Source organism: Hippopotamus amphibius, chromosome 5 (assembly GCF_030028045.1).
Source record: "Hippopotamus amphibius kiboko isolate mHipAmp2 chromosome 5, mHipAmp2.hap2, whole genome shotgun sequence".
NCBI classification, from domain to species: domain Eukaryota; kingdom Metazoa; phylum Chordata; class Mammalia; order Artiodactyla; family Hippopotamidae; genus Hippopotamus; species Hippopotamus amphibius.
The window spans coordinates 286,406-422,503 of record NC_080190.1 but is presented as its reverse complement, the minus strand read 5'-3'; the positions used below and the strand labels follow the sequence as shown (position 1 = coordinate 422,503).

The window sequence follows — 136,098 nt, the reverse complement described above, 5'->3', positions numbered from 1 at the left end:
CCCCCGGGAAGCACACGGCTCGGGAAGCACACGCCTCGGGAAGTCTGCTCTGCGCTAATGGCCTCCGTTCCAGAAAATGGAGACCCTGGAGGCCAACCTGCGGTGAGGGCCACAGGGGCCAGCCCCAGAAAGCCCATCCTCCGCAGCCCCAGCCAAGCCCTGTCAAGGGGAAGGCAGGCCTCCGACCACTAGGGCCCGTCCGCCCTCCAGGGGCCACTGGGCAGTGCCTGGACCTCCCCGGGGAGACAGTGAATGAGGGGCAGCGAGGGGCCAGCTGGTCACACGGGGCACTCCCAATGCACCCTCCTACAGCCCTGCAGCCACCAGGCCAGGTGACACGGGAGGGGACGATCAGGCGGCCTGGTCAAGGAAAGCCAGAGTGAAATCGGAGCGGAGACTCCAAGGTCAGGAGTGCTGACAGGGGCGAGGCCGAGCGCCTGCACACGGCGAGGGAAGAGGCCTGTGGGTCATCACACCTGTGGTTGAGACCTGGAGTTCTGTTCTAAACGTGGGGTCAGCGGGTGTCAGACACGAAGCTCCAGAGGCTCAGGTCGAGGGGCTCTGGCAGCCCTCCATCCCCGCTAACACATTCCTCCGGGGGGGCGGGGGCGGGCGGCGGTGGGGGCTGCCGTCGGGAGTGGGGGTGGGGAACGCGGGCCTGAGGGGAGCCCTGGAATTCCTCCTCTTGATCAGAGAGGGCGGGCGGTGAGAACTGTGTGCCGAGGCTGTTCCCTTCGAGGATGACCTGAGATAGAGGGTGGGTAACATTCGAGTACCTAAGTTAATCCCGGCCTGAAAGCCCATGTAAGACTGAGCCGTTGAGCAAACACACGGGCAGTGGGTCTGCCCGGGTCCCGGAGGAGGGCGGCTGTCCGGGCCCTGGGCTTCAGTCAGGGGGGACGCGGGTCCGGCACACCGTGGTGCTCCCAGACTCCAGGTGAGACGGGGTGACAGGCTCCCCGTGGGGGGAGCGCACGGCCAGGCCGGCACGGAGGGCAGCACCTCCCCTGGGATCTCGCAGGCCCCAGGCAGCCATCCTGGTCCCCGTCCCCGACCCACACGTGACCTGCACGCAGCGTATGCCCGGCTGTCACAGGGCCTCTGTGTGTCGGGCCAGCCGAGGACTGGGCCTTAACGAGAACTAGCTTCTGGGCAGTTCTTTCCTCCCATATAGCCAAGCCTGGGTGGGGGTCCCATTCCATGTGCCCCTATTAAGCGGCTGTCCCTCAGCCCAGCACCAAGTCACTGGGCCTTCTCTGCGGCACATGTGAAACCCTGGAGGTGCTGGTCCAACCCAGAGCCGGTGGCGAGGGGCCCAGGACGCCGGGGAGCCGTGCAGGGCTGAGGGCTCCTTGCGCTCTGAGGGGTGGGGAGGCTTGCTGGGGGCCCGGGGCAGCAGCAGGACCCTCAGCCGGGGATCAAAAGGGGCTGAGGCAAAGCTGAGGGGTGTCCCCGGCCTGACGGCTCCAGGGCGCAGGCCCTTGTTGCCACGTGACCCCTGGTCACCCAAGGTGAGCACGTCCCACTCATCCTGCCCGCTCAGGGCTGGGTAGCCTGCGGCCACACACGACCTAGAGGACAATGCTTCCCAAGTTCCTGGCTGTGAGGCGGGCTGAGCTCTGGGAGGCAGGCAGGCACACCCTCTGCACCCCCACTTCCGCAGGACCGTGTGCACCCCCGTGTCTGCAGGACTCAGAAGGGTGCCCACCTGACCGCGAGGGGCAGAGCCGGGCTCAGGCAGCCAGCGCAGGCGGGGCCCCAGGTCCCGGGGGGTGGGCGCGCGCTCCTCCCCAGGGGGCTCCCTGGTGTCCCCAGGGAGGGCGCTTTGGTGAGGGACATTTTCAGCACCCTGCCTCTCCCGGGAGGGCTCCCCAAGCCAGTCCTGCGCCTCCTCTGCCGGGCGTGGGGTTGGAGGGAGCCCACGCTGAGATGTGGGAAGACAGGTCCACGCAGGTCCTGCACCTCTGACGCGCTGGGTGTGCTGGGGGAGGCGGCTGTGAGCTGAGACCCCTCTCGGGTCCCCAGGTTGCAGAAGAGCCAGGGCTGCGCCCTCTGGCCTCTGGGTTTGACTGCTGGTCCTTGCTTCCCACGGCGCCAAGGAAACCCAGGCTGCCTGACTGGGGGACGCTGCGGCCAGGAGCGCACCCCCACCTCCGTCTCCTTCCCGACTCGGGGACAGGCAGTCCTGGCTTCGGCAAACACCGGCGTGGTCAGCGGGAGCCCAGGGCAGGCCGGACCGGGCAGGGGGCCGGTTTCCCAAGGGGGGGTCCGAGCCGCGACCCCCGGGTCCCTGCAGGAGCGCCCGGGAGTCGGGGCTGGAGAAGCGCCGGGGGGACCGGGACGGACCGGCCCCATTCGAGCCCGCGCCGCCCTGCCCTCCGCGACGGCGGCCCCTTTGTCACGCACAGGAGCGCGCCCAGGCTGGGAAGGGATCCCCGTCGACCCGGAGTCGCCAGCGAAGAGCACTTTCCTTCCCCGTCTGCGGGCTTGCCACAGGCCTGCTGCTTCCCCGTGGCCTCCCACTCAAAGGGCCCGGGCGCCCACTCCTCGCCCCTCCAGGGGCCCGGCCGACGGCCGCGGGCAGCTGCTGCGCTCTCAAAGGCGCCGCAGAGCGTCCCTGCAGGTGAGCCCGCCCGCCAGGCGCGCGCGTCAAAGGCTCTCCGACACGGCCCCGCGGAGCGCGCTCCGGGCGGGTCGCGCTCGGGGCGGGTCGCGCTCGCGGCGCCCGCACAAAGGCCGCGCCCCGCCCGCGCGCTTCCGTGGGGAGGCCGGGCAGTCCCGGGTGGAGCGCCCCCTCCCCCGGCCCCCCGCCGGCCTCCCCTCCAGGCTCTGTGCCCCCTCCCCACCTCGCCCCCCCGCCTCCAGGGCCTCTTCCCCCGCCCCCTCCTCCCGGTCCCCGGCCTCCCCCCACCCACCCCGGCCTCTCCTGCCCTCCCCCCTTCCCCCCACCCCGGCCTCTCCTCCCCCTCCCCGCCGCCCCCTCCCCGGCCTCCCGCCGCCCGCCCGGGGTAACTGCGCCTTTGAAGCCCCCGCGCGCGGGGCTGCCGGCCGGCCGCTCGGTTTCAGCTTTTCATCCTTTCCTTTTCAGCTGTGTTGAAACCAGCCGGGCAGCCGGCGCGGGGGGCGGGGCCACGGGCGCGGGGGGCGGGGCCCAGGGTGCCGCTGCCGGGCGCTGCGGGGGTCCGCGGTCCTGGGGCCCCAGGGCGACCGGGTGACTCTCCCAGGACTCGGGGCCTCCTGCTTACTTCGTTTTCAGTGTTTGCGGGAAGAAGGAGACGGGGAAGCAGAGGAGATTCGGAGAGCTTAGGGGACAGGCCAGCAAGCCCCCCACCCCAGGCGTCCCGGGGGGCGCCTCGGGCCCCGGAGGCTGCGCTGGGCCCAGCTGGAGCGCCTGGGTGTGAAAGGCCCCGTCGGTCCCGCCGCTGGGAGCGCGAGCCGGCGGCTGCCCCGCTCCCCCCAGCCCCAGCTCCGCCCGCGGGGGTGGGGGGCTGGCCAGAGACGCGGGGGTGGGGCCCGGAGGGGGCACCTGCTGGGCGCACCGGCGTTCCTGCGGCGTGTGTTCCCCTGCCGCAGGGCGGCTCTTCTCGCCGGGCGCGGAGGGTGGGGCGTGAAGTCGCTTCGTCTATTGGCTCATTCGTTCCTTCCTCGAAAGAACACCTGTGGGGCTTCTGCTGGGCGTGGCCGGGCTCTGGGGCGCAGCCCGGGGAGGGACCGACGTGTCCTTGGCCCTCGGGAAGCAGGAAGCGACCCTGGGGAGGAACCCCTTCGGGCCCTGCCCCCCGCGCGGGCCACGCCCCCAGCCCCAGGCCACGCCTCCTCAGGGCGCGTCCCCCCGCCCCCCACCCCCAGCCCCAGGCTGCGTACGGGGTCTTCAGGTCTAGGGTCTGGGGGTGGGGGTTAGGTCTCTGGGGCGAGCGCCCCTGTCCGGGGACGGGACAGCTCCTGGCCCGGGGCGAGGCCTGAGTGGGCGGTTCAGACGGCAGCCGCAAGCCCGGCAGCCACTGGTCCGAAGTGCGTGCGCTCAGCTTCCCCAGGCAGAACACGGGCGCTGCTTTGTGGGTAAACTGCGAAGTGTGATGCGTATGCAAACCGTTGATTTGGGGAGTAGTTTTGGATACACAGGATGGTGCAGAGGGTTCCCCGGAGTCCCCTACAGCCCACACCTGCGAAGGTTGCTTGTCAAGATAAATGTATTCGTTCACATCCTAGACGCTTGGCTTCCCTGCAGGGAGGAGGTGACCCTGAGGCCTTAGAGAGCAAGGGTCCTGCTTGTCGCAGGCACCTGCTGGTGGCTCAGGGTGGGAGAGGGGTGGGAACTGCTGTTGGCAGGTGGCTGCAGGCCTGGTCTGGCTGTCCCCTGGAGGCGCCCAGGTGGGCGACAGGACTGAACAGGTGCGGCTGTGAGAAGAGGATGGTAGAGTTGGCTGCTCAGACCCAGGCCTCAGCTTGGTAAGGCCCCATCCTCACCCACTACCCTGCTCTCCCTCCCCTGGGCAGGGTGACCTCGGACAGACACAGGGGACGCTGTCCTTGCTGGCCGGGTCCCTTGCCCAGGAGCACCTGTAGCTCCTGGAGCCCGAGGACCCTGCAGTGCGGGGGTCCCAGCCTGAGCGGCCCAGCAGGGGGGCGGCACCCGGGACCAGGTGTGCCGTCAGCATTGGGTGGGGTCCGGGCCCCAGAGCGCCAGCCCACCAGAGTTCCCCAGGGAGCACCCCTGCTCCCGGCCCAGGAGACAGCAGCCTGTTGTCAGCTCAAAGAATGGGGGTGCGCCAGGCCCGTCGGAATCCCTGCCCACCCCGCCCCTGCCCCCTCTCGCCCACCCTGCTCCCCTCCCTGCAGCCTCTGAACCCTCGGCCAAGCTGCCCCTGCTCCTTCTCTCCCTGAGCTGGGCAGGGGGAGGGGGGCTTCTGAGGGGCCCTGCCGCGTGGAGCCCCTCCCCGCCCAGGCGCCTGCGATGGCGCCCACGCACATGCCTCGGTCCGTCCCCCTGGGCCTTGCTCCTTCCTCCCCCTCTCCTTCAGCGGAGGGTCACAGAACACCGTTTCAGGTCACTGGGAAGGCCTCTCGGGCATGGCTTTCCCCTCTGCACACGCCACACACCCTCGCGCATGCACACCTGGATTCCCCCCCACACACACCTGTAGCTCCCGGAGCCCGAGGACCCTGCAGGGCGGGGGTCCCGGTTCCGCCGTGCGGGTCAGGGCGCTCAGCCTGGTGGCCCTGCACGGAGCCCCACGGGGGCCGCTCTGGATGTGGCCTCCACCTTGTGGGGGGCCCAGGCACCGGACCAGGAGGGGCTTCTACATCTAGGACTGTGAATAAGAGACATCACCTGGCCACGGGCCTCGGTGGGTGAGCCTGAGGCCAACCAGGTGAAGGCGCGGGACCGCCGCGGCCACACCGGGTGCTGACCGTCACCCTGGCCTCCCATGGGCCTCAGGCGGGGCTGTGGCTCTCAGGTTCCCGACTCCCCACCACCCTGGCAGCCCCCCCGGGAAGCAGGACCACCCCTGCCTCGCATGCTAGGCCCACACCCAGAATCTGGGGCTCCCCTTCACCCCTAGGCCTGCACAGTCCCTCCTGGGCTCTGTCATGGGCACAGCCCTGCCCCGCGGCCCCTTCCTAGCGAGGTCTCCCCTGACCACCAAGCCCTGGTGGCCACACCCCATCCTTCCCAGCCCTTAGGACCACTGATACAGTGACGCCTCTCTCTTTCCCTGTCTCCCTACCGGAGTGGACACCCATATGTTGGGAGGGTGTCCCACACACGGGTCTGCAAAGTGCTCGGTGAACAAATGTTGGTGGATGAATTTGTTGTAGACAGCGGGTACCCGAGCGTGCTGGGTTTGGGGTGCCTGCTCCCTGTCCAGACCCCTGGGAACCCACGGGGTGGAGGATGTCCAGGTGCCCGTCCCCAGGGACACCCCCACCCCGGCCCCTCTTGGAAACGGTATGGCCAGGAGCTGCCCTGGCACTGCCTTCCGTGGGCACCTGTTGGGGAGGAAAAATACTCCTCTGTCCTTCTAGGTTCTTTTGGCCGGTCTAATAACCAACTAGGCACGAGACAGATAAAGAGGAGAAAACAAAATGAATTTGATTTTGTGCATACGAGGTCCCATAGGTATGGAGCTAAGACGTGACCAAAGCAGACCGTTTGTACATCTCTGTAGACAAAAATCAAGTGTGCGTGAAGATTTGACAAAACAAAGGGATTTTTTGCTTGGGGTAGCAAATTAATGAAGAAGTAACAAAGCTTGTTTATCGGGCAACTTGGCCTTGAGTTCCCTGTCTCTGGCCTGAGGATGCTCTCCACCCCCCTGCTGAGGGGTGCTTTCCTCGGGAGTTTGCTTCCTGCTTTCAGGGCACAAAGGAGGGTCAGAATGTCCTTCATGTGCCAGTCGTGTCTCAAGTAACTTTAATTCAAAATAATCAATGTGCCACCTTGGCGTATTTCAGCCTGCCCCGAGCCCCTTCACACCCCAGGCCCCTCCGAGCCCTCTGTGGTGGTCACTGGGCTGGTGGCTGGCTGACAGCTGTCCCTGCAGGTGCTCATGGATACGGCCGGGGGCCAACCCTGCCACCCCTCTTCTGTCCGCCCTCAGAGGCCACATGGCAGCTGCCTGGCCAGCCCTGGTTCCTTCTCACCACGCTCCTGACCCTGACTGCCCTCTGACCCTGCCCCATGAGGCCCTTCCTCCCGTGGAGCCTCCCCTCCCCCAGGTTAGGGCTGGGCAGCAATGGGAGGGAGCTCTGTGACCAGGCCTGGCCTGCTCTCACCAGGCCCAGGGTCTGGCGTGCAACAGGCCATCGCCGACACCTGCTGACCTCAGACACGGAGGGCTCAGGGGCTCCTGGGGTCCCGGGTCAGGCCCCTCCCCCTGCCAGGGGCTCTCCTGGCAATGGCCCCTGGAAGGACCGGGCTGCGGCTCTGTGGTGTCTAGCCCAGCCCGAGACCCTCCCTGCTCAGGGGTTAGACATACTGTTTTAGGGGAACCTCCCAGGCTCTGGAGCCTGCTGGGAGAGGCCGTAGGTGCAGAGATGCCTGCCTAGTAGAGCCTGCCTGGCGGGTGGGGGCATCGCCCAAAGCCTGGCGGTCCCTCCAGTGCTACCAGATGTCCCCGTAGGTGCAGCCTCAACCAGCCCACATGGACAGTGCTGTCATGTCTCCAGTGAGAGTGGATGTACTGCACAGCTATTTAAAGCACCTGTGGCAGTCAGCCTGTTGGATTAATAATGCTGCAAAGCCTGCCAGGTTTATGACGCTGAGTGCCGGCTCTGCAGCGCGGCCGGGCTCCCCGTGGCCACCCCAGGCTTGGGGTCAGCCCACCGTGCGCAGACATGCCCCCTCCCCCGCCCCGCAAATCCTGCTCCCGTTCTTTTTTTTTAATTTTTTTATTTAATTTTTTAAAACTCTATATTGGAATATAATGGCTTTACACTGTTGTGCCCGTCTCTGCTGTACAGCAAAGTGAATCAGCTGTATGTGTACATATGTCCCCCATCCCCTCCCGCCCGCGACTCCTTCCCACCCTCCCTTATCCCAGCCCTCTAAGTCATCACCCATCATCGAGTTGATCTCCCTGTGTTATACAGCAACTTCCCACGAGCTCTCTATTTTACATTTGGTGGTGCATATATGTCAGTGCTACTCTCTCACTTCATCCTGGCTTCCCCTTCACCCCCCACCCCATGTTCTCAAGTCCGTTCTCTGCATCTGCATCTTTAGTCCTGCCCTGTCACTGGGTTCTTCAGGACCATTGTTCTAGATTCCATATATATGCGTTAGCACACGGTATTTGTTTTTCTCTTTCTGGCTTACTTCACTCTGTATGACAGACTCTAGGTCCATCCACCTCACTACAGATAACTCAGTTTCGTTCCTTCTTACGGCTGTGTGATATCCCCTTGTATACATGTGCCACATCCTCGCCCCCGTTCTGACTCAAGCCTGTGTCAGGCTCGTCCTCCGGCTCCGGGCTGCCCAGGGACCACCACACTCAGGCCCCTTTCTCACCAGGGTGGTGGGCACCTGGCTGGAGGCCTCAGTCTCCCCCAACAGTCAGGGCGGACGCAGCCCGGGCGGGCTCTTCTCTGAGCCCACACGAGACCCGGGGACTCCGGCTCCTGTGCTCCCTGGTGTCTTGGTGGAATAACGTCGCTTACGTCAAATAAACACTCTCCTTTGAGGCAGGACAAGACCCAGCCACCCAGTGTCATGGACACAGGCCAGCGTCGGGTCACAGGCAGCTCAGCCGCACGCGCCCGCTGGCAGGTCCGTGCAGCCCCGAGCCAGGTGGCCCCTGAGCAGCCAGGGGCAGATGACCTCCTCCAGTGTGGCGCTCTGTCCTGCTCTGGGGGCCAGCCCCCTGCCTGCTGGGCAGTGACCCCAGGGCCCGCCCCAGCCCCGCTCTTGCGCCGAGGTCCTGAGCAGCCCTGCCTGGGGCGCCTGGCCTCTGCTTGTCAACGAGGGCCCCTCTGCAGGCCTGGCTGGGCGGCTGCGGTATCCTGAGGGCCCCACCCCAGACAGACAGTCAGACCTGGAAGGACACAGACAGAGCACCTGGAGCCGGCCTCAGCGCCCGTCTGTCCGGGGCCGGGGTACAGTCTGGGCAAGGAAGCCAGGCCCCCTTCCGCCCCAGCCTGGGTCTGGGGGCTTTGCTGTCTGGGCACCGGCACCGGCAGGGCCCCCTCCAGCCCGGCGCATGTGGCTTAAAACTGGGCCTGTTTCCAAACCCATTTCAGGAAACAAATGGGAAGAAAGACGCATCCGTGGCTTCAGCAAATTAGTGAAACACAGCTCGGATTACAGGGGCGGCTGTTGCCTTGGGAGCCCTGTCTTCAACACAGGGGTGTGTGTGTGTGTACGCACGTGTGCATGTGTGCGTGTGGGCATGTGTGCATGTGTGTGTGTGCGTGCGCGTGTGTGCATGTGCGCATGCGTGTGTGAGCGAGAGACGTGCTCCTGCCGGGCTTGTTTCTGGTTTGGATGAGCCCGAGCAGACCTGTGCGCGAGGGCCTGGGGCCGGGCCAGGCCTGACTTCACGTCTGGGGCTCAGCGGAGAGCCAGGCCTGCCGCTTCCTGCCAGGGACACTGCCCTCAAGAGGTGCCCGGCCTTGGCCCACTGGGTAAGCTGGAGGCACCTCTGGCCTTTGACCTCCCGAGGGCACCTCAGAGGGAAGCGGTGGTGCCAGGAGCAGGCGGGGCTGTTCGGTGCCTCCACCTCCCACCTGGAGGACAGCAGCCCTGGGAGCGCTGTCTGCCCGCCCTGCCGGGTCCCTGCCGGGTCCCTGCCAGGCCCCGGGCAGGAGGCTGCGGTCACGCCCCCTTCTGGGGGCACTGAGCTGAGAGCGGAGTGGGGGTGGGGCCCAGCTTCCCCAGACTTGAGTCGCCCCAAACTTTCGAGTGAGGTGCATGGTGGGGGTCAAACCAAACCAGGGCTGGGGTGCGAGGCAGGTGGCCTGGGTGGTGGGACTCTGCAGGGAGGTGAGGAGGCTGTCCCTGGGGGGCGCTTTCCCTGGGGGGGAGCTGTCCTTGCGGGGGTGCCGTCCCTGTGTGTGGGGGTCCTTTCCCTTTTGGGGGTGCTGTCTCTGGGGGGGATGCCGTCCCTGGGGGCGTGCTGTCCTGGGCTGAGTTCAGCGTCACAGGAAGCGGACGTGTCCCCCGTGGCTGGGGTAGGGAGAGGGCAGGAACGTCACAGGGCAGAGAGCGCCGGGCCTCAGAGGCCTTGACCGGCCAGGCTCTCCGTCTGTCTGCAGGGGACGCCCCGTCGTCACTGCTCTGCCCCGAGGAGCCGAGGCCCCCGCAGCTCCGCCCAGGCAGGGCTACCGCGTCCTTAGCCCTTGTCTTTGGCTTTTCTAAAATTGCATTCAGACTCTGCCTTGACCTGTGGGGGTCCCGCCCTGAAGTGCCGAGATCTCAGCACCCGGGCTTGGCGGACAGCTGGCACCCTGAGGACTGGCCCCTGGCTGCCCAACAGGAAATGCCAGACGGGGGAGGGGGTTGGGCCAGCGTCCTGCTGTGGCCTTGAACGCGGAGAGGAAGTGAGTGCCGGGCTGCCCTCACCCTCAGGGACAGTGGGAGGCAGGGCTCCCTCTGGGGGTCGTGTGCGCCCCCAGCCTGCTGTGTGGACTTGGGGGCCTTCCCGCCCTTGGCTCTGGGAGGGCCTGGCCTGTTCTCCCGGGCACAGCTCGGCACGGAGCCGGGCCTCCAGCACCATTTCTGACCCTGGGCAAAGGCCCCTCTCCACCTGCCCTCGCCTGGCCTGGGCTTCAGAGGACCCAGGGCTCCCCCGCGGTCCACCTCGAGGCCTTTGAAGCACAGGACCCCTTCTGGGGTCGTGGGGCAGGCCCTGGCGGGGGGTGGGGGGTGGGATGGGGACCGCAGGCCCTCCCCTGGGCCTGGAGCTGCACCTGCGGGTAGGCGCGGTCCGGGTGTGGACACAGCTGACCCACGGCAGAGGAGTGACACGTGTGGAGTGACCTCTGTGGAGCTCATTCTCCCACCCTCCCCAAATACGGCTGCTGCTTGGCGGCGCAGACACACAGATGCCCGCCGTGTCCACCTCCTGGAGCCCTGCCAGGGGGGCCAGTGAGCTAGGACCAACGCCTGTGCTGGGAGCTGCTGGGGGGGTGAGGCTCTGTGGGGCCTGACTCAGAGGCGCCACCGGAGATCTGGAAGCAAAGAGGGTGAGGGGATGGAGGCTTGGCGTGGCCGGAGCCCTGGGACTGAGGGGCTTGGAGGGTGGGGGGCCACGGAAGCTTGGGAAGAGCAGATCTGGGGACCCCTCGGGCCAGCAGGCCCCGCTCCCCGCAGGCAGCACCCGTGGCTGTGCAGGCACCATTCAGAGGCTCAGACAGCAGCAGGCGGAGGTCATCCAGTCCAGCCTTGATGAGAAGGAAGGACGGGGGCAGCCCCCCCCCCCCCCCCCGCATCCCAGGAGAGCGACCAGCCTCAGGGGGCGTGGTCAAGCAGGGTGTGAGGCCAGGATGGGGCAGGAGGGGGGATGGGGTGTTAGCTCAATCCCTGTTTTTCCAGGTCAAGGGGTGGGTAGGAGCAGAACACAGCCCCAGCCCGCCTGAGGCCGGAGCCCGCTGGGCGCTGCTCTGAGGAAACACGCCGAGCCCCACAGGGCACCCGCCTGCTGGGCCCCAACAGGAAGCAGGTCCTCCCTGCATGGTCAGCATCTTGTGGTCACAGCTGTGGTCACACGGAGCTGCTGCTGGGACCGCCTGAGCGAGCGCAGAGCTTGCGGGCTCTGGCTACTGGTGGGCTTCCTCTCGCGTTATCGTGCACACATGTCGTCTTGGTGTTTTAAGTGGAGATATGATGCATATACCATAAAATCTCCCAGTCTAAAGTGTACACTTTAGTGGTTTTCAGTGTATTCACAAAGGTACGCAGCCATGACAATGACCTAATTCTGAAACGTTTTCGGCCTCCCACTAAGAGACCGCGTACTCTTCCGCTGTCCCACCCGGCCTGCTTCCCCAGCCCCTCCAACCACTGATCTGCCTTCCGTCGCTGTGCATTTGCCTGTTCTTGACGTTTCCTGCCAATTGCCTCAGACACCACGTGGTCCTTCGCGTCTGGCTCCTCTCCCTCAGGACAGTGTTTCCGAGGCTCTCCCTCCTCCTCCTGTGTGTGGTGCACCGCGTTCCTTTTCGTGGTTGCGTAATAAACCATCCCGCGGATTTACCCCTTCATCTCTTGATGGACATCTGGGCCGATTGCACTTTTCGGCTGTTGTGAGTGACATGCCACCTTATTTCGTAAGCAGTGCAGAGGAGTGAGGTGTCTTCAGAACGTGCAGAGTGTGTCATGGCTGGAGCCCCTGTGGCCGAGGGACCCTCCTCTCCCAGCCCTCCTGCTCCTGTGGGACACAGCCCCCCTCTTAAGGCTGCCAGTCATCAGTCCTTAAAGGAGAGAGACTGCCCTTGACCGTCGGGGTGGGGCCTGTGAGAGCACAAGGTTCTTACAGGTAGAAGAGGGAGCAGAGGGGGCGGCAGGAGGCAGACCCCACCTGCCGTCGTTGTACTTCAGGCTGGAGGAGGAGGCCGGGGCAGGGCGCGTGGGGGGTCTCCAGGTGCCAGCAAAGGCTCCCGGCCACACCCCGCACAGCCAGGTGAGGGAACGAGGTGAGGGAACGAGGTGAGGGCCTCGGGCCAGAGCTTTCCCGCCTGGGTCCCTGGGACCAGAGGGGTCCACGCGGCCGCTTTTGGGTGGATTCACAGGGAAGAGGGCTCAGGATGCGCCTGCCTGTGTTACCCACCAGGGTTCTTGGCCTCCTTAATCAACAGAAATTGATCAGCGGCCGGACAAGAAATTCAGGCCAGGCTTTACCCAGGCCCTACTACAGGGTGGGGGACAAGTAACAGGGGTCCTTGGCCACGCGCTCCCCGGGGGGGGGGGGGAGCGAGCTGGTTCCTTACGTGGGGTGGGGGTAGGGGTGTGTCCAGGGGTCGGCCCGAGGGGTGGCTTCGGGGGTTTGCCCTCCCCTTAGGTGGTGTCGTGTGCAGGGGGCGTGCGCAGGGCCCTCCTTTTGCTCCCGACCCCCTGCTTTTGCTCCAGCCTCCAAACGTGGCAGGTGGGTTTTTTGGTCTCTTTGTATCTTTTGTCCAGAATTTGTCCCAGCTGCCATGCACACAGGTATTTTTAGTCCCATATAGTTTCTTTGCATTTTGTTGCTGGAGGAGAGGCGTGTCCAGGTGCAGTCACTGCAGCCCTGCAGCCAGGGGTCCCAGGTCCCAGCCTGTCTCACCTGCAGCCCTGGGCCTTGCGGAGAACCAGTGTCCACCGCTCTCCACCCACCCGGCTGGGAGAGGCTGTGGCCCGAAAGGGATGGCACCGGGGTCAGGGTGCACAAGGCCAGGGGTCCTGGGATGCACCCTGGACGCGGGAGGCCCAGAGCCGGGCCTGGCTGGAGGGCAAGAGGCCCTGATCGCCTGCCCCAGAGGGGCCGCGTGGGCTAAGGTCCTGCAGCAGGAAAGCACCAGAGCCAGGACCCCAGAGTCAGGGAGGAGCAGAAAGCAGGGCACCCTCCCTCGGGGGGGGGGAGGGAGGGGGCTGGCAGGCGGTGCAGCTGCCAGGGCGGGGCTGGCTCAGGTAGGGCCGGTGCCTGCCCCCCCCACCCAGCCCGGGGCCCTCCCCCTCGTTCAGAGTGGATGGGGCGCCTGGGCCACTTCCTTTCTCTTCCTCTGGAAGCTCCTTCTGCTCTTCTCAGGGAAAAAGAGCCTGAGGCAGCCATCCAGGCCCAAGTCCGGGCAGCAGGTAAGCTCCGTGGGCAGTGCTGGGTCCTGGAGGCCCTTCCTCCCGTGACCGAGCCTGGCGCCGTGCGCGCACGATTCATCTGCTTATTTCCACTCCAGGTGCCTCCTAGGCCTGTGGGTTGTCTCCCTCCCTGGAACCTTCCTCTGCGTTGCGGGTGGGGGCGGGGGATGGGGGTTAGGGAGTGTCTTCTCTCCGAGGCCGTTAGCAGTTGAACGCGTCTCTGGTGGGACGTGGGCCCTGAGACCCACGTGCAGCTGTCCTTTAAAAGAAAGCACAGTTTCTATTCATGGCACTGAAACCACTCAGAGGCACGTTTTCAGGGAACGCCGTTAAAGGTGAGCCACAGGGGTGAGGGCACCTGAGTGGGGGAGAACCTGGGGGCCCCGGGAGCTCCAGCCGCACCCACCGCATCACGGGGCCCAGAGGGGATACCCCTCCCCGGTCCCCGAGGGGACCCACCAAAGGCCGGAGGCCAAGTCAGCCCTGGGGGGCGCAGAGTCCCCACCGGAAAACTCCCGAGGACGAGGACGACGGTGGGGGCCCGTCGGCTGGAGGACAGCTCGGGTGGGCTGCGGGCACCGGGCTCAGGCTGCTGCCCCGAGTCCCAGGCGGGCCCCCGGGAACCCAGGGCCGGTCCTGGTGGACAGGGACCACGGGAACGCGTGGCGTGGCTCCCAGACTCCCAAAGCCTGGGGCCGCCCACAGGGTGACCTCCCTGTGACAGGCCGAACTGTTCCGTGGATGTTTCTTTTCAGATGACGTGGGAACCCACACTCTGCCCCCACCCAGCCCCAAACGGGATGTCCGAGGCCAGGGACCCGCCAAGCAGAGCTAAGAGCAGAGTGGGGGAGGTCAGCCTCCAGCCTCACGCCGCTCACCCCATCCCCCACCCCATCCTTCACTCCCTACCCCACCCCCACGGACCTGGTGAGTGCGACCCCCAGACAGAGGGGTGGGAGGTTTGGGGGGTGGGGTGGTGTACAGGGGTGTGTGTAGAGGAACCTGGGGTCCCCACGTGCTTCAGCCCAGAGCCGACGGGAGCTGTGCAGCCAGGAAGGCTCGGACGGACGGACTGACCCGCCGAGACCCGTGGCTCGGGTGCCCCTGAAGCTGTGCGTGTTGGGGCATCAGAGGGCTCCCACACCACCTTCCCTGGCGGACTGCCCCCGCCCCGGGCACCTGGGAGCCCCCCTCCCCGGGACAGGAGTGAGAGCCGCGGAGTCCCCGCTGCCCTGCTGCATTGGGCCTGCGCCCCGGCAGAAGCACCCGACCCACCAGCCCCCGCGGGACGGAGGAGGAAGCCCACCCCTCCCCTCCTTGCTTTGCCAGGGGCCGCCTGAGTAGGGGAGAGAGCAGGACCCCCAGGGAGGGACCCGTCGTGAGAGTCGTTTTTATCCCTGGAGACCCGTCCTGCAGCCACTTACAGCTCCTGTGGAATCTGGTCCTCAACAGGCAGAGCCCTCTCTCCAGCCTCCTGGAGCACGGGACCGGTTCTGTCCCACATAGAGGCGACAAGTCTGGCCAGCGCAGTTGACGGGCACCAAGCTACGTCATCAGGTCCCGGTTTGGTGGTTTTGCGGAAATAAAAGAGTAAGTACCGCGTTGATTCAACGTGTGTTTCTCCATCAAGCGTGAGGCCGGGTCAGCTATTATTTTAAGTGATCGCGTGGCCTCATGGCCCAGGTCAGAGAGGAACCTCTGGGGGCCGCCTTCCCCAGGTGGGAGGGCGTTGTCGCGGGGCAGGGCCCCGGGGGACGGAGACGGCCGCTCCTCGGGCTACTGAGCAGACCTGCTGAAGGGGCCGGGGGGCTTGCGGAAGCCACAGGAGGGTGCGGCCGCCTCCTGCCCGGGGCCCAGGGGCCGGGGAAGCTCCTGGAAGAGCGTGTGGCTGTCTGGGGAGGGTCCCCCGGTGGCGGGGATCTTCCCTTGGAGGGGGCAGCCAGCCCCCGGGCACCGAGGGTGCACGCCCACGGCTGACCCCCCGCCAGGCCTGCCCCCGGAACGGGTCGCCCAAGCCCTTCCCATCACGGCTCCCAGCCGGGGGGCCGGGCCCAGCCCCCAGAGCACATGGGGCTCCGCCGGGGCGGCCCGATGGCCCGGCACCAGCGCCAGTCGGGTCTCGAGAGCGCCCTGGCCACCCTGCTCCCCAGAGCTCCGGGGTCCAGCCCGCGCCTCTTCCCCATGCTGCGCCACTTCTCCCCAGTCTGCTTCCTTCTTTCATTTTCCTGCTGTTGGGTGGTTTCAGCAGAGATGCCTCCAAAGAGCATTGGCTGAAGACGTCCTTCTGTCTGGGGGAGCGTCCCCGGCTGCCCCCACGCCTCCTCCGAGTACCGGGCAGCCTGGGAGCGATATTAGGCCACGGGTGCCCAGGACAGCACAGTGGTGGCCTCCTCCCCCGGGACGCCTGGACGCCACAGAGGGAGTGCCCTTCCCCACTTGGAGGTGCGGGTGAGAGGACGCCGTGGGGGGGAGGGGAAGCCCTCCCCTGGTGCCCAGCTGCCCCCTCCAGGAGGGGACGGCCGAGGCGCGAGGGCTTGCTGGCCAGGACGGTGTGGCGCCTTCCTGCCAGTAGGGCAGGTTGGGGTCAGGGGCCCCTGTGGAAGGGGCGAGTGGGGAGACGGTTTCCTGGAGCTGCTGGCTAGACCACACAGGGCCTTGCAGGGCCTGTGACCCCCACCCTGCCCACCCAAGTGGGGACAGGTCTCAGCTGGGGGCCCCTGGCTGCAGGGAGGTCACAGCCCACCTCGTACCTATGGGTCGCTGGGCTCCAGCGGGAGGGCCGCTTGCTGGGGCCACTGCGGCTGGCCGTGGGCACGTGAGAAAGCTCCCAGGATTGAGTCCTTGGGAGGCGGCGCTCTTAGAAACACGCAGACAGACCCCAAGGAAGGCAGTTCAAGCTCAGCCCTCCTCTCACTGAACTGGAGCAGCAGGGTCTCGATGGGAGGGTGTGTGCAGAGCAGAGAAGGTCTGGTGCCTTGGACAGCGTGACCGCCCTTCCTGGGGCACACTGTGGGGGGGGACCTGGCCCAGTCCACTTGGCTGCACCGCACGACACCACGGGAGGTGCTTACACAGCACAGGGTCACGTCCCACTGCTCCGGAGGCTGGGAGCTGCAGACCAGGGCTGCGTGGCGTGGCTTCCCGAGGCCAGCTTTCTGGCGCCTAGACACTGGGCCTCACGTGGGTGCGGGGAGTTCTCTGGGGTCTCTTTCATGAGGACACTGACCCCAGCACGGGGGCTCCCCCTGGTGACCTCATCGCCTCTGAAAGGCCCCGCCTCCTTCGACCATCACCTTGGGGGTCAGGATCTCCACACAAGAAGTTTGGGGGGGACACAGACCTTCAACCCCCCGTGACCATGGACACACGAGCCACAGGCGACTAGAAGGCTTGGGCACCGTGAGCCCCACCCCTCTTGGAGCTAGACGTTCTGTGGACGTCTCCGGAGACCCCCGGTGGGCATGGCAGAGGCTGCTTCCCCAGGATGCGCTGCCGTGGGCTCCAGGCCACTGGGCTTTGGCAGAGCCCTGAAGGCAGGCTGGGAGCAGGACGCTGCCTAGTGGGGAGGGGGCGCGGGCTGCCCCCGGCAGGCTGGGTCCCCGAGGGGAGTTAGGGGAGCCTGTGACCCTCCTCGTGGCCCCGCGCTGGAAGGGGAAGCGTGACAGCCGTTGGCCGCGCCCTGGCGGGTTTGAGCGGTTTGCGGCTTCCAGGGCTGGCAGCGGCGGGTCGTGCCGGCGGCCCCACCTCCGCAGAGGGTCGGCCGAAGTCCGCGCGCACCGTCAGCCTGTCCGTCTTGATCTCTTGCAGCCTGAGGGCCGTTTTCTCCTCGGGGACCAGAGGCGATTCAGGGCGGCGCCCATGGGCTCCCGTCCCGGGGAGGATGATGTGGCCCCGGCCATTCCCCCGCTGAGGCCGGGCGAGAAGTTCCACCTGTTTGTGAGTTACAGCAGCGTGGACGCCACGTGGACCCGCGGGCTCATCGGCCGCCTGGAGGCGGACCACGCGGGGCTGAGGGTCTGCATGCACGAGCGGGACTTCACGCCGGGCAGGAACGTGCTGGAGAACATGGCCGACTGCATCCAGCAGAGCCAGAAGGTGCTGCTGGTGCTCAGCCGGGACTTCGTGCAGAGCCGCTGGTGCCTGCTGGAGGCCGACCTGTCCCTCTTCGGCTCCTGCCTGGAGAGCAGGCCGGTCATCCCCGTCCTGCTGAGGCCCTGCCGGGTCCCGCTGCAGCTCAGCCACCTGACCTACCTGGAGGCCGCAGACAGCCGCTTCTATCCGAAGGTGGTGCAGCTCCTGTGCACCCCCAACCACCGCGTGGCGCGCCCCCGGGCCCTGCGCGCGGCCGCCGCCCTCTACAGCGGGAAGACCCTGCTGACCCTGGACTGCATCAACAGGGACAACCTGCCCTCGTGGAAGGTGGGCAGCTTCAGCACCCTGGCTGTGCCCGACCCCCTGAAGGACGTGCTGGAGGACCCCGAGGTGTACAAGCACGCGGTGGGCGTCGTGAACGGCGTGCGGTCGCCCCGGTCCTGCCTGCGGTACCTGGGCTGCAGGATCACGCTGGGCATCATGCTGATTTTTCTCTCCATGGCGTCACTGATCCCCCCCTTAGTTTTGGGGGTCAACGAACGCCACCCAGCAAAGCAGTTCCTCCTGGTCACCGCCAGTGCGTTCCTCTGCCCCTTCTTCCTGGTCCTAAGTGTTAACACCCTGTGCTGGTTCCGAAGGTTTTCCGAGAGGAAGATGCGGGAGCTGGCCCGCACCGTCGGGGAGGCCAACCTGCTGCTGGCGCCGCACTCGGTGCTGATGGGCTGCGAGACCAGGAACAAGCTCCACTTCGTGTACGTGCTGCTGGGGGACTGCAGGCGGGCCTTCCTGGGTGCCCCCGAGGGCGAGGCGCTGTTCCAGGAGGCCCTGCTGCGGTTCTCGTCCAGCTACGCCTGCTGCCTGGTGCACGCACACTTCCCCCCCTGCGAGGACGCCGTGGAGGCCCCGGGCCACCTGGAGCTGGGCCTGTGCTTCTGCCAGTTCGTCTCTCTGCAGCTGAAGAGACCCCGAGGCCTCGGGGTTGACCCCGTGTAACGGCTGGATGTCCAGCCGCCCCGGGCGAGCCCTAGGGACGGGGCAGCGCACACAGGCCTCTCCCCGCGGTCCGCTGTGCCGAGCGGGGCGGCCCTCGGGCCCCAGCATCCCGCCAGAGCAGGCCTGGACTGACTGCAGACTGGGCGCCCTGTCTGCTCGCGGCCTCCCCGACGGCTTCGCCCCAGCTCCTGAACTGCAGGCCTGGCGGCGCCTCCTTCCTCCGCCGGTGGAGGGCGTGCCTGGGGCTGCAGCGCCGCCTCCCAGAGCCACGGCGCCCGGCAGCGGGGCGGGTCCAGCCCGCGGGCGGCCCCTGAAGGCTGGCTCCGGTTCTGCGGACTCCCTCTAGCCCCGAGAGAGTCTCCTGCGCGTGAACTGCTTCCGGGTGTGGGGACAGCAGGGCAGCCCCTGGGGGTCCTGGCTGAGCGGCGCGGCCCCATCGCTGTGTGCCCACCAGGGAGCAGGGCTCTGGCCGGGGTCCCCAGAGGTCACTGTGCACCAGGGCAGGACCTCAGAGGTGTACAGTGGCCCTGGGGCTCTGTCCTGGGCCTCAGTTTACCAATCTGTAGATGCCAGAGCAGCTGGCAGATGTGCCTGGCCCCCTGCGGGGAGCCCCCCCCCCCCCCCCCGCCACGGCCAGGTGCTCTGCTAGGAGAGCTTCGCTCCGCTCCTGCGTCGTGTCGGGGCCCCACAGCCACTCCGTCTGGCCGGCAGCCTTGCCGTTGGCCAGCGCAGGCCCCGGAAAGCAGCCCCAGAGTCACAGGCAAATGCAGGCTCCCAAGGGGGCTTCCCGGTAGCCCCGTGAGCCACAGCGCCCTCCCTCCCAGGCCCTCCCCTGGCGCCCCGTAGAGGAGACCCCCAGAGCGGACCAAAACCCCACTCTTGGTTTGACGTGACCAATCCGGGCCGGCCCCCGGACCCCAAAGCACTCCCGCCACGGCCCCGACGCAAGCCCGTGCCCTGGTCCCGCCCGCTGGCCTGGCCTCCCCTGCAGGTAACAAGTGGCCGGTTTCACTGTCTCCTGTGGTCTGTTGCTGGCCCTGTCTCACCGTCCGGCACCTGCGCTCCGCTTAACAAGGGTTCATTGAACGAAGCCATGACGCGGGTGTCCTGCTGGAGGCGGCGCTGGCCACCTCCGTCCTGGGGCCAGGATCGCGCAGGGAGGTCCCTGCAGGGGAACTGACCAGCAGTGTGAGAGGCAGAGAAGAGGATGCCCTGGGGAAGGGGGCAGCACGGGCAGCGGCACCAGGCGGGAGCCGGACTCGCAGGCTCGAGGTGGGCCTGACACAGCGTCTCCGTGGCCCATGGGGCCTGGCCCCCCCGTACACGTAAGGGTCGGGGGCTGATGGGGAGGCAGCATGGCCAGGACATGGTGACGGGCACGGCCAAGAGGGGGAGCGTCCTGTGAGCCCCAGGCCTCTCCGGGTGGCTTGGGCGCCGGAACATTCTAGGGGACAGTGCCTGGCATCAAGACCCACCCCGAGGGTCCTAGCACCTGGCCTCTGAGATGCCCAGGGACGGGCACCATCCGGGCCTCATGGAGAAGGAGCCTCAGGGAGCAGTGGGGGCTCCTGCTGCCTTCCGGGGCCCCCCCTCCCGGACTGGGTCCTCCATCCCCAGCAGAGTCCCAGCATGCGTCCATCCACACCTGCTCCAGGCCAGAGCTGCCTCTCAGGCTGCACAGCTGGCACCCACAGACACAGAGAGGCTGACACCAGGCTACGTCGGCCACACCTGCCCAGGCCGCGGGCCCACTCAGTGCCCAGAATGTACCTGTGCCACAGAGCACAGGAGCCTCGGGCTCAGAGCTGGGCAACTGTTCAGCCTCTCGGGACCGGACTCCCAGGGGCAGCACAGGGAGGCCTGGGAGGCAGTGCCGGGAGCCAGGGCCGAAGGCCTAGCTGTGCCCACGCGCCCACACGTGTGCCCACGCACGGCCCCGTGGCTCCTTGGGCACCCCGCGGAAGACACTGACCTTCCTCCCCAGAGCGCCCAGTTTTGTCATGAAATAGCACATTTGTGCAACAAGAAAGGGAAAACGTTCACACGCGCTGTCCCATGGGGACCCTTATCTGGAATGCGGGCTGTGAGAAACCCAAGCCTCTTTTGGATTGTGCCTGGGGCAGGCAGGCCCTGCCTCAGCCAGCCCTGCTCCAGCTCTTGGGGCCTGGCCGCCCCCCAGGACTGCACGGATCTCCCCGCTGGGGCCAGGCAGCACCAGGCAGTACCCGCTAGACCTGTAGACGTGGTCCTCCCAGGGTGCACACCGGGCACCAGGGTCTGCGGACCCCAGGCTGGCCGGCCCACAGCACCCACTCCAGGGCTGCAGGACCCAGGCCTGCCGCTCCAGAATGCCAGGACCCCCGCCCACCTCCCCACAGCCTGGACTCAGGGCTGCCCAGGGTCACGCTGCCTGCTCTGACCGCTCAGCCTTGCCACCGGCAACCGGGGTCAGTGGCCAGGGGGCGCCCGGGAGCAGGGCCTTCATGGTGGAGGCAGGAAGAGAGGCCCCGGGTGCTCGACCTCCGCTGTCTGCCCCAGGACAGAACCCCCGAATCACCGCCCTGGGCAGGTGAGGGTACAGGTGCGGGCTCCGTGGACCCAGGAGCGCCACGCCCTGCAGACGCCCCAGGAGGCGACTCTGCTGGGGTCCGGGCTGGTTCTCCACGGGGTGACCTCAGGCAGGCTGCAGCCTGTGGACCCCAGGGAGGGGCTGAGGCTCTAACCAGTGCTGGGAGCGCCCTCGCAAGGCTGCGGGTCACCAGGTGCTCGGACAACTGTCCGAGGCTGCCCTGAGTCCTGGCATGTCACCTGCGGGCATGCACCCCACAGGGCCTCTGCAGCAGCCCTCACGTTGGCCCCTCAGTTTCCCACGAGACAGGAGAGGAAGGCCTCCAGGACAAGGCTGCGACCCCCTGGTGACCCCACCCCAGCTCAGGCCTGGATTCAGCAGGGGTGACCTGGAGCTCTGATTGGACAGGCCACAGGGCCCCACAGGACCCTCCAGGGCCTTTTAGGACCTCCTGACGTCCCCAAGGCTTCCTTGACCCCTCCACGGACCCTCTCCCTGGCTGGGCTCTGCCCTGTGGGTCAGGTGAGCCTCACCATGGACGGTGGGGTTGGGCCAGGGCTGCCGTCATCATGACCCTTCCCCAAGGGGAGAAGGTAGGGGACGCGGCGCTGAGGTCAGCAGAGGGCTGTCCTGCACCTGCCCTGGGCGTCCTGGACCCTGGGTCGAGGCCATGAGCCGGGGCCCTCTCCCCAGAGGTCCTCCCTAAAGGGGAGACCTGGGCGGGGTCCCGGGGCTCCAGGCCCAGCTGGGACAGAGCATGAGGGCGGGTCCCAACCGCCTCGCTGAGACGTGTCCCCACAGGTCTCAGGGTCCAGCAGTAGCTGAGAGCCACTTTGGCCAAGGAGATGGCAGACTTGCCTGTCGCAGCAGGGGGGCCACACAGGTGACGGGGTTGGCCACGAGGGTGGCGGCGGTGGGGGGAGGGGGCCTCCGTGGGATGCCCGTGGCGGAGGCGGGGTACAGAGGGTATCCTGGGAGCAGGGTGACGGCACTTCCCAGCGGAGCCTGGGTGACCCCAGGGGCACGGAGAGCCTTGAGTGAACCCACATTCGTGAGAGGGGCCCTGCCCCAGCACCCCCACAGGCGCCAGCTTGCCTGGGTCCCTGCTTTACAGACACACTCAGTTTTGGGGGGCCTGGCCGCAAGAGACTGTGCAGCCCCCCGTGGCAAGGCTGCCACTGGCTCTCTTCCACAGGCCCCGGGCCCCCGCCCTCTGACCCCCGGCTGCGGGGCGAATGGCAGGAACCCCGAGGCGAGACGTCCCACCTGGGGACGCAGCCACAGCTGAGCGGGTTCTGGAGGCCGGTTCTGAGGGGCGTCCACTCAAAACACGCGTCAGGAGCCCCCATCCAAGGTCAACACCCCCAAGACAGCCGCTACCTCTGCTGGCCCCCACCCACCACCCCAGCTGGGGAGGGTCTTCACCCCAGGAGAACATGTGTGTGGATGCGTGTGTAGGGAGGGAGCTACGTCACGGGACGCCTGGAAGCGGGGCAGTGGGCGTACGTGGGCACACGTGTACTGGCCTGTGTGCACGTGCCTGTGCCCTCAGGCTCTGCCTCCGAGGAGTCAACCAACTGCCAATTAGAAAAAAAAAAAAATTCCAGAATTTGCCAAGGCAGCAACTGTTCACATGGCATTTACATGGTATTGGGTATTATAAGTTGTCTAGAGCTGATTTAAAATACTTGGGAGGATGTGTGTAGCTTATGTGCAGACGTCACACCGTCTCACACACGGGACGTGAGCATCCCTGGATTTCGGGATCCACAGACTTCGGTATCTGTGGGGGATCCTGGAACCAGTGCCCGTGGTACCGAGGGACGATGGTACGTGTGCACGTGAGTGTGTGCACGTGAGTGTGTGCACGGGAGTGCAGAGGGGACCCTGGAAGAGTCACCACATCGTAGGATGCCAGAGGGTGGGGGGGTGGGGAACAGTCCCGGCTCGCCTGTTCTACTGCCCGGTCTGCACTGTGAGTCACACTGCAAGGCCGGACCTCCTGTAGGGGCCTGGCAGGCCACCCAGAGCCGAGTCCCAGCCCGCACCCTGACGCTGGCCAGAACCCACGTCCCTCTTGGCCCGAGTCCACCCCAGGAGCCTGTCCCAGTGCCAGCTGGGTGCTGCCTGCCCCCTGGGGGGGCCCCCGCGGGACCCTGCAGATGGCGCAGGGAGGGTGGAGCCAGGCTCTTGCTGCCCCTCCAGGCGTAGGTTCGCCCAGAGGTGGTGTGAGCATCAGTTCCTACCGTTTGCTACTGAAAACCTGGCAAGGTCTTAAGAGAATGGAGCACAGGGGACTTGTATTAATTTGAAACGGTTTAAATTTCATCCCAACGATCTTGGGTTTTAATTCTAGAACGTGAGAGAATTTCAGTGTAAGACCTAACTCGGACCTGCAGGTGCTGGGGGCTGCCCTGAGAGGCTGTGTCAGGCGGGCTGGGGGTCTGCTGTAGCACATGCTCAGAGGGCTCCTGGGGTTTGAAGCCCCTAGGAAACTCTAAACCAAGTGTGTCCCTTCTGGGAAATGTCTTTAACATTTGGGGAGAGTAAATGTATCGTGTAAAAGTTAGTGGCATATTAATTAAAGAATAAGTGAAGACATATACAAAGGTTACTAGATTTATAAATGCTTTTAAATGGAGCTTTAGAGCTTGGGAAAAGCTGGGTAACAGGGGACAGAATGCGGGCGCTCACCCGAGTGGGGGTTGGGGGGGGCAGGAAAAAGGCCGGAGACCCGAGGATGCTCAGGAGAGACGTGAGACCCAGGTGGAGGTGAATCTTCGCTCAGAGAAAAGCGACAGGGCTAGGGGCTCCCGAGGCGCGGGCCGCCCGCGAGGGGGCCTGGGAGCCGGGGGCGCGACCACAGCGACCACGGGGGCGGCGCGGGGGGCTCCGGGCGGGGGCGGTCACAGGGGCCGGCGTGGGGGGGGCGCTGCGAAGACAGGGGAGGAGGGGTGAGGGCCGGCAGGGCAAGGGGGCGCACGACCCCCCCCGCCCCCCTGCGTGCGCAGAGCCGCAGGCTGAGCCCCGCCCCCCCGCCGCCCGCGCCCCCGCCCCCCACGACCCCCGCCCCGCCCCGCGTCCCGCCCCCCACGACCCCCGCCCCGCCCCGCATCCCGCCCCGCGTCCCTGCTCCCGCCCAAGCCCCTCACGCGGTCACGGGGGTGGGGGGGGCGCCAGGGCGGACAGCAGCCCCGGGGAAGGCTCGGGTAGGCTGGGCCGGCGCCCCCCGGGTGGGGGGCCCGCCTACCGGGAAGGGCTGCGGCCCGGAGGCCCAGGCCATCACTGGGGGGCGGGCGGCGGCGCGCTCCCCGCCAGCTTCTGCGCCGCCTCCTTCCCTCCCGGCGCCGGGGCCTCCCCGGGGGGCTTCCTGGAGGGCTCCCCCGAGGGCTCCCCGGAGGGCTTCCTGGAGGGCGCGGTGACCGCCGCCGCGGCCGCGCGGGCCGGCGCCTTGCGCGCCTTGGGCGCCTCCTTGAAGGCGTGGTAGCTCGCGGACAGCCAGGGGGTCTCCGTGCCGTGCTTGCGGCCCACGGGGTAGGCCCCGATGGCCGCCAGGAGGCTGCGGTGGTGCTCGGGGTCCAGCTCGGTGTAGTACATCTCCAGGGTCAGCGGGGTGCAGATCTTGTGCTGCGGGAGGGGGCCCGTCAGGGGCGGCGGCCGCGCCCCTGGGCTCGGGGGGAGCAGCGCGCCGCGGGGTTTTCTCAGGGGCCTGAGCCACGATGCGGGAGCCACGGCCGTGGGCCACCCGCACGCAGGCGGTCCCCGCTGCGCCTTCCCGTCCCTCCGCTTTTGAGCAGTTCGGTAACACTGTCGACAGGGCCCGGAAATACAGTGATTTCTGCCGTGATTTCAAGCCACTAAGGGGCGGCCTCCCATTCGGAACTGGAGGCTCCCCGGAGAGCCAGCGCTTCTCGGCACGGGGAGGCCGCGGCCTCCTCCCTGGGGGGAGGGGAGGGGCGCGGGGAGTGCACCCCCGAGGGGATCGCAGCGAGTGAGCGGGTCAAGAGCCCGGTGAACCCCTGGGAGTACAGTCAGGGCTCCTGGCCTCTGTTGGGGGAGCGCTTCCCTCTCAGAAACCACAGGGAAAAGGGGAGGATTTATCTACTGAAAACTTGAGCCTTTACAAAATACACTGAAAATGATAAAAACCATCGTAAGCAAAGTTGAGGAAAAAAAACAAGCATGGGGAAAATACTTCCCGAGCACACAGAAAACGTTAACGTCCTGTGACACGGAAACACGCCACCGCCCGTGAGGGAGGCTTCCCTCTCTGCACCTCCTACCTTACTCTTTACTTTTTACCTCACAGGAAGGGAAAACGTCTCTCTAAAACACCTTTTCTTTTCATTTTTCTAGACAGGACTCGAATATACCCGGGAGGCGAAGGGGCGCGAGGGCCTTTGCAGGTCACGTTCCCACAGAGCTGGGGGCACCCTCGCGGGGGTAGCTCAGGGGAGAGGAGGGGAGGCACCCCGTCCGTCCACAGGGCGTCCCCCTGGGACCCTGCCCCGGCACTCTGCCTGCAGCCCCGGTGCCCAGTGCCCCGCCGGCCTTACCCGAAGCAGGAAGCCGTCGGGGCAGCTGAACTGGTCATACCAGACGGCCTTGTACATGATCAGGAGGCAGCCCACCAGCGCCATGGTGAAGGCGATCATCCGCCCCGTGGGCATCTGGGGGGTGGGCAGGGGCGGAGAGGAGGGGCTGAGGCTGCCAGCGGCTGGGCCATGCACCTCAGGGCCTGCGCCCGTTGCACGCACCGCCCCGGGCTCACCGGCCTCTCAGAAAGGATGGGGAGGGGAAAGGGACAGAGTTGCTGCTGGAAAATGATAAGGCTTTAGAAACCGTAGACTAAAAGCTACAAAAGCTATCATTAGGAAGCTTAAGCACGAGAAAAGGAAGGAACAACACACTTGCCAGATACACAGCAGGAAAAGTGACTCCCCAAGGTACACGGGAAACCGCGAGTCACCAAGGAAGAGACCAGTGACCCACGTGGGAGAGGGTGCAGGACACAAGCAGGCGCTCACCCCCCACGAGAGCAGCAGCAGGGAGACCGGCAGGAGCCGGGCGCTGGCGAGGTCCGACCCTCGCCTCTGACGGGGTGATTCCTGGTGCAGCTCTCCCGAGAGCAGGACCCTGACCCCAGGGCCCCAGCCCACTCAGCCCAGAGCCTGGGTGCCCACAGCTTGTGGCTGCCTCTCCCCCTGCCCTGCCCTGACGCCCTGCAGAATCTGTGGGCGGGGGGGGGGGGGGGGGGTGGAGGATGGGTTACCCTGCCGCGCATATCCTCCGGGTGGCCGCCGCCCAGCTTCTGGGCTTCCACGTCAGAGAACTTCGCCGGCTGGTCCCCGGAGGACAGCTGGTATTCCGTCTGTGTCTTAATGACCACCTGTGGGAAGAGACGACGCAGGAAGACCCTGAACTAGGAGGGCTGGGAGGGAAGGGGGCCAGGGGTCAGCTGCCCGCAGTGGTGTGGGTGCTAGTGGCAGGGCTCTCGTGGCTACAGGCGGAGGCCGAGGGAAGGGGACACCGGAAGTCGGCTGGGGATGCAGCAGCCCAGGGCCTGGCCAGACCATGGAAAGAGCCCCTACGTCTGTTGGCTGCCGTCAGCTCTGAGGACGCTAGCGCTCCCTGCCAGAAGCGTCCCCTTCAGTGGCACCACAGCTTGGCCCCCTCCTCCAGGAAGCCCTCCCTGACTTCTCCTCTGGCTCCCAGAGTCTTGAGGCCCCCACTCCATGGGGCACAGAAGATGCAGTCCCGTGTTTCATGTCTGCTCCCAAGGGGCGAGGACTGAGCCTTCCCACAGTGTCCTTTGGGAACCAGGTCCAGAGTGGTAGCAGGCACGGCTGAAGCCCGCACAGATGGCTGGAGAACCGCCCTTGGCCCGCAGGAGCAGTGCTGGGAAGTGCCCCCTGCCCTCGTCAGTGGTTGACAGACAGGGGCCTCAGGCAGGGACGCCTCTCGGTGCCAGTGCCCCTGCAGAGCTGGGGCGGGTCAGGCAGGGCTGCACCTGAGCTCAGCTCTGCTCCTTACAGGTTCCTTCTGAGAGCTGCCCTCACCCACCGCTTGCCCAAGGACCTCATCTCAGGTCCCGAATCAAGAAAGAGCACGCCGGGCAGAGGGAGGGGCGTTGCTTGCTGAGTGCCTGCGGGACAGCAGGCAGGCTGCGCACGTGCGTGAGCGTGCGAGTCCTCCCACCACCCACGGCCAGTTTACCCTGGTTGGAGGTGCGGGAAGGGCGGCTCTGGGGAGGCGGGGGAGCTGACCCGGTCCCACGGCCCTGCCCTTCCTCCGCTTGCCGTGCTGCCCCTTGGAGGAGGCCACACCTAAAGCCGCCCACCCCCCGCACCCCTTCGTTTCCAGGACAGGCCGAGATGGCTCCAGCGCTGGCCCGGGCCCCTCACCTGGTCGGAGAAGGACGGCTGGAGCTGGCTGACATCCAGGGGGCTGATGAGAGGGACGCTGTCCATGGCAGCCCCATCCCCGGAGCCTGTCTTCCCGGAGAAGCTGCAGTTCAGCTTCACCATGGTGGATGGCAGTCCTCGTCCCGTCCAGAGGCAGACACGGGTCACGGGCCACGCCAGATGTGCACACCAGCTGGCTCTGGAACGAGAGGGCCCCAGGCCGGCCCTGAAGCGCCTCACCCTGGAGCTGGATAGCGCCACGGGCGGCCAGGCCCACCTCCCCAGGACAGAGCGGCGAGTCCAGCCACAGGAGTCCCGTCCCTCCCTGTGGGGCCCACAGCCGTGCAGGCAAGAGTGCCTCTGCCTGGTGACTGCCCGGCAGAGCCTTCCACTGGCCCACCTGCTCCAGGGTACGTTCTAAGAGCAGCAACTAGCAGAAAACCATCCCAGACAGAAGCCTGGAGAGTAGGGTGGCCACACTTAGCAAATAACATTCAGGACACCAAGTTAAATATGAATTTTAGGTGAGCAATGGATGTTTTTGCTTTTGTCATATATCTATGTGATATGCAACATGGGAGGTACTTACACTAAAACGTCGCTTACTGTCTATCTGAAATTCAGATTTAACCGGGTGTCCTGTGTTATCTGGCAACCCTGCCGGGGATGCAGGAAGCAGGAAAGAGATGCAGGAAGAGGATGCCGGCGATGAGTCCCCGCACCGGCTGCCCGCAGCACGGCAGCGACGGCGCACATGCAGGGGCCACGGGGGCCAGAGTGCCCCGGCACGAGCAGGAGTAGGGGGCGAAGAGGGTGGACAGGGGGCTTGTGTGGCCTGGAGGAGGGCCAAGCTTCCCAGGGGAGGTCAAGACGGTTTCACGTCTAGGCTGATCACTGAGAGAAAAAGAACACAGCAAATGACTTGCAATTGAAAAAACAGGGACAAAACATACTCAGTCCATCAAAAGAAGAAAAAAATGGTCCCACGTCCACTAAGAAATTAAATCTGTTGTTAAAATCTTCCAACAAAGGACTCCAGGCCCAGGCAGCCTCACCCCTGAATTCTGCCAATCACTTACGGAGGAACTGATGCAAATTTCATACAAAACTCATCCGAGGAAGAACAAGGGAGGACACCCCGGCTTGTGAGGCCAACACAACCTCCATCCCAGAACTCGGCAAGGACAACAAGAGAGAAGACTTCGCAGGCCGTGCCACCCACCAACACCAGTGCCAAGGCCCCAGATGAAACACAGGCGTCTGGACCCAGCAGGGGAGTAAAAGGCTGGGTGTATTCTGGAAACCTAACATCTGAAAAGCAATTAGTATTTTCACCACACGAAACGAATAAAGAAGAAAAATCATCTGATCAATTTCAATAGTAGCTGAAAAAGTATATGATAAAATTCAACATTTGTTTACTATTTTAAAAAATCTATCGTAATTGCCTGGTGGTCCAGTGGTTAGGACCTTGTGCTTTCACTGCCAGGGGCCCAGCTCAGTCCCTGGTCTGGGAACTAAGATCCCCCAAGCTGTGAGGTACAGCCAAAAAAAAAAAAAATTCGGAAGGGAGGTACAAGGCCCTTTATTACCAGTTCGTGGTGATTTATAGAGGTCCTAGCCAAGCTGTAGGCCAGGAGAAAGAAGTAAGATGTACAGGCAAGGCCTGGATGAGATTAGGTGATACTCTCATTATTCTCAGAGAAAGCATTTTTGTGTGTAGAAAATTAAAAAGAATCTGCAGATAAATTATATGGATTGGAAAGTGAGTTGAGCAGAGTTGATGGGTTTCAAGTATTCAGAAATCAATTTTGTTTCTATGTATCAGCGAGAGGAAATTAGAACATAATTTGTTGAAAGATTCCACTTAAACAGTATCCGAAATATGGACTGCTCAGGAGCAGGTCTAACAAGAGATGAGAAGGACCTCCCTGTGGAAAAACAGAGAACACTTCTGTCAGGACATTATTGACTGGCACTTCCCTGGTGGTTCAGTGGGTAAGACTCCATGCTCCCAATGCAAGCACCCTGGGTTCGATCCCTGGTCAGGGAACTGGATCCCGCATGCATGCCACAACTAAGAAGCCCGCATGCTGCAACAAAGATCCTACGTGCCACAATGAAGACCCAGTGCAGCCTAAATAAATAAATAATTTTTAAAAAAATGACATTATTGACTGAAACCAAATAACTCCTAAATTCCTTAAATAAATGGGGAAGGACATGGTCATGAATTTTGGAAGTTTCCATGTTTAAAAACAATTTCCCGGGCTTCCTAGGTGGCGCAGTGGTTGGGAGTCTGCCTGCCAATGCGGAGGACATGAGTTCGATCCCTGCTCCAGGAAGATCCCACATGCCGTGGAGCAACTAAGCTCGTGTGCCAAACAAAACAAAACAAAACAAAACAATTTCCTCTCAAAATGTATTTACAGAATCAATAAATCCCAATCAGAATTCCAAGGTGAATTTTTTCTGTGAATTTGACAAGTTTCGTAATTTTATATGGAAGGCAGAGGGACGAGGACACTTGTGACATCTTGGACCGAGGCAGGGACTCGCCTGCCAGGTGTCCAGCTTGTCACACGGCCATGTGGTGTCACCGCGGTGTACAAAGACCCATGTGACGCACCCGACACACACGGACCACAGAGATGTCACTGCAAAGCAGGGGGACGGCCACCTTTCAACAGACAGTGTCCGCGTGGCAGAGGACCCAACCCCCACCTCACACCCCGCACAGAACTCTCCAGGCAGATGCGCAAGGTGGAGGTAACGCGGGGGAGGTTTTCCTGGTCTCGGGGAGGGAGAGAGTCCGTCAGTGTCACCAATAAGAACTACATTAAAATTAAGAGCTTCTTATACCAAACGTATGGTTACCACAGGGGGAGAGCAGGGATGAGGGAGATAAATTAGGGCACTGGGGGTAACATATACACACTACCATACATAAAACAGGCGAACAACAGGGACCGGCTGTGTACCACAGGCAACCACACTCAATATCTGGTAATAACCTATAACGGAAAGGAATCAAAAAAAGAAGAGCTCTGTGTGTATAACTGAATCACTCTGCTGTACACCTGAAACTAACACAACACTGTACATTAACTATAGTTCCATTTAAAAAATTAAGAGTTTCCGCCCATGAAAACACAGCCTTCAAAGAACGGAAACAGAAACCAAGACTGAGAGAAAACATGGGCAACCCGCACATGAGAAAGGGCTTGTTGTGGGTTCAACAACAAGATGAGTCCGAGTCCCAACCCTGGGCACCTGTGAACGTGACCTTGTGTGGAAATAGGGTCTCCGCAGATCTAATCATGTCAAGAGGAGCTCATACTGGACTAGGGTGGACCCTGATCCAATGACCCTGGTGTCCTTATAAGAAGGAGGAAATCTGGACACAGACACACACAGGGAGGAGCCCGTGTGAAGGTGGAGGCGGATGCTGGAGGGAGGTTGCCACAAGCCAAGGGGCTCCTGGGGCCACCGGAAGCCGGAAGAGGCAGGAGGGAGCCTCCCCTGGAGCCTCAGAGGGAACTTGGCCCTTGGCCCTTCCAACATCCTGAGGATGTCCCACTTCTCGCCTCCAGACTGTGAAAGAATGAACATCTGTTGTTTCAGCCACCGGTTGTGGTAATTTGTTACAGGAGCCCAAGGAAGCCAATACAGCGCAGCATCTGCAACATAAACAGAGCGACTCAAGTTCGTCAAGACAGACAGACGGACAGATGGATAACCCCAGGAGAACAATGGACAAAAGAGGATTTCAAATGGCCATGAACACTGAAGCGGCGCTCACTCCACTGTCCTTGAAGAGACAAATTGGGGAGGGGGGGCACCTGCCACCAGAACCCAGGAGGGTGGGAGCAGGCGCCACCACAGGGTGGGGTGTTGAAGCCGAGACGGGCCTCACTCCTGGGCGGACACCCAGCAGGAGGGCAGGTGTGCACCCACCCGCACAGCGGCTCTGCCCCCCGACGGGCGCGCCACGGGGCATCCCCCAGCGGGACAGGCGCCTGGACACGCGGCGTTCGCCGGCGCGGTCAAGGGAAGGGACCACGCGACCTGCAGGAACAGCCCCGAGTCGCAGGAACAGCCTTGGCCGAAAGAAGCCAGGCACGAAGGAAGGTTCGCGAAAGAGCCAACACAACCGCCTCGATGAGGAGCCCATCCCGCGCTCAGGACCTCGGAGGGGCGGCCGACGCTCCGGGGCCTGCGGAGTCCGGGGGGCGCCGTCGCGGAGGCGAGCGGCTTTGGGGCGGGAAGGGCGTCTCCGGCCTTCGCCTGCACGCTGGGTGCCTCGGGCCCACGGACGGCAAACCCTCAGGCCGCGCGTCTGCTTCACGTCCTCTTCCGAGTTCGTCGTCTTTCACAACAAAAAAGGTTAAAAACCAAACCAAAGGACAGCAGGCAGGCGGCCGAGGCGCAGCCAGGCCACGCCCTCCCCCAGGACTCAGCGACCGCTCGCCAGCTGTGCCCCGCTGTCCCCTTCCTCGCGAGGGTTCCTCCCGCGTCCTGGACGGGCCGGAGACCCCGAGGGCTGCGCTGCCCTCCCTCGCCCCCCGCCGCACCCACCCTGCAGCCCCCAAACGTCTGTCCCGAGCGAGCCCTCCCGGTATCGGCCCCGGGGGCCGGGGGGGCCGGGGGGTTCCGGGGCGGGCAGGCCAGGTGGGGGCGCGGACGGGGACCCCCTGCCAGCGGCACAGGCAGGCGGACGTGCAGGACGCGCGGCAGGCGCTGGGCAGGGGGGCCCGGGGCGGCCCCCGTGGGGCGGGAGAGGGGCCGCCGCTCGCGGACTCGCTCCCCAGGCGCCCGCGGAGGCGGCTTCTCCCCGGCGCTGCAGCCGGGGCCCCTCCCGGGAAGTGCGCGCTGCGCCCGGCCGTCCAGGCCAGCGAGCGGGCCCACTCCCGGCCGCCCCGGCGGGGGGCGGGGCTCAGCCTGTGGAGGACGTGCGGGCACCTGGGCACCCGGGCACCTGCCCGCGGCGGGCGCGCCGTCCGTCTCTCCACGCGCACAGTGCTTACACGACGTCCACGCTCCACGAGGCAGAGATGGACAAGGAGCCGTCAACATCCAGGCAAAGACACGTCGGGCGATCCAGTGCGAGGAAGAAAATAGAGAGGGGCCGCGGAGGGGCGGGGGGAACGACGGGGGACCGCAGGGCAGGGCCGCGCGAGGTGCACAGCAGGCGCCCCGGGCTTGAGGGGAGCTTGGCGGGGGGCGGGGAGGGGGCCGTCCCGCAGCGGACGCCCCAGCGGCTCTCAGACCCAACCCGCCGTTTACAGAAGACGCGCAGCCCCCACCCCCGCCGACCCGTCAATCTCAGGTTGGTAGCCACGCCCTCTGGGAGGTGGAAGGCCGAGATCTCCCCGCCCCCTGCCCGCCCCTGCAGGAGGCCCCTCCCCATAGGAGCTCCGCCTCTGGGTTCCCTTTAAGCCAAACTTAAGCTCCAACTCCTCTGACTCGGCGTGACGTCCACGCTAATTCATCTTGGGTTTCCATAGCAACAGAGACAGGCCGCAATGACACGTCTTCTTGAAGAAAATTGAAGAAAAGACTTTGGGGGCCCAACAGACCCTCTGCGTCTGGTTCCAGGTCCCTTGTCCCAGGCAGAATACTGGGGTAGGGGCTGAGCTGCATGTGGGAGACCCCCCCGCCCCCCCCCCCCAACATTTCTTTCCCTGGCTGAGTCATGCGGACCCTCTGGGAAGGCTGGCTGGGCTCATTCACACGACAGACACAGAGCTCCGTGGAATGGGAGGGGTCTTCCCTACTCCTTCCACCGGCCCCCTCCCTCCACCCTGCGCTGCAACTGTGCCTTCTACAGCAGGTCAGCTGCTCCCCACTCGCTGTGGGCTCCTGGGCTGGGGGCGGTGCGCGTCTCCTCTAGAGGCGTGGGGAGGGGGCACGGGACGAGGAGCGAGGCTGTGCTGATATGATGGTCCGATGGGTGGATGGATGGGAGGGTAGGGACCCTTTGCTGAAAGCCAGCAGGAAGCTCGGGTGCAGGTCAGGTCACTGAATCGCTTTCACACCTACGCCACCCTGGGATGCTGCGTCACTCAGAGGTGCGCGCCAGTGCGCACCGGTGCGGGCACGTGCGGGGCGGGCACGAGCGCCCTGTGCGCATTGGGCGTGCGTGTGACAGCGGAGCGCAGGCGGCCTGCGCGCTTTACCGAAACCCCGCAGAGCCCCCGCCCCCGCGCCGCCCCTCCGGGCCCAGCCGCTACCCCCACCCAGATGCCCTCCCACCCGTCTCCCCGTAGGCCGATGGTATGTTTGTCTGCTGGTTCATGGGCAGGTGGACTGCTGGCGCCAGGCCAGCCCTGAGAGGCCCAGGCGAGGAGGGCAGATGGGGGAGGTGCAGGTCTGCACCCGACTTCAGCGTCCCAAGTACCAGCCACCTGTGGCCCCGCACCTAGAGCCTGCGGCAGGTGGTTGTAGAGGAATGCCCTCTCCCTGCTTCTTGGCCACCTCCCGCCTGCCACGCAGCTTCCCTCACCACCGCCACCACCATGCCGGTGCCGGCAGCGCTTCGAGATCTCGTCCGTCCGAAGCCCCTTCTGCCTCCCCCACCCCCTCAGGTAGAGGTGAACCGGTCCTGGAACTGGCACCCCCTCCCCACCTCGAGACGCCCAGCTCGCACTGGCTCTCTCAGACCTGCAGAGGTGGAGCTGGCTCCTGGGGAGGGGGCTGCAGTCACCATGGGGGGTGGGAGCTGACGGCCAGCAGTCCTACCCCCACCCGAGCTGCCCAGCTCTACTGAGCACGGGAATCCGGGCGGCACGTCGGGTCTGTGCGAGGCTGGACACCCACAGCCTCCTGGAACATCCGGGCAGGGACTCGCCCCGCAGAGGCCCCCGACCCTCTGGAGGCCTGAGGACAGCCTCCTGCGCACCGGAGGACCCCTGCTCGGCCGGCCGCCAAAGGGTCAGCCGCAGTGCCCCCCCGCCCGCTTTCCCACCCCTACACACGCACCTCGCACACCCGCACCTCGCACACCTGCGCACACGCACCAGTATACCTGTGACCCCCGCACACACCCCCCACACTCCCTCCGCACACACACCACGCACACGCCCGCAACGCACTTGCACACCCCTGCACTCACTCGGCCCCCCCACCCCCCCCCCCCCCCCCCGCTCCACAAGGAGAAACGTGGAAATGGCTCACAGGCGGCTCCAACGGGCAGCTGCGGCAGGATGCGGTCGCAGGACAAGGATGCGCAGGAAGGATGCGATTCCAGACGCTTCGCAGCTGGGGCGGGGCGGGGGAGGGGCCGAGCCCCAGACCGAGGCAGCAGTTGCCGAGGAGACGCAGGCTGGGGGAGGGGAGCACCGCGTCTGCCGCCGCCGCACCCCTCCCACGCGTGCCTCGCCGGAGCTGCGCAGGTCCCCCCGCCCCAGCCCGCCACTCGCTTAGACGCACACGCCACGTCCCCCCACGGCGCACATCTCACATGTACGTGTGCGGCTCACATCCACGCACACCATGCACACACTGCACGCACAGATGCGTGCACCTCACACACTCGCACCAGCGCGCTGCGGGCGGGGGGAAGGGCAGGCGCCCCGGCCAGCACCCTCCCCGGGGCCGTCCCGGCGCTCAGGCCCCAGCGTGTCGGGCGCGCAGACGTCCCCGCGTGTCCCTTTCGGGCCGCTGGGCTCAGGCACGGCTCGGTGAGGCCCGCACCCACCCGGAGGGTCTCCTCCTCAGCCTCAGGGTCCAAAGCCCTGGGCTGTCGCTTTCTGAGGGCAAGCCCGTGGTTCCCGGGGGCCTGCCCAGGGCCGGGCACAGAGGAGACAGCAGCCGAGCTGGCCGCGTGCGCGGGTGAGCAAGGGCTGGTCTCCGGACCGCGAGGCTCGGCGCGGCAGGGTCCCCCCGACACCCCGGCTCAGGGCCGCCCGAGAGGCGACGGGGCGGCTGTCTCGCCCGTTTGCTGTTGACTGGTGCCCGGCGTATCTGCTCAGTCTCCGGGCCCTGGACCCGTGTTCCCAGGGGCGTCTCCTGTTGACCGCATCGCTGTGAACGTTGGTGGACCGGTGTTTGCGGGGACACAGGCTTTCATTCCTCTGGGACAGGTACCGAGGAGTGAAACTGCTGGGTCGGGTGGTAGCGTACAGGGAGCAGTTTAAGAAAATGTTAAACTTTTTGCCAAAGTGGCTGCAGCATTCCACATTTCCACCAGCGGTGCAGGAGGGCTTGGCTCCGCCACCCCACCCCACCCCATCCCGCAGTGTTACCGTCTCTCCTTTTTATTCATTTGCTAGGGTTGCCCTACTAAGTACCACAGACTGGGTGGCTTCAACAACAGGCATTACTTCCTCGTGAGTCTGGAGGCTGGAAGTCAGACACCAAGGTGTCGGCTGGGTTGGTTTCTCCATGGCCTCTCTCCTTGCCTTGTAGATGGCCGGCTTCTGCCTGTGTCTTTCAGATGGCCTTTCCTCTGTGTGTGTCTGTGTCCTAATCTCCTTTTCTTTCTTTCTTTCTTTTTTTTTTTTATTGGCTGTGTTGGGTCTTCTTTGCTGTGCACGGGCTTTCTTTTTTGTTGCGGTGAGCGGGGGCTACTCTTTGTTGTGGTGCGCGGGCTCCTCGTTGCCGTGGCTTCTCATTGCGGAGCACGGGCTTTAGGCGCGTGGGCTTCAGTAGTTGCAGCACATGGCTCAATAGTTGTGGCTCACGGGCTTTAGAGCACAGGCTCAGTAGTTGTGGCACACGGGCTTAGTTGCTCCGCCTGCTGTGGGATCTTCCTGGAGCAGGGATCGAACCCGTGTTCCCTGCATTGGCAGGCAGATTCTCAACCGCTGTGCCACCTAGGAAGCCCTAATCTCCTTTTCTTATAAGGACACTAGTCAGAATGGATTAGGGCCACCCATATGACTTCATTTTAACCTAATTATTTCTTTAAAGACTGTATTTCCACACACAGTCACATGCCAGGGTCCTGAGGGTTAGGGCTTCTGCATATGATTTTTGGGAGAAGCAGCTCTGCTCGCAGGGCTGGCCTCACACCCACCAGTAGGTGAGTGATATCTCACTGTGGTTTGAAGCTGCATCCCTAATAAGCAATGATGCTAATGTTGGCAAAAATTAATCGACAGTCAATCTAAAGAAGGAGCAGAGAATTTTATTCGAGGCAACCTGAGGACTAAAACTCAGAAAACTCTGTTTCGCTTGTTAGAAGTTGAAGGCACAGCTATATACATTTTCAGGACAAAGGATCATTCATCAAAATGACACTGACTTTTTATGTAAAGTTCACCAAAGATCTACGCCCATGAATTGAGCTGCAGGTGACCATGCCCCTCACAGAACTGGGAAAAGAAGGAAGGAGGGAAAAAATGTAATTGATCTTTAAGGTGAGGCAGACGTTCTTGCTCTTGAGGAGGGCCCAGCGCAGGGAATATGTCCTGCTTAAATCCTCTTGTCTTAAAAACATGCGTTTCATTCCATTAGTTAACTACACATGTCTTCGTGCGTTTCTTAGCCACCTGTATATCTCCGGTGAAATATTTGTTCAAGTGTTCTGAACGTTTTTAGATTGGCTTCTTTGTCTTCTTGTTACTGAGTTATGAAAGCCCTTCACGTGTTCTGGAGACAAGTCCTTCAGCAGATAGAAGATTTGCAAAAAGTCTCTCCCAGTCTGACTCGTCTTTTCGCTTTCTTGATAGTCTCTTTTGAAGTGCAAAAGTTTGTAATTTTGATGGAGCCCAAGGAATCAGTTTTCTCTTTTATGTGTTGTGCTTTTGGTGTTGTATTTAAGAACTGTTTCCCTGACCCAAGGCTATGAATATTTCCTCATTTTTTCTTCCAGTTGTTTTGTAATTTTCACATTCGCATTTAAGCCTATGGTGCATTTTGAGGGAACTTTCATGTGCAATGGAAGTTATGGGTCTACGTTATTATTGTTTTTATTGGCATGTGGATATCCAGTTGTCTCAGCACCTTTTGTTAAAATCACTAATCTTTTCATGTCGAGTTGCCTTGACATCTTTGTCAAAAAGGAGTGGTCCAGGGCTTCCTAGGTGGCACAGCGGTTGAGAATCCGCCTGCCCATGCAGGGAACATGGGTTCGATCGCTGTTCCAAGAAGATCCCACATGCCATGGAGCAACTAAGCCCATGTGCCACAACTACTGAGCCTGCGCTTTAGAGCCCATGAGCCACAACTATTGAGCCATGTGCTGCAGCTACTGAAGCCCACGCGCCTAGAGCCTGTGCTCTGCAACAAGAGAAGCCACGGCAATGAGGAGCCCACGCACCACAATGAAGAGTAGCCCCCACTCACCGCAACGAAAAAGAAAGCCTGCACACAGCAAAGAAGACCCAACACAGCCAATAAAATAAATAAATTTAAAAAACAAAATAGATTAAAAAAAAAAAGGAGTGGTCCATACGTGTGTGACTTTATTTCTGGACCCTTAATTGCATTTCACCAATTTGTGTCTCAGTCCTCGGGCCTGCGGCACATCTTTTATCACTTTGGGGCTTTGTAGCGAGCTTTGAAATGGTGCAGCGTATCTGTTCTAGTTTTGTCCTTTTAGAAGTTGTTTTGGCTCTTCTGAGTCCTTTGCATTTTCATGTAAGCTTTAGGATCGACGTGTCCATTTCTACAGAGTTCCGCTAGAAATTAGATAGGAATTGCATTGACTCTGTAGATCGATTTTGGGAGAATCACCGTCTTAACAAAGACTTGAGTTTTCTAATCCATGAAGAAAGAGCCTCTCTCCATTTATTTAGATTTGTGACTTTTCTCAGCATGTCTTGTGCTTCTTTTGTTAAATTTATTCGTAAGTATTTTACTACTTTCAATGCTACTATGGATGAAAATTTTTTCGTGCTTTCACTTCAGACTGTTTGTTGCTAGTATATAAAAAGAATTGATTCTGGTATATTGATCTTATATCTTGAGATCTTACTAAACTCTAAGTATGGGATCATAGCTTCTGTAAATAAAGACAGCTCTTGTCCATTCCACTTCCAGCATGATTTTTTCTTTGCCCTGCCTGTCATGCAGGCTGGACTCTCCCGCACCATGTTGAACAGCAGGGTGAGCTTGGCGAAGTCTCCTCCCCATCTGAAGATGAGAGCTGGTGGGCTTTCACTGCTGTGATCACCACTGTAGGGTTTTCTACATGCCTTTTTAACAACTTTAGAAAGTTCCCTTCTATTTCTACTTTTTTGAGAGTGTTTTTTTTAAATCGTCAATGGGTATTGGACTGCTGCAAAAGAATTTCAGATTCTTTTGTGTCTATTAAAATGATCATTTCTTTATCTTTCACGTTATCAATATCGTATAGTACATTAATTAATTTTTTGAGTATTAAACCAACATTGCATTCCCGGGATACATTTTGTTTATGTGTGGCTGGATGTCGCTGGTATTTTAGTAAGGATTTTTGTGTCAATGTTCACAAGGAATGTTGGTCTGTAAATAGCTTTCTCTCCTTTGTCAGGTCTTTGCCTCCACTCCTCTGTAGCTTGCGAAGGGTTATTTTTGTTGTTATTGCTTCTCAAGCATTGTCTGCAGGCCTCCAGTGCGTTGATAAGAAGTCAGCTGTTAAACGTGTTGCTGATTCTCTGTGCAGGAGGAGATTTTCTCTGGCTACTTTCAAGATTTTCTGTCAGTCTTTGGGTTTTAAAGTTTAACTGCGATAGGGCTTCCCTGGTGGCACAGGGGTTAAGAACCTACCTGCCGGGGCTTCCTAGGTGGCGCAGTGGTTAAGAGTCCGCTTGCCAATGCAGGGGACACAGGTTCGATCCCTGCTCCAGGAAGATCCCACATGCCACGGAGCAACAAAGCCCGTGTGCCAAAAAAACAAACAAAAATAAATAAATAAAAGAACCTACCTGCCAATGCAGGGGGCAAAGGTTCAATCCCTGGTCCGGGAAGATGCCACATGCTGTGGAGCAACTAAGCCTGTGCGCCACAACTACTGAGCCTGCGCTCTAGAGCCCGCGAGCCACCACTATTGAGCCCGTTTGGCACAACTACGGAAGACGACGCCCCCTAGAGTCAGAGCTCTGCAGCAAGAGAAGCCACCACACTGAGAAGCCTGCTCACTGCAACTAGAGAAAGCCCGTGCACAGCAACGAAAACCCAGCTCAGCCAATAAATTAATTAAAAAAAGTTTAACTGTGATAAATCTTTGTTTTTACTGTACTTGGGGCTCATTGAGCTCATGAGGTCTATAGATAAATGGTGTGTGCTTGTGTATGTGGTGTGTGTGTGGTGTGTGTGTAGTGTGAGGTGTGTGTGTGGTGTGTGGTGTGTGTAGTGTGTGGTGTGTGTGTGTGCGGTGTGTGTGCAGTGTATGTGTGGTGTGTGTGTAGTGTGTGGTGTGTGTGTGTGGTGTGTGTGTGTGCAGTGTATGTGTGTGCGGTGTGTGGTGTGTGGTGTGTGTGCAGTGTGTGCGGTGTGTGGTGTGTGCACGGTGTGTGGTGTGTGTGTGTGTGCGGTGTGTGTGTGTGATGTGTGTGTGGTGTGGTGTGTGTATGTGGTGTGTGTGTGTGCGGTGTGTGTGCATGGTGTGTGGTGTGTGTAGTGTGTGGTGTGTGTGTGCGGTGTGTGGTGTGTGTGTGGGGGGTGTGTGTGGTGTGTGTGTGTGCGGTGTGTGTGTGGTGTGTGGTGTGTGTGTGTGCGGTATGTGATGTGTGTGTGGTGTGTGGGGGGTGTGTGTGTGCGGTGTGTGCGTGGTGTGTGGTGTGTGTGTGCGGTGTGTGATGTGTGTGTGGTGTGTGTATGTGGTGTGTGTGTGTTTGTGCGGTGTGTGTGCGTGGTGTGTGTGTGGTGTGTGTAGTGTGTGTGGTGTGTGTATGCGGTGTGTGTGTGGTGTGTGTGTGGTGTGTGGTATGTGGTGTATGTCTGTGCGGTGTGTGGTGTGCAGTGTATGTGTGTGGTGTGTGGTGTGTGTATGTGGTATGCGGTGTGTGTGTGGTGTGTGGTATGTGGTGTATGTGTGTGTGGTGTGTGGTGTGCAGTGTGTGTGTGGTGTGTGGTGGGGGTGTGTGTGTGGTGTGTGGTGTATGTGTGTGTGGTGTGTGTGGTGTGCGGTGTGCGTGTGGTGTGTGTGGTGTGTGTGTGTGATGTGTGGCATGTGTGTGTGGCGTGTGATGTGTGGTGTGTGTGTGATGTGTTTGCGTGCGTGTGTGTGTGTGTGCGTGCACGTCTGTGGAATGCATGCATGTGTGTGTTCTTGTCTTACAGGTCTCTGGAATGCTTTTCATTTTTCCTTTTTTTCTCCTTCTCCAGGTTGGGTAATTTCTATTTGTCTGTCTTTAAGTGTGGATCTAGTGTAAGGATATATACTTAAATATGTCTTCTTATTAGGCCCTCTAGTAAGTTTTTTTATTTTAGTTATTGAGTTTTTGAATTCCAGAATTCCATCTGAATCTTTTAAAAACGTTGTTTGTTGAGATTATTTATTTAAATCATTTTCATCATACTTTCCTTAACTCTACACAGTTTCCATTAATTTTTCCACCTTTAAGTCCAATACCTGGTTCCACTCACAACAGTTTCTATTACCTGCTTTTTTTAAAAAAATAAATTTATTTATTTATTTTGGGCTGTATCGGGTCTCTATTGCTGCACACGGGCTTTCTCTAGCTGCGGTGAGCGGGGGCTGCTCTTTGTTGTGGTGCGTGGGCTCCTCATTCTGGTGACTTCTCTCATTGCGGAGCTCAGGCTCTGCGTGCCTGGGCTCAGTGGTTGTGGCTTGCCAGCTCTAGCACACAGGCTCAGCAGTTGTGACGCACGGGCTTAGTTGCTCCGGAGCACGTGGGATCTTCCCGGACCAGGGCTGGAACCCACGTCCCCCACACTGGCGGGCAGATTCATAACCACTGTGCCACCAGGGAAGTCCCTATGTTACCTGCTTTTTCTCTGAATATTGGTCACACTTTTCCTGTTTCTTTGCCTGTCTTGTAATTTTTGGTTGAAAAATGCATGTTTTAATTGGCTCAAGAATTGTAACAATGTACTAACCAATGTAAGCTAATAGGAGGGGAAAGGGATATGGGGGAGAGGGTATGATGGGAACTGATTTTCTGCTCGGTTTTTCTTTAACCCTAAAATTGCTTAAAAATAGTCTACAGGACTTCCCTGGTGGCGCTGTTCTGGAGGCGTGCGAGGCAGGGATGTTGCTGTTGGTGGCTGGTACTATGCGGCCTAGTTGACTTGAGGGGAGCACACGCGCTGAGGCAGTGACCCCTGTTAGGACGATGGTGGTGTTGGGTGCTGAGCAGGACGCGACTGCGCTCGCCCAAGGGCACGGGACCCCTCGGGGCAGAAGGCAAACTCTGACGGCCTGTGTTTGCAGCCAGGAAAGGGTTTATTTGCAGGCCTCTAAGCAAGGGTGTGAGAGACAAGCCTCAGATCCGCCTAGACCAACTCAGATAAGCCTCCCCCCAACCTGGGCTTCGCGTTGGGGGATTTTTAAAAAAGGGGAACAAAAAAGAGGCTGGGATTCATCATCGTTTTGTGACCTTTCTGTGACCTTTCTGAATCTAGTTTCAGGAGTCAGGCTGACTCTGGTTTACAGTCTCAGGCCAGGTGGTCCGTGGCTGGGGGCAGGTCTGTGAGCTCATCTTGCCCTGGAGAAACACCCTGAGTTTGGACAGTAATGATGGCGTCTGCAAGGGCAGCTTTAGGACATCAAGGATGTTATCGACAACAGCTGCCTTAGCCACCTGAGGCTGGGTGATTAGGGTCCGGTGAGCGCGGGATTGAGGCCACAGGGCACAAGAAAGGGAATAAAGTTTGGAGTGGAGACATGAATCGTGAACTCAGGAAGGGAGCTCAGTTTTAGGGGGACTCGGGGTCACTGCTACTAATAGTTCTTTAATGAAGTTGGTTGCCGGGGGCAGGGCTAGGTTTGCAAGCCTTACTAATGGTCATCATGTGGCCATTAGTGGAAGAAATGTTTAGGCCACGGGCTAAAATTATGGCGCAGCTGTGACTATGTTCATAACTTGAATTTGCTGAGCAAAACAGTGTAGATGATGTGAGGCCGTGAGCAGTTCTACGTGCCGCAGCCTCCCTGCGACATCAAGGTGCCCGGGTACGGACAGCTGCAGTGCCGCGTGGCCCAGGGAGGAGCAGTGATGAGTGACCTCCCGTCCGTCTGGTGCACTCGGGTTGAGCTGTTATAACCACCGCTCCCTAGGACAACGTAAGGATGGGAGCTGCTGTGGCTTTGAGGAGTGTGGGAGCTTGCGTGCTGCGGCTGCAGGAACTGTAGATCCCGCCGTGGGGCTGCTCCGCGCCCCTTGCGGTCAGAGGTGTAACCCGCAGCGGGTGTTGTTACTATGAAAGCTGTCACGTATGCTAATCGGGTGGAAACACTGGATGGAGAGTCAGATGTTGCTTGGGTTCAGGGTTGGATTATTAAAAAGCTTGGTGGACCATGGTATTTCAGAGGAGCCCAACAGCTGTGGCTGAGGGCCCGGGGCAGGGCGGGCTGCAGTGCCCTCCGGCTTCCAGCCAAGCAGTCAGCCCAGCTTGGGGCCTGGGGGCCCCAGGTGACAGAGCCCAGGGCCTGCAGCTTCAGGACACGGTTGGGTGGGGTGGAGGTGGTGCGGATTCCGGCACGTGGAGTGATGGGAGAGGGAGGGCTGAGTCAGGTCGCTGGAGCGCCGAGGGTGGGTCCTGGGGAGGGTCATGGGTGTGACAGGCGGGTGGAGTGGCGGCCGGCGGGGTGGACCCAGTCACCCTGGCAGCCCAGTCAGAATCCCTGGCCCCTGACCTCTGTCCAGACACGCCCACATGGGGGCCATAAAACCTGGAGAGGCGAGGGCGGGGAGGAGGAGGACCAGACATCTGGATCCCTGGGCCGCTGGCTACGTGGGTCTGAGACTACAGGTTCCCCAGAGCACCGTCTACACTGAGAGGGGAAGCCCAACATGAAGAGGTAATGCACAGCGCCTGCGAGCCCCAGCCCCCACCCAAACAACCCCCGCCCAGAGCTTTGCTGTGCGGTCCCTTGGGTCCAGGCCCCCCAGGCTCGGGGAACAGCCCCTAGGGCCCCTGTGTGCCCAGCCCCGCCCGGCTCCGGATGGACGTCAGGGTTCTGTCTGCAGACCAGCGTCTGGCTGGGCCCCCGGAGCGCTGGCTCCCCCCAGGTGTCCTGGGCTTGGGGACACGGCTCTCCCTCCCGCGTCCCCCAGAATGACTGCCAGCTCCAAAGGCCGCCCCTGTGGCTCCTGGGAGAGAGACCACCTGTCCCTTGGGGTCCCTCGACCATGAAGAATCACCTGGGAGTCCCTGGAAGCAGGTGGGAGGCCCCAGGGTCAAAGGAAGGGAGGTCTGTAACTGACGAAATGAAAAGGGGGGTCGAGATGATGAGATGGAGCTGGGGGGCGGCTGGGGGCTGGGCAGCTGGAGCCCAAGCGGCCTGGGGCTGAGGCCCAGGGAAGCACTGGGACCGCTGCGGGACCCCGACGGCAGAGGCCGTTTCCCCTAGCAGGGGTTGTCCCCCTCCCCCTCCTGTGGGGGCGTCCCTCCCCCTCGAAGCCAGAGTCCTCCCTGGCCCCCTTGCCCTGGGTGTTCTCCTAGGGACCCCGGCTTGGACGAGAGGCAGGCCGATCAATGACGTGGGGACCTCTCGGTGCGCAGAGCCTCTGTCTAGGGGCCTGTGCCCAGGAGAGGCAGACAGCTGCCCCGACCAGGCCCGGGCTCCGCGGTCCAGGGCCGGCCCTGCCCTCTGCCCTCTGCCCTCTGCCCTCTGCCCCCTTGGTGTGCACGGGAACCCCGCCCCCGCCCCCAGGTGCTGAGTCAGCGGAGGCGCGAAGGTCTTGGTGGGGCTGGACGCCCTGCTGGGCCGCCCCGCCCAGCTGCAGGGCCCCTGCCTTCCCGCACACTGGCGCCGAGAGAGACGCCGAGGCGGTGAAACTTTCCCAGTTCAAGCAAAACGCGATTCAAATCTGGCAGCATCCAGTCTAGCAGACGGAATGTAGCTCCGGGGAGCTGCACAACATGAGAGGCTTTCACGGGCAGAGGAGCCCTGGAGGGCCGGGGCGGCGGGGGCACCTTCCTTCAGGGGCGGCGCCTCCAGGTCCCCCCCCAGGGCCGCGCTGCACGCGGCTCTTAGCAGCTCCCTGGGGCCTGTCGTCTGGTATTGTGATATTTTAGTAACGCGAAAGCCGCCAGGCCCGTGTGCATCAACACGCACAGCACGTATACCCACACCAGGCACACGCACATGCACACGCGTGCACCTGAACACCCCACGTGTACACGTGTGCCCCCTAACACCCCCCGCGCACACGCGTGCCTCCGAACACCCGCACACCACTCGGCCCCCTGCAGTCAGCCCCGTCCGTCCCCTGCTCCCCTGACCTGGCTCGTCTCAGGTGAGGCCTCCTGGCTGCCGAGCCCCTCAGTCACCTTCTGTCCCGGGTGTCTCGCCACGTCTCCTACCTTCGGCCGTTGCTCCTTGGACCCCCTGCTCCGGCTTGGTCCTTGACCTCCTTCAGGTCAGGCTGGACGTGTCTAGGCAGAGCGCCCCATCTCCCCGCCCAGGTAACGGCCCTGCTCTCTGCCCACGGCTCCGGGACAGGGCGAAGTGCCACCTGCCTCTGAGGGGCCACGGGCACAGCCTCAGGGGTGCTGTGGGCCTGAGCGCCCGGACAGCTGAGCCCCAAGCCCGCAGCCCTTCAGCGCCACAGCCCCACTGCTCCAGGCCCCAGCGGTGTGGCCGGCACCGGCCTCGCGGCCGGAGGAAAGGCTGGGGCCACCAGATCCACGCGCGTAACCCGGGCCTGCTTGGTGGGGTCCGAGGGCCTGGGAGCAAGTGTGGGCCTGTGGAGGTCCCACCTCTGTGCCTACGTGTCCCGGTCTGTGACATGGGGGACAGTAAACTCCCTGTGGACCTGACCAGGACCCGGCCCTGGCCTCCCCGGCTGCACTGTCGCCGGCCAGGCCAGGCATCGTGTCGAAGGGCAGGAGCCGCCCTGCCAACCTCTCCTGCTTGTCTCTGGTCCCCCAGGCTCCTCCTGGTCACCAGCCTGGCGGCTGTGTTGCTGCTGGAGGCGGAATCCGCCTGGGCCCCCCAGGTACGTGCGGCTCCTCACCCAGCCGCCCCCTTGGCCTCTGCCCTCAGCCCCACCAGCAGGGGTGGAGGAAGGCATCAGCGGGCCTAGGGCAGAGAAGGCGCAGCGCCGATGTGACTGCAGGTGCCACACAGCAGGCGGGCCTGTGGGCACCGGGGGACCCCTCAGGATGACGGGGAGCACCCCTCTGTGGGGTCTGATGGACGAGTCTCGATGACCCCAGGTGACCCCGCTGCAGGAGGGGCCTGATGAAGGTCACCTGCGCTGTGAAGCCCAGGGCACCTCCACATGCAGGGCTGCCCAGGGGCCAGGACTGTGCTGGGGCCGTGTCCCTCACCAGTCCTGGGTCCAGGCCACTCAGCCCTATAGCCTGGGAGTGACCAGGTGAAGAGGGAGACCCAGGAGGAGCGGCACAGCTGTCCCACACCTGCCGGGCACTGGTCACTGTGCTGGGTCACCCGCTTCATGTGCTCCCCTGTCCCCACTGAGCCTGCAAGGAGGGACGGGCAGAGGAACTGGCCCCCCTTCCTCAGGCCACCAGCTGGGGACGGGTGGTGCAGGTGTAGCCCGCATGCTGCCCCCAGGTCTCCCCAGAAACCGCACGGCCTCCAGCCAGGCCCCAGAGGTCCACCCCTGGAGGACCGTGCTGAGCCTCACCCGTCACCTCCCTCTCCCAGGTCCTCGTCCAGACCAAAGGCGGAGTCGGGGCCGAGCAGGACACAGAGGAGTGAGTGGCCCTGGCGGCCCTGGCGCCTCGGTGCTGGGCCCCCTTGCGTCCCTCCCTGAGCCGGGGCCCTGGTGGACGGGGCGGGATCCTGCCCGGCAGCCTGGGGGAGGGGAGGCACGGGAGCCTCCGAGGTCCGCGGGCCCCTGAGCAGAGCAGAGGCCCTGGAGGATCCTGCTCCCCGGCAGCCTCCGGGTGGCTCCCGCCCGGGGTGAGCGAGGCAGCAGACCGCCGCCCCTGAGCTGGCCGGCCGTGCGGGAGGACGCGGCGCCTCTGCAGCCTGCGCTCCGCTGACCTCTGCGCGGGGTGGGGGTGGGGGGAGCCTTCTCAAGGCCTCACCGTCGGGACCTTCCTGGCCCGCGGGTCTGCGTGGGGGGACGGCAGTGGCGCTGTCCTGGGGTCTCCTGCTGACCCGACCCCGGCGCGCTTGCTCACAGGGCCTGGGGCGCCCGCGCGGCGGAGCCTCCGGAGAAGGACGACCAGCTCATATGGCTGCTCATGGCACCAAAGCTCTTGGCCGCCACGGAAGGGAATCGGCGAGGTCAGGCAGGCAGGCCCCCTGGGCAGGGGGGAGGGGAGCGAGGCCACGGGAGGGGCTCCCGAGGGGTCGAGCTGGATGAATGAAGCCTTGGGAGGGAAACCGAGGCCACACCTCCCTCTGTCCGTCCCTAGGTGCCAAGGCCCTGGCAGAGACCCAGGACACTGCCGGCCGTGTCCCAAGCCCCAGGTGGGGCCCTGAGCCTGACCGTGACAGCCTGTACCACGACTGGCCCGAGGAGGCCCAGGAGGAGGCGAGGCCCTGGGCTCAGGTGCTGCCACCTCACCAGGTGCTCCACGGGCCAGAGGAGGACCGAGACCACATCTACCACCCCAGGGAGGACTCCTAGGGGCCTTGACCCCTCCCTAACTGGAAAAAATAAACCTGCAAAGAGGTGGAGGCCACATGTGTCTTCAAGAACAGCGATCGTGGGCCCCGCCTGCTGTTTCTGGGAGAAGGGGGGCCACAGGCTTGCCCCACAGATGGAGAGCACCCCGAGCAGGACCAGCCTGGCTGTTGGTTCCTGCACCCTGCACTCATGCTCTTGGAACCATCTGCTCCCCGCAAGCCTCCTCATGTGCTGGGGTGGGGCCAGGGGCGTGGCAAGGGCTCCCCAGGGTTGGGACCGGAGAATGGAAAGACGTGGGAGGAGGGAGCCCAGTTGCTGAGGACAGGGGGACAAGCGGACAGGTGCTCAGGGGACGGGGGACAAGCAGACAGGTGCTCAGGGGACAAGCGGACAGGTGCTCGGGGGGGGGGGGGGACAGGTGTTCGGGGGACGGGTGCCGAAGTCCAGCTCCGGCGGGTCCGGGAGTACCCAAGGGATGAGTGGCCTTGGCGAAAGGAAGAGACCAGGAGGCCTGTGTCAGCGATGCAGGATCTCTCTTTATTGTCAGAGCTTTGTGTGTTTATATGGTGAACATATCTCAGAAAAAATCTTCTATGGCAGAGCATATCTTTCCTCAGCATCTACCAGTTTCTTTCTTTCGTCAGGTTTGGCTTGCAAACCATGTGACTCTGAGGTAAATCTATGTAAATAACTTCTTAATCTCATATCTAAGCAAACGATAGCCCTTAGCAGCCACACCTATGCCTAATGTCTACGTCTGTACTTCTGCCTGCTGCAACCATGAGCATTACAAAAAGAGCCACCCCTCCTTTTTCTCCAGCGTTTAGTAGCCTGAGGTGCCCGCCTTTTCCACCAAGGAGTGGTGGGAGGGGACTTGGTGGGGCAGACACGGAGAAAGAATGTGTCAAACCCCGGTTCTTTCCTGGGGACATAGAAACAGGGAGGGGACGTGGGTGGTAAGCACAGTATCACAAAGAAACAAAGAGCAGAACGGAAAATGGGTGGAGATGGTCTGGGGCCTGTCCTTGCGAAGCGGTCGCCTTGCGATCCTCCTGCTCCGAGATGCCGTCGCCTTGCGATCCTCCTGCTCCGAGATGCCCTTCCAAGGAGTTCTCGCCTTGCGGTCCTCCTTGGAGCCTGGTGACCTTGTCACAGCATTGGCTTGTCCAGACGGCTCCCGAGAGACAGGGAGGCAGGTGCACAGGTGACTGGGGGTGGATTGGGCCCAGCCTTTCTGTCTTCATTTTCTGGGCAGGGGCCGGCGCTCTCGGAGGCGCCCTGTCCTCTGGCACGGCCTGTCGCAGCCCCAGGCGCGGGGTCACTGGAATTGTCCACGTTCTGTACGTGCGCTGGGGTGCGTGCAAGTGCAGGCGGGTCTCTGTGTGGCAGTCGTGCTCTGGCATTGAGGGGAAGCACTTGGTGCCTGAACCCTCCCCGAGGCCTGGACTGAGCCCCCTGGCAGCTAAGACAGGACGAGGAGCCCGGCTGCTCTGGAGGCCGTGGGTCTGCCCAGGGGCCTCACGTGCCCTAGAGCTCCCGTGTCGCCGCACGAGTCCCAAGCTCCCCGAGGCCTCAAGTGGCAGCCTCCCCGCGAGATGCGCTGCACAGTGGTGTACGTGCCGCCCAGCCTCGCGGCCCCACAGACAGAAGCTCTGTCGCCCCACGGTACCAACGAGACTGAGGCCCCGACGGGGCCCAGCCGCCCCCCCATGTGCCTTGCCTGCCCGCCTGCTACGAACAGGCGCAGAGCTGACTCAGCGCCTTGCTCCTGCCCCAGACCTGGGGAGCAGCCCGGCGTCTGCCTGGAGGCCCCAGAATCGCCCAGGTCTCAGACTGCCACGAATCTCACACAGCGCGTGTCAGGGCTTGCGGCCCTCCAGGTGTCCGGGGGGATGGCCACCCCTGAGCCATGGGGTACAGGTGTTCAGGCACCAGCGTCCCAAGGAGCTCAGACCCGGGGTCGATGGGGCCACGGCCCTGGGCAGCCCCGCTGGTGTCTGTGGTCCCCCCGGGCACTTCCTGCACCGAGGGCACAGCAGGCCCGGCAACGACAGCAGGAGACCTGGGGGTGAACAGGAGACACTGGCAGAGGCCATGGGCCAGCTCTGCGACCCAAGACCCCAAGAGGTCTGTCACCAAACGTGGGTGTGGCTCCGTCCAGCCCTGCATGGAGGTCAGGGGTTGAGGGGAGGTAAGGGGGAGGCCCACCTGGCAGGCCCTCCCCCTGCAACCCCCCCAAACTCCAGGCACACGCCCACTGCGCACCCCACCTCCAGAGGGTGCCACGCCCTCTGAGCGCGGGTCACCTCCGTCTGCTCCCGGTGTCACTAGGCAGTACTGCTTCTGCAGCGTGACCGCTCGTGGCTGAGGCAGCCACAGGGTGGGTGACAGCTGAGGTCAGCCTGGGAGCTGCAGCCTTGGCTTCCCTGAGGCAGTGGTGCTGGCGGGGACCCTGGACGCTGCACCCGCGTCGGGGGACAAAGGCTCTGGGCCAGGTGATGCCCAGCGATGCTCATCTGCACACACCGGAGCCGCCCCGAGCCACAGAGCACCGGTGACCCCCGCACCCGTGGACGTCCTTCCCGTGGACGGCTGGCGAGGGTGGTCTGTGCTCTTCCCTGAGTCTGGGTGTTTGGTTGAACCCAAGGCCCTTCCGGTGGGCATGGGGGCTCCCCAGCAAGAGCTTGGGCTAAGTGAAAAATCTGTGATTTATCATCAGAAACATGTGTGGTCTCTGTCCTCGACGCTGGCGCGGAGCTCTTAGAACACTTGGAATTGCCTGAGTGATGAGTGGGATGAGGGTGTCCTTTGCTGTGCGACTGAGGTGACTCTGGGAAGGTCCCCAAGGGCGGCAGCCAGCTGCAGGGACCCCACCAGAGTCGAGGGCTGGAACCCCCAGACCTCGGGGAGGGGAGAGGGGCTGGGGTGGGATGAGTCGCCCGTGGCCAGGGACCTCGCCGAACAGCCTACGCAACGACGCCTCCGCAGAAACCGGGCCGGGCGGGCCTGGAGGGCTTCGGGCTGGCGATCACGTGGAGATGCGGGGAGAGGGGTGCCGGGAGGGCACGGGAGCCCCTGCCCACACCTCGTCCGCCCGGCGGGTCCTGAGTCCTGTCTTTTCAGGAGAAGCGGCGATCTGGGGAGTGACGGTTTCTCTGAGCTCCGGGAGCCGTTCTAGAAGACGCGTCGAGCCCAGGGAGGGGCTGTCGGGACCCCCCGTCGACAGCGGGTCCGCCGGGAGCCCAGGTGGCCGCCTGCCCTCGGGACGGGCGTGCGGGGTGGGGGCGTCGCGGGGGGCAGTCCCGTGGGACGGAGCCCTGAACCTGCGGGACCGGCCGCCTCCCCGGGCAGGGGGTGTCGGAACCCGGCCGGACGGCGGGACGCCGCCTGGGCCCGGGGGGCTGCCTGGTGTGGGAGCCCCCCCCCCACACCCACACAAAGGAACTGCTCCCCAGAAGTGATCAGTGGGCAAGAGACTGACCGCTCACGTCACACACCCATGAGAAAATGCTCCGCATCACTAATGATCAGAAAACACGAATGAAACCCGGAGGCGACTCCACCACCGGCCGCTCAGGGCGGCTCAGGGGAAAGGCCCGCAGCCAGCGCGGGGCCGGGGCGCACGGCGCCTTCCCTGAGGTCGGAAACCAGCTCAGCTCCTCTGGGGCTGGGGGTCTCTTACAAAGTCGCAGGTACACATGCCCTACGGCCAAGCCTTGACCAGAGGTGTTTTCCCCAAAAACGTCCCCACGCAGACGTGTGCGCGCGCCTTCCCAGCAGGCTCGTCCGCGACCGCCGGGAGCTGGGGGAACCCAGCGCCCCCCGAGCGCTGCCCGCCAGGAGCACGGCGGCGCGCGCTGCAGCGGAGACGAGGCCCCGACACGCACAGCGCGCGCACGCACATGCACACACCCGCGGGCACGCACACGCACGTGCACCCCACCGCGAGCGGGCACAGGGCACGCACGGCCTTCCGCTGGCATGAAATCCTACAGAGGGCACACGGAGCAGCATGACGGCGGCAGGCCAGTGGGGGTGGGGCAGGAGGACACAGGGGTGGGGGGTCGGGGGTCGGGGGATGGAGGTGCTGGTTCGACACCCAGGCGGTTTAACTGAACACTTTACACGTGACATGTCAGTTCAGCCTCCGTGGAGCTGTTTCAGGAGAGGCCCTTGTGTGGCTGGAAGCGGCCGGCCGTGGTGTCAGGGGTCTGAGATTAAGCCCCGGCAGTCGCGGGCCCAGAGCACGGTCCCTGCCCCAGGCTGAGCCCCAGATCTGCGCCCAGTGGACCCGTCTGCCCTGCAGGCCCACCAGCCCCTGGTCGTGAGCATGGGAGCCTCCCCGAGCCCTGGTCGTGCCAGCGCCCACCCCCGCGTGCTGGGAGAAGGTCTGGAGGAGCAGGGAGAGGGCCCTCGGGGAGGGACCCTGTGCAGTGGCCGGCGGGAACCCTGCCCACCCTGGGAGACCCAGTTTGAGGACGCTCTGGGAAGCCATCGCAGCCTCACAGGCCCCCTTTGCCTGGGCACTGGGCGTCCTCCTGTCCTCTACCCACCACCCCAGCCATCCCAGACCCACTCAGACTCGTGTGTATTCAGTAGGTGCTCAGCCACCAGAGCGAGGGAACACAGGCACTGGGCCAAACCCGCCTCCCGCCTGAGCTGACGGTGTGGTCAGCCCCCAGGGGTTCCAGACCAGCTGCCACCACCTGCCCCCCTGCCTTTGGGGCTGGAGGAACAGCCTCGGCCCCTCTTCAAAGGCCACCTTAGTGTCTGCAGCCCAGGGGGCTGACCCAGAAGCCCCCACCCCACTCAGGGCTACCTGGGCATCCACCTCTTGCCCCCTGCAATGTGGTGCATCACCAAGGACCGCTGCCCAGGCCCTCCATGCGATCTCCCCCACGAGGGTTTTTACGTGTGTGAACTCATGTCCCAAACCCAAGGACTTGCCCAGTCAGGTGATCCAAACCTATTGGGAGGAGGAGGCCTTACTTCCCACCCGAGGATTCACTGCGAGTGGGTGGGGGTCTGCTCTCTGGGGAGCCGACAGCCTCCCTCGCACCCAGCACCAAACAGGCCTTTGTGAGTGAGGATGGCGCTACTGTTTAAACCTGTGGACTGAACGTTGGCAAGTCACTGCACTTTTCCATCATTTTCATAAATTGGGATAATCCCGGCCCTGGCCAGCAGGGCCAACCCAGGACCTGCCGGCCCCCTGGAGCCCCTGGCTGGGTGAGCTTTGAGCGCTGCTGAGTAGGGCCAGGCCAGTTCATCTGGCCACTGGACGTGCCTGCTGGTGGTGGTGTTGGGCTCAGGGGTCCAGGGTCCTCTCTGAGCAGGTGGTCTTCAACAGGCTTGGAACAGGTCATCAGGGGCCAGCACCCCCTCCTTGGGGGTTTCCGTAGAGGGCTGTCTCCCTGCACAAGAAGCAGCCTGATGTTGAGCTGGGATGGAGAGGACCAGGGCGCCCAGAGCCCTGCTCTACCACCCACCCGTGCACTTTCAGCACATCCCAGCTCTCCCATTCCCTGTGGGACGTCTAGTCTCCGCTGGGGCAGGGGCTGAGCGGAGGGTGGGGAGACCTCTGGAGTGGGGAGGGGCAGGGCCCCACGCTTGGCCCAGATGCAGCCGGACCCGGCCAGACCCCGCAGGACCCAGTGGACCCAGCGGGTCTAGCCAGAACTCACCCAGTGGCCACAACAGCAAAAGCCTTTTCGGCTGCTCGTAAAATTCAGACCTCTGCATCATCGCCAGGGAGCTCTGGGAGGCAAAGCAGGCCCGCTGAGGGCCCCAGACCCAGCCGGGCATCCGCAGGTTCTCCAGGCTGGGGTCCCAAGGACACTAGGCTTCCAACCTGCGAGGGCTGGGCAGACAGGGGCACACGGGGCTGTGGTGGCCACCTGCCCGCGGCCCTTGAATCGTCTGAGCTGCTCTGGGGGTGGGGGTGGGGGACAGGGGCCCTGGGTCCTCTCCTCAGGAAGGTCCTGCCTGAGACCTGCCGGGGGGTGGTCCTGGGAGGACAGGCTCCGCCCCTTGAAGGGTGGGGGGTGACAGGCAGCATCCAGCCAGGCGTCTGACCACACTCTGGGGCCGGGGGTACCCCGCTTTCCCCTGGCTCCACTCAGACAGGCTGGGGTGGGTGAGGACCCCCAGGCAGAGACAGGTCAGGGTCCTGGAAGGGAGGGGGGGGAGGCCAGGGCAGGGGGCGGCCATACCCCAGGGCAGGAGCTCGCACAACCTTGGTGCCAGGTTCGGGGGGCCTGTCTTTCACGTCTCTCGGGCCTCCAAGGAGGCATAGAGGGTCCCCGGCCCCTTTCCTGTTGGGGACCTCAGGCTCAACACACAGCCGGCCCTGGAGAGGATGGACTGGTAGCTCGTCCACACTGGGGTCTGCAGGCTCCTCTCCCTGTCTCTGAGCACCAGGCCCATGATGGCAGCCTGGTGACGAGGGGGTCCACTCTGTGGCCCACCCATCCCCGCCCTGGGTGCCTCCAGGACCCCTTTTTGGGTGACAGTTCAGAGCTCCTCTGATCAGGCTCAGGGGTCTTGGAGGACACGTGTTCTCCCCCCTACCTGAGGCAACTGGCCCCTCTGAGTTCTGACAGAGGGTCAGCTGAGGCCTGGAGCAGCCTTACCGGGCTCACCACGTAGGTGTCCAGTGGCAGCAGCTGCAGAGCGCCTCTAGGAGCTGACGGATGCCCAGGCCTGAGGGCAGAGTGCTGGCGTCAGACGCCGGCCCTCCCCCACCCGCCACTGGCCGCCTGCTGGTGACACTTGCGGAGGTCAGGTTGGTGTCTCCCTGCCCCGGCCCAGCCCACACCCGTCACTCTACCCCACAGGCTGTTGTTGGTGACCCCAACACTCGTCCAGCAGGAGGGGCACCCAGGCTACCTCCTTGACCCCAGAAGGCCCTGGAGATCACCCCCTGTGACAAGGACGGTGGGGTCTGGAAAGAGGCTCCTCTTGCGGCAGGCCGCCCCCAGACCCGCCCCACTTGGCTCCAAGGCCCCCTGCTCTCCTGAATGGTTCCTGATCTTTACTGATGCGTGCTCATCGTAAAAACCGAGAAACACAGAAGCCCGTGAAAAGAAAAAACCAGCTGTACGCTTACCACGTAAAGGAAACCCTGCTCCTGTCGAGTGCACTTTCTTTTGCCTTTTTCCCCTCGTTTATGCTTTTCTGCATGTTGGATGCTGAATGCTCACTGCTCGCTTGCCAGCGTGTGTGTGTGTCACACACCGGGGCTGCACCACGATTTCTTACACCCTCCTTCCAGCCTTTGGCCTCTCCGTGGCCCACCCTGCCCCACCCTCCTCGGGGAGGAGGGCACCTCGGGTCACCTGGCTGGGAGCACCCCGTTCAGGGGCTTGTTTACTCCACATTTCACATCTCTGTCCTTTCCGTGGCCTGAACTCTGCAGAGAGGGTCGTGTTCCTGCCCCACAACGTTGCTGGGGGTGGGGGGCATCCAGGCACAGCCCGAGCCCTCGCCCCTGCCACCCTCAGGGCTGCCAACCCTTCTCCTACTGTCACCTGCTGGGCCTGGCTGCAGGCCTCCCGGAGCCTCACCCGCCACTGGCCCCAGAGGATGAGAGGGTCTGAAGAGGCGGAGTGTGCAGACACCTGGAGCCTCTGGGGCCCGGTCACCAGGGCCGGGATTCTATCGCAGCGTGAAGGCTGACCACCTGACCTGGGCCAGGGTCGGCCGCTCCGCCAGCCAGGAAGGTGCCAGGCTTTGGTCTCCCCATCTGCAAGACACGCCCCCAAGCGGTGTGCGAGACGGGGCGGCAGGCCCAGGCTCACTCCTGGGGGCCGCGGGCCGCGGGGAGAGTCTTGACGGTCCTGGCACTGAGATTTCCCGGGCCCCTGCTGAGCGCTCGAGGCACGGGCGTGGGTAGGAGCGGAGCTGCCGCACCCGGGTAGCCCACGCTCCCCACCCTGCCCGCAGAAGGCGCGGCTCACCGCCGGCGCGGATGCCCTCCGGGCCACCCTGCAGACGGAGGCGGCGCGGAAGCTCAGGTCTGCAGGATCTGAACGGCCAGCACGGTCAGAAGTCCGCGGGGGGTGCGCGCCGCCCAGCGCCCCCCTCCCCCCTCCCCGCCCTCTCCCCCCTCCCACCTCGTGGGGCGGTGCAGGCCCGGGGCACGCCCCCCGGCACCCCCGCCCCGCCCTGTCCGAGAGAGGGGAGGGGCGGCGGCCCCGGGCGTGGGAGGGAGTGCAGGCGTCCCCAGAGCGCGGCCCGCTCCGGGCCCACCGCCGCGGGGGAAGAGGCGCCGCCGCAGACGCTGGGGGGGCCGCCCAGGCGCGGGGCCGTGCGCGGAGGGCTGGAGGGCGGGCCCCGGACGCCCGCGCTGGGAGAGGGAGCGGACCCGCCCGGCCCCGGCCCCGCGCGACGCTCGCCCCCGGGGGTGGGTCTGCCCCAGGCTCGGCCCCCACCGCGCTCGGCGATCTCGTCTCCGTGCCCCACCCGCGCCCGGGCGCAGGCAGCTCGGGGGACAGCGGCGCGGGGACGCCCTTCGGCACCACCGGGGTGGCGGGCTGGGCCCGGGGGCGGGGCGGCCACGGGGCGGGGCCTGGAGGGCGGGGCCGCGCGTGGCGGAGCCCGGGGAGGGGCGGGGCGCTGAGGACTTGGGGTCGCGTGGGCGGCGCCCGGGCGGGGTCGGCCCAGCCCAGCCCCGCAGGCCCCGCCCTTAGAGGCCTGGCGACCCCCGCCGGGTCCGGGAGCCCGGCGTCCACGTGTGTGGGTGTCGCAGCCCCCCAGCGCCCCCCGGGCGGGAAGGCCTCCTCTCCAGCCTCCCACCCGTTCCAGCCCGCAGGGTCTGTGCTGCCCGGGGGTGGAGAGGGCTGGGTGGCGGCACAGGGCGGACGTAGCCCTTCACCCAACCGCGTTCACACCGGAAGGACCCCGAGGGCAGATGGATGCGACCCCTGGGCCAAGCGGGTGTGCTGCGAGCACCCCTACCCTGTACCCCGGCGTCAGCCTGAGACCCCGCGGGTGCCCAGCTAGGGTGCAGCACGCCTGCCCCGGACAGCAGTGCTCTGACGCCCCGCGGGCGCCCAGGCGGCCTGCGCTCCACAGGGACGGAGCTTCCCGCCCCCACCCCACTCCCCAACACTAGGTGTCTCGATTCTGCGGGGAGAGACCACCTTCAGCTGGCCAGTCCGCTCCCCCTTGACCTTTTGCCCCTGGAGTTTTGGAATCTGGGATGCCTGGTCCTGGGATAACCCCTTCAGAGCTGGGAGCCACCACCTCCTAGACCTCCTGCTGGGGAAAATGCCCATCACCCCAAAGAGGCTGCGGTGGACAAAGGACGTCCCCTGCCCTTTCAGTAAACGAAGGACTTTGAGGTCATCAAGACTTCAGGCGCTGCACCCGCCCTGAGTTGCTCCCTGAGGGGAATTCACAGGGGTGAAAAACTGGATCCTGACCCTTGCTAGCTGAGGTGCACATCAAAGGAACGATTTCAAGGAGCCCATACATCTTGCATCTTCCCATACACAGAAAAGCACTACATTCATTAATTTGAGATGTTTGGTTTTCTTTAATTAGCAGTAATCTTTTGATGTTCCGACTACCTAGTTTTTTGTTTGCAAAAATTCCTATATACACTGGCTCCTCCTGTTACCCCAAAACTGGGTTCACCTCGCGATGGGCATCCACCCCAAAAGACACAACCAAGGCAGCAAAGATGGGGAGAAGGAAGGATTTATCGCTCGCAGCAAGCGAGGAGAACACCCGAGACCTTTCCCAAAGCAGTGTCTCCCCATCAGCAATGCTGGTGCTAAAGACACATGCATGTTCATGACGGGGCTTGAGCAGAGGAGAGTTCAGCATAGAACTGGGGCCAAGGTCACGTCCAAGTCTTGATCGAACTGGGGAGGGTCAACATCAGCATCCACCCTCCACCTGGGTGGGGGCCTGAGCTCCTGCAGAACTCAAGGTGTATGACTGTGTTCACCCCTTGAGGAGGAGCCAGGACTAAGTTTTTTTGCATACTTTTTTTTTTAAATTTTTTTTTTGGCACATGGGCTTAGTTGCTCCGCGGCATGTGGGATCTTCCTGGAGCTAGGATCAAATCTGTGACCTCTGCATTGGCAGGCGGACTCTTAACCACTGCGCCACCTAGGAAGCCCAGGACTCAGTTTTATCACTGCCTTATCTCTGTCCCTGCGTTCCTTTGTTCCTTTAAGATCACTGATTACTGGAACTTGCTCTAGGTCAGACACGTGGCCGGGCTTGGATCACAAAATGGCTTAGGCCAAAATGGGTTCTCTTATGGCAAGAAAGCCACTCCTCGTTCTCTTTCCGTGGGGACCCCCTGCCTTATCTGCTTACATCCCTTACCTCTTCTGAACAGTCCCTCAGAGCTATCTGTATATCCCCGGCCGAAGTCCTCAGCAAGTCTGCCAAGGAAAGCATAATTCTCAACTTCTAGGTCATGCGTTTATTTCACTCGGCAGGGGTTGTTTTCCCAAGACGGCAGCTCGCTGCAGCAAGTGACACGCCTCCTGTGGGGGTGTGGGGGGGGCTGCCCCCTTCCTTGAACCAGGTGGACCTTTGCGACTGCTTCCAATAGAACATGCTGGACATGCTGCTGCCTGGCTTCTGGGGGCCCCCAGAGAGAAGTTCTGATTCTCTCTTCAGAACGCTTGCCCTGGTGTTGAAATAAAATGCATCCGAGAAAAAACCCTCGAGGAGACAACACAACTTAGTCAGACAAGCACAACTTAATTTAGCTTATTTTGCAGGACAAGAAAGGTCAGCTTGACCTGGGACAGTTCTTGCTTCTCCCTCCAAAAATCATAAGCAAAACTTAAGTAGTTCCCCCAATTTGTATGAAGAAATCGCTAGCCAACTCTCTTCCATTTAAGAAAATTCTCATCTTGTAACCAATCACTATACAGAATCACTGCCTCACACCATATGTGCTGCTTTATAACAACATCCTCTGAGCCTCATTCCTTGTTTTGGTCTGAGTGCTCCTGGTTTGCAGACTGTCTTTTTGGTGTGTGCACAATACACTTTTACTAATTTCTACCTAAGTAATTTGTTGGTTTTTCTTGTTTTTTTTTTTTTTTTGTGAACTTCTGACGCCGGGAATACAGGAAGCCCAGGGAACGTGGTGAGCCCTCCTGTGGGCATTCGGCCCACAACCCCTGCTTGGCCCAGTGATGCTGCATCAACCACCAGGCCAGTGAGTGATCAGTCAGCTGGGGCTCCAGCTCAGGCCCCAGACCTCGTGGAGCAGAGACAAGCTGACCCATGGTGGCCTGTCTGGATTCCTGAGCCATACAAACTGAGGAAGGAGAACTGATGATTGCTGCTTTAAGTCACTGAGTTTAGGGATAATTTGTTATGCAGCAGTAGCTGACGAATGCAGGTAGCTCCTGTGCCCTGCTGAGATGTCACCAAAAGCCCTGCTGACACTTCCTTTGACCTTCAACTCCGTGCCTGCTCTCTCCTTTATGCCCCCCCACTCCCCCCCCCCTCGCCAGGCATGCAGGCTGGAGGGCAGACCCAGGGCAGATGTCCATGCCTGCACCAGCCAAGTCATACCCCTGCTTAAGAACCCAGCACCTAGGCTCACTGCCCAGCCTGCAGGTGGGCTCTAACTCAGGCCAGCTGGCTCTCAGCCGTCTACGCTCGGGCCCTCCTTTCAGGGCTGCCCAGCTCGCCTGCCAGCCGCCCGAGTACTTCCTGCTGCCTGCCCCATAGGAAACTGCCCAAACGAGAGCCCAGACAGGCTCTCTCCCCTTGGAGTCTGCCCCCTCCCACCTCATTCCCAAACGGACCCTCAGCCCTGCGGTGATGCATCTGGAGGCCTGGGGGCTCCTGGGGAAGTTCTGCAATGAAACACAGCAGAGAACCTGAAGTCAACAGACACCCCACGTCCACTGCCCAGCCCTGGGGAGTCTCGCTGTCTGAGGAAGCTGCCCAGGGAGATGGTCAGCAGGGCTTGCACTCAGGCCACCCACAGCGGCTGACTCCACCCAGCTTGAGCAGTTTCTACTCCAAAACCTGAGTGGAGAGACTTGAAGTTAACATTCACTGAAGCTTATCTTTTTAGTAGGAATATAGGAGAGAAAAGCCAATTTTATATGGATAGATGAGAAGGAAAGTTCTTAGCTTCAAAAACAAATCAAAACCCCAAAACAATATGGGGCCAGAGGTCAATTAACTCAAGAGGGACTGGAGGGCTCTCTGGGGACTGTGGTCCCCGCAGTCCCGCTGGGGTTTGTCTGTGACCCCGTCACCCACCGCAAAGCACACGGTCACACGTGGACGGCCCCCAGTCGCCCCCAAGCCTGGGGCCAGCACGCAGCCTGAAGAGAAGGTCCTGTTCCTTGGGCCTTGGGGTGGGGCCCCGTCCCTACCATGTTTTGAGACCCAAATGACCCTGTGGGTGCAGACCTTTGAGACGCATGTGGGGTCACATGTGGGTTCCACGTCGAGCCCTTTCTCAGCTTCTGGCTGAGCCACTAAGACAAGGGTACCCGCGAGGCTCAGACAGGCCCCTCACAACTGGCCCTCCGGGCACGCGGGGCTCCATCGCTCACAATCGATTATGAAGGCCACCACCCAATGCGTGTGAAAAATTAAACTAATGCACGGACTTTCTCAACTTTAAGGTTTCCTCCTGCAGATACGTCTGCTTGTTCATTCTAGATGCTGTGTCACTAGTGCAAACCCTGATAACACAGCTGTAATAAAGGGGGTTGCCACCTCCATTGCCATGAAGACCCCCCAAACAGGGCCCAGCCTTCCTGACCCCAGGGGAGAGCCTGATCTCATGGTCCCCTTGTACCTACTTCCTTGCCTCCGTTCAAGGGCAACTTCATTAGAACTCAGTGTCTTGTGTCAGGGGAGGGTCTTGTCACGTAATAGAACCACTGCCTCCTTCTCAAACTCCTGACCACAACACACACAGCAGAATGACAGGGCCTGGGCGGAGACTGCAGAGCTAATCCCCCAGGCAGACCATCAGCAAAGCAATTCTTGTTGGGCCCCTGCCCCCAGCTGTGCAAATATGACCAGAGCACAAGGGTGAGTCATTGAAGGTGCCGGGTGGCCAGAGCTCCACCGGCCATCTCAGCTCTTCCTCAGGTGCAGGTGGGTTTCTCTTGGGTGTTCAGCTCAGGTCCTGGGTGGGGGGAGGGTACATACCCCGGGCCCACCCCTACATGGCCCAGCCAAGGCCATGACGACAGTTCCGCAGGCGGAAATGACCTCCACTGGATGGGCTGGTCAACAGGCTACCTGCCCACGTCTGGCTGCAGGACAAGCTGGAGGAAACACCTGTTCCAGGGGCTCAGGTCTTTGCTGGGCGGTGGCTCCCGGGACGGGCGGGTGCACGCCTCACCGCGGAGCCCTGGCGTAGGCAGAGCTCGGCCCTGGGTTCTCAGCAGCACCCGCTGCGCCCGGCAGGTGGTCTCTCTCTGCAGAGCAAGACAGGTGGGGTGGGGGCGGGGGGGCAGGATGAAGTCAGCAGGGCTCACCCCTCACCCGGCCCATCTGTTCACCTGCAGCTGCTTCGCTGTGGGCACCACACGAGGGCCAGCAGGGGCCTCACGGTGTCGGCATCCGCTCACAGAGCTGCAGGTGTCCTTGCCTTACCTTGGAGGGTCTGAGGACGTTCTGAGGCTGGGGGCCCCGACCCGGGGCAGCGACTGCCCCCGTCACCCGTGCAGCCTTCCCGGGCAGCAGGAGGACACGGACCTTCGTCCCACGCCCTGGGACCCGTACAGCTCTCATCCAGGACACCTGCGCGAGAGTCTGGTGTGAAATGGAAGGTTTAGGACTCTGATCTGGGCTGTGGCCTGAGGATCACACAGCAGACGTCTGGTTGGGACAGAGGTGGCTCCCGGTGCTCGGACCCAGGGTTCTGTGCGGTGCTCGACACTGCACGGGGACCCGGGGGATGCAGCCAGCCCTCCTGGGTCTGAGGCTGCCAGAGGAACCCTGCTGCGCAGACCCTCTGTCCTCCTGCAGCAAAGGGCGCCATTCCGTGCCAGGTCTGGGACGGACACCCAGGGATTCCAGCAGAAGCAGCCCTCACACTAGCCAGGAGCCTCGGCCCCGGCAGCCCTGCCCCACGGTGCAGCCCAGCCCTTCCCTTCCAGACGCGCACTGCAGGGCAAGGACGCGTGCAGAGAACATCCACTGCACCGCCATCACAACGGCTCTGAAACGAGCACCTGGACACGGTCTAAGCACGCGACGCCACGCGCGTAAGTGGATCACAACGCATGCATGTCATGAAACACCTCAGGGCCACTGGAAAGAACGCTAGTGGGATAGTATTCAGCCACGAAAAGAAATGAAACTGTTACTGCTACAAACTGGGCGGACCTTGGAAATTTTATAGGAAACCCAGTGACAGAGAGAAAGTGGAACAGGGGTCCCCAGGGCTGGGGGCCGGGCTTAGTGTCCAAGGGGTAGAGCTTCTGTCTGGGTGATGAGACAGTCTGGAGACGGAGGAGGAACACTGAATACACTGATTGCTGCTAAAATGTACATTTAAAAATGGGTAAAACGACAAGGTTTTTGTTGTACGTATTTTACCACAATGAAAAACAATGCTAGTCAAACAGAAGAATAGGGTGCATTTGTGTGACAGAAGCACAGGTGATCATTGCACCTTGCAGAAAGGTGTGCGTGCGTGTGGGCACAGAAAAACTTCTCGAAGGCCACAAACCTGTGAGCAATGGTTACCCTCGGAGTAGGACAGGGGTGCCTTCCTTTAAGGACCTTGTTCTGTTTGAACGTTGTTACTTAGAATGACCAACAGAAGTTTTTAAAAAGTGATGGAACATTCAAGTCTAGCGATAACTAAAAGAAAGGCGTAATGTGATCAGAAGTTTGTCATTGTCAAGGCCCAGCAGCGAGGCCGTCCCTCTGAGTGGCCACGTCCCCTGGCTGCAAACCACAGGGCGACCAAGCTGGGGTTCCTCATGACTGCTGGGAGAAGGCCGCCTGCCACCCGGAGGGACGAGAGCCCACACAGCCCCTCACAGCTGGCGAGAAGCTGTGTGTCATGGACCCTGTGTTTTTTGTTTGTTTTTAAATTTATTTATATATTTATTGGCTGCATTGGGTCTTTGTTGCTGCACACAGGCTTTCTCTAATTGTGGCGAGCGGGGGCTACGCTTCGTTGCGGTGCGCGGGCTTCTCATTGCGGTGGCTTCTCTTGTGGAGCATGGGCTCTAGGCACGCGGGCTTCAGTAGCTGTGGCTCGTGGGCTCTAGGGCACAGGCTCCGTAGTTGTGGCTCACAGTTAGTTCAACACTAACCCCCACCCCACCCCCGGCCCTGGGGACCTCTATTTCACTTTCTTAATTGCTCCGCGACATGTGGGATCTCCCCAGACCAGGGCTCAAACCCGTGTCCCCTGCACTGGCAGGCGGATTCCTAAGCCCTGCACCAGCAGGGAAGCCCCGACACTGTGTTTGCCAGAGAAGGATTTATTTGCTTCTGAAGCTGACAGCGGTGCTGAGGCAGAGGCAGCCAGTTCTCACTGGTCTTTGAAGTTGGCCTTTCTCTTCTCCACGAATGCGGCCATCCCTTCCTTCTGGTCTTCCTGGTGGGAGAAGGAGAAAGGCAGAGGTGGACGGTTGCTTTGCCACTGAATCCAAGGGCGAGGCCCTGCGTCTGTCGGGGCTCCTCCCTGCCCTCGGTCGTCCACACTCCCTGGGTTCTGAGGTGGGACCACCTCAAACACTGCGAACAACCCCAATTCCCAGGGCTGGCCTGGGAATGGGTATTTTTACATTAAACACCCCTGGCCCGCACTGGGGATGGCCATTCAGGAACCACTAAGCTACGCGTCGAATAAACGCTCCTCTACAGAAAACGTCAGATGTGTGCGGGTCCTCCAGCAAATTGTGACCTGGACATAGTTGTGAACCGTGTCAGGTGGTGTCCCGAGGGTCCAGAAACAGGACAGGAGAACCCGAGCTCTATCTCCGCAGGCCTTCCTGTGTGCACGCATGCACACACACTTGTGAACTCACACACGTGCACACACGGCCCTGCACTTCCTCAACAGCCAAAGCCATTTTTAATCTTTCTTTTATAAAACACCTAGATATGACTTTCTGATAATGAGATGAAGTTTAATGACTATTAAAAAAACAATTTCCTTTGAGTTATAGGCAGGTATCCTAGAAAATAATGCTCCAAGGCTTCAGATTACAGTATTATAACACATTCCAGCCCCATTCCAAGTAACTGGAATGATCTAGAAAAATTATGGGTAAATGGATTGCATTTTAAATAGAGGAGCTGCTGTTTAAGGGTGCAATTTGTAAGGTCTTTCGTAATAGGAATAACCCTGTGAAAGTTTCTGTACTTCTGAACGGCTATACACTGTACTCATGTGCGAGAATCAATGTGCACTTTGAACACATCTGACCTAGCTGCAGGGGAAGCTAAGAGTTCTGACCAAAGAGAAGTGGTATTTAGTGATAAAATCTACAAGGACATTCCAGGAACTTCCATGGCTAGACCGTGTGATTCCTCCACTTGAATGAGGCTTACTTACAGTAGCAAAAGTTGAATAGAAGAGTTTCTTCTCCAACTTAAGACCCTCTGTTAATGTCATTTCAAAAGCTGAAAAAGAAAACCTTGAAGTTAGGAGCTGAGATGCCAGATGTGTGAACGCAGAACTTTTTTGTGGAGGCAGGAAACACCCTTGGGGACTGACGTGGACTTTGATTTCACCGAGATTTAAGGCACAGCCTCCCTTCTCAAACAAGCCACACCAGCCGAGAGGCCCAGAGAAAACTGCGCCCGGCCTCCCCCGTCCTGCGCGGGGACCAGGATGGAAGGTGGGACAGCAAACTCTGCCCAGTCGTGGGACGGCTGAGGAAGCCCACAGCGGATTCAGAAAGCACGACCAATAATTAAGGATGAAACCCAGAAAACATGACTCTGTGCAGAACAGGGCGTGTGCAGTGGCGGTGATGGAGGCGCGAGGCTCGCGGAAGCGCTTCCTTGGGGACACCTGCAGCCGGGCACCCGTGGCCAGCGCCCAGTGGTGACAGGTGCCTCCCCTCCCGCACCGCACGGCCCACACACTCGTGCCTGCGTGGACGCTGCGGCTGAGGCCTGTGGCCCAGGAGGCCGGTGAGCAGAGACGGGGCAGAGCGGCGCCCCACGGGCACACACGGCTGTCCCGGCTCACCGTCCTCTTGACGGGTGACACGGAGCAAAGGGACAGCCTCACTCCAAGGCTGAGGACAAATCCCCACATTCACACTCAAGCGATTCTGAGGAGGGGCAGTCAGAGCTGCTCCGCCCGCGTAGAGGACGCCGAGTCCAGAGCTGCTGCCCGGCAGCCGGGAGCCCGCCCTCCGTCCCTCACCCCCGCTGGCCGGGCGGGCGGAGCCTCTTCCTCCCAGGCTCCCCAGGAGACCCTTCCCGGGCTTCCCCTGCTGCCTGTCTTCCAGGCTAGCCTTGATCTTGGGTCCTGCCTCCAAGAGGAGCTCAGACCATTTAAACAGAACTTGTGAGTGAGCAATGAGAAACTAGGACTCTACGAAGAGCCAAAATCAAAATACCGAGAACCCTGACAACTTTTGTCCAGACGGGTTAAGGCGTGAAATTCAAACCCCGCATCGTCAAGCCTCACCACCACCCTGGGCGGCCTTTTCCACTCTCCTCCCTACCTGCGTTCACGGATTCTTTGGCGAACGCTGTTACAATTTTAGAGTTGCTGGCAATTTTTTCTGCACACTGGATGGCTTCTTCTACCAGTGTCTCAACAGGAAAAATTTTGCTTACGAGACCTAAGACACAAAAAGGTAAACAACACGTGGCAAGAGCTGGTTCTCGTTCTTCAAGCCACCGCGCAGCTCTCTGGGTGCTGACAGGGCGGCAGAGACACAGGAGCGGGTCCACAGAGTCCCCCGGCGGGGCTGCCGTGGTCACTGAGGGGCCGGGGGAGGGTGTGCACGCCGGGGTCTCCCGGACCCCCGCTGCTCATGCTGGCTCTGGGAAGCGGGATGCTTTCACTGTTACTCTTTAACCTGCAGGCGTGTCAGTCACCCCTTTGTACACATGGTATTTCAAATGAAAAAACAATGGCAGTGAGCCCGCTGGGCTCCCCGGACACGGGAAAGCTCCGTGCTGGTCACCCATGGGAACCCCTGGACGCAGCACCCACCCCCCACCCCCAGCTTCCCAAGGGGGCAGCTCCACGGGGTGGCCCTGGCCCGTACCTGCTTGCTTGGCGTCCTGGGCAGAGATCCGGTCACCAGTGAGGACCAGCTCCATGGCCAGTGACTTCCCGACGGCACGGGTCAGTCTCTGGGTGCCCCCCGCACCTGCAGGGCAGAGGGCTGCTGGGCACGGCGGGCTCTGCTGCCAGGATGCACAGACGTGCTGCTGGTAAGTGCCCTGGGGTTGGAGATGGGCCCCTTGGGTGGGGTGCGTGGGCAGAACCAAGGTGTCCAGCAGGTGGGGAAGCTGGGGGAGACCTGAGCACTGCAGGGAGGCTCCTTCCACACTCAGCCCCGCCTGGTGCCCGGGATCTCCTGCACCAGCACCGCTCGTGTGGGAACCAGACTCCAGACAGACACACAGAGCTCGCAGCCCAGGGCCCCAGACCCTGAACCAACCCAACCTGGAGGGCAGCAGGGGGGCGGCCTCCGATCACGGCTTGCTGGGCTGCAGGTGTGTGATGAGGTCTCCTGTCTCCCGGGCTCTGCCTCTATGGGCCCCGCTCCCCCTCCTGCTCACTCAGCTGGAGTCTGCCCTGTCATCTGCCCACGGTGAACCCCAGGGCTGCCAGAGCCAGCCGAGGGGCCACCTGAGGGGGGCACCCACAGTCCAGCCGACTCAGACACTCAATCAACGCACCGTTGGTGTCACTGCTGGCCCACTGCTCCCACTGCCCTCCCCATGGGGGATCTGATTCCCTGCTCTGAACCTGGGTGAGCCACGGGACTCGCTCTGGCCACCGGAAGGTGCTGGCCCGTGGTCAGCATGTTCTCCTCTCTGAGCTGCTGACCAACAAGGACCCACGTGGACGTGGCTTGGGCGCGGGACTCACCGCGGTGAGAAGCCACTGTGTGGGCAGCCTTGCTTATTCGTGTCGCACGCGGGACCCGGCCACCCCAGAGGAGCCAGCACTGCTCCGAGGCCCCCAGGCCACTGTCAGGGCCGCTGTGCCCACGTGACCATAGTGTGTAGACAGGCAGCAGCCGCCCAGGCTCACACGACAGCCTCACGTGCTTCTGACACTGGAACAGCCCAGATGCCCCCAAGATGCAGGCAGACACTGGACGATGACGTGAAGAGCCGGTGGCAGGGCCCCCATCAGTCTGTACCTGGGATGGTTCCTATCAGGATCTCCGGCTGCCCAAACTGGGCTTTCTCTCCAGCGTAAATGATGTCACACATCATAGCAAGTTCACAGCCACCACCAAGCTGCAAAACAGCACGAGGTACCACCAGGGGAACCCAGTCAAAAAGCACTGTACTTGCTCATTTAAGTTTTCTACTGAAATGAAACACAGTCTAGGGTACAGCAAAGATTAATACAGAGATGCAAAGTCAGTTACCTGTTCCCATAAATTACCCACACAGTTGATGCTGGCCAATCTTCTGTAAAGGGCCAGACAGCAAATGCTTGTGGCTTTGTGGGTCCTACAGCGTCTGTCGTGGCCACTCCATCCTGCCATGGGGGCTCAAAGACAGCCAGGAGGGGGAGACCCCACGGCCGCTGTGTTTGAATAAACTCTGCCCGCTGACCCACTTACCCCAGGGAGCTTCGCTAAGGAATCATGAGTTCAAACACCCTCCTCACTTCTCTACAGGCCACAACCAGCCATCCAGGCGCCTACAGGAGGCTCTGATGCACCTAACGGGGACGCGGAGCTTTCAACCATCGTGGAAGAGGTTCGTTTACAGGGCAGTGCAGGGTGGAAAGCCACCAAAACTGCACAGAGAGCCAATGTGTGCCCTTAACCGTGCCGGGGGGAGGAACGCTCCTGGGCAGCCTCAGGGACCACACTGAGGACTGGGGGGCTTTACCAACAAAGAAATCCGGAGGCCAGCAGCTGAACCCCCACTAACAGAGCAGATGCCGAAAGCCTCCTCCCTTCACAGTTCTTGGCTCTTCAGCCTCTCTGGGCAGAAAAGGCCTGTGAGCCTGGGAGCAAGACTCAGGCCTCCCCAGGTAAAAGCCAGCTCTACTGCATGCATACCAGTGGAACTCCTCTGGGGGTCTGAGTGCAAAGAGGCGGCATGGGTGGACACTCACGGCGTAGCCATTGACAGCAGCTATGACCGGCTTCTTGACCCGAGTGAGCTGGTCCCAGTTGCTCAAGAACTTGCTGGAGTAACACTCCTGGAATGTTTGGTTCTGCATTTCCTTGATGTCGGCTCCAGCTGGGGCAGAAATGAGGTCCCAGTTACCAGAACAGAGACCCCACACCAACAGGCAGCTACTGAGTATGCCCGAGGGCAGGCCCTGAGGGCTGCAGGGAACGGCCATGGGGACACACAGCTGGGAGAGTGCAACATGCTGCGATGTGAGCTGACGGAGGTGAGGCGGCAGAGGGACGTGGACAGGAAACAGACCAGAGCGGGGGTCACGCACTAGCCGCTCACACCCGAGACCCGACTGCCCCGGGACAGGCTGCCTTTGCTGGCAGAGCTCACTCGAGGCTAAACATCCGAGCGGCCCCTCCAAACAGCCTGGGGTTTGGCCCACTTTCCGTAGCTGAACCACCTTCCTGACGCATCCACGGAGGTGTCAGACTACCTGCCTCCTGCCACGGGCGCCATTACACACCAGGGCGGCCTGCCACCACGCTGCCCACCTCACCTGCAAACGCCTTCTCCCCGCCCGTGAGGACGATGGCCCCCACGGCCGGGTCCTCCTCGAAGGCCTGCAGCGCCTGGTTGAGCTCCGTGATCAGGCCACTGCAGAGCGCGTTGAGTGCCTTGGGGCGGTTCAGCTGGACCAGCCCCACATTGCTGTTCTTCCCCTTCTTTGCTGTGACAATGTACTCAAAGTCTGTGCCTGCAGCAGAGGGGAAAAGGGGGTTTCCAGTCACGGGGACATCGAACCGGGCGGGTGTACCCAGGGGACAGAGTGACCCCGACAAGCCCTGAGGTCCCTGCTCGGGCCCTGGTGGCTGCATCACGAAGCCTGCAGCTGCATGGGTGGCTGTAACAGTGCTCTCTGCTTTCATGGAAGCTGGAACACTTCCTTAAGTTAAAAAGCCCAGCCAATGGACACAGCCTTCCTTCTCCTAACGCCCCTGCTGGCGCTTCCCGGAACGTGCGCCAGAGGCGGCCTGGGCTCCTGTAGAAACAGGGCATGAGGAAACGCCTTCTTTGAGCAAACGCCAACTAGGTGAGGGGCATTAAGCTGCAAACAGAGCAGAGTCCCAGCCTTGCTGGGTGGACGGCCTGGTGGGAGGCACGCACAGCAAAGGGCACGTGCCAGGGCCTGGAGGGGCAGCCCGCTCAGACCTGGGGGCCCGCAGTGACCCGGAGAGGAGGGTCAACCACAGCGCTGGCTTCCCTGAACGGGGAGTCAGGGATCACGGCACCCGCCCCGGGGGCTGGCCGGGGAGCGACTGCAACCACCGTGTAAAGGCAGCGTGCCCGTCACATGCAAGACCAGGAAGGGCTGCCGGGGACAGGCCAGGGCGCAGAAGCGGGGGGTCAAAGAGAACCCGGGCAAGACGCCCGCGACTTGGCAGCTAGGTTAAGCGGACACACAGGCGGAGGAAAAGGCCGCAGACATCCTTCCCCAGAGACGCGGCCACGGGGTCCTGCGGGGTCCGGGGGCGCGGGCGGCATCGCGGGGCCGGGCCCGGGGAGCGGCAGCGCCCAGGCGGAGACCGCCGGGAGGCCGGGCAGCACAGGGCACAGGCAGCGGGGGCGCCGGGAGCGGGGACGGTGCCCCGCGGGGCCGGGCTGGGGCCGGGCACCCCGCCGCGGGCCCGCTCCCTCGGCCCCGCACTCACTCGAGGCGAAGCAGCGCGGCGAGGGCCCGCGGGGCCAGGGGCGCAGCGCGGCGCGGACGCGGGGCGGCAGCGCGCGCAGGGCAGCCATGGCGCTGGCGGGACGACTGGCGCTGGCGGGACGACTGGCGCCCGGAGCCGCCCGCCCCCCGGAGCCGCCCCCCGGTCGCGCCAGTCAGCGCCCGCCCCGCCCCCGGGCCTGCGTCGCGGGGCCGCCCGGGTATCGCGAGATCAGCCCGGGCGGCGGAAGTGGGCGGGGCGGCGGGCCGGAGGGCCGGAGGGTAAGGAGCGAAGGTCAGGGGCGGGGCCGGGGGTCAGGGGGAGGGGCGGGGACGCGGGGTGGGGCCTCAGGTCCGGGTTCTGGTTGGTGCCCCGCTCGCGCCGCGGGAAGGAGCCCGGAGGACAGAGCTGCTGGGACCCGCTGGGCCGCGCGGGCGCAGGGCGGCGCCGCCGCGTGCAGGGACGCGAGCCGACGCGAGAGCGCGCTGGGGCCCCCGGGGTCCGCGGCCCGCGGGGCGTCCCCGGCGCCGGCCTCCGGGACGCGCGGCCGCGGAGGGCTCCCACGCCCCAGCCGCGCCCGCGGCCCGCGTTCCCCCCGCGAGGGCAGCCGCGGCGGGTCGGTGCCGCCGGCAGCCTTCCGACCCGCCGACCGGCCTCCCCGGTCCGCGCCCGCGCTCGGCCCGGCGCACGGGGGACCTCCTGCCCCGGCGCTCGCCCGCGGACTTCGGCTGCTTTTAGCCACGTTTCTGTGACATCCTCAAGGCTTCAGAAAGAGCCCTGAATGTGTTCCCACGTTGCCCCCCTTTTGCTCTTGTAGGAGAAGACAAGCCCATCCAGCTACGACTTCTTTCGCCAGTTCTCCGAGGGCTTCTCTTGCGCATCTGAGGACTACACCGTAGAGAATTGAAAAGCAACAGAAGACTATCGGAGTGCCTAGGAGACCACTACCCCTGCTTTTCATCCAGTCCAAAGCATTCAGCGCTCTTCATCCCTGGGCTATGCCTCGTAAAGTTGCAGTTTGCGGTGGAGGTTGTAGGGTTGCATGTTGTGTGCCAGTTGTTTTCGCTTGTAAGTGTCGTGTGTCCAGCGTGAAGGTATCTGCTTCATCCCCCAGTAGATGTCTCCTCACTTTATCCCGAGATGTGTCACCAGCATCATATTCCTGTGGCCTTACGCAGAACAGGGTCACGTTCCAGTCGCATTTCAGATGTGTTTGCAACTTTAAATTTTGCACTTCATCCCCAGAAACAGTATAGCATTTTCTGACTCTACACTGGCAACTGTTTATTTCCTCGTCAGTGTGGCTTTGACTCCCCCACACGGAACTGGTGTTTTTATGCCATTCTTGTACAAAAGTAGTTGTCTGTATCGTCTGGTGTGATGCCATTCCAGCGACAGCAGCTGTAGTAGCTGTAGCAATGATGCCCATAATGGCTGCTGTTAGCAACCTTATCAATCGTTTAGATCTTTTTAAGATGGCGTTTGATAGTGACAACAGGGCATGCACATCTGGGGATACCTCCCAGGGTCTGGTTTGGTTAACAGGAAGCCAGATTCCCGTCTCCTCAAATTACATGTGAGTGGTTTTGGTTATACATTGTAGAGTTTAAACATGTATGTAACTTACAATTCATACATGCCAAAGTTTTCTCCGTATCATTAATAATTATAGTGCCAGCCATCAATATGTAAGGATCTCGAACACATGCTTGAATGTAAAATGTCCAATGAGTGGAAGTATTAAGGGATAAATTATAATTAGTTTTATGAGTATAATGGCCATCCCAGATTTGTGATGTTTTTAAACTTAGGGGAAGTTTCCATATTTCTGTTTGAGCTTTGCCATTCTCTCATTGAGGCCAGGGAGGTACCAATCTGGCCCTGTGCCATAAGATGGGATAGGGCGAGTGGGTGGCAATGTTGGTATAATTATGTTTAGATACATGCCATCGCAACCTTGTAGAGGGATTGCAGGAGGAGTTTTTTTGGTGTGAATGATTAGAGACTGCATACCCCTTAAGGGACCAGTCCCTTGCTGTTCCATAGGAACCATTAAGTAGTACCACACCCTCCGTCCCACGGCAAACATCCCAGTGAATCCGATCTTCTCTGTCAGCCCGTATCTGTTTTATTTCACACAGAAGTCTATCAGGGATGGTATAATTAGTAAACTTAGTTTCTTGATATCCAAAGCTCAAACCCAAAAACAAATGTAATTGCGCTTTAGTGTGGTTTCTATTTTGAGAATTGACAGACAGCCATGCCTGCATTGCCATATTCAGACATGCTTTATTAGTGCCTGTACATATAAGCCAGGTTTCAAAACTATAGAGCTATTAAATTGGGTTCCTTCTTTGCCTTTGTGTGTAGGCAATCCTTTATCCTCTGGTCCAGGAATCCAAGAGGAATCATTAACATAAACAGGTATCGATCTTTTTTTTCCCAGTTAACAGGTCTTCGTAATGGGGGTTAGGCACATAAGCCCCATAGGTATAATTCTTTTCCTCTGCTGAGACAAGGGGCGTCCTCACTGCAGTAGTCCTCAGAGCAAACAGCATCATGGTCAGGTTGCCTGGAGTCACTGGTTGTTTCTGTTCTTCCAGGTGCTTCTCTGCTTCTTGGCACAAATGCTTCACTTGCCCCCATGTCGGGACTTTCGCTCTCCGTGTTTGTGGCAAAGGGCCTGTGATTTTGGTTGTCTTTGAAGTCAGACCCTCAAAGCTCATCACCAGAGGTTCCGTGTCCCATACAAAACGGTGTCTCTTTGGGGCGCTCATGATATGTTTTGACTCTCCGAGATGGGATCCACACAGGTTCCAGGCCTGGTCCTGGTGACACACAAGCAAACCCTCTTCCCCATGTAGCTAACTTTCCTGGTGACCAAATATTAGTCACTGGGTCCTGCCACCACGTCAGTGGCCGTGTATCATTAAAATGAGTCACATTCCTGGACGAGGTTCGGAAATGCCTCTCAGCTGCTGTATCGGTAGCCTGTGCAGATACATTCAAAAAATTAATAGTGAATAAGGCTTTATTTAAAGTTTGTTGCTGTTGCGTAATTCCCCTTTCTTGTTTTTGCAGCATGTTTTTAAGTAGCTGGTTTGCTCTCTCAACTATGGCTTGCCCTTGGGGGTTGTAAGGAACTCCTGTAGAATGTGATATGGACCACATATCAAGAAATTGTTGAAATGTCTTACTAAGATAAGCAGGGCCATTACCTGTTTTAGTGGCCTATGGCAACCCCATGACTGCGAAGCATGCATATAAATGCTTCTGCACACACCTCGCAGCTTCACCGGACTGGGCAGTAGCCCATATGAACTGAGAAAACGTATCAATGGTTACATGCACATAGGAGAGCTTACCAAAGGTTGAGATGTGAGTAACATCCATTTGCCATAAAGAATTAGGGTGCAAGCCCTGTGGGTTTACTCCGGGTTCAGATTGCTGAGGATTGTTAATAATTTGGCATGATGGACATGTTTTTAGTATATCTTTGGCTTGATTCCAGGTAATATCAAACTTCATTTTTAAACCTTTTGCATTTACATGAGTTAATTGGTGGAAATGTTTAGCTTCATCCAATACGGGTGCAACAAGTCGATCAGCAGCCCTGTTACCTGCTGCCAGAGGCCCGGGCAAGGTAGGATGGGCCCGAATATGGGTAATATAAAAAGGGGCGTTTCGAGAATGGACAACCTGCTGAAGTAATAGAAAAAGATCATAAAGAGGCTGTGGAATAGACTGCTTGATAGTAGCTGTTTCTATCATGTTAGTGGCTTGAACCACACAGGCAGAATCAGATAAAATATTAATGGCCTGAGATATGTCTTGCAGAACACAGATAACTGCATATAATTCTGCTTGCTGAGCTGAAAAGCGAGGGACAGGGATTTGTCGTATCTTAAATCCTGTACATCCCGCTCGGCCCTTATTAGAGCCATCAGTAAAGATTATAGGAGCATCTGGTATAGGATCAGATTTTACTGTTTGAGGTAGAATCCATTGAGTTCTTTTAAGAAACTGCAAAATGGGGTTTTTTGGATAGTGATTATCAATTTTCCCAATATAATCAGCAAAGGCAATTTGCCAACTTACATAATTTTGGAAGCAGGCCTGAATTTCTTTAGCGGTTAAATTAATAATTATGTGTGGAGGGTCGGTCCCAATCAAATGCTTACTTCGAGCTCTTCCCTTCAGAACCAACTGAGTTATTAACTCCAAATAAGGTGATAAGGATTTTACCATAGTATTTGCTAAAAACAACCATTCCACAGTCCCTTCATTTTGCATTAATATCCCCGTTGGTGAATGAGGAGAAGGTAATATAATTAATTGCAATGGCTGATTAACGGTTACTCTCTGTAATTGAGAAGGATGAATTTTATTTTCTACGAGGTTTAGTTCCTTTAAAGCAGCTGACGTTAAAGTCCTTGGGCTATTTAATTTTGAATCCCCTTTCAACAATGCAAATAGGTTAGACAATGCGTATGTGGGGACCCCTAAGCACGGGTGAAGCCAATTAATATCTCCTAGGAATTTTTGCACACCATTAAGAGCTTGAATTTGATCTGTCCTCAGTGCCACCTTTTGTGGTCTAATAGTCGTTCTATCAACTGTTGCGCCCAAATATTGATATGGGCTATGCATCTGTACCTTTTCTGGAGCTATTTTAAGTCCTGCTTTATCAAAGCAGAGTTGCATGTTAGTGTACACGGAAGTAAGTACATCTTGATTAGGAGCAGCACACAAGATATCATCCATCTAATGAAAAAGATAACAGGGAATTTTAGTCGTACTGGTTCAAGGGCCTTAGCAACAAAGTCCTGATAAATAGTGGGGCTATTCAACATGCCTTGGGGTAACACCTTCCATTGAAACCTTTTTCTAGGTTCTTTATTATTTAATGCAGGCACAGAAAAAGCAAATTTTTCTTTATCTTTGGGATGTAATGGAATGGTGAAAAAGCAGTCTTTTAGATCAATAACTATTAAAGGCCAATTAGCAGGGATCATATTAGGTGATGGGAGGCCTGGTTGTTAGGCCCCCATCGGTTGTGTAACTTCATTGACTGCTCTGAGATCTGTTAATAAACGCCATTTACCAGTTTTTTTTCTTTATTGGAAATACTGGAGCGTTCCATGGGCTAAAAGATTCTTCAGTATGTCCCTTTTCTAACTGTTCAGTCACAAATTCTGTTAGAGCTTCTAACTTGTCTGTGGTTAAAGGCCGCTGCTCAACCCATACAGGTGTATCGGTTTTCCAGATCAATGGGATTGGTGCTGGGGGAAGCAGTAAGCTTTTATGAGCAGTGGCCACTAGTGAAAAGACTGATATCCAAGACCATCTCTTTTTACATTACCTTCAGCTGGAATGGGAAATACCTTCCCTTTCATAGGTCCAGTGGCCTTCTTACAATCTGTATTTGCATTTTCAAAGGCCATTAATTGTAAAATAGTATCAGCGGCCTCAGCATTAGTGATCTGTGGCTTGATAGCCTCCTGTAATCTGGCGATAAATTCAGTACAGGGCTCTTTTGGCCCCTGCATGATTTTTTGAAGAGACAGGAGCTTGCCCTTTAGCTTCTGTTTTCTCCCAGGCTCTTAGGCAGCAATGCGTCACCTGTTCTATGGCCTGATCTTCCATCAGAATCTGATCTTGAACTCTTCTCCAATTTCCACTACCTATCAGTTGATCCGAGGAGATGGGAATCTGCCTTGCTTGGTTATGGCTTGCCATAGTTTCAGCAAGATCACCCCACCGAGTTTTCAGTTGTAAAAATTCTCCTGGGGCTAGTACTGCACAAGCCAACGATGCCCAATCAGCTGGAATCAAACGAGCGCCCTCAGCTACTCCCTGCACGATTCCTGTGGTGAATGGAGACTTCACTCCATAATTTTGCACTGCTTGCTTTAATTCTTTGAGTATTTTGAAAGGGATCGGCTCATGTACTGCCTCATAAATTCCATTGGGATTATCAGGATCCACTCCAGGTACCACCCTTTCATGAATAGTCACCGGGGACGCCATCTGCATGGCCTCGAGATCTCCCTCTTGCTGAGCCTGCAAAATGCCCTTCTGTAAGGGTGATAAAGCTGAGTGTCCTTTGGACACAGGAAAGGCACGAGCTCCCCCAGGCGGCATTAAAGATGGTGGAGGAGGTGGCAGTAGAGGAAGTTCGCCCTCCTCCACAAGTGAGGGAGCCGAGGGTCTTAATCCATCAGCCCTTTGCATTCCCTTTTGTTTTCGGGTTCCCTCTGGCACCACATATGCCCGTCGGTCCTCTGAGGGACTGGCTTCTTCATCAAGGCTATCGTCTGAGCTTCCAGGAATTTGTAGAGGCTCTAGTGCTGATTTAATTAGAGCCCATGTTGACCACATGGAAGCAGGTATAGCAGTCCCTTTAGAGGGCAGATTTTTAAGGTTGCTACCAACCTTTTCCCAAGTGTGCAAGTCCAGTGTGCGCAAAGAAGGAAATCACGTACAATGTTTCTCAATCGTTTACAAAAGTTCTGATAATTGACCTTCACCCATTTTCGCTCCCCCGCCCTCAGGAGCTGCCGTAACAGGCATACATAAGGTCGATGTTGGTCTGAACTTTCTGCATTTCCCATATTTTACCCCAAAAACAAAATGCCCGAGAGATGTGCTTACCAGCAGGGAATTTCCAGAGGCCTCTCACTCCCCTCTCGGGGCTTCACAGCACTTCCCAATCTTTAATTTCACTTTTCGTGAGCCTTCGTCATGCGAGCCCCTCGCGCCCCACGTTGGGCACCACGTGCCGAGACCAGCTCGGCAACTCAGGGCGAATGACGGGTGCCGCAAGGCATAAGGAAACACAAAGACAGACTGAAGAGAAAGATGGGACCGGGGGACTCAAGACCTCTAGGGTCCAGAGCCCCGCCGACTCACCCCGCCTTGCTTTACTGAGCTCCCGGCATTCAGGAAGTAAGACAGCATGAGGTTCCCTCGCTCCCAGTCACGTCTCTGTAGTAACCAACCTTCCCCTTGTAGGAAGGGCCTCAGGTGAGCGCGGCAGTGGTCCTCGCAAGGACAGCAGGGGAGCAAGCAGTGCGGCTGCAAGCAGCCCGCTGACCCGCTTTCCCAAGTGCGCGCCCCTCGCCCAGCCGCTGCACAAGCAGGACGTGCCGCCCCCAGGCTCGGCCCATGGACTTTAACTACTTTCAGCCACATTTCCTGTTACATTCTCGAGGCTTCAGAAGAACACCTGAATGTTTTCCCACACTGGACCTCTCGGGCCGGCCGGGAGCCCGCTGGGGCGTGCAGGCCCGCCGGGCCCCTGGCGGAGCTGGTCGCTGCCCGCGCCGCCTCCGTTCTTCTCTAAGCCCCGGCCGTGCCCTTGGCCTTTGGCCCTTCCGGCTGTCTCCCTGGTGCGTCTGGGTGCGGGGCAGGCGGGTGGTCCCCGCTCCCGGGTGACTGGACCTCGAGCCGCAGCTGGATGCAGGGGCTGTGGGGCCCGGAAAGCCACACCTGCCGAGGACAGGTACACGGGAGCTCGCTGGGGCTGCACGCACACCTGTGACCTGAAATCAGGCCTCAGGGCCATGTTCAGGTGTGACCCGGCAGAAAGCCGAAGGGACTCTGACAGGACAGCAAGCGAAGGGGTGGGAGACAAGCCTCAGATCCACTCAGACCAACTCAGATAAGCCTCCCCCCAACCTGGGCTTCGCGTTGGGGGATTTTTGAAGAAAGGGAACAAAAAGGCTAGGATTCATCACCGTTTTGTGACCTTTCTGTGACCTTTCTGAATCTAGTTTCAGGAGTCAGGCTGACTCTGGTTTACAGTCTCAGGCCAGGTGGTCCGTGGCTGGTGGGGGGGTCTGTGAGTTCATCTTGCCCTGGAGAAACACCCTGAGTTTGGACAGTAATGATGGCGTCTGCAAGGGCAGCTTCAGGACATCAAGGATGTTATCGACAACAGCCGCCTTAGCCACCTGAGGCTGGGTGATTAGGGTCCGGTGAGCGCGGGATTGAGGCCACAGGGCACAAGAAAGGGAATAAAGTTTGGGGTGGAGACATGAATCGTGAACTCAGGAAGGGAGCTCAGCTCTGGGGGACTTCGTTTCCGTAGCACGGAGAAGTCAGAGATAATGCTGCTACGCAGTGTGGAAAGGGGTTGAGAGGCAGAAGTAAGCGCTTAGACAAGGAAAAAATGTTATTAACAAATTCTTTTTAGAGGCATCATGTGACTGACTTTTCCATTGCCAAGCACTGTGGCGGACATCTGCTTTCTCGTTTCTCTTCCTGCCTCGCTCCGCGGCACTGGTGCTGGTGACGGGGGTGCAGCATTTCGCACGGCAGGTGGCCGAGGGACACTCTGCAACGCTGAACCGTCCCGGTCACTGACGATTGTGTGTTTGTAGGTCTAGATATGACTGACTCTTTACATTGGTAACTAGGTATCTACCGAACGCTACATTATGAATAGTTTTATTTTTGTAAAATAAGATGTAATGAAACTTCAACAACGAAATCATTTTTAAAATTATTTTGATTTAAAATTTCAAGTGTTTAGACACATATTATTAATCACCATTTGCATTCTTGCCCAAATTCTGCAAATTTGAGGGTGGAGATAAAAAGATCACCTACATGGTAATTCCCTGGCGGTCCAGTGGTTAGGACTCAGTGCTTTTACAGCTGGGGCAGGGTACCATCCCTGGTCAAGCTGCGTGGGGTGGCGCCCCCCCCCCCCCAAAATAAAAGAAAATAAAAAGAAAAAAAATCACCTACAAATGAAAAGCAAAATGGATGTTTTCAAGTAAATAATAAAATCTAAATCAGAACTGAATACTCAGCAAAACTTTATTTCAAGGCTGAGGATAGAATAAAGACATTTTCACGAAAAGAGAAACATTACCAAAACCCTTTACCAAAGGAGCCTCTGTCTTAGTGGGGCTGCTGTACTGTGACAGGTACCCAAAGGGAAATGGCCCCAACATAAAAGACGTTTTGTTCTAACACCCCAGGGCTGGTGTTGTGGTCAGGTGGCTGCTGTCCTTCATGAAGTAATTTAGGGACAAAAGCACAAGTGACAAAAAAAAGTATGTAAATTGGACTTCACCAAAATTAAAAACTTGTGTTTCAGAGGATGCCATGGAGATAGTCAAAGGACACCCCACAGAATGAGAGAAAAAATCTTGCAAATCATATATCTGATAAGGGTCTTGTGTCTAGAATACATAAAGAATACTTCTTTTCTAACTTGCTAACCTAAAAATTAGAAGTTATTTTACCATTTTTCTCTATCTTATAGAGAAAAGGGAGGAAGTTGGGAGGGCTGGTTTTGAAGGAAAGTCAGTTGGAGGAAAATGAGAGTTCAGGCTGATGACAGGTTCTCGATGGCCTAGCCGGTGGGGTCGTCCCTTCCTGTAAGAGATGCAATGAACCTCTTTCCTGGGACCTGTAATGGAGGATTCTTTCCTGTCGGTAATCCTTCGTGGGCCTGAATTGACAGTCAAGTGGTACCTGCCTGAGGGCTCCCTCTTCTGGCCTCCCAACTCCATTTTAGATGAGGTTTCCCTTTATTAACTTTCACAAACGCAGACAATTAGAAAATGAGCAGAGGACTGCACAGAAATTTCTACAATAAAGATAGGGACTTCCCTGGTGGCACAGTGCTTAAGAATCCTCCTGCCAATGCAGAGGACACGGGTTTGAGCCCTGGTCATGGAAGACCAGAGCAACTAAGGCTGTGCGCCGCAGTTACTGAACCTGTGCTCCAGAGCCCTCGAGCCACAGCTGTTGAAGCCCGTGCGCGCCTAGAGCCCACGCTCTGCAACGAGAGAAGCCACCACAATAAGCCCGGGCACCACCATAAAGAGCAGCCCCCGCTCGCCGCAACTAGAGGAAGCCTGTGCGCAGCAACCAAGACCCAATGCAGCCAAATATAGAAATAAATACGTTTATTTAAGAAAAACATATACAAAGGCCAACAAGCACACGAAAAGATGCTCAACATCATTAGTCACTAGGGAAACACAAATTGGTGGTGTCGAGAGATACTGGGATGGCTACAGTCAAAAAAGAGAGGTAAATGTGAGGATGTGAGAAACTGGAACCCTCACACAGAGCTGGTGGGAACGTAAGATGATGCAGCCACTTTGGAAAACAGTCGGGCAGTTCCTCAGGATGTTAAACAGAGTAACCATATGACCCAGCAACTCTGCTCCTCGGGGCTTCCTCGGTGGCCCAGTGGTTAAGAATCCTCCTGCCAATGCAGGGGACACGGGTTCGAGCCATGGTCCAGGAAGATCCCACATGCCACGGAGCAACTAAGCCCGTGTGCCACAACTACGGAGCCTGTGCTCTAGAGCCCTCAAGCCACAACTACGGAAGCCCGCACGCCTAGAGCCCGTACTCCACAACGAGAGAAGCCCGCACACTGCAACCAAGAGTAGCCCCTGCTTGCCACAGCTAGAGAAAGCCTGTGCACAGCAACAAAGACCCAATGCAGCCAATAAATAATAAATAAATAAATAGAACTTTGTAAAAAAAAAAAAAACCCACGCCTACATATATGCCTGAGAGAGGTGAAAACATCTGTCTACACAAAAACTTGTGTGTGACTGTTTACAGCAGCGTTATGGGTACTAGCCAAGTGAGAAAACAACCAAATGCCCCCAACTCTGCCCCCAACTCCTGAAGGGATAAACACAATGTGGTAGCTCCAGACAATGGGTACGTCAGAATGTATTAGAATATACAAGGGAGTGTTACTTGGCAATAAAAAGCAGTGAACTGTCCTGACACATGCTACAACACGTATGAACATTGAAAACATGCTGCTGTATGAAGCCAGACCCAAAAGAATCACACAGTGCAGGATTCTACTTGTATAAAATGTCCAGAACAGGCAAATCCACAGGGGCAGAAATTAGATCAGTGGTTGCCAAGGGCTGCGGAAGCAGGTACTGGGTACTGCTAAAGGCTGGGGGTTTCTTTTTGGGGTGGTGAAAATGTTCTCAACTTGATATGGTGATTGTTCCACAACTCTGTAAATATATTATAATCCAGTGAATTGTACACGTTAAATGGGAAGTGTATGGCATGTGAATTCTAATCAACACAGCTGTTTATAGAGGTGAACGGCCTGATCTGGTTAAACCACTGGGTAGCTGCAGCCTCTACTGCCAGGGGTAGCCCTTGGGCATCAGGAGAGGCCCATGACCTCTGTACCCGTCAGGCTGAAACGAGGTGTGTGTGTGTTGGAGCTGCTGCTGGTGGCCCGAGGCCCAGCAGGACAGTGCCGCGCCCGCCCACAGCCACATGAGCGCGTGCGACGGTGACGACGGACCAGCCGCAGGTCAGAGCCTCACCTGCAACCGCTGCTGGATCCGAGCGGTGGTGCTGCATCGAGGGGACGAAGAGCATGAATGCCGTGCCCCCTCCCGGCCCCACAGCTCCTGGGGCTTAAGGTGCTCCCTCCCCCGGAGTCAGGGCGCTGCCCTGTACCCCTGGCCATGAAGTCAGTGCATCACCTTCCTGTGACTTCACCTTTCCTCCAGGCACCCAGGCCTTCCACCCGGGTGAGGTGAGGTGTGAGCAGGGGCAGGGCATGTTTACACCTTGGCCTGTGTGGGCCACCACAGGGGGACTCAGCCACGTGGGCCCTGCCTTCGTGGTGCAGAGTCCTGACAACCAACAAGAGGCTCCAGGGGGCTGAGCCACAATTCAGCTCCAGCCCCCAGCCCCTGTTTTGGCTGTTCCCACTCAGGGATGGTCAGGGCAGAATCTCAAACGTTCCACGTAGGCCTATGTAGTCCCTCATCTTCCTAACCTTTACTAGGGAAAGGCTGGCGGGCGGAGAGCAGGGAGGAGGTCAGGAGGACAGGCGGAAACCTGTGAGGCTGTCCCACCTCCTGGCAGCACCGTCATCCAATTCCTCGACTGGGCCCCTTGCTGCGTGTCCCGTGGCAGCCGTGACGGGATGGGGAAGCCAAACACAGGACACAGGGCAGTTTCCAAGGCGACAGAGCCAGCTGATGGGACGAGGACAGTGGGCTGCAGGCTGAGAATGTGGCGGCAGCCGTGGGGCCCCGCTGGCAGCCCAGAGAGAGCCCCAGTGTGCCACGGTGGCCCAGGCCCAGCAAGGCGGCCTCCTGCACTGCAGGCCACGCGAGCACGCCTTCTTCCCTGCCACGGCGCTGCACCAGGAGCCTGAGTTCAGGGGTCACAGCAGGGACCTCACTGTGGGTACCCGTGGAGGACCCAGTTTGTCTGCGGAGCTGGGACCCCCGAGTCTGCAGGCCGAAGTGCCCCCAGGGTAGAGCAGGCCACCGGGACCTGGGCAGCAGCCCAGCGGCTCTGCTGGGCTTCAGCTTAGCTGACCCGCGGGGGAACCTCTGAGGCGGGAAGTCCGCCGAGCCGGGGACCTTGCCCCAGGCGGCGGGATGGGGGGTGAAGTCCCCGCCTGCAAACAGGGACACCAGGGCCAGGGTGGCTGCACGCAGACCGGCTGTCTCATCGGGCCTTGCCAGGTCCCGTGGCCTTTTCCTCATCAGTCGCGGGACGTCAGGCGGACCGACAAGGCCGGGTGTCGGGCGGTCACCGCCACGGGCCGGCCCAGGCCCGGCGCTGTAGCCGGAGGCGGCGCCGCGGACCCCGGCCGCCCCGGGTCCCCGCGGCCGCGGCCATCGCGGAAGGCGGGGCAGGACGGGGCGAGCCCCCGCCCGGCGCCCCGGCAGCTCCGGCCGCTCCTTTTCCGCGGCGAGGGGGGCGCTTCATCCGGGCGCCTTTCCGGGGGGCGGGGTCGGCAGCCCGCTCTGGGGGGGGCGGGGCGGGGCGGGGCGGGGCGGGGCCGCGGAGGCGCGCGGAGCCGGGCAGGACGCGGCTCGCCCAGCGGGGCGGGGGCGGGGGCGGCGGGGGGTGGAGAGCAAAGAGCCCGCGGCGGCGGACACGCGGCGGACACGCGGCACGGGAGCCGCCCTCCGCCCCTGTCGTCCCCGTCCCCGTCCCCGGGCGGGCCGTTGCTGGCAGCCACGCCTCGGGCGCCGGGGCCTGTGAGACCCGCCGCAGAGACCGCTCAGGACCGGGAGCCGGTGAGCCTGCGGTCTGGGCGCCGTGGGAGAGGTTCCCGAGACGGCTTCGGGCCCAGGACCAGACCTCCCCCCAGACCATTCTTTGAAAGGGCAGGCATCCTCTGCAGGCACATTTCATGGGAGGAACCCATCACACATTTATGCCACTATTTTCTTTTTTTTTCTTTTTTTTAAAATAAATTTATTTATTTATTTATTTTATTGGCTGGGTTGGCTCTTCGTTGCTGCACACGGGCTTTCTCTAGTTGTGGTGAGCGGGGGCTACTCTTCGTTGTGGTGCGTAGGCTTCTCATTGCGGTGGCCTCTCTTGTTGCGGAGCATGGGCTCTAGGTGCATGGGCTTCAGTAGTTGCAGCACATGGGCTCAATAGTTGTGGCTCACGGGCTCTAGAGCGCAGGCTCAATAGTTGTGGCACAAGGGCTTAGTTGCTCCGCAGCATGTGGTATCTTCCTGGAGTAGGGCTTGAACCCGTGTCCCCTGCACTGGCAGGTGGATTCTTACCCACTTCACCACCTAGGAAGTCCCCATGCCACTATTTTCTGTCTCCTCCCACTGAGCTCCGTGAGGGCTGGGATTCTGTCCTCACTGCTTGATTACTTGCACAGGTGCTATCTTACTGCTCAAGAAGCAATTAGATTCCCAAACCCCTTTCCACCTTGCAGGCAGTGGCACTGGGTGACTGACAGCATCCTGGGAGGCTGTTCTCTGCAAACAGGGATTCAGGAGCGGGGCAGCAGGCACAGCTGGAGGCGGGTCTACTGCATTCAGTAAGCTGACCCTCCCCACTCCTGTCCGCTCTCTGGCTCCCACGATATCTGCAGCCAGGTCTGTGTGCTCCAGGCAGGAGACTGGGAGACTCTTCCCAGGGAGCCTGACCTAGAGATGTGGATGGAGGCTCCCCAAATAACAGCCCCCCAAGGAGCACCCTGGAGTCGAGCTCAAACAGCCACCTGGTCTAGCATTTCTCGTCATCGGCAGTCAGACAACATAACCTGACATCTCAGAGAGCTTCTTCCTGGAAGACAGAGCCAAAAGAAACAGGAAGAAGAACCCAGAGCCCAGCGACTGAGCAGGGGCACTTCCTGTCAAAGAGACGCTTCTGTTCTCTAAAAGGAGACATTTGTAGGAGAAGAAAGGGCTCCTGGAAGTGAGCACTACCACAGCAGGAACGGAAGCCTCGATGGAAGAAACCCCACAGGAGGCAGAGCAGAAACGTAAAGGGAAAAGGGAAGAACACATGCGAGCATTCAAGGGCCAGGCTCAGTCTGGCAGCCTAGATCAAGGACGTAAGGGAGAGGCAGCAGCGAACGCTGGAGAGTTTGCTTAGGGACAAGTCATCAGTAGAAACGACTGACTAGTGAAATAATCAGTGACATCATTTGCCAGGACGGAACGACAGGCGTTTCCAGGCTTGGGGCCCTTTTAGTGCCGGACTCAGGAAATAACAACCCAGGCACACGGAAGCACCACGTCATGAAACTTAAGGAGAGGATCTTAAAAACTTCTAGGTAGGAAAATGCCCCCACGGCTTGTAAAGGATTAGAAATTAGAATGGCTGTGGATTTCTTCACAGCCCTCCTATGAGGGAGGAGAAAGAGAGAAATGCCTTGAGTCTGAAGGAAGAGGCTTCTGACCTAGAATTCTATGTCCAGGCAAACTGAACAATGTTGAGGGCAAAATGAAGACATTTTCAGCTTTGCAATATCTATTAAAAAATGACCTCCCAGGGGACTTAATAGGCGGTGCAGTGGGTAAGGATCCGCCTGCCAATGTAGGGGACACGGTGCGAGCCCTGCCCCGGGAAGATCCCACATGCCACGGAGCAGCTAAGCCCGTGCGCCACAACTATTGAGCCTACGCTCTAGAGCCTGTGAGCCACAGCTATTGAGCCCGTGTGCCGCAACTACTGAAGCCCACGCGCCTAGAGCCCGTGCTCTGCAACAGGGGGGCCACCGCAGTGAGAAGCCCGCGCATCACGATGAGTGGCCCCTGCTCGCCGCAACTAAGGAAAGCCCGTGTGCAGCAACGAAGACCCAACACAGCCAATAAAATTAAAAAAAAAAAAAAAAGATCTCCCAGACACTTCTGCTCAGCTTCACCAAAACATGAGTGAATCCAAGAACAAGAATGTATGTCTGAGGAGGGCAGCACAGGGAGCGGTAAGCGCTCCTCTGGGAGACGCAGGAAGACCCCAGACGGAAAGACCATCCGCTCAGGCCGGAGCTAACGCCCCTCCCTGCGCACCCCCACCCCACAGGCACCAGGTGGCCGCGGAACGCCCGCGGAAGCACAGGTGTGCGGTGGGATGGGAGCAGCAGGACTCCGGTGTGGCTGAAAAGGAAGGATGTGCCCTACCTGGGCTTACAGGGAAGCCTGATGCCCCTTTTAGCAAAAGGCAGACGCTTTCTCATCCCTGAAGGCAGGGGAGACGTGCCCGAACTGGAGGAATTCTCCAGAAATGCCTGCAGGCTTACATGTGTCTGCCTCTGCTGGGGCCAGAGGGGGAGGGGGATGCGAGACGCGTTTCTCCATTTACCGTTTTTCTCGAACTCTGTACTTCCTGTGTGTCGAATCCTGTGTACACACACGCAAACTGTCGTCGCCTGGAGGCTCTCTCCCCGTCCCGCCCTGAGCGTCCACGCGCTCCACCGGGTCCGGAGGTGACGGCGCTCGCCCCCGCACCTGAAGCAAGAAGGAGGCGCCTCCTCCGTCTTCGGGTCGCCGTCCCCGCGTCTCCTTAGGAAGGGGACACAACCCGCCTGGCCAGCCGGCCGCCGCCATTCTCCCTCGGTGGGGACGCGTGCCCACGCCGCGCGGCACCGGGGGATACACACCGACCCCTCCGCACGCGCCCTCCGCCACCGCCTCGGCGCTGGGCCAGGCCTCCAGGGGCTGTCCCCGGTCCAGCCCAGCCCAGCCCAGAGGGGCGCGCGGAGCCCGGTGGGACCCCGGCGGGGGGCGGCCCCGCCCCGCGCCCCTTGCTCCACCTCCGGCCCCGCCTTCCGCCCCGCTTCCGCATCCACCTCCGGCCCCGCCCCGCGTGCCCGGCCGGCCCCGGGTGTCTTCCCGGCTCCCCGAACCCCGGAGCGGCGGGGACGGCGCGATGCTGCCGGGCGGCCGTCAGGCGGAGGCCCCGGGCCGCGGCCCGCGGGTGCTGGTGGTGGGCGGCGGCATCGCGGGGCTGGGCGCGGCGCAGAGGCTCTGCCGCCACCCGGCCTTCCCGCACCTGCGCGTCCTGGAGGCCACGGCCCGCGCCGGGGGCCGCATCCGCTCGGAGCGCAGCTTCGGTAGCAGCCCTCCCGGAACGCCTTTCCCGGAACCCCCTCCCGGAGCCCAGTCGGTGCCGCCAGCGCGCTGCTGCCTCCTGGCTCGGCCCGCGTCCAGGGTTCAGCGGCCGGAACCCTCCTCCGGCCCCTTGAGCGAACCCCCCGCTCTGCCCCGGTTCATTGGCCGAAGTTCGCGGGTCCCCGACGCCCCTGCCGGGGAGGGGAGCCCGTGGCTCCGCACAGGGGCCCCGGTTATGGCCCCGCAGGTAGCTCCCTCCCCGGCCTCCCGGTCGCCCGTTGGCGCCCCGTCTGCCGCCAGGCCTTCTGCCGCCAGGCCTTCCTCCAGGGGTCCTCCCGAGGCAGGTGCAGGCCCGCCTCCCCTTCCCCCGGGGGCTCCGCTTAGACTCGGTCTGAGGCGCCCTGCCAGGAGCGTCTGTGGTCCTCAGGGACCGTGTGGCCCCCTGGCTGATTTTCAGAGCATTTTTGGGAAGGGCAGGGCTGGGTGTGGTGCGGAAGAAGCTCTCAGGGGAGGGAACCTGAAGATGGCCTCTCCTGCCCCCTCCCAGGTGGTGTGGTGGAGGTAGGCGCTCACTGGATCCACGGGCCCTCCCAGGGCAACCCCGTCTTCCAGCTGGCTGCCGAGTTCGGGCTGCTGGAGGAGAAGGCACTGTCGGAGGAGAACCAGCTGGTCGAGACCGGGGGTCACGTGGGCCTGCCCTCTGTGTCCTACTCCAGCTCTGGGGCACGTGTGAGCCTTGAGCTGGTGGCGGAGATGGCCAGCCTGTTCTACGGTCTCATAGACCAGACCAGGGAGTTCCTGCACGCAGCTGAGCCTGCCGAGCCCAGCGTCGGGGAGTACCTCAAGAAGAAGATCCGTCAGCATGTGGCCGGCTGGACAGGGGATGAGGAGACCAGGAAGCTCAAGCTGGCCATCCTGAGCAACCTGTTCAGCGTGGAGTGCTGCGTGAGCGGGAGCCACAGCATGGACCTGGTGGCCCTCGCGCCTTTCGGGGAGTACACTGTGCTGCCAGGGCTGGACTGCACCTTTCCTGGGTACGGGCGTGCCCTCCCCCCCACGCGGACAGCCCTCCGTGCACCCCGGAGGTCCCTCCGTGCACCCCTGGGGGTCCCTACCTGTACCAAGCTTTGGGAGGCAGGGGATGGGTGGGAGGGACAGGGGGCTGTTTGTTTTTCCTGTTTTAGAGACATCGGTCATTCACTTCCCTAGTTTTGCTCCCTTATGAAAAAGAATTATTCTCAAGAACAAGTGATTAAAAGAAGGAAAAGCATTCCGTGTTGCTCTGCCCGCCCTGTGCGGAGGAGGCTTCGTGTGTCAGCACTGTGCAGGGGATTCACTCTCAGGGACGGGCAGACGGGCCCTCCTCTGTGTTGGGGTGGCTGTCCCTCCACCAGGCACTCGCAGGACCCTCCAGGACTGCCCTGCACGGGGAGGGCACCGTGACCGGGCTGATGTCCAGAAGCGGAGCCCTGGGCCTGGGGAGGAGGAACCTGCTTGCCACAATTTCCTGGGGAGCTTGGGGAGGAGGAACCTGCTCGCCACAATTTCCTGGGGAGCTTTGCATCCCTTTGTTTATTTAATCCTGTGAGATCCCCTCCGCTCCTGCCCTCCCTGGCTGAGCCAGGCCCCTAGGCCAGGACCAGAGCCCCCTGCAGCTCCCTGATCTGGTGTGAGCTTGGAGGGCTTGTTTCAGAGACTCGCCTCCAGGGCCTGGTCCTAACCACGGGACACCACTGTCTCCCCTAGGGGCTACCAAGGACTCACAGACCGCATCATGGCCTCCTTGCCTAAGGACGTGATGGTTTTTAACAAGCCTGTGAAGACCGTTCACTGGAATGGGTCCTTCCAGGAAGCTTCTGCTCCAGGGGAGACGTTTCCAGTGCTGGTGGAGTGTGAGGATGGAGGCCGCTTCCCCGCGCATCACGTGGTCGTCACCGTGCCCTTAGGTAAAGCCCATTTTTCTGGTCAGTTCCCATCCCAGGTGCCCCTGGCCTCTGGCTTTCTCCAGCCTCGTTGGCCCTAGGGCATTTGTTGGCTGCTGAGCTCACCTTTTTATTCTGAATTTGGGCTAGAGTTACTGTGTTGTGCTTTGTAGCAATCAAGTGCTTTGGAATAAAGTTTCACAAGAAGAGAAAACACAGGTCAGCAGGTGGCTTGCTCCTCTTGGAGGTAATTTATAGAAAGGTTGGGACGGCCTCGGGAGGTTCACCACACTGCTTCCATAGTGGTGGAGAGGGCGTGAAAGCGTGGTCTCAAGTTCAGGTCCCGGCAGTAATGAGTGAAGGAGTCGTGTGTATAGTCCTATTTAATTCCGCATCTGATGCTTTAGACGCGAGGCTTGGAGTAGGAGCTGGCAATTTGGTAAAAGGTGGAGGTGGTTCAAAGCAAGTCTGTGCTGCTCATCTGACTTACTCCGCAGGCAGCCTGGGGCACATATGCCCCGTCCCCAGCTGGACAGATGTGAACAGAGATAAGTCACTTAATTGCCCAAGGTCACAAAGCAGGCAGGTGCCAGAGCAGATGGAAGGGCTGTGGCCGCATCGCCTGCCTGTCCCCGGGAGAGGGTCAGTGTGGAGACGCTTGCGCAGTGCCCGGCTCCTTCCTCCCACGATGGAATCATACCAGACACGTTAGCACAGTGCTCTGCTGCTTCTTCGTTTCCAAACCAGCACAGACAGGCCTCTCACGGTCTTTTTTCTTTTACGTGGAGGCCTTGTCTGTGCACAGTCGTGGTGTGTGCTCACAGAGGCTGCTGCGGTCAGTGGGGGCATCACCATGGCTGTGTGGCTGCTGTTCACGGGGGACCAGGCGCCCGTCCCATTTGTTCTTTACAGCCACAATGTATTTTCTCATGTGTGTTATGTAATATCGATGCAAATTTAGATTGTTTTCACTTGTTTTGTTGTACGCAGTGCTGTACACATGCATGTTTAGAAACACTCATGGGCATACATGTGTAGGATCCATTCCAGTAGCAGGAACTACTGGGTTGAAGCTCTGCACGGAGAGGGCGGCTGTGGAGGGACAGTCCCCTCCGTGGATGCTCACGGCCGGTGCCTTGTTTCCTGTTGGGTTGTCCGTCTTTTTCTCACGGACCTGCGATGTTGGCTGGTGCTACATGTTTCATCTCCTTGCGGGTTGACTTTGGGCTGAACCTGATTAATTTTCATGTGGCTTCTGGGTAAAGCCAGTACGTCCTGCTGCTCCTCCAGGCTAACCCTGGGCAGACTGAGAGGCAGAAGGCTCAGGAGGGAGAACTGTCCCTGCAGAGCAGTCTGGGGGCCGTGCGACCTGTTCCTGCTTGGCCAGGTGTTCAGGGACCTGTCGTGTCCCTCCGTTGCGGTGCTGGCCTCGGAGGCCAGACGACCTGCCAGCCAGCCTGTGTGGGTCCCAGATGCCTCTTTCTCTGACGCCTCTGACGGGATCAGGGTGCCTTCCCGTGGCTGTCGGCTCCAGTTTAAGAGATTGACATGGTGTAAGCTGAGTCCACTTATGAATTCCAGGTTTTCTTAAAGAACGTCTGGACACCTTCTTTGAGCCGCCACTGCCCACCGAGAAGGCGGAAGCGATCAGGAAAATGGGCTTCGGGACCAACAATAAAATCTTCCTGGAGTTTGAGGAGCCCTTCTGGCAGCCAGACTGCCAGCACATCCAGGTGGTGTGGGAGGGCACGTCGCCCCTGGAGGACACCGTCCCCGAGCTGCAGGCCGCCTGGTTCAAGAAGCTGATTGGCTTTTGGGTCCTGCCGGCCTTCGAGTACGTGCTCTTGCTGGGTTTCTCCAAGGAAACCTGTTAGCTCTGCATGGGGCCCAGCGCTATGCTGATTCTCTGTGAGGTGTTTCTGGAGGGTTTGGATGGGTGGGGGTCCCAAGGGCACCCTAAAGGGGTGACACAGACACCCTGGGCCCACCCTGCAGGGATAGGCAGAGGCCCACTGTGTGCAGTAAATACTCGGCGTTGTTTTCCTTGTAAGAGACACGCTTTGCTCGTTTACAAGAAAGTGTCTGCCAGATACCCAGGCCTGAACATCCCTGGCAGCCGAGCCAGGGTCTGTGGGTCTGCGTGGTGCACCGGTCCCCTCTGGCCTGTCACTCGGCGGTTAGAAAGACACACCCAGGGGTCAGGACTTGGTACAGTTACTGACGTGCTGCCTCACAGAACCCTGCAGCGATGGGGCTTTCTCCTGCCTGTGGGCGGTGGGGACACCACGGCTCTGCTCTCAGGTTCCTGTTGAGACCCCGAGCGTGCTGGGAGCCGCCGTCCGCACCGGTGCTCGGTGGTAGAGACAGAAGGAGCCATCTTAGTGCCCCGAGAGTTCTGACCTTGCAGACCCCGTGTCAAGGGAGTTCACGGCCACACCGGCGGAGCTGCTGGCCCTGGTGGAGGCTGTCTGGGTGTCACGGGTCCAGTCCCAGTGCTGCTTCTCTCCCGCAGGGCCAGCCACGTGCTCTGCGGCTTCATCGCAGGGCTGGAGTCCGAGTTCATGGAGACGCTGTCAGATGAGGACGTGCTCCGGTCTCTGACCCAGGTGCTCCGCAGGGTGACAGGTACTGACCGCAGGGGCCATGGCGCTGCCTCCTGTCCTGGTGGCTGGTCTGTGACGGGAATCAAACCTCCCACCAGAGAGGAACTGGGTTTGGCCCTGAGTCTCCAGGGACAGTCCTTCCTGTTAGTGTGTTCGAACTTCCTAAAAGTTCTTGTCTCGGAGGGACTGAAATGGCTTTGCAAACGATTCCCACTTCTCTTTTCTAAAATCTGCCACCAAGATGAATGCAGCTGTCCCCAGTCAGAGCCTTACAGACACGTCGCTGAGGCTCGGGAAAGGCGGCGATGCCTGTGGGGAGTGGAGGAGACGGGGGACCCCCCTGCTAACACCCCCGGGCCTTGGGTTTCTCCCGGGCAGTGCCTTACCTTTAGCGGCTCAGGCTGTAAGGTGAGAGGCTCTTGGTAACGCGCGCATCTCTCGGCCCAGGGAACCCCCGGCTCCCCGCTCCCAGGGCTGTGCTGAGGTCCCGCTGGCACAGCGCCCCATACACCCGTGGTTCCTACAGCTACGTGGCCGTGGGCAGCTCCGGGGACGACCTGGACCTGCTGGCCCAGCCCCTCCCTGCGGACGGCAGGGGGGCCCAGGTAGGATGTGGCCGCCTGGCCAGGGTACCGGGGTCCCGCCGAGGGCGTGGGGCCTGGGAGAAGGCCGGGCTGCTGGGTGCCATCCAGTGGGAGGCCGGGGCCCCGAGACTCAGAGTCCATCTTGTTTTTGAAATTAACAGTAATTTTAAAACGTATTTTTTAAAAAATCAGAATCATACACGTGTAGCTTGAAGCATCACAGGAGTCTGTGGTGCTGGCAACTAAAGCCAGATAGAAACAAAACACAGTGCTCTGGCGGCGGCACGCCATCACCCCCTCCCAGACCGTTCTTCAGGCTGATTCTGATCTCTAAAGAGCACGCTTGTGCTACCACATTTTTAAAGCCAGTTTTAAAAATTGAAGTATAGTTGATTTAAAATGTTATGTTAGTTTCAGGTATACAGCAGAGTGATTCGGGTGTGTGTGTGTGTGTGTGTGTGTGTGTGTGTGTTATTTCTCAGATTCTTTCCCATTATAGCGCTACCACTTTTTACAAAACATTTAATTGTGGAAAACTTTAAATGTTGCAAAGGTTGGCAGAACATTTGGGTTCCCGTCTCCGGCTTCACAGTTGTCTGTTCCTGGCGTTTCACTGCCCTGGCCTCACCCACACCTGTTCCTAGGCTTGTCCCATAGGGGATGTTGTTTTATTTGCAGATATTTCAGTGTGCCTCTCTAAAAGAGGACACAGCGCTGTTATCACACTTAAAAATTCACAACAATTGCTCCACATTGTCCAACATTCTGTGCTCAGTGTTCTAAGTGCTTTTTTGTTTTTGTTTGCCGTGCCTCTTGGCATGTGGGATCTTAGCTCCCCAGCCGTGGCTGGAACCCACGCCCCTGGCATTGGAAGCTCGAGGTCTTAACCACCTGACTGCCTGGGAAGCTCCTCTAGATGCTTTCTGATGACGTTGCTTCTTGACTTTCCAGTCTTGGGAAGTACTGACTGCACATGGGCCAGGCACGTGAAGTTTCATCTGTCTTATACTCCTCTGCCCCCCAGCCCTCAGACCTCTCCCCACCCTCCCACGTGTGAGGCAGTAATTCTGCTAAGACGGCTACACGCCGTTTACACACCTTGTGGCCACTGGCCACACCTGAGCTGCAAGGGTGCCTCTGTTTCTTTTCCAGTGGTGGAAACAACCACTTCCCTGGGCTGACGGATTCTGTAGGTGGGCACCGTGGGGCAGTGTTTCTGCCCCATGACGTCTGGGTCTCAGCTGGGAAGATGACCGGGGGGGGGTTGGGTGACTCAGGGCCGGGCTGGGGTCATCTGAGGCTGCTTCTCTCACGTCTGCCCCGAGCTGGGCTGGGATGTTGGCTGCAGCTTCTGCCCGAGGCCCCTCCGTGGGACCTGGGCTTCCTCACGCTGTGGTGGCCTCGGTGCAGTCACGCTGCCCTGTCGCTGCCCGGGGCTCCAGGGGCAGCTGCATCGCTCCAGTGCCTGAGCTGGGAAGTCCGGAAGCACCACTCCTGCCACACCCACTGGACAAAGCAGTCAGGAGCCTGCCCAGATTCAAGGGGCCGGACACAGATCGCACTCTCTGTGGGAGGAGTGTCCAAAAGGTGCAAGCCCCACGTTGGGTGTAAAATGCTAGTTGGAGAGCCACGGCCCTCGGCTTTGCAGACATCCTGCAGTGTTGCTGTCGGAAGCCTGAAGCCACTCTGATTCCTCTGTCGCCGCGTCACCTGGTTTTCAAATCTCTGAGGGAGCATGAAAGGGCAAGAGGCCCCACAGTGACGGCTCACTCCCAGCCCGGCGGTGCTGCCTCGCGATGTGTTCACTCCTCTGGGATTCTCTTGAACGATCAGATTATGGTTTTCTTTCCTTTTTCTGGATTTTTGGTTGGATGGTGGACTTCTGAGCTGGCCCTCGAATTTTCTTATCTTTTTCTCCTAGTTTCCATCTTTTTGATTTCTCGCTGCGTTTTGGGTGATGTTCTCCACGTTGTCTTCCGAACCGTCTGCTGAGTTTTCCGTTTTGTGACCGTGTTGATTCCAGGCGTGCTTGCTGTCAGAGGGGCCGCCACTGTGGGTGCCCTCTTCCCTGGCGGCAGCCGTGGTGCCGGCCCTTGTTTCCTGATCATGTCAGGGCGCGGGGCTGAGGGAGGAACGGAGCGCCACACGCACATCAGCTCTGCAGCGGCGGGAGAGGTCTGGGGCTTGTGGCCGGACCCTGGCACCCACCCTGACACCACCCTTCTTTGCAGCTCCAGGTGCTGTTTGCAGGGGAAGCCACACACCGGACGTTCTACTCCACCACACACGGGGCTCTGCTGTCCGGCTGGAGAGAGGCTGACCGGCTCATAGCTCTGTGGGACCCACGGGCACAGCGGCCGGAGCCCAGGCTCTGAGCTCGGCTCAGCCCCACTGGTGCCAGGGTCGGGGGAGACTGGCCCCCCCCTTCCTCTGACGGATGAAGTTCAGCTGGGCTTGGGATTTGGGATGTTAATGTCACTGGGGGTCAGCTCCCTCCTTTCTCACGTCGCTGGAGTCTGGCCAGGGCTGAGCTTGAGGTGAACGTGACGTCTTCCTGGAGGAGGAGACGCGGGGTGCCGCCCCTGATGCGCTTGGAGGAACATAAAGAATATAAGAGCATCCTGTGTCCAGAGTCGGCCTCGCGCCCCAGAGCTGCAGCGTGGGTCTCTCTGTCCTTGTCTGCCCTGGGCCCGGGTCACTGCCGGGCCCTGTGCCCCCAGCATGTGGCCCGCCTCCCCGGATACCTTGGACCCGGGTGTGTCCTCACTGCTGGTGGCAGTGGAGCCAGGGCACCTCCCTGTTGTTCATCCACAGGTGCTTCATCAGGTATCGGCTGCCCTGCGGGCTGGGTGAGGGCCAGCGAGTGCGAGACAGGAGTGCACGGGGGAGGGGAGGGGGCACCCTGTTCTGACCTGAGAGCCCAGGGTTTTCTGGAGGAAGTGAACAGCGAGGCCTGAAGGGTGCAGCGGAGCAGGTGTCCTGGGCAGTGTTGGATAAATGTGGGGAGCGTGTCGGGGGGCCTGGGTGCTGTGCTCAGCTGCTCCCATCTTACCTCGCCGCGTCCTCAGAGCATCCCAGGGAATGGGTTGCATGGCCCCCATCTCACAGCTGAGGAAAGGACAGAGGCCTCAGGTGAGGTTGGCAGGGGCCAGTCTTACGGCTGCCACGCAGAGCTTGGGCATCTTTCCAGGACGGTCCCATGGAGGCGGTGCAGCTGGAGGCCGGCCCGTGGAGGGAGCTGCAGGAGCCGCAGAGGCCGGGACTCCACGTGGCAGGCATGGGGCCCCCAGCCGGGCACCCTCGTGGTCAGTGACTCCTGACCCTCCTCAGACCTCGGGCTGTGGGGTGTGTCCTGCTTCTGGTGGGGGCCCTGGCTCCCCAGGGGAGCGCATGCATGCCTGGAAAACCACCTCTGGGCTCCTCTCCAGCTCCAAGCGGCCAGACTGTCAGCCGCGGTGCTGGACATGCCCTCCGCCCCAGCGCTCCGGCCTGGCACCTTCTCATCACCTTCTCATCTTGGGTCAAATCACCCTCCCAGGGACCTTCCTGCCCTCTGCCCCCAGAGGTCTGTGTGTCCACTGCTTTGTGTCCCTGCAGTTGTGTTGCTCGGGGCACCTGCCGGTCAGACAGCTGTGAGAGAAATCTGGGACTCAGCAGGGTTTTATTTTCTCTCTTTGGTCCTAGGGCCACGGAAGAACGCAGCGTCTGTCAGGCACAGAGGTCTGTGTTGACGTTTCAGGTTTCATGAGCCGGGTGTGCAGCACTCAGGCTGTCTGGGCCTGAGGGCACCTCAGTGAGGAGGGGCTGGGGGGCCCAGCAGGAGGCCCAGGTGGTCTCACTCAGCCACCGGAGGGCTTGTCTCAGCTCCAGGAACCGTTAGCCCTGAGTGTTAGGAGGTTTAAGGCCATGAAGATGACAGTATGGTATCTTTGTGTTGAGAATCTGAGCATCTTTGGAGTTTTAGGAGCTTGTTTAAAAAAATTCCATCAGCATCATACTCTTGTAACTCAAAGTGCAGCGAGTAGTTGCCCAGGCTCCTGATTTAAAGTTAAAATCTGGGGAGTTCCCTGGTGCCCTAGTGGTTAGGATTGCGGGCTTTCACTGCTGTGGCCTGGGTTCAATCCCTGGTTGCGAAACCGAAATTCTGCAAGCCCTGTGGCTCAGCCAAAAAAACAAAAAAAGGAAAAAAAATAGAAAAGAGCCTAAAAATCTGACCACATTGTTACAGAGTATTGGAACAGTGAAGAGAATTTCAGGCTCCTTGTACTCATGGGTTTAATTTAGCAGAACTGCAGTCAGTGTTTGCAAAGTGTTTGTTCCATTAAAACCCAGAGTACTTGAAAAAGAAAGGGAGGGTATTACACTTCTAAGTTTAAAATATCCGAAAAACTTCAACCAAGTTTGTAAAAAGGGACCAGACTGACAGCGGACTGCTAACTTTTGTTACCTATGCTCAGGAGACGCTTAAGGGAGAACCAGGGTTTTTCAACGTCATCGATTATCAAACTCTGGATCCCGAAGAGCATCCGGGGCCGCGCGCGGCCGCCCCTGGCTCGGAGCGCGCCCCGCCCCGCCCCTGGCTCGGAGGGCCCGCCCCGCCCCGCCCCGCCCCGCCCCGCCCCGCCCCACCCCTGGCTCGGAGGGCCCGCTCCTATCCCAGCCCCCGGCCTCGAGCCCTGCCCCCTAGCCGGGTCTGCGGACTGAGGCGGCGTCGTGCGCACGCGCGGGCCGCGCTGCGGGAGCCTGGGGCGCCGGAACGCTGGTGCGCCGGAACGCTGGTGCGCCGGAACGCTGGTGCGCCGGAACGCTGGTGCGGGTCGCGGGCCCGGCGGAGGGGTCCGTCGCGGGAGCGGGTCCGTCGCGGGAGCGCTCCGCCGCGCCATGAGGCTGGTCCCGCGCGCTCTGTGCACCGCCGCCCGGGCCGCCTGGCGGGAGCGCTTCCCCACGGACGGTCACAGCGTGGCGCGCTGGTTCCCGGGCCACATGGCCAAGGGTGAGGCCCGGCGGGGCGGGCGGGGGTCGCGAGGCTCCTCTGGCGCGCGGCTCCCGCCCGCGCCGCGGAGAAGAGGCTTCCCTGGAGGCCCCACGGGGACCGAGCGAGCGGCGGGGGCGGCCTTCCCAGCGCGCCCGGCTGCTGAGAGGGCGCCGTCCTCCGCCCGGGCCCCTCTGGGCGCTGCTCGCCGCGCGCCGGCGGCTCTGGGCCCGGGAGGGCGCAGCCCGCCCCCCACCCCGGGAGCGCCCCCTCCGCCGGGCTCGGCGCCCCAGCCCCGCGCGCGGCGCTCGGGGGGCCGGCGGGGGGAGCGGGGCGGGCCGCGGAGGCGAGGCCGAGCCGCGGGAAGGCGCGTGTGGTGACGAGGGGCCGGGGCTGGAGCCCGCAGCCGCGCCACCGCCGCGCGGGCCCCGGGGTCCCGGGAGCCGGGCGGCCGCTCTTGCTCTGCCTTGTGGCCCGAGCCCCGTAGAGGTTCCGGGCTGTCCCGAGCGCCGCGCGCGCGTGAGGGTACTGCGGGGGGTGGGCCCCGACCTCCCCCGTGACGGGCGGCTGCGCGGCAGGCGGGGGTCCCCGCGCCCCTCTCCTGAGCCGCCAGGTTTGAATTTGAAGGCGACGCCTAGCAGATGGGTGTCAGTTATGCTTCCTCAGAGCGCCGCGCTCGGATGTGTTCCTTTTCGGTGGTGTGTGATGGTGTGTCAGTCTCCACGGCTCCACTTAAATCTTCCCCCTCTCTTAAAAAGCTCAGGCGCCCTTCTTCTGTTTTCCAGGGCTGAAGAAGATGCAGAGCAGCCTCAAGCTGGTGGACTGTATCATCGAGGTGCACGATGCCCGGATATCCTTTGGTGGTTGGGACAGGGTGACTTACCATAAGCCGTACACGTTTACACATTTGCTCTTTGTCCTGCTTCTGGCACTGAGCTCCTGAAGGTCTTGGAACTTCCTAAGTGAGGAGCTTGTTAAGGTGTCTTTTGTTACGTTAATGAGGTGATTTTGGAAAAGACCCTCAGTCACCTAAGGCCGGGGGTGCTGATTGCTGGGGGAGCCAACCTTGATGTCCGAGGATTAGAACTTTCAGTCTTACTCCCTGACCTTAGGGAAAGGAGAAGGGCTGGAGGTTGAGTTCAGTCACCAAAGGCCAATGGTTCAATCTGTCCTGCCTGTGTAATGAGGCCGCAGTAAAAACCCAGAAGGTTGGGCGGGTGGGGGCAGCTTCCAGGTTGGTGAGCAGCAGAGACGCAGGCAGAGTGGCAACTGCAGGGTGGAAGCCTCGCGTCCCTTCCCCATTCCTCACCCAATACGTGGCTTCCATTTGACTACCCCGGAGTTCTGTCCTCTCACAGGCAGTGTAATCCATAAAGTAAAATGTTTCTCTTAATTCCTCGAGCCACGCTAGCAAACTGGTTTCACTAGAGCCCGAGGAGGGGGGTCATGGGAACCCCTGATCCATAGCCCGTGGGTCAGACGTGACAGGTGACAACCTGGACTTGCAGTCGGTGTCTGGAGTTGGGGGGGGGGTGGCAGTCCTGAGCTCTTACCTGTGGGGTCTGGCGCCGTCTCCAGGTAGGTGGTGTCAGAATTGAGTTGAGTAGCAGGACACCCAGCCGGTGGTGGAGAGTTGCTTGGTGTTGAGGAACCGCCCCGCCCCCCCGCACTAGAGTTGGAGCAGCACTGGAGCGCAGGGGAGACCCTCCTGAGCCTTCCTGCCTGTTACCTGGTTTCTATCCACCTCCTCTGTCTGGTCCCTGCTCTGGTCCAGTCACCAGCACAGTGGCCAGCAGTGTCACCTGTCATAGTTACTGGCATGTGAAGCACAGATTCTCAGTCCTCCTTACACATTAGAATTCCCCCAGGAGGCTTTTTTTTTTCTTAAATAAATTTATTTATTGGCTGTGTTGGGTCTTCGTTGCTACACACAGGTTTTCTCTAGTTGCAGAGAGTGGGGGCTACTCTTCATTGTGGTGCATGGGCTTCTCATTGCAGTGGCTTCTCTTGTTGCAGGGCATGGGGTCTAGGTACGTGGGCTTTGGTGGTTGCATCACATGGGCTCAACAGTTGTGGCTCATGGGCTCTAGAGCGCAGGCTTAGTTGCTCTGTGGCATGTGGGATCTTCCCAGGTCAGGGATTGAACCCATGTCCTCTGCATTGGCAGGCGGATTCTCAACCACTGTGCCACCAGGGAACCCTCCCCCCAGGAGGCTTTTGAAAATACTGATATCTGGGTCCTTTGCCGGGCCAGTGAATCAGAATCCCTGGTGTGGGGCCCAGAAGCTCCCCTTTGATACATGGATAGCACCGTTTGTCTCCGACCTCTGCCTGGCACACCCCATCCTTCCAATCCAGCCCAGCAGTAGGGTTCTCCAGGTGGGATATGGAACCTCCATTAAAATATTCCTGCCGGGGCTTCCCACGTGGCACAGTGGTTAAGAATCCGCCTGCCGGCATATACCCAAAGAAAACCATAATCCCAAAAGAAACTTGTACCATAATGTTTATTGCAGCACTCTTTACAATAGCCAGGACATGGAAGCAATCTAAATGCCCATCAACAAATGAATGGATACAGAAGATGTGGCATATATATACAATGGAATATTACTCAGCTATAAAAAGGGATGAGATGGAGCTATATGTAATGAGGTGGATAGAACTACAATCTGTCATACATAGTGAAGTAAGTCAGAAAGAGAAGGACAAATAGTGTATGCTAACTCACATATACGGAATCTAAAAATGGTACTGATGAACTCAGTGACAAGAACAAGGAAGCAGATACAGAGAATGGACTGGAGAACTCGAGGTATGGGAGGGGGCGGGGGGTGAAGGGGAAACTGAGACGAAGCGAGAGAGTAGCACAGACATATATATACTACCAACTGTAAAATAGTCAGTGGGAAGTTGTTGTATAACAAAGGGAGTCCAACTCGAGGATGGAAGATGCCTTAGAGGACTGGGGCAGGGAGGGTGGGGGGGGACTCGAGGGGGGGGCGTCAAGGAAGGGAGGGAATATGGGGATATGTGTATAAAAACAGTTGATTGAACCTGATGTACCCCCCAAAAAAAAAAAAAAATAATAAAGAATCCGCCTGCCAGTGCAGGGGACACGGGTTCGATCCCTGCTCCAGGAAGATCCCACATGCCGCAGAGCAACTAAGCCCGTGCGCCACAACTATTCAGCCTGCGCTTTAGAGCCTGTGCGCCACAACTGTTGAGCCTATGTGCTGCAACTACTGAAGCCCATGTGCCTAGAGCCCACTCACCGCAACGTAGAGTAGCCCCCGCGCAAGGCAACAAAGACCCAACACAGCCAATAAAATAAATAGGTTAAAAAAAAAAAGTTCCTGCCAGCCAGGCTTTCTCCTGCCCCCGAGGCGTGGGCTGGCGAGGTGTGGCCGTCTTGCTCGGTGATGAGCACGCTCTGCAGGGCCCACTTTTGTGTGTTTGTTTGAGCTGCGTTTAGATTCTCCTTCTGTGACAGAAGTGCTGGTGTGAGGGTCACCACCAGCTCTAGGGTAAGGGTGAGGAACCACTGCCACTGTTTCAAAGGCTTGTTGGAGTGTCTGCGGAAACGTGTCGAATTTCTCTGCTGTGGGCTAAATATATAGTTCACACAGTATCTCCTGCCAGTCAGAGTGGCTTACTGGCAGTTATGTGTCTGGTGATTGAGAACCAGCGAAACCTGCTGTTGCTGTTCTGTGTGCTGTGATGAGAGGCCGCCTCTGCTCCTGTTAGTCTCTAGTGGAAGTTCTGGTCTCTCCTCCAGGATGGCCCACGAGGGAGTCTGCAGGCTGTCCGTGTTCCGAATGAGCACAGGCTTGGTTAACTCCTGAGGGGAGAGTGCTATTTATGGAAAGTCCCTTTGTTGTGTGGGTGGGGACACAGCGCTTAACTGGGTGCTGCGGGCCTCATGGTGGACAAGCGCCAGGAAGGGTCGGGCGCTCATGAGGTGAAGACGCAGGCCTCCCCTCCTGCCTGTGTTCGTGTCACAGCAGGTGGGGCCTCACAGTGAGCGCCACGGGGCCCTGGCAGTAAGGGGGCAGGTTCCCTGGAGGGCTCCGTGGGGACTCCAGAGGGTGGCAGTGGTGGCTTGACATATACTAGTTAGGACTCAATGGGAGGCACTTTTTTTGAGGGATCAGATCGTTTTGGCAACTAAACAGTGATCTAGTCGTAAAACCTTCCACTGAGCTTTGTTTTTTGTTTTTGCCACCATCATTCCTGTTTGAGAAGGCACGTGAGAGCCAGCACCCTGCCTGTGTTCTGCCTCTTGTCCACAGGAAGCAGCAAGGGGCCCGCCGTGGCTCTGTGGCGCGGGGCGGGCAGGATGGGGGGTTGGTCTCGGCGTTGAGGCTGGGAGGCTGGGCTCGCTCGCTTCCAGACCGGGCTTCCTCCGCGCTGTTCGGGCTTCCTCCGCGCTGGCCGGGCTTCCTCCGCCCTGGCCGGGCTTCCTCCGCCCTGGCCGGGCTTCCTCCGCGCTGGCCGGGCTTCCTCCGCCCTGGCCGGGCTTCCTCCGCCCTGGCCGGGCTTCCTCCGCCCTGGCCGGGCTTCCTCCGCGCTGGCCGGGCTTCCTCCGCGCTGGCCGGGCTTCCTCCGGTCTGTCCGGGCTTCCTCCGGTCTGGCCGCGCTTCCTCCACGCTGGCCGGGCTTCCTCCGCGCTGGCCCTTCCTTCTGCAGGTTTCCTTTCCAAGGCGGGGGTCCAACCTGCATCACAAGACAAAGCAGAACGCGTGAATCAGCTGGTAAAGCTTTGGAGGAGTTTTGCCTTAATTTTGCCACATTCCACTTTCAGGCCGAAACCCTCTGTTTCAGGAAACCCTCGGGCTTAAGCCCCACTTGCTCGTCCTCAACAAGATGGACCTGGCGGATCTGAAGGAGCGGCAGGTAACGGCCCGCGTCTCGCTGGGTCACTGGGTGGACGTGGTGCCGGTCGCCCGGGCCCACCCGCTTTAGCAAATACCCTCTGATTCATCGACCGTCCAAGCGGTCAAAACGGGGGCCTCCCCCGGCAGGCGGCCGGGACGCGCGCCCGGAGCCGAGCGCCCCACGTGGTGGCTGCCGGACCCGTGAGGCTGTGAGCCCGGGGGCTGTGGCGGCTGCTCCGGGGCCGTGTCCACGTCGTACTTTATGGTCATTCACTAACGTCCCAGTTCCCTCGTGAGGCGAGCGGCCGTCACCCTGGACGTGCTGGCCTGGAGGCCTCCCGGCGTGGCTGCGTTTGCCCCCGGTGTCCTCACTGGCCAGTCCCACGGCCTCGCGGACCCTGGCTGACCTGTGGGCTGCCTGCTGCCCACCCAGTGATCTGGAAGCTGGCAGCGGGGAGGCCCAGGCAGCTGGGCTTCCCCGAGCCTCACGGGATGGGGATGCAGTGTTGGGGGGGCGGATATTTCCCGTTGCCCCCGAGGAAGAGAAACAGGAGTCAGGAAGTAGTACTCGTGAAGTGTTCTCTGCTTTCCTTGCTGTTGTCAAATCCTTCGTAAAGAGTAGGCGTCAGAACCTTGAATTCAAGCCAGTTTTTTGCTTTTTTTGGGGGGGGTGGGGTTAGCTTTTCCTTTCGCAGCAGTAAGAGCGTGTTTCCGGTTTCTTAGTTGGCTGTGGTACACTGAGTTATTTAAACCCCAACCGCTGGCCTGTAGCACCAGGTTTCCAGGGAAACACAAGTTCTGAAGCCACGGGGTCCTTTGTTCACTGAGTGCCCCCATGGCAGGCGTGCCGTCAGGACGCCACCCCCCCCCCCCCCCCCCCAGCTCTCAGGCTGCGCCTCTGCTCACTGAACTCCCTCCTGCCCCACAGCGGGCTTCACTGCAGGGACCGTCGTCGTCACCTGTCATCACAAGCTTTCAATTGCTTTTCTTAGTCGAGACTTGGGTCGTATCATCCATGATTGCTTCTGCTCCAAAATGCTAATTTTAGTGGAGTGATGGGCACGTTAGGTGACTTGACACCGGGGCAGGGGGGTCTCACCTGCGGGAGGCAGCTGGAGTGTCTGCCCCTCCTCTGAGGTGCTGCGGCCCAGGGCTTGGCGGGGAGAGGAGAGAAGTCCCCAGGGTGGCCGCTCCGGGCCTGGCTCTGTGGAGGGGTGGGGGTATCCTGTGCAAATCTGTGCGCTTGAAGTGTGGCTTCACGTATCTTTTTGTGAAGGCCTGACCTTGATCTGCGTCATCATAACAAATAAATGAGTAACACTGAGGTACTGGGTGACATTTTTGTCCCTTTAAGTAAATCAGTAGCTGATCAAACTACAATTCCGGTTTTGAAAATGAGTCATGCAGTGATTTTACTTCATGTTAAGGCCAGTGGGTTCATATTAATTTGTTTGCTTTTGGGCTTTTAAAGTATTCCATCTACTTTGTAATCAGATCAGGTTCAAACCTTAGTTTAAGTGGAGGTCGTTTGTGGACGCTGGTTGGGGAGCAGGAGTGACGATGGTGCGACTAAATGGGGGCCAGCACCAGGCGATTCCAGTGCCGGAAGTGACCTGGGATAACCTGGTTCGGCCTCCTCGCCCCAGGTCCCCACGTGGAGCCCGCACTCGGGCCACCCCGGGGCCAGGCCGCCCTCCTCTGACGTCCCCTCAGGCAGCCTACCCCGGGGCTGCGTTGCCCTGAGTCCCCAGTCGCCGTGGCTCTGGGCCCTTTAGCGTGTGACGCTGCCCGTGTCTACATGTCGTGTTTAAAACAAACGTCTCTTTCAGAAAATTATACAACACTTGGAAGGAGAAGGCCTAAAAAACGTCATTTTTACCAACTGTGTGAAGGATGAAAATATCAAGCAGGTGGGTTTTGTCGTGTTTCGTGCTCTGATGCTTGTGCTTGAATCACTGGAGAAGTACCATGAACTAGTCTGTGCTTCCACAGGGGGCAGAGGGTCGGAGGCGACCTGTGTGTGCTCGGGTCCTGGGCACACGCGTCTCCTGGTGCCGGTGCCGGGAGCACCGTGGGCGCGGACAGGCTGATGGTGGGAGGAGCAGTTGGCTGCGAGGCGTCCCGGGGTCAGAGGAGGAGGGGCCTTTGGAGCGGCCGGTGCCTGTTTTCCCAGCTGTGTTGAGGATTTCACTGGCTGACATGCGTCTTTTGTTAGCAGGTGCTGGCAGTCACAGCCGTCCCCCCGCAGGGGCTGTCCTGCTGGTTCCTGCTGGAGGGGTGGGGCAGGGCACAGGCAACCCCGCCCACCCCCACCCCCGCCCCGCCGCAGGGCAGCCTGAACCTGACGTGTTCGGACCTGAGCTGTCTGGTGCTGGACGCTGGAGTGACCACCTCCCGAAGCTAAGGGGCGGCCTGGTCCCCACAGGAGAGTGCCTGTGGTCTGTTCCTTGCAGGTCATCCCGATGGTCACGGAGCTGGTTGGGAGCAGCTACCGCTATCACCGAGGGGAGGTTGGTGGTGGTCCCTCCCCTTGGGGAGCCCCAGGCCCAGCTGCCGCGCACAGCCCGGGGAGCCCTCTGTCCTCCGGGTCTCAGCAGGTGGGGTGGGCAGGGCCGGTTCAGTGGCCCAGCTTCCTGTTAACTTGGCCTGGGTGTGTGGGGGTCTGGGGGGTCCGGGTGGGCCCCTGACCCCAGCCCTTGCACCTGCAGAACCCAGAGTACTGCATCATGGTGATCGGGGTCCCCAACGTGGGCAAGTCCTCGCTCATCAACTCCCTGCGAAGGCAGCACCTCAGGAAAGGTACTCCCCCGGGCAGGCGCTGGTTCTCATGCTGGGATGACACCTCAGAGCCCGAGACCCCCGCTCGCTGGGGGCTCTCTTTCCACCAGGAGGACCCGCTGACAGCCTGGCATGCGGTGAGCTGGTGAGATACAGTCATTCCCTTGTGCAGTTTATACTTCATTTGCTTTCTCTTTAAAATTAAATGTTTAATTACAGTGTTTAACACACACGATGATTTTCCTAAACACTGGTGGTTTTGTGCTTTCATCTGTCTCTGTGACCCTCTGTGCTCAGGGCGTGTAGGATGCGTGGGGTGAGACATCAGGCCAGGATCTGGGGAGGAGGCGCTCCAAACCTGTGTGCTCGTCCCATGTCTGTTAACCTTTGACACCAAGTCTGCACGAGCGTGTCCTGCGGGAACCACCGCAAAGACTGACCTGTGTTAGACCGTCGTCTCGGGCTGTTCCTGCTGCCAGCTGGAGAGCTGTTATAGTCAGCTGTTGTTTTATTTTTCTTTAATTGTGGCGTTAAAAAACATCATTAGCATTAAATATATTAAATGCTGTGAACCATCACACCATCTACTTCCAGACTTTCCCATCATCTCAAACGGAAACTCTAGACGTAAATGGTAACTGCTGTCCGAGCCCCTGGGAACCTCTGGTCTAGTTTCCATTGTGTGGGTTTGACTGCTCTGGTGCCGCGTAACTGCAGTCACAGGATTTGACCCACGTCGGGGTCACTTCCCAGAGCTGGACTCTGCGGGGTCCGTCCAGGTTGTAGCACGAGGCACGGCTTCCTTCCTTTCTAAGGCCGGGCAGCATTCTGTGGTGTGGACGGGCTACGTGTTGTTTAGCCACCCATGTGCTGACGGGCGCACGTGTACCTGTGCCCTCGTGTTGATTCAGCAGAGGGTGGAGAGTCTGCTTGGGACACGCTCTCCGCTGGGACCCAGCGCAGCCAGTGTAGAGAGCCCAGGCGCCCTCTTGGTCAGGAGTGACCCACGGAGAGGCTGTTGTGGGCGGTGCGGGGGGCGGATGCGCGGGACCCAGTCTCGCCGGGAGGAAGGTGATGCCCACGGGCAGCTCTGGCCCCGCTGTCACGGCCAGCCCTCAGCAGGTCTGGGGTTGCTTCCCGGGCCCTGGGAGACCCTTCTCTGCTGGTGGGAGGAGTCCCTGCAGCAGGCTCGTTGGACTCTGCTAGGTTTCCACGTGTGTCCGTGGCGTACCTGCCTCTGTGTTAGACACTGACATCCCCCTTTTATCCGCAGGAAAGGCCACCAGGGTGGGCGGTGAGCCTGGGGTCACCCGAGCCGTGATGTCCAGGATTCAGGTGGGCCCTTGGCTGCGGGCCCCCGCTGCCCCTTCACTCTGCCCTGTCTGCTGAGCGCTGTCCCGGTCCCCACCCCAGCCTGGGGGAGCACAGGTGTCACCCGCCTCACGGATGAGGAGACCTGCCCGAGGTCACAGGGGTCAGGGCGGAGCCTGTCCTGCGAGGAAGGCACTGCTGGGCTGCCGCGTTGCTTGTTCTCCACGTCCCGTGGGAGTGGCGTCCTGTGGGGAAGCCAAGAGCTGGTGGCGGTGACGCCACCGTGGGCAGGTTCCGGGGCCTGCTCGAGCCTGCAGGACCGGCAGGAGGCCCGGTGGGAGGGGCTGCTCCCGGCTTCCTGAGCGGCAGCGGACCCCCTCTGCGCCCACAGGTGTGTGAGCGGCCCCTGATGCTCCTGCTGGACACTCCCGGGGTGCTGGCTCCTCGGATCGCGAGCGTGGAGACGGGCCTGAAGCTGGCCCTATGCGGTGAGCCAGCCCCTGACAGGCCCCCAGACCCCAGGCCCCCAGGCCGGGCAGCTTGTGTGGGCCTTAGCCTGGCTGCTGCGGGGACGTCCGGTGCTGTGGTGCAGGACGCCTCAGGCAGCGTGTGCAGTCCTGGCTCACAGGTGACACGCTCCGCACCCTCTGGCCACACCGGTCCTCCTGGCCTGCCCTGGAGGGGGCACCCTCCTCCCACCTGACTGGCGGGGCGGGGAGGGCATGCTTGCGTGCTCACCCTCACTGCCTGTTCCCAGGCACGGTGCTGGACCACCTGGTGGGCGAGGAGACCCTGGCCGACTACCTTCTCTACACCCTCAACAGGCACCAGCTCCTGGGGTGAGTGTGGGAGTGTGGGCCCTTCCTCTCCGTCCCAGCCAAATGTAACGGAGAAAAAGCACCGTTACGGGACGGTAGACAGACAGCCTGCAGTCATTTAAAGTGTACAGTTTGATAGACATGTGGATACGTCTGTGAAACCGTTACCCAGTCCCAAAACCCCCCAGTTCTTGTGCTGCTTTGTAAGCCCCTCCTCCGCACCCCTTTCTGCCCCATGTGCTTCCCGGCACCTTCTAGAATCTCACGCGTGGAGCCACACAGTGTGGACTCCCTGCCTGGCTGTGGTCGCTCAGCCCGGTCGTCTCGGGACTCACCCGTGTTCTGACGCGGGTCACTGCCGGGAGGTTTCCTGTTCCCACCGCTGAGGACGGTGTGAGCGCTGGTGTCCCCTAGGGCCCCAGAGAGGTCCTTTACCGCCTCGAGGATGCCAGTCCCAGGTTACTGACTTTCCCCGCAGAACCAGCTTTTGGTTTCATTGACTTCCTGTTTGCTGCTTTTATTGCGTTGTTGCTCTCGGGTCTGTGCTCCTGCCTTGTTTCCCCGTTGCTGACTTCCTGTTTGTGCCTTTAGCGGAGAGATGGGCCCTCCCAGCAGCGCCAGGTTGGTCTCTTCCCCGCTGTCTGGGCTCCGTTGCTGGGGGCGGACCCTCGGGAGGTCGTTGGGTTCTCCTGGCGATGTGAGGATGGACCTCCTTTATCCTTCGGGAGAGTCCCTGTTCTGAAGTCTCCCTCACGTGCTCCCTTTTCTGTCCCTTTACTTTGAGCTTGTGTGTCTTACTTTTAAAATGTGTTTATCGGCCGCGTACAGTTGGGCCTTGCTTTTTACCCAGTCTGACCGTTTCTGCTTTTATTTTTGGTATTTAGACCATTTACGTCGGGTGTGATCACTGCCGTTAGGGTTCCAAATGTCATTTCGCCATTTGTCCCAAGTATTCTTTGTTCTTTTTTGCTCTCACTGGGCTTTTTTAATGACACCTTTTGAGATTTCTCTGTCAGCCTGTTACCTGTAACTTGGCAGGAGGTTGCTTTAGGGTTTGGCGAGTGTGGGGTGAGGGCCTTCCCGCCGTCCTCACCCTCACCTCTGGGCCGCCGCCTGCCACGCTTTGTGTCTGCGCGGGTGTGACGTGGAGACGCTGGCTCGGCGGTGGGCTCGGCGCCTCCCGCAGGGCCGTCTTCGGTCTGAGGTTTCCGTGACGCCGATGGGGAAGCAGGCGTGTCGGAAGGTGTGTTCGTTTCACCTGTGTGCGCGCAGGGCGCTGGTCCCGTGTGTGGGATCCGAGGGGACGGGCGTCCTCAGTCCCGCAGAGCGGCCGCGGTTGCCAGTGAGACATCTGCCGTCGGTCCGCCTTTGTGCTCTGCGTACGCGAGCCCCTGGCTGCTGCTGAGAGTTCTCTTCATCGCGCTTCTGAGCGGTTTCTGACGCTGAGCCTTGGGGTGGTTTTCTTCACGTTTCTGTGCTGTATTCCTTGAGTTCCTGCACCTGTGGCTGTGCAGCTGCATCACAGCTGGGAGACTCGCAGCTGTTCTCTCCGCAGGCCTCCGCTGTGCGCAGGGGCGCAGGGGCCGGCTCAGCGGGCTGGGGCTCCCGCGCCCTCGGCGTCTCTTCCTTCCGCAGAGTCTGATGTACGTGAAGCCCCTCGGGGTGTGTTTGCTAGCTTTTCTTCTAGACACTACACTTGGGTCGTTTTTTTTCTTTCTGTGTATTTTCATAACTTTGTAACCACAGGGAAGGCAGTTCTAATAACCAGTCCCATGCTTTGTGAATTCCAGCATCTGGGGTGGTTTCAGGTGATGCGTTTTCTCCTTGTGATGGGTCAGTTTTCCTGCTGTGTGTGACCGACAGCTTTTGATGGCATGTGAACCAGACCTTTTGGGTGACGGGTGTCTTTGTATTCCTCTTCTGGGACTGTTAGTTGGAAACGGTTTGGTCCTTTTGGGTCTTTCATTTATGGCTTTTGTTTGTTTGTTTTTTAAAGATTTATTATTTTATTCATTTATTTTTGTTTGTGTTGGGTCTTCGTTGCTGTGCGTGGGCTTTCTCTAGTTGCAGCGAGCAGGGGCTACTCTTCGTTGTGGTGCGCAGGCTTCTCAGTGTGGTGGCTTCTCTTGTTGCAGAGCATGGGCTCCAGGTGCACGGGCTTCAGTAGTTGTGGCACACGGGCTTAGTTTCTCCGTGGCACATGGGATCTTCCCCGCGCAGGGCTGGAACCCGTGTCCCCTGCACTGACAGGCGGGTTCTGAACCACTGTGCCCCCAGGGAAGCCCCTGTGTGTGGTTTATCAGGTGGGCTTGGAGCAGTTCCCTGACCGAGGGCTGCTCTGCCCCCTCCCCAGGGCCCGTGGATCTTGGGGTTTCCATCTGTTCCTGGCTCTGAGGAGGCTGGCTGCTCCCCCTCTGACCTGCTGGGTGGTTCTCTGTGGCCTCGGGAAACTTTCTCTGCTGACCGTTTGAGGGCGAGTCCTGTCTCTGGGCAGCTCTGCCCTGTCTGGCTCCCCTGAAGCCGGCAGTGGCCCGGGTTCTGGTGCCGCCTCTCCACTCTGGCCTCTGCGGAGCCCCTCCCTGCGCCGTGGCCTGAGGCTTCCCGTGTCGAGCCCGACACTCCTTGTTCCCATAGCCACGCTCTTTGTGGCCTGATGTGTGGTGCCTTGAAAATCATTGTTTTGTGACTTTTTGGTTGTTTCTTCCTTTCCTGTTATTTCAGATGGCGGGTAGACCCAGTCCCTGTTACCTTGCTGCATGGAAGTGGAAGTTGATGTGTGTTTTCTTTATTTTTTGCCACGCCACGCAGCACATGGGATCTTAGTTCCCTGACCAGGGATTGAACTTGCATCCCCTGCGTTGGAAGCACAGAGCCTTAACCACTGGACAACCCACCAGGGAAGTCCTGGAAATAGAATCTGTTTGTTTTTTATGTATTTATTTATTGGTTGCACCGGGTCTTAGTTGTGGCAGGCGGGCTCACGGGTCCTTAGTTGTGGCTTCCTGGCTCCTTACCTGCGGCACATGGGCTCCTTAGTTGTGGCATGTGAACTCTTAGTTGCGGCATGCATGCAGGATCTAGTTCCCTGACCAGGGATTGAACCGGTGCCTCTGCATTGGAAGTGCAGAGTCTTAACCACATGACCGCCAGGGAAGTCCCCCAGAAGTAGAATTTGAAATCTCATGTTTTGCATGATGTTTGAGGCAGTCAGTTTGGGCCTCCACTGTCCCTGGCGTTTCTGGAAAGTCTGGCCGCTGAAGACCTGTGGGTGGCAGGTCTTGGGCGTGTGCAGGTGGGAGTCTTCCTCGCTTGTTGGTCTCTTGGGGACAGAGGGGCCCGTGGGGTTGCTGCTCTCGGAAGTTTGATTTTGGGTGTGCATTCCTCAGGAGTGTCCCCGAGACGGGGCTCTGATGCTCACATGGGGTCGGGGCGCGTGGCCTGAGGCTCGCCTGGCCTCCTCCACTGTGCGGCTGCAGTTTGCATCCCAGCACAGTCTGCCCTGCAGGCGGTGCAGGGGAGGGGCCAGCGGAGGTGCTGGTCCAGGGGTCCCGGCTCCGCCCCGGAGGCACCTGTCCGTGGAAGACACTGGTCGCCTTGGGCTGCTCAGCCTGAGACGTGCTGCGCCCGCCCCGTGCTGGTTCTTCCTGCCAGGCCCAGAGCTCGAGTCCGTGGGAAAACCCGCCGTCCGTCTCCGGCCACCCGCCCAGAGGCACCGATGCAGCCTCGGCAGCAAACTGAGCGTGTGCCTGTGGCCTGGCTGCCGCCGCGGCCTGCGCTGGCTCCGGGCGGGGGACGACACCCCCGGGGAGCCCCAGCTGCTCTGGCCGCCGTGCCCAGGGCCCCGGTGGGGGAGCGGGTCTCGGGGCGGCTGGCCGTGGCCACACGGAGGGCCAGTGCGGGCGAGGCCCCCAGGCCCGCCCGGCTGTCACCCGTGCCCACGGGGGGTCATTGGTGGAGCCGTCCATCGTTGCCCCGCGTGCAGGTACGTGCAGCACTACGGCCTGGGCGAGGCCTGCGACGACATCGCCAGCGTGCTGAAGCGCGTGGCCGTGAAGCTGAGAAAGACGCAGAAGGTGAAGGTCCTGACCGGCACGGGTGAGCCGGGGCGCCTCCGGGGCGGGGGGGGGGGGGGGGGGGGGGGGCGTTTCCGGGGGCGGGGCTTCCGGTCCAGGCTGGGGTGGTGTGCGGTGGGGCGCGCGGGGCTGCGGGGCTGCGGCCCCGGGAGGCCCCAGGCCACGCCGCCCGCGTTCTGTTTTCTTCCCAGGTGTGTGGTGCAGACGCCCACGTGAACATCCTTGAGGTGGGCGGGCGGGCTGGGGCCCCCGAGTGGGGCTCCGTCCTCACTGGGCCTTCCTTCGTCCCCAGGTGACGTCAACGTCGTCCAGCCCAACTACTCCGCGGCCGCCCGAGACTTCCTGCAGGCCTTCCGCAGCGGGGTGCTGGGCCCCGTGATGCTGGACCGGGACCTCCTGTAGGGACCCCCGCGGCGGAGCCCGGAGCTGGTCCAGTGGGAGGACCTCGCGCCGCTGCCCTTGGCTCCACGGCCGGGGGTGGGGGTGGGGTGCGGTGTGTGGACGCCCAGGAGTCCCAGTCCATAAGCCTTTTGCGGTCACTGGACACTCCTGGGTCTGCTCCAGGAAGGAGGTCGTGCCCTCCTGCTGCTCTGCAGCCTGGCCTGCGGTGACAGGGGACTGAGCCTGGGTGTGGACACCAGGGCAGTGTTCATCCCTGGGTGCCTGGCCTGCGGAGGACACTCTCATGTTCAGTATCTCTTAAATATTCTTTTAAGGAGAAGCTGGTGTTTTCTTAGGAGGAGTTGAAAGTGTAACCTGTAACATTAACATCTAAAGTTGAAAGGCCTGTGTCTGTGGTTGGCCCTTTCGTTGTGCGCCTGCACCGCCCTGGGCCCCCCACCAAGGAAACGCGGGACAGGGGCCACTTAGTGCCCCAGGGTGCTCCTGTCGGCTCCCCGACCTGGTGTCCTGTGTCCTGCACTAAGGAACAGTCTCGTGGGCAGCAGAGTGTTTACTTCACTACTAAAACGTGCACACACACGGACAAGAGGTCCCAAGTGGCAGAACCCAAGGGCCGCCTGAACCCTTGGTGCCCGAGGCTGCTCTTCTCACAGGTCAGCCGCACGCAGGCCGGTGTGGCCAACAAAGACCCCAGGCTTTCCCACCGCCTCTGGGCACCTTCCAGCTACTGAGAAGCGGGACTTTCCCCAGAGGCCGCACCCAGCGTTGTTGTGGTCGTACCTGAAGAGGTCTAGGAACGTTACCACCAGCCAGCATTCTGGAAAAGGGCAGAGGAGGAAGGGCAGTGGGGGTGGGGTGGCTGCACCTGGCCAGCAGCGGCGGCCCTTCTGTGTCCGGTGGTGGCGCGCCAGTCCTGGAGTTTCTGCCAGGGCACCTCCCCTTCCTGTGGGTGCCCCTCTGGGTCCTGCTGCCACGTGTGGTTGCCCCACCCCCGGCACACTTACCAGTTCTCCTGCGATTGCCCACCCTGAGTGCCACCTGCCTCCTGCTGGAACCCTGACCCGGAGGGGTGGGGAGTATTCAGGGATTCATGGCTGTGCCAGGTGCCAGGTGCTCCTGGAGTCGGGCTGGTGTGTGGAGCAGCTTGACATGAGTGGTGCTCCCCTCACGCCCAGGTGTGCTGGCGGCTCACGCTGCAGAGGCCTGTGAGGGTCTGGACCAGCTGCAGTCCGCGTCGGGGTGGGCATCTGAGGCGGGATACAGCCCAGCCAGGTCCATCAGGGAGGGCTGAGTTGCCTGAGGAGCTGCCCTGGTGCACCCCCCTGTTCAAGACTTGAGGTCACGCTGCTTTTTTTTTTTGGGCACACGGGCTTAGTTGCTCCGTGGCATGTGGGATCTTCGTGGAGCTGGGATCGAACCTGTGACCTCTGCATTGGCAGGCGGATTCTTAACCACTGCGCCACCTAGGAAGCCCTGTTCATGCTGCTTCTGAGACCCTGGCCAGGGCTTGGCCACAACCTGCTGGTCTTTAGGAGCATCGAGCTTGATCTGGGAGGACGGAGGGCATCTGGGCACTGCACCAAGGATTCTGGCAGTGTGGACACGGGAGGCTCACGGAGCTGCGTCGTGCAGCTTAGCGCCTGGGTCTTTGGAGAGAATGCTTGGTCCACGCCCTGCGGATAATCTGGAGACCCTCCCTGTAACCAGAGCTGAGCGCCAGCTGTGGGGGTGGGGGTGGGGGGTGGAGGTGGCAGCCTCCTGGGAGACGCTGATCGCGGCACTGGTGTCCACCAACTGAGTCCAAAGGCCCTGTAGCTCTGGGGTGGGCGAGGCTCCGGCAGAGCACAGGAGAGCCTGACCTGGGAGCCCGGCCCGGAGCTGTCCTGCTGAGGGACGGGAGGTTGTCCAAGCCAGAGGATGTGCGAAAGGCCAGGGCCCCAGGCTCAGCTCACGGCCAGTGGACCAGGCTGGCGGCTTGAGGGAAAGGCACCTGAGAGGCGAAGGGATGACCTTCCGCACAGGCGTTGGGTGCCAGCAGTAAACCCACGTCAGGACCTGCCTTGTGTTCCTTCAGAGGCTGTTCTGGGCTTGTTCTGACAGCCTTCAGGGTGTGGAGAAAGCTCGGCTTTTCCTGTGCTGCTTCTGCTGGACAGGTGCCCTCACATCTGGCGGTACTTGCTGGGCGTGCTGGGCCCTGCCTCTGGGGACCTGCCTGTGGCCATGCGGCCGTGGGTCTGACTCGAGCCCCGGCTCCTTCGGTCCACGTTGCCCTCAGCTTCTGAGGGACCACCCGCCACAGCGTCCGTCCCCGCCTACAGGGGGTCTCCCATCCTGCAACGTGGACCTGGAGCTCAGAGCAAACGGAAAGCTCTTGAAGTTTAAACTGTTTTCCAAAATACGTCCAAGAAGACTTAAGTGACTTGTTTCAAGTCAGAGCAGAGTGGCTCTAAGGGAGCCCCTGGCAGTGGGTCTCGCAGAGTGTCTGCCCAGAGGGGGACACGGCCCCTGGGCCCGATGGCAAGGGCAAGGCTTGGGCAGTTCCTGTGGGTGAGGGCATCCTGGCAGCCATCGGAAAACCACAGGGCCATGCCTGGGCTCGGCAGTTCACAGACGTGCCCCGCCGCCTCTTCTGGACAGGTGGCCAGCTGAGTAGACTGTGAAGGAAACCTCTTTTCCCCCAAGTCCTCAAGTCCTTTGGTCCATTGGGGCTGCTTCTGTAGGCGAGGCCATCATGTACTCAGGGCTGTGGCAGAAGCAGCCCAGCCTGCGGGCTGACCTCTACCTGGTGGTCAGCACTGTCCACACCTCTCAAGTGTCCAGGGTGGGGTCAGGGGAGCTGGAGTGGCCTGAACAGCCTGCAGAGTGGTGGGCAGCTGGCCAGGATGGTGCAGGAACCACAGGACACCTGCCTTTCGGGCTGGGGAGGACCCTAACCTCCAGGTGGTAGGCAGGGCATCCTGGAGCTGATGGGCTATTGGTCCCCCGGTAGGGTGAGAGGTGGGGAGGCTCAGAGGGGCTTGGGCAGGAGGGGGAACAGGAGGTGCCTCCGGGCCTCCTGACTGGACTGGCGGGAGTGCCCAAGCAGCGTCCCTGGGCTTGGAGGCCGTGGGCCATGGAGGGGAGGGGCGCTCAGCGCTTGGCGGCCTCTGGGGTGGCCCGCGGGGCCTGCGGGGAGGGCGCTGGCTGGGGGCAGATCTGGACCCCGAGCCCGGTCTGGCCTAGGACCGCAGCAGCCCCAGGGCGCCCAGGGCGCCGCCCAGCAGCAGGTAGAGATGGGGGTCGCCCGCGGGCCCGGTGCCCGAAGTCCAGGCCCGGTAGCTGTAGACGCTTTGGTCCGTTCCGTTGCCGCCGTGTGCTCCGTCCTCGTCGTCCTCCAGGCCACGCTCCCCCGGCCCCCTGGCCCGCCTCCAGCTCGAGCCCGCCGCCAGGCCGGCCGCCGCCCCCGCCGCCGCCCCCGCGGCCACGCGCAGCGAGGAGCCGGCGTAGCGGGGCGCAGGCCTCACGCGCACCCTCGGGGCCCCGCGCGCGCCCCCGCGCAGCCCGCCCCGGGCGCTGCCGCGAGCCCCGCCGCGGCCGCCCTTGGCCAAGCCGCTGTCGCACAGGAAGGTGGCCGCTAGCAGCAGAGCCCAGCACGCGGCGGCCGTCCAGTTCATGTTCGTGGAGCCGAGCCTGCGGGAGGACGGAGGAAGGGACCTCAGCTTCCGTGAGGACCAGGGTGCCCAGGGTCTGGGGACGGGAGCGCAAGGCCTGGGGACAGAGGACTCAGCATTTGGTGGTACGGGGGGCCCAGCTCCTTGGAGCCCTGCCCGCCCAGAGCTGGAGTGGGCTGGGAGGGGGAGGCTATAATGCCTGAGGATTCGGGACTCAGGGCTGGGGAAGGGGTGGGGGTCTGGTTCAGTAACCGGGAAGGGGTGCACGGGGGCGAGCGGGTTCAGCACCTGGGGGTGATTCTGCGTCGAGGGATGGGGTGGGGGCAAAGAATGGGGGTGGTGAGCGCCCTGCCCTGGGGGAGGGGCGCCATATTGTGGGCTGCTCTGGAAGGACCAACTCGGGCCCCCAGGGCTTGGCAGGACCAGAGACCACCCTGGGAGGGGCTTTGTCTCAGGGACTAAGGGCCCCCAAGGAACCAGTTCGGCGTCTGTAGAAAGGACCAACCGTGAGACTCGGCAGGGCTCTCCCAGACCCCTTTCGGGGCTGCGCTGGGCCAGAGCCGGGGTTCGGCATCGCGAGCCGGTCACACTGCGCGGACCCCACCCACCCCTGCAGGCCGGAACCCAGCTTGGAGTCCCCTCCCGCCCGATGCGGCCTCGCGCTCCACCCCTCCCCCGCTGCCTGGGCGGGGGACCGGGATGGGACCAGCGGGCGGCGGCCCCACCCCCTCCCGGGCCCTGCCGGCCTCCCGCGGCGTCTCTCCCCCCAGCCCCGCGGTGCGCGCCCGGGTCCCGCCGCCCCGCCTTACCAGCCACGGGCCTCGGTCGGAACCGCGGCGGTCGCTCCGGGGCCCGCGGCCGAGCGGGAAGGAGGGAGGGGGCTGTGGCCGAGCCCGCGCGCGGCGCCGAGCCTCGGAGCCTGGATTCGCGGAGGCCTCCGCCCTAGGCTGGCGGGCGGGCGCACGCGGAGGCTCATCCCCCGGGAGACGGGAAGGGCGGAGATAAAGGCCGGCTCTCGCAGGCGCGGCCCCTCGCGCCGCCCAGCACACCCATCCCCGCTGTCCCCGCCCTCCTTCCCACGCCCCCTCCCCATCTAGTCTCCCCATACCACAGTCCGCCCCGGTGTCTTCAGCACCCGATGCGCAGCCCCTCACGCCGGCTCCAGCGCATCTGTCCTCCCCGCAACCTCCCCACACTCCATCACCGCCCCCCCGCCCCCCGCCTGCCCCAAAGCTCACCTCTCCCACCCCACCCGCTCCATTCCTGAGACACAGGGACCACAGAATGCCACATCGGACCCTGAGCTCCTGACACGGTGCCCAGAGAGGAGAGGACGGCCCTCCAGAGCCCCGTGGTGTCCGAGTCCCGGAGCAGCACGCGCCTAGCAGGTCCCCTTCCAGGTCTGGGAAGGGGAGAGGGGCCCCTCCTCCACCCTGCAGTGCCCACTGTTCGAGTTCCTCAGGGGGTCCTCCAGGGGGCCCCGTGACCTGTTACCCAACCGCTCAAGCCAGTGGCGTCCCCAGTCCCAGCCAGACTGGACTCTAGAACCATTTCTGAAGTGGTGCCGTCCTGCCTTCCAAGGGTGGTTTGTCCTCCGGAATCTCTTCCCCGCACCCGTGGACACCAGGCCTTCATGCCAGCCACTCCACCTGGGGCCCCCAGGCCCTCTCGATGGTCTCGGGGGTGAGCTCAGGGGCCTCCTGAACCGCAGGGGGTTGTTACGTGATGCAGTCTCTCCGCTTCCATCAGACCCTGGTGGTCCCTGAAGGCTCAGCACGGCTGCTCCACACTCCCTCCTGGGTGATCTCAGGCCCTGTTGGTTTCAGATGTCACCAGGGTCGGGGGACAGTGGCCAAGGAGAGGGCCACCTGCCTGGCCTCAGGGATGGGGCTGCTGTGGTGATGGATGGCGGGAGGGTCAGGGTGGAAATGGGGGTTTGTTTCTGACTGAGACCCTCCCTGGTTCCCACGCACAGAAGGGCCCCAGCGAGTCGCTCACCCCAAGGAAACACGGGCGCTCCTCTGATGAGATCAGGACGAGCCTGGGAGCCCCGGGGTGGTGTGGGGCCTGCGGAGGACGGCTGCCCCTTAGGCCTCTCAGCGTCTTTTCCCTCTTCCGGTCAAAGCATCCGTGTGTGTCCCCTGGGGAGCCAGTCTTCTCTTGTTTTCGGCCCACGGGGTCTGACTGTGACTGCCCCCCCCGGCCCTGTGAGGGGACGTGACGTGCCTTCCTGTCCACTTGGACCTGCTTCCCAGTGTAGGGCCTGCGCCGCGGTCTGAGCAGCGGGGAGAGGCAGCTCGCCTCCCTGGGAGGCTGAATCTGCAGCTGTCGCCCATGTGGAGCCGGTGCCTGGAGCCTGAGAGGAAGTGAGGCGGGCCCTGTGCCCCCTCGACCTCCCGGGTCAGGCAGCACCACAGCTGACACCGTGACCGTGGACCTTCTCTGGACCAGTGCTTTCCGGCGCCTGCACTTAGAGGGCCCCCGGCCCCATGCATCGTGCCTGCCCCTCCTTCTCAAGGGTCCTGCCAAACCCAGGGAGCTCCCAGGCAGCCTTCCCGCCGCTTCATTTTAAAGTGTGAATGGCAACCAGTGTTTATCAGACATTCGAGGACAGAAAGTCTGCAACACAATAAAGACCAAGGTAAAGAAATGGAAAAAATAAAGTAAAATAAAAGACTCAAGAAATTTGAGGAATTCGAAGAAAACCTAAAAAACAAACAAAAAATTCTCCAATTCATAGGCTCAGAAAGACTGGGGGAGATGCTATTTATATAAGAACAGGTTGCTGTGACAAAGGTGGAGGCTAAGAAAGAGCTTCTGGAAAACAACCAGGAGAACTGAGTAATAAAGTGAAGGCAATTTCTCTGGGTGAACAGCAAAAAGATGGCGAATCTGAGAGAGAGGGCACAGTTTTGGGCTTTGAGTCTGAGGGACAGTCGCTGAGTTCTCTCCTTGGAGAGAGGAGGGGAACCATGGGCGCTGGGGAGGAGGAGTCTTGGTGAGGCTCAACCAACCCTCTGATAAGACCCCAAGCCTTGCTGTTACCATACGTAAGGGAAGCACAGAAAAAAATCTAGACTGTTTTACATTTAAATACCAGCATGAAAAATGTAAATAAAGTGTTAGCCACTGAGCCACATCAAAAGCAGGCTACCACCTCTCAGGTCCAGGTGCTTTCAACATTCACGAGTACGTGGACATACTCTGCTCATCGCTGCACCAAGGGAGAAAAGCGCTCATGATTTTCTCAGAAAAAGAAGACAAAGCATTTTTCTTAATTTTTGTGTTTTCTGCAAGTGGAAATGTGCTACTGTCATGCCTTCAACATCAAAACTTATGCTCTTGGTCCTTTCTTCTTACCTTCGCGTTAAGGTCAACAGAGAGTCACTGGCTGCTCTGATGACCTTCGAGAGTCACTGGCTGCTCTGATGACCTTTGAGAGTCACTGGCTGCTCTGATGACCTTCGAGAGTCACTGGCTGCTCTGATGACCTTCGAGAGTCACTGGCTGCTCTGATGACCTTCGAGCCGACCCCAGGAGCGTCTGCAGCAGCATGAGCTTTGCGACCAAATCCAGCAACTTCCTCAGGAAACTGGGCAACCGCCACGGGCACAAGGCTGTGGGCTTCCGCTCTTCTTCGTTGGCTGAGCCCTGACGCTTCCTGATGGCGGAGTTCGGCTGCCTGGCTTCAGCCCTACGTTTCTAAACACGATTCCCTTTGCGGGAGAAGCGCGGCCTCCCGGCTGTGCCAGTGTGTGCCTTCTCCTTCGGTTTTCAGGCCACTTCTGGCCGCCACGGAGCTTCCAGGCAGGACGAGGACGCGCCGCGGGTCTGAGCAAAACACAGCCATTTCTTAATTTTTAAATGCTGTGTTTTAGTTTTGTTTTTAACTAAGATATATTTGACATGTAACATTTTGTAAATTTAAGGTGTCCAGCATGTTGCTTTGATACATTTACATATTGTGATATGACTGCCCTTGTCAAAGCATTTGATTTCCATCAACACTCATTTGTGGGGAAGAAAATGCCCAAAAAACTAGTCATAGAAATGGAGTTTTTGATTTGATTTAGGGCTATATTTAAAAAAAAAAAACTCAGCAGATATCATACTTAATGGAGAGCCTTTAAATATGTTCCCTTAAAAGATACGAGCAAGAAAAGCTCCCTACCCTCACCACTTCTGTTGATCAGAGTAAAGTCAGGCCTGAGACCAGGAGACAGCCGAGCACGGAGAAGCCACCGGCTCTGCAGGCCGACTGCTCACCACCCCCTGCCGCTGGGGAGCCTTCTGTACGACGAGACAGGGCCCACGAAGCCTGCAGCAGGTGTGCCCTGAGGTGCCCGGGGGCTCTGCTCCTCAAAAGAGGGGCTGGGCTGAGCCTGCACGGGCTCTCCCTCCCCTTCCTCCGGCCTGGATTGCGGACTCGGCGCTGGGCGTGGCCGTCTGAAGGCTGCAGGCTGGACGCCCAGGCTAGTGGGTGGCTGGAAGGCGGGGAGGGGCGTCCTGGGTCCTGGGCGCTCAGCGGGCTGCCCCACTGGCCCCACACTCCCACGGCCTGACCGCTTGGGCCTGTTGGTTCAAGCGATTGCTACCTGGAGAGCCTGTGACTGCAGCCACGTGTGTGTCTTAGGGTTCATAAAATAGAATGTCCCTACCAGAACAAGAAATAGCTAGAAAATATAAAATAGGGAACTCCCTGGCAGTCCAGCGGTCAGGACTCCACGCTTTCACTGCTGAGGGCCTGGGTTCCATCCCTGATTGGGGAACTAAGATCCTGCAAGCCACAGGGCGCAGCCAAAAAAAAGATTAACAGTGGTTCTCTAAAAAAAATAATAAGATAAAATATCATTCACAGTAACAACCAACTCCATAAATAACCTCCCACCATGCAAAGGATCTCTATGGCCAAAAACAACCCAACAACAACAACAAAAAACCAGTCATTGAGGAACACGAAAGAAGACCTGCATAAATGGGGGCAGGAACAAGGACGGCACCATCTGGTTCCGCGAGGGACCCTTCGCCACAGTTAACCCATAAACCCGTGAATTTCCAGTAAGGGTCTCAGCGCAGTTTTTAAAGGAACCTGTTATTGGCTGAATTGTATCCCCACCATTCAGATGTAGAAGTCCCATCCCCAGCACCTGAGAATGTGACTGTATTTGGAGATGGGCCTTTACAGAGGTGATTAAGGTAAAATGAGGTCATCGGGGTGGTCCTGACCCAATATGACTGGTGTCCTTATAAGAAGAGATCAGGTCACAGACGTGCACCCAGGGACGACCACGTGAGGGCTCAGGGGGGAGACGGCTGATTAGAAGCCAGGTTCAGTGGCCGCCGTGAAACCAAGCCCGGTGACACCTTATCTCAGACTTCCAGCCTCCCCAGTTGTGAGAAAATGAATTTCTGGTGTATAAGCCGTCCAGTCTGTGGTACTTTGTTATGGTAGCCCAAGCAAACTAATATAGAACCCAAGGGTTTCTAAATTCCATGTAGAAAAATAAAGGACAATACAGTTAATTTTGAAAATGCAGATCAAAGAAGAGGGATTCCCTGTGCCAGATGTTAAGATGTTGCAGAAGCTGTGGTGATAAAACAATCCAGTCTTGGTGGAACAGAGAGAGAGACCAGTGCGAGAGAAGAAGGGCATCACTGACAGACCAGGTAGGAGCTTGTCCATGTGCACAGGAATTGAACAAGGTTGAGAATTTGATAGAGAATGGGAAAACCATGAGAGGAGCCAGGTGGAAATACTACAACTAAAAAAATACATTAGAAAACAGATTAGATAGAAAAAATTAGCAACCTGGAAGATCGGACGACCAGAGGATAAAAAGGCAGAGCATGTAGAACAGCCTGCGGGGAGGCAGGGGGCAGCCTACCGGAGGTTTAACATACATGCATTTTTGAAAGGAAAAGGAGAGGAAGGAAGAAGGTGGCAGATGCAGTGTTTAAGGAGGTAATGGCTGCTAATTCTCAGAAACTGATGAGAGAAAGCAAGTCTTGAATTCTAGAAGCGTGACAAACTCCAAGCATGAGAACTACAAAAAAAAAAAAAAGTACACGCTGGACACCAAACACAAGAAGACCTGAAAGCTTCCAGGAGCGGGGCAAACCTAGTTCCCTGAAAACAAGACCCACAGATGACTTCTCAACAGAGACAGGGGGCGCCGGCAGAGCAGAAATGCAGCAGCAGGGTTCCAGGTCTGGCTCTGCCGCGCTGACGATGGGAGGGTGGTTAGAGGCTCAGAGCCAATAGATTCATAACTGGGGCAGATGAACATAAATACCATTCGGAGAGTGAAAAGGAAGCTGATGTAGCTATGTGAGTGACAGATCAAGAAGACGAAGCCTTAAAGATTAAGCAAAAAGCATTACTGGAGACAAAACGTAACACTTCTTCATGATAAAAGGGTACAGTCACTAAGATGATAAAACATTTCATGCACCTCAAAATATAGAAAGCAAAATAGTAGGAAAGAGATTTACAACGAAATCATTTTCATGGGTTTAAAACACACGCTAAGCAACGTGACACACCTGTCGACAGAGTATGTGTGTTCCCCCAAGGAGTCACTCCGACCACCAGGGCACTGGTGCTGTGATGAAGGGAATGGAGTGGAGTGTGGAAAACAGTGAGATCAAGACAAAGTCAGTAAGAAGGGCACTGCTGGACTAACCCAGTTTCTGCCCCAAGTGCCAGAGGAGAAAGAAGGCAGACAGGCTTCGCTGGTGGCACAGTGGTTAACAATCCGCCTGCCAATGCAGGGGACACAGGTTTGAGCCCTGGTCTGGGAAGATCCCACATGCCATGGAGCAACTAAGCCCATGTACCACAACTACTGAGCCTGTGCCCTAGAGCCCGTAAGCCACAACTACTGAAGCCCACGTGTCTAGAGCCCAAACTCCGCAACAAGTGAAGTCAGTGCAATGAGAAGCCCGCGCACTGCAATGACGAGTAGCCCCCCTTGCTGCAGCTAGAGAAAGCCTGCGTGCAGCAACGAAGACCCAACGCAGCCAATAAATAAGAAAGTAAGTAGATAAATAAATAAATTTATTAAAGAAAAAAGGCAGACCGACCAGGTAGAGAATCCCACCTATTCACTAGACCCATCAAGTTTTAAATAAAAGGACACTCTTGTTTCTGAGGAAAGGTGGCAGTTGTCACTGGTGCTGCCTGGACTTGCTGGGACCCTTAGTCCACTGTCTGGCCGGCTGAGGTTGGTTGCAGGGCTCACTGTGAGGAGCTGGGGCCTCAGGCAAAGGAGGCCACCCAGATGGGCTCTGGGATGGGGCACAAGGGGCCCAGGAGGGTCGGGCAGAGGGGTTGGCCACGACAGAGACTGACCAGGTCCCAGGTGGTCAGGGGAGTGACGCCGGTGGGTGGGGGGCTTCCTGCCAGCTGTCCTGGGCTGAGGAGCTGTCCCCTGCTCGGGTGCTGAAGCTCCCTGGGAGGGGCAGCTGGAGCCTTTGGCGTTTCGGCGACTCCCACTGTGCTCCGGTCTCAGGGTGAGTGGGGAAGAAAGGAGCTTGCTGGCTGCGCTGGTGGGAGAGAGCCGTGGCCTGCCTGGTGTGGGCTGGTGGCTGTGAGCAGATGATGGGGGACGGATTTGAAGATCCTGCTCCTGCGGCTGGTGCTAGATGGGGCCGGGGCCCGGCGGAATTTGGCCAGGGCCTCCCTGATGTCGTGGTTCCGCAGGCCGTAGATGACGGGGTTGAGCAGTGGGGTCAGAACGGAGTAGACCACGGACACCAGCTTGTTGAGGTTGAAGGAGCTGACGGCGTGAGGCCGGGCGTCCATGGAGATGGTGGTGGTGTAGAAGATGGCCACCACCACCAGGTGGGAAGCACAGGTGGAGAGGGCCTTCTGGTGGCCGGCCCCTCCTGGGATGCTCAGCACGGTGGCCACAATGTGGGCGTAGGAGACCACAGTCACCAGCAGGGAGGTTGGAGCACAGCCAGGGCTACCTCGGAGTCCAGCACTTTGGTGGCGGCGGTGGCGGAGCAGGGCAGCTGCAGCAGGGGTGAGCTGTTACAGAAGAAGTGATTGAGGACGTTGAGGCTGCAGAACCTGAGGTGGGAGAGGAGAGCCGTGGACACAAAGGAGGCCAGGAAGCCACCCAGCCAGGCGCTGAGGGCCAGGCACAGGCAGAGCCTTGAGTCCATGATGGCCGGGTAGTGCAGTGGGCGGCAGATAGCCAGGTAGCGGTCACAGGCCATGGTGGCCAGCAGGAAGCACTCAGAGGAGCCAGGGGAGAAGAAGAGGAATAGATGGGTGAGGCAGCCCAAGAAGGAGGTGGTCCTCTCCAAGGTCCGGAGGCCAGCCAGCAGCTCGGGGATGGTGACCGAGGTGTAGAGGGCCTCCAGCACCGACAGACTGGCCAGGAAGAAGTACAAGGGTGTGTGCAGTGGACGGCTGGCTCTGAGGTCACCACGATGACCAGGTTCTCCAGCACGGTCACCGCATAGGTGGTGAGGAATGATGTGAACAGCAGCCCCTGCAGGTGGCACAGCTCCGGGAAGCCCAGCAGGATGAACTCTGTCACCGAGGTCTCGGTGGAGTTGCTCACAGCCCTTCCGGGCAGGGAGGTCACTTCTGAGCAGCCTGGAACGGCAGAGAGATGCAGGTGTGATGTGTGCTGGGCGGGGGGCCGGGTCGTGAGAGCTGGGTGGGGGTGCTGTGACCCCTTCTCAAAGCTGCTGCAGCACCGACCCCCCCTCAGCCCAGCGCACGCCTCACCCCGAGCGAACACCTGGCAAGGGGGCCTCCGCACCTGCACAGCCATGTGTGCAGATACATCGCTCACCTCCACGCTCCTGTGGACACTCTCAGGTGCGTACTGTTCCCCGTCCAGTACACAGCCAGCTGTGGGAGACACACCCAGGTGCACGGACCCCACCTCCCCAGATGCATGTACACGCAGGTACACTCCTGCACACACATCCAGGTACATGCACACGCGCACATCCAGGCACACGCACAGGTGCACGTGTACACACAGCAGGAGAGAAGACCCATTCCGCCTGCCTGGTGTGCCCTCTTAGGCTGTGTTGTGTCTGGGCACGTCCCTGCCTCCTCCATGTGGGCCCCCAGGCCTGCGGCCCCATGCTGCTGTCCGGCCAGGACCCCTCGGCCTCAGGAAGGACACCACTTCCATCAGATTGCCAGTCGGATCTCCCGGGTGAGCAAAACCTGGGCCAGGAGTTCGCAGGGCTGGGGATGGGAGGCTTCATCCCCACCTTTGGTGTCCGCACGTGGGCCCGCCTTGAGCTGGCCTGAGGTCTTTATCCCGTGTTTTCTGAGCATCCAAGTGGCCTTTGGGAGACAGTGGAAGCGGTCCACTCAGAGGCTTTCAGGGGCCGCGCAGGTTGGGACTTTCGTGCCAGGACACCCAGGAGTTGTGTGTCCGAAGGATGGGCGGGCGGCAGGGAGGCGGCGGGCTGGGGCGGAGCCGGGCAGGGCTCCCCGCAGGCGGGCGCGGGGCTCCTGGGCCTCCGCTCCTCCCGGACCCCGACAGGCAGGACCCGGCGCGCTGGAGGCGGACGGAGGTTCCCGCGGGCACTTGTAATTCGTGGGAGACCGTCGGCTGGTTCCTCCTACACGTACCCTCCCCGCGCCGGGGCTGAGCCGCTGGGAGGGGCTCGGAGACCCCCGCCGAGGCGCCCGGTGCTCAGCCCCGCGGGGAGCGGCTGCGGGAGGGCTCGGGCGGGGCGCGGAGGGCCCCGAAGACTGTGCCCGAGTCCGTGGCGACGGGAGGCCCGTCAGCGATGCGGCGGAGGCGGCTGGGCCGGCGGAGGGTCTGCAGAACCTGGGTGGGTGACCGGCGTGGAGCCAGGGCATCAGGGCTGGGAGCTCCGAGCCCCGGCCCCACTGTCTGCGCTGCGCAGCTTGGCGGCAGGTGTTGGGGGCACCCGGCAGGTGCTGCCCTCCTCACCCTCCCGGGCCCTTTGCCTCAAGACCAAGGTCACCGCCAGCCAGCCTCCCAGCCCCTCCTCCCCCTGCAGAAGGCGCTCCTCCTGTCTCAGCGGGTCTACGGCCAGGGTCTGCGGGAAGTGCCGCAGCTCGCTGGGTGCTGCTGCCTCGCGGCCCAGGGGGCTTTTATGGGGCTCATGAGTGGCCTGGCCTCGCGCCCCGTCTTCTGGAGGATCTAACTGCAAATTCTCACGCCCGCGGGACTCTCAGAGCAACTTGCAGGGTCCGCGGAGGGAATGTGAGGAGGGAACATGGAAGGGGGGCGCTTCCCGCCTTCCCCCGGGGACAAGTAGAGCCTGGCCTATTACCTGCCTTCCAGGCGCCCTGGCCCCGGTGACACCCATCCTGAGACCGTCTCCCAGCCTCAGGGGCCGTCCCTGAGGTCCAAAGGGGAGTGGATGCTACCCCAAAGCAGTCATCTTATTTCCTTTCCATGCACAGCATTTGTTTATTCATTTAGTGACACAACTATGTAAGGAACTCGCCTAAACCTCTCAACTCAAGATCTAGACAGCGGCTAATAAGTGGCCTCAGCTCCTCCCCCCTTGAGCCCCTCCTCCCCTCTCAAAGGGTCTGCTCACTGGGGTTCCCTGCTGCCTAAAGCATTTTAATTACAGATAGTGCATTGCTTCCTGTTGCTTGTATGCAAACATTGTAACAAAGGGTTAGCTTTTTTTGTTGCTAGGATTCTTACCCTTCTTGGTAGCTGTGCTGCCTTCATCCTGACGCCTGTGCAGAAACACTCTATCGCCTCTGCGTCACGATTCGTGAGTCTGCTCTTTGGGCACAGCTCCTGAGCGCCAGGTGCCAGCGCTTCTTTTGGAGCCACACCTACGAACGGGAGAGCTGGGCTTGCACTTCACATGCAACTTTACAAGAAGATGCCAGGTTCTTTCCTCAAAGTAGCTGTACTGATTACACTTCTACCATTGAACTACATCCTCTCCAGCAGATGGTGTGGTGGATTTCCTAACCTTTGCCAGTTTAGAGGGTAAAAATAGCGTCTCCCTGTGAACGTCTCCCTGCTTGTCTCCCTGTGAACGTCTCCCTGCTTCTCTTGATACGGTTGATGTCAATGAGCGTCGCTGCATCTGTGAGATGCCTGTGTGTGTGTGTGTGTGTGTGTGTGTGTGTGTCTTTTGCCCATTTCTCTCCAAGATGTCACCCTTTACTTATTGATTTGCAGGAGTTCTCTTTATATCCTTTTCGAAATTTCTTTATTGAGGTGTAATTTACACATTGAAGTGCACAGACCTTAACTGTTAAGTTTGGTGAGTTTTGATGAATGCACACACGCATGGAACCCACCCCTCATCAAGATACACACTTCCTTCACCCAGAATCACGCACCTTCCCAGTCAACCCTTAACCCCCACTTCGAGGCAACCACCGTTCTGGTTCTTTTTTACATAGATTTTTCTAGAATGTAAGAGAAATGAAACCCACAGTGTCCCCTTTTTTATCTCTAGCTTCTGTCAGCATGTTTTTGAGGTGTGTCCAGGGTGGGTGTGCCTGTTCTGTTATATATAGATAGACCGCGGTTGTCTGGAAGAGTGTTATTTACTTTCCAAATATTTGGAGATTTTCTGGAGATATTTCTCTGTTATAGATCCAGTTTAATTTCATTGTAATCAGAGAGCATACTTTGCATAATTTTGAATTTTTTAGAGTTTGAGACTTATTTTATGCTCTAGAATATGGACCTATATTGGTAAGTGATCTGTGTTCATGGGTCTGTTTCTGGATTCTGTTCTATTTCATTCATCTCGAAGTTTGTCTTCTCTCTGATTCCACACTGCCTAAAACGACAGCTTTATAGGTTTGAAACCAGCTGGTGTGAGTGATCTGACTATTCTTGTTTTTCAAAACAGTTTTGGCTCTTTTAGTTCCTTAGCCTTTCCATAAATTTTAAATTCAGCTACTTGATTTCTATGAAAAAAAAAGTTGTAATTTTTATTGGAATTGCATTTAATCTAGATCAGAATTAACATCTTTACAATTTTGAATCTTCCAATCCATGAACATGGTCTATCTCTTCGTTTTTTTGGTTCATCTTTGATTCCTTACATTAGTGTTTTGTAAGTTTTATCAGTTTTGCAAATATCTTTCCCCACTTTATACCTTTTCTCAGTTCCTTTAAGATCTTTCGATGAACAGAAATTCTTAATTTTTCAAAATTATTTTAGAACAGTTTTAGATTTACAGAAAAGTTGCGAAGTCAGTACAGACAGTTCCCAAACACCTCTACCCAGTTTCCCCTAATGCTAATATCTTACCTTAGTGTGGGCATGTTTGTCACAGTCATGAGGCAATATTGATACGTTATTGTCACTAAAGTCTGTACTTTATTTGGATTTCCTTAGTTTTTACCCAATGTCCTTTTCCAGGATCCCATCCAGAACACCCTGTCACATGTAGTTGTCATGTTTCCTTGGGTTCCTCTTGGCTGTGAATTTCTCATACTTTTCTTTTTGGGGGGACAGTTTTGAAGAGTTCAGGTAATCTGTTTTATAGGATGTCCCCAAATAGCGGTTTGTCTCATGTATGCCTCATGATTAGACCGGGATTATAGGTCTCTGGGAGGAAGATCACAGAGATGAAGTGCGCTTCTCCTCACATCGTGTCAGAGTCCATGCTGTCGACAAGGATCATCACTGCTGATGTTGACCTTGGCCACCCGGCTGAGGCCATCTGTCATCTCTCCTGTCAGGTCACCCGCCCACCTTCCACACCGTCCTCTCTGGAGGGAGGTCATCACATCAGCCCACTCTCAAGGAGTGGGGAGTCCCAGTCTCCCTCCTTGAGAGAGGAATATAGACCTAAATCACTTGCAGTTCTTCTGCATGGAAGATTTGTCTTTTCTCCCTATTTCTTTATGTATCTAGTCATTCGTTGATATCAGTACAAACTCATGGGCATTTATTTCGTACTTTGGGTTATAATCTGATACTATTCTAAATATTTTGTTCCTCAAACCATCCCAGCTTTGGCCACTGGGAGCTCTCAGCTGATTCCTGGGCCCCTTTGGCACAGCCCATCATTTTGGCTTTTCTTTTGAACACGTACTAACTTTCTGGTGCTATGAGATGCCCGAGGCTCATCCTGCACATTTCCTGCCCATCCCTGGAATCAGCCATTTTCCCAAGGAGCCCTGGTGCCTTTTATTAGATGATGACATTAGAAACCAACCTCTGGGGATTTCCCTGGCGGTCCAGTGGTTAAGACTCTGTGCTTCCACTGCAGGGGGCACAGGTTCAATCCCTGGTTGGGGAACTAAGATTTCGCCTGCTGTGTGATGTGGCCAAAAAAAAAAAAAAAGTAAGCAACCTCTGGGCCGGCCCCAGGAGTGCTTGTCTCTACCAGGGTACAGTCATCTCTAGGCTCTCCCCACCTGCCGGAGCAAGGTCTGTGTACGCTAACCTGTGTACACACACTTCCATATATATCTCTGTGTGTAACCCCTGTATCTATGCCAAGCCAAACATGCAATCCGACTGATGTCTCCACCTCTGATCCATCACCACATGGACCACGCTTGCCTCCTCCCCATGCTCATCTGTAACTCCAACAGTGAGACCCCTGGCTCCCGCCGTCCACGTCCACCACCTGTTAACTCAGGTGTGCAATTCCGGCATACGTGCAAAGTGGCCCCAGATTTGTTAACCTGTACTCTGTTAGGAGGAAGCTTTGTCAACTAGAGAGCAGAGCCGTGGAGTTTCTCCTGCCATTGGTCTTATAGGCTCCATTCATTTCCAAGGTTACTTAGAGCAGCACGTTACAGCCCAGCCCCTGCAGTGAGGTTGTTCACGCATTCCTTATACAGTTCAGTGGTTTGCCACCTTCTGCATTCTGTTCCAGAGTCCCTGAACGTCCTAAATGATTTTTTAAAAAGTTTGCATATATTAAAGCCCACTTTTTGTATGGTAGAGTTCTATGGGTTTTAACAAGTATCACGTATCCTCCGTCACACTATCACACAGAAAAGTTTCACTGCCCTAAAAACCCTCTGAACGTCACCTGTTAAACCCTCCCTTCCCCTGCCAAACACTTTGGCAATGACTGATCTTTACTGACCCCATAGCTTTGCCTTTTCCAGAATGTTGTGAAATTGGAATCACGTGGTGTGTAGCCTCTTCAGACTGGTGTCTTTCAGTTAGCAATGTGCATTTAAGATTCACCCATGTCTTTTTGTGGCTTGATAGTTCAGTTCTTTTTAGTGCTAAATGACATTCCACTGTATGGATGGACCACAGTTTATTTGCTCACCTATTGAAGGACTTGTTGGTTGCTCCTAGTTTTGGGTGATTATGGATAAAGCTGATATAAACGTTTGTGTGCCATTTTTGCTGTGGGCATGAGTCTTCAGGTCACTTGGGCAGATACCTGGGAGTGTGGCTGCCAGAGCATACGGCAAGACTACCTTTAGCTGTTAGGAAGCTGCCAGACCATCTTCCAAAGTGGCTTTGTCATTTGCTTTCCTGCCAGCAGTGAAGCAGAGCTCCTGTCACTCCACGTCCCTGCCGGCGCTGTGCGTTCCCAGGCTTCTGGATTCTAGCCATTCTTATGGGTGTAGTGGTATCTCCTGGTGGGTTTTTTTTTTTTTTAATATTTATTTCTTAATTTAGGCCGTGCTGTGGGGCATGTGGGATCTTAGTTGCCCGACCAGGGACTGAACCTGTGCTCCTGCTGTGGAAGTGAGGAGTCTTAACCACTGGAACACTAGGGAAGTCCCTTCTTGTTTTAATTTGCAATTTTCTAGTAAACTTTGTTGACCATCTTATAGGCTTGTTTTCCATCTGTATATCTTCTCTGGTGAGGTGTTAAACATCTTGATTTTAACAGAGTCAAACTTTTCAATATATATATTTTTTACAATTCACATTCTGTTAAAGGACATTCTTGGCTACTCTGAGGTTAGAGTAATGTTCATCTATATATTCATGGAAATGTTTTAGGTATTTCCTTCTTTTTTGACATTCTTTTCTTTTTCCTTTTTCAAAATTGAAGTGAAATTCACATAATGTAAAATGAACCAGTCAGCTCCTAATTTACTTTCTGTCTGTGGCTTTATCTATCCTACATATTTCAATGGGTCATGTGATAATTTTATGTTTAACTTTTAGAGGGAGTGCCGAACTATTTTCCACAGAGGCTGCGCTGTTTTACTTTCTCACCAGCAAGGTCCAAGTGTTTCAGTTTCTCCACATTCTCACCAACACTTGTTATTTCCTGTTTTTTTTAAAAATGTATAGCCACCCTAGCAGATGTGCAGTGGTGTCCCGGTGTGACTTTGATTTGTGTTTCCCTGATGACTGAAGACACTCAGCAACTTTTCACATGCTTGTTTGGCCGTCTGTACATCTTCTTTGGAGAAATGTCTATTCAAGTCCTTTGCACATTTAAAATTGGACTGTTTCCTTAAAAAGCTAAAAATAGAACTACTGTATGACCCAGCAATCCCGCTACTGGACATATACCCAGAGAAAACCTTAATTCAAAAAGACACATGCACCCCAGTGTTCATTGGAGCACTAGTTACAATAGCCAGGTCACGGAAATGACCTAAATGTCCATCAACAGAGGAATGGATAAAGAAGACATGGTGCATATATACAATGGAATAGTACTCAGCCATAAAAAGGAACGAAACTGGGTCATTTGTAGAGACATGGATGGACCTAGGGACCGTCATACAGAGTGAAGTAAGTCAGAAAGAGAAAAACAAATATTGTATATTAATGCATATATGTGGAATCTAGAAAAATGGTATAGATCATCTTATTTGTAAAACAGAAATAGAAACCCAGATGTAGAGAACAAACATATGGACACCAAAGGGGGAAAGGGAGGGTGGGATGACTTGGGAGACTGGGATTGATGTATATACACTATTGATACTATGTATAAAACAGAAAACTAATGAAAACCTGCTGTATAGCTCAGGGAACTCTACTCAAGGCTCTGTGGTGACCTAAATGGGAAGGAAATCCAAAAAAGAGGAGATATATGTATACGTAGAGCTGATTCACTTTGCTGTACAGTGGAAACTAGCACAACATTGTAAAGCACCTATACGCCAATAAAAATTAATTAAAAAAATAAAATTGGATTGTTCTTTAGTTGTTGAGTTCTTTATGTAGTCTGCATACTAGATCCGTATTAGATACACGATTTGCAAATATTTATCCCATTTTGTGAGCTGTGTTTTCACTTTCTTGATAGTGTTCTTTGATGCATGAAGGGTTTTGATTTTTAATTACAGTTCGTCTATTTTTTTTCGTTGCTCTTACTTCTGGTATTTTGTCTGAGAATCCTTTGCCAAATCCAAGGTCGTAAAGATTTACTCATGTGTTTTCTTTTAAGAGTTTTATAGTTTTAACTCTTTTATTTTCACTGTTGATCCGTTTTGAGTTAATTTTTGTGTCTTGTGGGAGGTGGAAGTCTGACTCCATTCTTCTGCAGGTGGAGATCCCCTTTGTTGAAGAGGCTATTCTTTCTGCGTTGAATGGGCTTGGTACCCTTGTCAGAAATCGACTGACCACGGATGTGTGTTATTTCTCGACTATCAAGTCTATTCTATTGGTCTATACGTCTGTCTATACGTCTATCCTTACGTGAGTTCCAAACCGTTTTGGTTACTATAGCTTTGTAAGTTTCGAAATCAGGAAGCGTGGGTCATATAACTTTGTTCTTTTTCAAAATTGTCTTGGCCATTTGGGGCCCATTGTTATTCCACATTAGTTTGAGAATCAGCTTTTCCAATTTTGCGAAAAAGGCCATTAGGATTTTGGTAGGAATGGCCTTGAGGCCTTAGATCATTTGGGGCAGTGCTTCCATGTTAACAATGTTAAGTCTTCTAATCCATGAAAATGGGATGTCTTTCCATTTACTGAGGTTTTCGTTAATTTTTTCCTCCATGTTTTGTAATCTTCGGTGTACAAGTCTTTCCCCTTATTGGTTAAATTTATTTCTAGATATTTTATTCTTTTGGATGCTATTGTAAATGGAATTCTTTTCTTTATTTCCATTTTGAATTGTTCATTGCTGTTTCAGAAACACAACTGGCTCTGTGTGTTGATTTCGGACTCTGAGACTTTGCCGGATTCATCATTAATCCTAGGAAGTTTTGGGGTATAGCTTCTTTGGGCTTTTCTAATACAGGATCATACCATCTGGGAATAGAGATACTTTTAGTTCTTCCTCCCAAGTTGGCTGCCTTTATTTCTTTGCCTCGTTACTCTGGCTGGAGCTTATGGTGCAGTGCTGAACCGCAGTGTGAAGGCCGCGTTCTCACCTCGTCCTGCTCTTAGCAGTGTTTTAGCATCAATGATGATGTCAACTTACCATCAACGATAAGTGCCCTTTATCGTGTGGACAAAGTCCTTTTCTATGCCCAGTTTTCTGAGTATTTCTATCATGAAAAGATGTTGAATTTTGTCAGATGGTTTTCCTGTGTTGAGTTGATTATGTCTTACATCCTATTAATGTGGTGTGAATATTGATTTTTCTACGTTGAATCACCCTTGCATTCCTGGGATAAATCCCACTGGTCATGGTGTATAAACTTTTAATAGGCTGTTGGATTTGGTCTTGTGTATTTTATTGCAGATTTTGCATCTGTATTTGTAGGTGCTGGTGTGTAGTTTTCTTGTGGCGTGTTTTTGTCTGACCTTCTTATCAGGTCATGCTGGCCTCACGGAACACATTAGAAAGTGTCCCCCCTTCTGTTTTTTGGAAGATTTTGAGAAGGATTGGTGTTGATTCTTCTTTAGTTGTCTGGTAGAATTAGTGAAGCCATCTATCTGGTCCTGGGCTTTTCTCTGCTGGGAGGAATTGAATTACTGATTCAATTTCTTTACTTATCATAGGTCTGTTCAGGTTTTCTGTTTCTTTTTGCGTCAGTGTTGGCACTTGTGTGTCTAGGAATTTGTTCCTCTCATCTAGGTCCTCTAATCTGTTGGTGTTGTGCTGTTCATAGTGCTCCCTGTTTATTTCCGTAAGGCCAGTAGTCACGTCCCCACTTTCTCTGGTTGAGTTAGTTGCAACTCTCTTTTCCCTCAGTCAGTGTAGCTAAAGGCTTGTCAGCTTTGTTGATCTTCTCAAAGAACCAGCTTCTGGTTTTGCTGAGTCTCTCTGTTGTTTTCTGTTCTCTATTTCACGTGTCTGCTCGCGTTTCATTATTTTCTTCTCTCCACTGGCTTTGAGTTAGGTTTGCTCTTCTTTTTCTGGTTCCTTACTGTGTTTTTACTTTATTGGTTTGAGATTTTTCTTCTTTTAAAAATGTAGGTGTTTACACCTATATATTTCCCTTTAGGCACACTGCTTCTTTTGTGTTGTGTTTTCATTTTCAAAGACTTCCAACTTTCACAGCACTTTATATCTGGAATTTGTCATTGCACATGGTTTGAGGTAGGCACACACCCCACATCAGATTTCCAGTATTTGAACAGTGCTTCCTGTTCTTTGTTACCTGCTCAGCTGCCTCTGTTCCGTGCCAAGATTCTCTGAATGGTTTGACTGTGTTTCCCAAGTTCCGTTTTAAAATCGTACTTGTGAATAAGTATTTAAGAAGTGGACACCCTTTATGGCCAGGCATATCTTTAGTACCAATTCCAATCAGCTTTTGTTTTAAGTCTTTCAATTCTCTGTAGAACGTGTGGTTTTCAGGCTCTGGTTTCTCACTCTTTATATACTTCTGTGTGGTTAAAATTCCCTAAAAAGAGCATATAGTTATGTATCACTTTGAAAAATAAAACCAACCATCATGAAGTAATGCGGAATCACAAAATGCCAATTATGACACAGAGGTATTTTTTGCATGACTGCTTAAAAATAAAGATTATTTCCATCACGACTGCCTGCCATAATTAAACATTCTATTTTGTCTCCAACTGTTCCTTAAAATGCATTCAGACAGGAAACTTATTTCCAAGTTGTCAACTTTCCTGACGACTCTCAGATAGCGCGAGTCCTCCTGTCACTTTGAGCCACAGAACAGATTGTCCTGGGCATCAGATGTCTGGACAGGGCACTCACTGGGGTGTGGGGCAGGTGGGCTTCCTGCCTACGATCCGTCCCTGGTCAGCAGAAAAATGCCTCCCCGCCCCGTGTGGACAAGGTCCGCAGCATGATGCCCGGAGCCTGTGAACGTGCCGCAGCACCTGGACCGGAGGGAGTGGGCTGCTGAGGCAGGGAGCCTGTGGACCCGCCGAGTGTGTCAGTGTCATCACAGGGTCCTGACGGGCGAGAGGGGAGCGGGAGACGCGGCTGCAGAGGGGGTCCGTGGGGTGCTGCACGGCTGGCTTTGGGAAAGGGGGCGGGGCCGTGAGCCACAGAGTGCAGCGTCCTTCAGGGAAGAGGCAAGGGAAGGGGCTCTCCCCCGGAGCCTTCAGAGGGGACCCCGTCTTACACAGCCCTGGGATTCAGCCCAGAGACACCCGCACGGAACTTGTAAGGCACAGAACGTGAGACCACAAATCTGTGTTGTTCTAGACCCCTAAGGTGGTGGTAACTTTTTCCAGCAGCCACCGGAATCTCACGCGGGATCTGATTTCCTCCTCCGCAACCCAGGGTGCCGCTGGGGGTGGGCGCGTGGGGGGGGGGGGGCGGGGCCCCTGGGAGCCAGCTTTGCGCTCCCTTTGGGGCCTGGCAATGGGACGCCACCCTCTGGCCCTTTCCTGGCCTGCCCAGCCTCCTCTGCAGACCCTCCTGAATCCGCAGGATGTGCCCGGAGGTTCTAGTGCCCCGGGGCTGCAGGCGGCCCAGAGGAGCTGTCGCCTCCCCTCCCAGGTGAGCACAGGGCAGCAGAGCCTTGGGCAGCGCCCCTCCCCCCAGCTCACAGCGGCTCGGGGACGCCCCGCCCTCCACGCCAGGGCTCCCACCAAAGCCGCTCTTGTCCTGGCAGGACCCCCCCAATACACACACAGAGGAGTGTCTGCGCAGACGCTCCCTCCCTCCTCTCTTTCTTAACCTTCACCACCCCCACCCCCGCTGGGTGAGAGGCGCGGACTCCAGACCTGGTGCTCAGACACCGTCTGGAGACCTGCGTGTCTTCTGGTGCCTTGTTGTGGCACCTGGTTCCTGTCCCGTCAGCGTCTCAGCTGGAAGGGAGTCCGGACGAGCCCTATTTCAACTAAGTGAGTGTTTTCATCCTGCTTAAAACACTCACATTGCCTAGGAGAATTTCTCTCCATTACCACAGGGCTCTCAGGCTTATGGGCCCTCAGCACCCTCCACACGTCCTCACATTTCCTCCCGGGGCAGGGGCGGCCGGGAGAGACCGGGATGCCAGGGGGCCCGGGCTGCAGAGGACCTGGGGGCACCCAGCGCAGCGTCCGGGTCGGCCTTTCTGGGCACCACCCCCTGGGCCTGTCACCTGCTGAGTGGTCTTGTCAGTGGGAAATTACGGATCTGAACTGCCCTCTTTCTTCTCCTTCTTTCTTTTTTTTAAAATAAATTTATTTATTTATTGGCTGCGTTGGGTCTTCGTTGCTGAGCAAGCGCTTTTCTCTAGATGCGGAGAGCGGGGGCTACTCTTTTGTTGCAGTGCACGGGCTCCTCATTGCGGTGGCTTCTCTTGTTGCAGAGCCTGGGCTCTAGGCACGTGGGCTTCAGTAGTTGTGGCACACGGGCTCAATAGTTGTGGCTCGAGGGCTCTAGAGTATAGGCTCAGTAGTTGTGGCGCACGGGCTTAGTTGCTCTGAGGCACGTGGGATCTTCCTGGCCCAGGGATGAAACCCGTGTCCCCTGCAATGGCAGATGGATTCTTAACCACTGCACCACCAGGGAAGCCCTACCCTTCTTTATCTTAAGGAAATTATCAGAAATACAGAAAAAAACTTTTGGTCAACAATGTACGTTTGCAAGCGCTTTATCTGTAATAGAAGGAATGGGAGATCCGATTGTCTGTCCTGGAGCAGTGAAGGGAGGTCACTGCAGTGAGCTCGAAAAATCATGGGCCATGCCTGGTGTAAGACGCTAAAGTGAGAGGCTGGGTCTCATGTCAAATGCTCTTGTCACAGAAAGAGGAGGGGGGACTTCTAGAGGCAACGAGAAGTTTATGGTGATGGTTTCATGGATGGACAGTTAACTTCAAACTCATCAAGATGTGTACATTAAACATGCACAGCTTTTCTGTTTGTCAACCACATACCTCAATTAACAAAAAAAAGAAACAAGAACTCAGTGGTGTGTCTGTGATATAAGTCCTAAAAGCGGACAGGGGAAAATGAAAGCCCAAGGGTGGGCGCATGTGACACACCACATCCTCACACTCACCTGTGCTTTGTAGAGCCTTTCTTCTGCAAATGAATCAACAAAGGTTTAATGTCCAAAATATATACATAGTTCATGCAGCTCAATATCGAAAAAACAAACAACCCAAACAAAAAATGGGCAGAAGACCTACAAAGGCATTTCTCCAAAGAAGACATACGGATGGCCAAGAGGCACATGAGAAGCTGCTCAACATCACTAATCATTAGAGAAACACAAATCAAAACTACAATGAGGTATCACCTCACACCGGTCAGAATGGCATCATCAGAAAATCTACAAACAGTAAATGCTGGAGAGGGTGTGGAGAGAAGGGAACGCTCTTGCACTGTTGGTGGGAATGTAAATTGATACAGCCACTATGGAGAACAGTATGGAGGTTCCTTAAAAAACTACAAATAGAACTACCATATGACCCAGCAATCCCACTCCTGGGCATATACCCAGAGAACACCATCATTCAAAAAGACACATGCACCACAATGTTCACTGCAGCACCATTTACGTTAGCCAGGACATGGAAGCAACCTAAAGGTCCATTGACAGATGAATGGATAGAAAAGATGTGGTACATACATACAATGGAATATTACTCAGCTGTAAAAAGCAAGGAAACTGGGACATTTGTAGAGACATGGATGGACCTAGAGACTGTCATACAGAGTGAAGTAAGTCAGAAAGAGAAAAACAAGTATTGTGTATTAATGCATATATGCGGAATCTAGAAAAATGGTACAAATCCACCGGTTAGCAAGGCAGAAATAGAGACCCAGATGTAGAGAACAAACATATGGACACCAGGTGGGGAAAGCAGGGGGGGTTGGGGTGGGATGAATTGGAAGACAGGGATTGCCATATATACATTACTAATAAGAAAAAAATATCAATTGTACACATTAAATATATGCAGTTTATTACATGTCAATTATATCTCAAAAAATAAAAAAAGAAAAAGAAGAAGAGCCTTTCTTCTGAACCTTCCAAATTCCTAGAGTGTTAGTGGATTTGGGGAAATAGGGTTTACCGAAACAAACAGAAAGCAGCCCTGCATGGGCGCCAGTCGACAAGGCCACGCTCTCACCCCAGGGAGACCTGCCACCAACTTTTAATGAGGTCCCAATTAGGCACCTGTGCCGTGGTGGCCCCGAGGCAGCGCTGGGGTCCCCAGGGTGGTGTGACCCTCGAGGCCGAGTGTGCCTGGCGGGGTCGGCCGTCGGTGCGCGTCCTGGCTGCCCGGGGCCCCTCAGGACCCAATGCCAAGTGCTGATGGGGGAGCAGGCTGGGGGTGGGAGCACACTCCCACCCCCTCCCGGACCCCTGCCCCCGGCAGCTGTGTCCCTGCCGCGGAGGCCCAGGCCCCAGGTGCCTACCAGCACGCAGTCAGGTCCGTGGCTACGCGTCCAACTCCGGGTCCCCCGGGTGCGCCCCACACGAGGGTGGGCTCTCCCACCTGGCTGACCGCAGCTGCTCCTTGCAGTCACAGCGTCCTCCTGTCCACGCTGGGCTGGGGGCCCCCCCCAGGGGAGCAGCCTGGCAGGGGGGTCGG

At 59.1% G+C, this 136,098-nt stretch overlaps 6 protein-coding genes, 1 long non-coding RNA gene and 1 pseudogene across 12 annotated transcripts; 3 read left to right on the top strand and 5 right to left on the bottom strand.

The window, feature by feature from the left end:
* Window positions 1-24,203: 24,203 nt before the first annotated feature.
* Window positions 24,204-27,448, bottom strand: CALY (calcyon neuron specific vesicular protein). Its single transcript, XM_057734760.1, has 5 exons — window positions 27,326-27,448; window positions 26,194-26,310; window positions 25,478-25,591; window positions 24,345-24,548; window positions 24,204-24,299 (listed from the first exon to the last, which is right to left on the bottom strand). Exons 1-5 carry the CDS (start codon window positions 27,446-27,448, stop codon window positions 24,204-24,206), a joined length of 654 nt encoding a protein of 217 aa, XP_057590743.1.
* Window positions 27,449-43,134: 15,686 nt separating this feature from the next.
* Window positions 43,135-46,989, top strand: PRAP1 (proline rich acidic protein 1). Its single transcript, XM_057735060.1, has 5 exons — window positions 43,135-43,238; window positions 45,315-45,381; window positions 46,056-46,105; window positions 46,540-46,643; window positions 46,775-46,989. Exons 1-5 carry the CDS (start codon window positions 43,231-43,233, stop codon window positions 46,987-46,989), a joined length of 444 nt encoding a protein of 147 aa, XP_057591043.1. The 5' UTR covers window positions 43,135-43,230.
* A 15,448-nt stretch (window positions 46,990-62,437) lies between these two features.
* Window positions 62,438-69,130, bottom strand: ECHS1 (enoyl-CoA hydratase, short chain 1). Its single transcript, XM_057736593.1, has 8 exons — window positions 68,970-69,130; window positions 67,817-68,014; window positions 67,250-67,377; window positions 66,315-66,414; window positions 65,205-65,309; window positions 64,653-64,772; window positions 63,527-63,594; window positions 62,438-62,563 (listed from the first exon to the last, which is right to left on the bottom strand). The coding sequence occupies exons 1-8, from the start codon at window positions 69,055-69,057 to the stop codon at window positions 62,498-62,500; spliced, it is 873 nt and encodes a 290-aa protein (XP_057592576.1). The 5' UTR covers window positions 69,058-69,130; the 3' UTR covers window positions 62,438-62,497.
* A 2,635-nt stretch (window positions 69,131-71,765) lies between these two features.
* On the bottom strand, window positions 71,766-76,111 carry LOC130853026 (uncharacterized). Its single transcript, XR_009053643.1, has 3 exons — window positions 75,621-76,111; window positions 73,623-73,730; window positions 71,766-71,957 (listed from the first exon to the last, which is right to left on the bottom strand). It is a non-coding gene; the product is annotated as an uncharacterized LOC130853026 (long non-coding RNA).
* Window positions 76,112-85,036: 8,925 nt separating this feature from the next.
* PAOX (polyamine oxidase) lies at window positions 85,037-93,028 on the top strand. Of its 3 annotated transcripts, XR_009053642.1 has the most exons (8): window positions 85,037-85,314; window positions 85,860-86,346; window positions 87,059-87,258; window positions 88,816-89,068; window positions 89,747-89,859; window positions 90,285-90,442; window positions 91,254-91,403; window positions 92,653-92,768. XR_009053642.1 is itself a non-coding variant. In XM_057734115.1 (7 exons), exons 1-7 carry the CDS (start codon window positions 85,131-85,133, stop codon window positions 92,794-92,796), a joined length of 1,539 nt encoding a protein of 512 aa, XP_057590098.1. In that variant the 5' UTR covers window positions 85,037-85,130; the 3' UTR covers window positions 92,797-93,028. The 3 variants fall into 3 exon arrangements, 2 of the variants coding, with proteins under 2 accessions (XP_057590098.1, XP_057590099.1); XM_057734115.1 differs by lacking the exon at window positions 91,254-91,403 and having other exon boundaries at window positions 92,653-93,028; XM_057734116.1 differs by lacking the exons at window positions 90,285-90,442; window positions 91,254-91,403 and having other exon boundaries at window positions 92,653-92,876.
* Window positions 93,007-110,037, top strand: MTG1 (mitochondrial ribosome associated GTPase 1). 4 transcript variants are annotated; one of them, XM_057734111.1, is made up of 14 exons: window positions 93,007-93,247; window positions 93,593-93,726; window positions 94,106-94,141; window positions 94,879-95,231; window positions 96,179-96,228; window positions 100,198-100,289; window positions 102,100-102,180; window positions 102,724-102,780; window positions 102,979-103,069; window positions 104,322-104,383; window positions 104,751-104,847; window positions 105,117-105,198; window positions 109,160-109,272; window positions 109,543-110,037. In XM_057734111.1, exons 1-14 carry the CDS (start codon window positions 93,007-93,009, stop codon window positions 109,650-109,652), a joined length of 1,599 nt encoding a protein of 532 aa, XP_057590094.1. In that variant the 3' UTR covers window positions 109,653-110,037. The 4 variants fall into 4 exon arrangements, 3 of the variants coding, with proteins under 3 accessions (XP_057590094.1, XP_057590097.1, XP_057590095.1); XR_009053641.1 differs by lacking the exons at window positions 109,160-109,272; window positions 109,543-110,037 and having other exon boundaries at window positions 102,979-103,185; window positions 105,117-105,156; XM_057734114.1 differs by lacking the exons at window positions 105,117-105,198; window positions 109,160-109,272; window positions 109,543-110,037 and having other exon boundaries at window positions 102,979-103,193; window positions 104,751-104,848.
* A 641-nt stretch (window positions 110,038-110,678) lies between these two features.
* On the bottom strand, window positions 110,679-114,174 carry SPRN (shadow of prion protein). Its single transcript, XM_057735779.1, has 2 exons — window positions 114,112-114,174; window positions 110,679-113,321 (listed from the first exon to the last, which is right to left on the bottom strand). Exon 2 carries the CDS (start codon window positions 113,303-113,305, stop codon window positions 112,871-112,873), a length of 435 nt encoding a protein of 144 aa, XP_057591762.1. The 5' UTR covers window positions 113,306-113,321; window positions 114,112-114,174; the 3' UTR covers window positions 110,679-112,870.
* Window positions 114,175-116,773: 2,599 nt separating this feature from the next.
* Window positions 116,774-123,146, bottom strand: LOC130853342 (uncharacterized; annotated as a pseudogene).
* Window positions 123,147-136,098: the final 12,952 nt, after the last annotated feature.

Bases quoted from the DNA above. Each gene is read 5' to 3' on its own strand.
- CALY (XM_057734760.1), bottom strand. From the start codon at position 27,448: ATGGTGAAGCTGAACTGCAGCTTCTCCGGGAAGACAGGCTCCGGGGAT. The intron at 25,592-26,193 runs GTAACCCATCCT...CCCACCCCCCAG, and splicing joins CGGAGGATATGCGCGGCAGG to ATGCCCACGGGGCGGATGAT. The intron at 24,300-24,344 runs GTCACCGCGCCC...CCCTCGGGGGAG, and splicing joins CCCGCGCGGCCGCGGCGGCG to CCCTCCAGGAAGCCCCCCGG.
- MTG1 (XM_057734111.1), top strand. From the start codon at position 93,007: ATGCGCTTGGAGGAACATAAAGAATATAAGAGCATCCTGTGTCCAGAG. The intron at 93,248-93,592 runs GTATCGGCTGCC...GCTGCCACGCAG, and splicing joins ATCCACAGGTGCTTCATCAG to AGCTTGGGCATCTTTCCAGG. The intron at 104,848-105,116 runs GTGAGCCAGCCC...GCCTGTTCCCAG, and splicing joins CCTGAAGCTGGCCCTATGCG to GCACGGTGCTGGACCACCTG.
- ECHS1 (XM_057736593.1), bottom strand. From the start codon at position 69,057: ATGGCTGCCCTGCGCGCGCTGCCGCCCCGCGTCCGCGCCGCGCTGCGC. The intron at 68,015-68,969 runs GTGAGTGCGGGG...CCTCTGCTGCAG, and splicing joins GCCGCGCTGCTTCGCCTCGA to GCACAGACTTTGAGTACATT. The intron at 67,378-67,816 runs GTGAGGTGGGCA...TTTCTGCCCCAG, and splicing joins CGGGGAGAAGGCGTTTGCAG to CTGGAGCCGACATCAAGGAA.
- PAOX (XM_057734115.1), top strand. From the start codon at position 85,131: ATGCTGCCGGGCGGCCGTCAGGCGGAGGCCCCGGGCCGCGGCCCGCGG. The intron at 85,315-85,859 runs GTAGCAGCCCTC...GCCCCCTCCCAG, and splicing joins CCGCTCGGAGCGCAGCTTCG to GTGGTGTGGTGGAGGTAGGC. The intron at 89,860-90,284 runs GTACTGACCGCA...CTCTCGGCCCAG, and splicing joins GGTGCTCCGCAGGGTGACAG to GGAACCCCCGGCTCCCCGCT.
- SPRN (XM_057735779.1), bottom strand. From the start codon at position 113,305: ATGAACTGGACGGCCGCCGCGTGCTGGGCTCTGCTGCTAGCGGCCACC.
- PRAP1 (XM_057735060.1), top strand. The intron at 45,382-46,055 runs GTACGTGCGGCT...TCCCTCTCCCAG, and splicing joins AATCCGCCTGGGCCCCCCAG to GTCCTCGTCCAGACCAAAGG. The intron at 46,644-46,774 runs GTCAGGCAGGCA...GTCCGTCCCTAG, and splicing joins CACGGAAGGGAATCGGCGAG to GTGCCAAGGCCCTGGCAGAG.